We start from the raw sequence: 122,308 nt of genomic DNA on the forward strand, positions 1-122,308 counted from the left end.
ATTTTCCTGTATGTAAATGAAAACGTCCGGTAACCGTCGAAAGCACAGTGGCTCCATCTGTTTAAGTCATCTGGCAACATGTCCCCCTGGATCGCGGCCAGGGCACGTGGGCAACGCGGTGTGCAGCTAGGAGCGCGCTGTCTCAAGGATGCTGTTCTCTAGCCAAACGACTGCCGTCGGTCGGCGACCGGTGTCGTGTGCTCCCGTTCCCTCGACGGGTGTTGCTTGCGCTGACGAAAGCAAGCATATTTCTTGGATATGTTGTCGTGGATGATATTTCAGATCTAACGCGGTGTGCTCCCCATCTCATGCGAAAGGTATAAAATAGGCTGAAAATTCCAGGGTTGCACGAGATACACTAAGAAATCAACGCAGGTGGGCTTCACGGCAACTCCTCAGAACCAGCAATCAGCGAGAGCAACCGGCGAATTTTGCGGATGGTGATAGCTGTTGTCCCTGCACAAACTCTGCTTTAGCAGCAGAGCTGTTTAAGCTTGAGCTTGGTCCGGTGGCGTTCGCAAAAAGCTTTGGAAAAAAAAAACAAGAAAAAATACCGAGCGCACGTGAGCGCGCGCCTCGTGGGGAGCGCCCGGCGTCGTCCAGGCTTGGGCGGGCTTGCGCCACATGAGGAGCTCGCAAAAACAAACAAAGGAAGCCGTTCCCGTGCGTACGCGCCTGAAGTGGGGAGCACAGGACAGCTCGCGCTACAGACGCCGAGTTCGCGAAGCCGGTTGCCGCCGGTAGCGCGGGCTAACGCGGTCCACTTTGGGAGGGATGAAAGCCTGCGGACAAAACGATCAGGGCCTGCCAGTAATGAAGAACTTTCAGCAGCAAGTTCGGAAATCCATGTGATTTGCAACAGCCAGGTATCTATGAAGGGAGAGGAGCCGGCCGCCAACTCTGTTGTTTTTTCTGCCTTGCAAGTTGCGCCTTTTTTTTTTTTATTCAGTTCGCGTGTGGGACATTGACATTCGCCATATTCGCAAACGCTAGCCTTTGGCTATCGCTACAAATATTGGTTGCATTGTTACCCTCATGCGTTCAATAAAGTTGCCATAAGTTACCTCATTTGGTCAGGGTGATTTGTCGTTTTAAAGGGTTCGGGGCAAAGACACCTGCAGCAATTTTTAGAGTGTACATTACAATGACGAGGCTACTTGTAAGAGTAACGTCGCCTTTTTTAGATCAGTGCGTACGTAGTTGGATTCAGGGCAATGTGTGAGTACCAGCATAGAAAGAGAGAGTCAAAGTTTGCAGCGGAATAATTTCGTAGTTGTATTTCCAAGACTAACAGCGTGACCCTAACAAGTGTATAGTATCGGCGTAGGGGAAAGACATACAACTTTGTATACACGATTGGTATGCGAATGGGGCGCGGGGACGAAAGAGGCGGAAGAGGGTGAAAGGCGTTCGCAGTCTACGCTGGATGACGCTACCCTCTCGTAAGGGGGCAGAGGGCGGTGCCATGAAAGTGGCAGCGTTGACGCGTCGTTATTTTCGGGGGGAATCTAAGGTGGTTGTACCTTCCTGTGGGTTGTGCTCGGAGCTGAAATGTTTTTCTTTATTCCTTGATTCTTTCGTGGTATGCAACGTCATTACAAAGCATGTGTTACCCTGTATGTACGGCAACGTATTTGGAGTAACGGGTGTAAAAGTGACGTTGCAGGAGGCTACGATCATGTCTGGGCAGCTTATTGCTGCGAAATAGACGGCGGCCTTCTGGGATGTCTGTTCGAATGAAGATATCCTGAGTTCGATAGTTGAGGCGACTGACCCCTTTTAAGACAGCTAGGTTTTCTTCGTCAGGAGGGGTAGAAACATCGGTATGCATGCTAATATGCCCGTAGTTCGGCTCTCCTACATCCGTTACCCTGGTATTGTGTTCGTCCCTGGCATTTGCGCAGAAATATTGCCATGGCATTATTACCATTACCTCCACGTAGCCCAGGCTGTTGGGCGTCAGAACTAATAAATGGAAGTGAGCAGCTGACAAGGTGGCTAAAGGCGAAGTTGGCGGAAAGCTGGTTCTAGCGATAGTAGCTAATAGCGGGCACAACATTGCCCTCTAACTGTGCCTACCTTCAACTATTATTTTCGATGTTACGATATGTGGCGCTGTGTAGCAGCTCCCTCCTCTGTCTTCGGGCAACAAGTTATATACATAAAGAAACATGTTTTGCCTGTGTCTATACGTTGGGTTGTGGGCTTTAACTCCTACTTTAAGTAACGAAACCTAAGGAGGGGGCGGGGGGGAAAAGGCGCTGGTGTCGCACCGTCTATGCTCAAAATGTCGGCAGCCTTCTGATGACATTTTAAGCCTGGTTATTGGTGCTACTTGACAATATTGATACGTTTATTTTTTTATAAATGGCTGAAGCCTAGAGTTGACGCAACTAGTTTGCTGGCTAGAGAAATGGTACCCCTGCGTGCGACTTGGGAATTCACCACGAGCCCTTTTTAAAGGTACTACAACACAATTACGATCCTGCCTATTTTGATGAAAAACTTCGGTAGCTAGTCAAGGAAGGAAGCACTTGATAGAGTGACTACTCAGCAGGCAAAAAATCGCCGCATGTTGGCTTCACCCCGACGCTCCAGAACTACAAACCAGCGGGACAGGCGAATGACGAGATCCAGCAAGCGATTTGAGAAAAAAAAATCCCGGGCCGTCTCCACTAAGGTGAAACCTGGGGAGGGGCGAAGCGTGCACTCTATGCGTGTATTTAAAGATTGTGAGTCTCTGTCTTGCCACACGGCGCGCGCCTACTTGGTTCCGGATAAGCGCCGGTGGGAGGAGCAATTGCACATTTACTGAGGCGGTGGCGCCATCTGTTGTGTTGAAATGGATTTAAGCAATTGAGCGAGAGACAGACTGGTCGTAAGTTGTCTTCGTGTCCAACGCTGCAGCACGCAACAAGTATGCTAAGAAGTAACGCGAGGCGTCGGAATACGAGTGTCCCGGATAAAAGCTTTGCATTGGTGCCTCTGGTTCGGTATCATCCCGCCGCTTCAATCCTGCATGGCGTTGTGCTGCTGAGCCCAAGAACGTCAATTAGAACACGGTTTCGGCGGTCGTTATGGTGATGGAGGCGAAAAACAAAGACACCCGGTTTCGGCTCATGTTAAAGGGACCCTGAAACACTGCTGATAAACGCTTTCACTCTTTCCTTCATGCCATGGCAACACTGTGAAAACTAAAGACATCACCTGCACTGAACAGTACTGCGTGATTTCGGCCGAAAGCCGTGCTATAGCTCTGCTGCCGTATCTCGAATGCGAAAAGAATATCCAGGCTGAGAAAGAAAGAAAATGTTTGGAGCAAGTTTCTGACTTATCTGATGGGCGCTGAGCAGTAATATTTGGCTTGGGTAGAGCGAAAAGTTGGACAAGTTGGCACTGGAATAACTAATGAACATTTCCTAGCTTAAATTGCATAAAAATACATATTTACGCATATTTGTGCTCTCATTTTCTTTTTCTTTTTTTCGGAGGAAATAGGTCTGAGTTGGCATTGGCTGGGGTACTACTTTATGACTCCTATTTTATGTACCGGGCGCGCGTTTTAGTGCGTTCTGAAAGCATTCCTGATTTCAAGTAAAATTTTAATAAAGTATTGGAGGGTCGCTTTAAAGATTCTCACGTGGTCGAACTTAATCCGCAGCACTCCACGACGGAGCGACTTATACCCCACGCGTATAGTTATCACAAATAACCTCCATTTCTTAAGTAAAATTGTTACCAGGGAGTTAATAGATTAAGGCTCTGTTATTACCAGTCTAGTACGCACTGCGTATAGTCCACGGGTAGTCCAGGAGCTCTCCTCGCCAGAGGAACTAAGGTGAAAAAGAAATTTACACCATCTTCCCGCGAGGGGAACCATGGGTAGATGCGACGCATCGTGGGGTTTCCGTTGCGTTTCCGTTATTTTGTTTCCATATTGCGTGTCAATTTGTTTTCCATTATATTACGTATGGTTGCGCCGACCATCGCGATAGCAGGCCTGTTAGTCTCCATTCAAATCATCGGTGGTCATCGGATGTCATCGGAGCGGCGGAACGACAGAGCGGAGTGGCGCAGTTACCGCGTTTATATGTACCGCTTGTTAACGGTGAGGGGAATGAGAGAGAGCAGCGCATGCGCATGTGTTCGATGTTTAACCGAGCGCTAACGCGCGCTGACGCACAGCTGGCACGGCGACGGGAGCGAGCGCTAACACGCAGATGGCGCTGCGGTGAGTGCGGCGTTAGCGCACAGCTGGCACGGCGAGGAGAATGGGGGAGGGATGTGGACTACGGACGACGGAAGACGCCGGAGGGACAAGGCGAGTTAAAGAGATGCGTCGCATCTAAAACGAAGGGTATGCCGGCTTGCATCTCGGGCAGTCCGCAGTGAGTCCGATACTGGCAACCCCAGAACCGTACTTATTAGTCTGTTCTTTGTCTTGCAGGAAATTTGTGTTTGTTTTTATTAGTGATATTTATCTGGGATTTGAGATTTCTTTGTGATCAATGATCTTTCGCTAAAACAACGTACTTTGGTGCCACAATGAGGTTGAGCCAGTTATGAAAGACTTGTTCTTTCAAACAAAACAAAGATGTACATTGTCTCATGGTTCATCTACTTGTAGACTTCCCTGTCATTGGAGTTGTTATGGGAGCCGGTGTTGATATGGATTTTTGATTGTGCCGAATGGTTTTCGAAGCTGTCGAATGATGGTGGCAAGATCGAATGATTGAATTGTATATGAATGTGTGGTGTGATCCATATTTCTTTGTGAAATATGAATGTTTTGTTGTTTTTGAAAAAGTTCCAAAATATTGATGTGAGCTTATACGCTCAATGGGCAAGCGAACTACAGGCAACACAAATTGGCGAAAGGCTGTCTCTGCGGCTTTCTGATGATGTTCCCCTGCCTGCATGTGAGGAGGTTATGACGCGCACGGAACGTCGAAAAGTGGAAACGGTGCACGCGGTATGTCATGGCGCTAGCCGAAGAACCCGGTTCGAACGGGACCGACTGCATTTGGTAATACAACGATTGAGCTTACCTCTGTACGGTACGAAACATTAATCTCTTATATCACTGCATCAGCCTTTTGTTTGCTTTGCCACAAAAGTTTTGCTAAGAAAATTGTTATCAACTACTTGCCAGTACTGCTCGTAGTTTTTGAACTGCATGAACCACGTTAACGAGTAATAAACTAATTCCCTACACCTAACTCTGACTTCATTCTAACGAAGAAATGCGTAGTCGCACACACAGCTCATTCACATTATCAGGTTATCAGGTTAACCTGGTTGCTGCAGTACAACCGAGCTGCAGTGGGTCACTGGAGCAGATCCTGCGAATGACAAAACCTGATTACAATTTGATTCAAAAAAGTCATTTGCACTGTGACATCGCACAGCATGAAGTGTTCAATTGCGTAATGAGTAACGCAATGGACACGACACGGAGTCATTGACTTAGCATTGTCATTCCCTTACATATATTAGAACGAAGGCCATTCCCTATGACCTACACGCGCTCGCGTCCTGCGTCAATCATGAAAGGTGGGAGCAAACGCCTACATCAGGGTGGACAGATCCTTCTTTGGTACGGGAGGGCTAATCGAGTCCCAAATACCTTGCCCAGCATGGGTGCACCCATCCATTTTATCCTATCAGTTATCCGGGATGATGGTTGCTTCCGGACCAAACAGCACTCCATACCAGGGGACAATCGAAGACACAAAAGAAAAAAAAAAAAAAGAAGCGTCGCGTTTGTTTATGTACTAAATCTGTTCTCAATCGCCCGTTAAAATCTCAGACGTTGCTTGGTCGAATACTTGATTGGTCAAACAGGCGATTTGCCTCAAGGAGGGAACACTGTATTGTGCATAAATTACGGATATTTTAGATGAGATAATACAACGTTACCTAACTCATAAAGAAACAAAAACGTAAACGCGGGCAAACCAAACCTTTCAGAAAACTGGTGTGGCGGTGCCCTGCAGCCGGAGTATTACACAAACGGGTGTTTGCACATAATGTGCTGTTATGAAACAATAAAGCAAATACAAAATATAGGAAAAAACGAAAAACAAAAACGTAACAAAATGAAACATTGCGGAGCACTTCAGCTAAGCCGTTCATAAATGTGCGGCCTTTATGAGTTCACCTCGCGAAGTTATGTATGTAGGTATGTTGATTGATTGTAGGGTTTAACGCGCCGACGCAATGCAGGCGATGACGCGCGCCGTAGTGGAGGGCTCCGGATTAATTTTGACCACCTGGGGATCTTTAACGTGCGCCGAAATCTCGTACACACGGGCGTTTTTGCTTTCCGCCTCCATCAGAAAAGCGGCCGCCGCGGCTGGGAATCGAACCCGCGACCTCGTGCTCAGCAGCACAACGCCTTAGCCACTCAGCCACCGCGGCGGGTGTATGTAGGTATGTATGTATGTATGTATGTATGAATAAATATTGTCACTTATCCACAAGCATCTGAACGAAGTTTTAATTTGTGACATTGCAGCCAAGGCGACGACGACGACGAACGAGTGCTACCCGGAACGCATCATCATCAGTGTTTTGCTCTGGCAGTTCGAGTGCTTCTCAGTCAAGAGCGTTCTTCTCCGCCGCTTCTTCTATTAGCTTCTTCTAGTAAAGCTCACAAACACCCCCAAACGCGCATTTGCTGTATGCGACACTGGTGGAGTCTGCTGGGTACGACTACCCCATGCAAAGGACCCCCTCGACCAGCCCGGAACGGCCTCGCCCTGTTCACACACCTGTCCATTCGGCTAGTCGTCCCCAACGCGGACTGTCTCCAGAGTGCGGTTACCTTGACTTCACCGCACCTATAGACGTCAAGCCCCAGAACCCCAAGTAATGGCGCAAGTACTTACCCCCCCCCCCACCCCCCAGGTAATTCTCCAACAGCCACGTACTCTGGCCATTTTTCACGGGGAGGCGTTTGAGGACGTCGAGGACTGGCTGGAGCAGTTTGAGCTGGTCGCATCGTTCAACCAGTGGGACGCTGGTCAAAAGCTGCGTCAGATCTATTGCCCGCTCGAACATGGTGCAAGGACGTGGTTCGACAACCGCGAAGCGAGGTTATCTACATGGGACTAATTTCGCCAGGAACTGCTGGAGTCATTCGCCAGCACCGACAGCCGTGACCACGCTCAGCGCCTTTTGGAGTCTCGCATCGAAAAGGCGAACGAGACGGTGGCTATGTTTGCAGAGGACAAGGCACGCCTCTTTCGGAGAGCCGACCCTGAAATGTCAAAACCGAAGAAACTACGGCATCTAATGCATGGTGTGAAGGAAGAACTGTTCGCTGGCCTCGTATGAAATCCACCCCGCACAGTGAAGGATTTCATTAAGGAGGCCACAGCCATAGAGCGTGCCCTGCAGGACATATGCCGGCAGTATGACCGGGTTACCGATGGTTCTCCAAGCGGTACTGCTGCAGTGACTGCATTCAGAGACAGGTAACTGCGGGAGCACGTGCGATGAATAGTTAGGGAGGAACTACAGCTGCACGGGATAGGCTCTTCGCAGCCTTCGCATGCTTCTGTTGCCGACGTCGTGCGTCAGGAGATCTGGCAAGTCTTGGCCATTCCGGAGTACCAGCCGCAGCACCTCCAACCAAGCTATGTGTCGGTTTTCCGTCGTCACCCACCTGTACCGACTATTCCAGTGCATCAACGGGTGCCCCAGACCGATTTCTGGCCTCAGGAAGTGCACACCAGCCCGCATCCTCGGCCTCGAATGGAGACTTGAGCTGGACGACAGGTGCGGAAGTCCGACGTCTGGCGCACAAATGATGACAACCGGCCGCTATGTATTCACTGTGGCGAAGCACGCCATACCTACCGTCGCTGTCCGTACCGCGGAATTGGGCTTTGCGAATTCGCTCCCACGGCTCCGCGCCCTAGCTTTGGGCAAAGACCCCCTGCTATTGAGGAATACCTTGCTGCGAGACGAGACCTTTCGCCGAACCGTCGACCACGTTCACCGTCCCCAGCGAACGACGTTTCCCATCACCGTCGGAATTTCGGCAGGGTACTGCGAGGTAGATCCCCAAGCCCTAGGCGGGGAAACTAGAAGTAGCAACCTCTGGAGGCCGGGTTGCTCGTAGAATACCAACGCAAAACCTTCAAAAGCCTCCGACGTCTCCAACGGAAAAGGATAGCACAAGAATGTATTTCGCCGAAGCTGGAAGCGCCGACCTCGTCATTTGTATACATGGACGTGAAGTGGTTTCTCTTATTGACACCGGTGCAGACTACTCTATAATTAGTCAGTCCCTCGCCGATCGGTTAAAAAAAGTGAAGATGCCGTGGTCTGGACTTCAGATTCGATCTGCTGGAGGTCATTTAATGACGCCAGTGGGGAAGTGCACCGCCAGAATCACCATTGGTGACGCTGATTTGGTCGGCAGTGTTGTGGTCCTCGCGAAGTGCTGCAAGGACCTTATTTTAGGAAAGGACTTTTTAAGGGAGCGCAACGCTGTGATCGACGTTGGTGAACGCCTAATTACATTCTCGTCGAGCCACCGCCTACCAGAACTCACAGCATGCCGAGCGCTGTTGCGGGTTATCGACGAGGCCGTCAACATCCCACCGCGGTCCTGTAAGCTAGTTTCAGTTCACTGCAACATGTTTAGCACTGTTGACGGCATAGCAGAGCGAATCGATTAACTTTTATTCTGTCATGGCATCGCAATTGCTCGAGGCGTGTTGCACTTAACCGATGGCCGTAAAGCATTGCTGCTTACTAAATTCAGCAATGAACGCCAACATGTCGCGAAAGGCACGACAGTAGCCTATTTCGAAGGCATAGCTTATGGTAAAGACTGCTTTGCGTTACAAGGCGCCAAAACTACTGAAACCAGCTCCGATGCCATCATCGATGTCAACTCCGGCTTGCCTCTAAGTTAAAAACAAGCACTTCTTGCGCTGCTGACGACCTTCAAGGACTGTTTCTCTTCGACATCTGGCGTGCGTCAAACTCCGCTTACAAAACATCGCATCATTGTTGATTATAATGTGAGGCCACTTTGTTTTGACAAAGTGGCCTCACAGTGGCCTCACCCGTATTGTGTCTCCGCGAAGGAACGGGACGCAATTCGCAGCCAAGTGGAGCAGATGTTGCGCGACTGTCATCCAGCCTTCTCGAAGCTCGTGGGCATCACCCGTCATTTTGGTCAAAAAGAAGGATGGCGCATTGTGATTTTGCGTTGATTACAGAAAGCTCAATCAAGTGACAAAGAAGGACGTGTACCCGTTGCCCCGGAAAGATGACTCTCTCGACAGGCTTCGTCATGCCCCTCACTTTTTTTCGTCGATGGATCTAAAGAGCGGGTACTGGCAGATCGAGGTGGATGAGCGCGACCGCGAGAAAACAGCCTTCATAACGCCGGACGCACTTTATGAATTTAAAGTGCTGCCTTTCGGCTTGTGTTCGGCACCGGCGATATTTTAACTAATGATGGACACTGTTCTCTCCAGTCTCAAGTGGCAGACGTGTCTAGCATACCTTGACGACGTTATCATCTTCTCGTCAACCTTTGCAGAACACCTGAAAAGACTATCATGTGTACTTCGCGCCGTAAGAAAAGCTGGTGTTACACTTAAAGCAGAAAAGTGTCATTTCGGATACCAAGAACTCCGTTTCTTGAGCCACGTTGTCAGCCACGCCGGCTTCAAGCCCAACCCTGACAAAGGATCCGCTGTGTCCAACTTTCCGACGCCTACCGACAAAAAGGCCGTACGGCGATTTTTAGGTCTATGCTCCTATTACCGGCGCTTCATCCCAAACGTTTCCCATGTCGAAGCTCCGCTAACAAGCCTCACCCGCAATGACGTCGCCTTCGTTTGGGCCACTGAGCAGCAGGCAGCTTTCGAGAACCTGCGGCGTCCCTTACAAGTGCCGCCTGTGATCGCCTATTTTGGTGAAGATGCAGCCACCACAATCCATAGAGACGCCAGCAACGTTGGCCTTGGAGCAGTGCTGATTCAATGGCAAGATGGCGCGGAGGGAGGTTTCGCTTACGCAAGTCGAATACTGTCCCGCGCGGAGACTAACTATTCAGCTACAGAGAAGGAATGCCTGGCTGTTGTGTGGGCAGTCTTGAAATTCCGGCAGTACCTCTCTACGGTCGGCCATTTCGAGTTGTTAGCGACCACCATTTCCTTTGTTGGTTGGCCAGTTTGAAAAACCCTACTGGTCGCCTAGCCCGCTGGAGCCTTCGACTTCAAAGAGTTTGATATGATGGTCGTCTTTAAGTCAGGGAAACAACATTCTGACGCCTACTGCCTGTCTCGAGCTCCAGTCGAATGCCCTGCACCGGAAGATGATGACGACGCGGCGTTTCTAGGTGCCATCGACACCACAACTTTGTCCGATCGGCAAAGGGAAGACGTTGAGTTGCCGCCACTTCTAGATTTTCTGGAAGGGCGAACTACGCACAAGCCAAAGACGTTCATACGTGGACTCCAGTTTCTTCTTTGAGAAACAACATCCTCTACAAGCGAAACTTCGCCCCGAATGGAGGAGACTTTCTTCTCGTTATTCCCGCGAGCCTTAGATAAGAAATACTACAGGCCTGCCACGACAACCGAACCGCTGATCACCTAGGTTATGCACGTACGATGTCCCGAATTAAACAGGACTACTACTGGCCCAAACTTCCAAACTTCCTTCGACAGTGAAGCAATACATCCGTACCTGCCGTGACTATCAGCGACGTAAAACACCGGTGGGTAGCCCAGCCGGTTCACTTCAACTTGTCCAAATACCGGAAACACCGTTTCAACAAATTGGCATGGACTTCTTGGGCCCCTTTCCTACGTCTCATGCCGGCAACAAGTGCATACTTGTCGCCACCGACTATCTTACACGATACGCTGAAACGAAAGCCCTCCAGCGTTGCACAGCTCTCGACGTGGCCCACTTTTTCATCGAAAAGATTGTTTTGCGCCATGGCGCTCCGGCAATTGTGATTACAGACAGGGGTACCGCATTCAACGCAGATTTGTTGCACGCCGTCATGAACCTCACCAGTACTTCCCACCGAAAATCAACAGCTTACGATCCGCAGACAAACGGACTGACCGAAAGGTTAAACAAAACACTTGCAGACATGCTGAGCATGTACGTCGACGAGCAACACAAGAGTTGGGACCACGTTCTACCATACGTGACTTTTGCCTACTATACAGCCAGGCAAGAAACCACGCGCTTGACGCCATTCGCTCTTCTGTACGGTCGCGAGGCAACCACAATGTTAGATTCCATGCTCCCTCACGACGGTGGGGGTGACGACATGACTGCGCAGGAGTTCGCGCAGCACGCGGAAGAGGCGGGTAAGGTCGCAAGACCGAATCAGGCAACAGCAGCTGAATGAGTGAGTGAGGGGAAAACATTTTATTGAGCTGGTGAAATGGGAGTGGTTCCTCATTCCAGGAAGTCATGTGATGAGCGGGCAGCCTTCGCTCTGGAGGCCAAAAGTGTCTGTACGTCCAGATCGCTTCTGGTCACCAGGTTCTCCCACAGCTCAGGGGTGGGAAGGGGGATTCAAGAGGGAGGAGGTTTGGGTTGTGCTTGCACTCTAATAAGATGTGGGGAAGAGTACCGGGTTGTAAGCAGAACTTGCATTCGGCCGGAAATTGCGTTGGAAACATGCGATGGACGCGGACTGGGTGAGGGAAGGTGTTGCTCTGCAGTCGGCGAAGTAGAGATTCTTCTTTTTTGAGAGTTTAGGATGTTGAGGAGGGAAGTGCTGTCGTTCGAACCGTTAATATTGAGTAATATCTTCAAAAGTCAGTAGAGGGACGGACGGTGCGGTATCCTCAGTAGCGTCGAGGGACAGGGCGCAGGCTTGCTGGTGAGCAAAGTTATTGCCCGTCACCGAGGGATGGCCAGGAGTCCAAATGAGGGTGACTTTCCGGCAGGGTTGATGCTGATACAGTAGTTTAAAAGTTGAGCGGGCCACTCTTCCGGCTAAAAAGCTTCTGCAGGCTGCTTGAGAATCTGTGAATATTACGGGGTTCTTCGTACGAATGAGGGCTAATGCGATGGCGAACTCTTCGGCGATCGATGTTGACGATGTCTCGATTGTTGCAGAAGCTACGAGGGTGGTCTTGGTGGTGACTACGGCTACTTGATGCTGTCCGTTGGGGAAGGTGCTAGCGTCCGTGTAAGAGACATCTGCACGCTTCCTTTCCATAGATGGTCTCATGCGCTCGACTTCGCGCTTTTCGGCGGCCGGGTTGTAGGTCCGGGTGCATATTTTTTGGCAAGGGGCGAACTCGGATAACACTTTTCTAGTTATGAGGGAGGGGTTGCGAAGCAGTGGATTGGCATGGGACGTGAAGACTTTTCAGGAGGGCTAAGCCCGCGGGTGTTTGGTGAGACGGAGACGTTGACTGGGGAAATGGCCTTCAACAAGTTCTGACACCGTGTTGTGGAGGCCCAGTTGTAAAAGACGGGCCGTGGAGGTGTTCATAGGAAGAGTAAGCACTTGTTTAAATGCTTTCCGTATAAGCCGGTCAATGGTGTCCGTGTCACATTTGGTGAGGATAAGGTACGGTGCGACATACGTGACACGTGAGATAAGGAGAGACTGGACAAGTCGGACCATGTCTTTTTCCTTCATGCCACGGCGGCGGTTAGAAACGCGTCGAAGCATGTGGGAGACTGGGTTAAAAGTCTTGGAGAGCTTACATGAAGTTTCATTGTTGCGTGTACTGGCCTGGATGGTGAGGCCTAAAATCTTAAGGGGGGCCGGGCCGTATAGTATGGCCGTCGAGGTGGATGCAGACTGGTTCTTTCTGTAGAGCAGGTGGATGTTTACGGATGATGACAAGCTCAGATTTTTTTTTGGGGGGGGGAGCATTGAGGTCCCACGGAGGAGGCATAGTTGTGAACGACGTTGGTAGCCTGTTGAAGGTAGCCTTCGATGTTTCCCATGGAGTCTGTGTCTGTCCATAGGGTGATGTCTGCGTAAAGGGCGTGTATGTGAGGGATGGCGTCAAGTTTCTGGGGCAAATCCAGGGGGGCAAGATTGAAAAGGAGTGGAGAAAGAACTGAACCTTGAGGTGTGCCCTGGTCCCCCAAAGCAATAGGCTGGGATTTAACGTCAGCTACACGAATAATTGTTTGCCGATGAGCAAGAAAATCTGCAATCTGTAAGTAAGTACGGTGGCCGCAGCCTGTTTGATTGAGGCGGGATAAAATGGAGGAATGCCAAACATTATCAAATCCTCCTTTTAAGTCCAAAGCAAGAATGGCCCGAGGGGAGCAACGAGTCGCGGGAGCAAGGACTTCGTCTTTAATTCGAAGGAGAATATCTTGTGTGCTGAGATGCTTCCTGAAGCCATACATGGTGTCGGGTATAAGGCCTTTTTCATCAAGGAAGGGTTGGAGGCGCTTCAGTATCATTCTTTCCACTAATTTGCCCACACAGGAGGTCAGAGAGATTGGTCTTAGGTTATCAAGATGAGGGGACTTATTGGGCTTGGGGATGAATCGTATTTCAGCCGTCTTCCACTGGGGAGGGAGGGGACCTGAGCTCCAGTGCGAATTGATGTGGTATAGAAGGTGATCCAGTGAGCCGCCATCCAGGTTGGCAAGAAGCCGGTAAGTGGCTCGGTCTGGTCCATCTCCTAAGAACAAGCTAAACCTTTACATCCTCAGTATCTATTGCCGCTCAACCCAGAAAGTTGGGCGGCAAAGTACTACCCTACAAAGTACTACAGCAACTTAGCGACGTCCCGTATGCAGTTACTCCGGCGGTCAGCATTTCCACAATGCGCCGTCGTCGTCGGCCCGAGCTCGCCCACATAGTCCGCATGAAACCATTCTTCGCGAGGACGCGACGGGTCGCAAATGAAGTTCCGCTCCTTTCCGCCTTAGCATCGGGACGATGCTTCCTTTGGAGGGGAGGTGAACTGTCAGGTATCCACAAGCATCTGAAGGAACTTTTAATTTATGACATCACAGCCAAGGCGACGACGATGACCAACGAGTGTTACCCGGGACGCATCATCATCAGTGTTTTGCTCTGGGAGCTCGAGTGCTTCTCGGTCAAGAGCGTTCTTTTTCGCCGCTTCTTCTATTAGCTTCTTCTAGTAAGGCTCACAAACACCACCAAACGCGCATTTGCTGTACGCGTCAATATTAAGAAAATGGGTGGACCGTGGCCTAAGGAAGGAGGGGGTGTTTGGAAGGGGTGTAGGGCTCCTCTAGGCCCTAAATTCTTCGGGATACGCCTAATTCTTTTGCGAACTCCCACAGGGAGAGCAATCTCTCCTTGGCATGATTGGGATTCGAGGGCGTTGTCCACTGTTCGTATGATGTCACCAGTTGGGCGTGTCGGGCTTGGAGTTCACGGACGCCCCCACTGTCCCACAGGAGGTGTCGAATGTCCTGCTTTACTGCGAGTCCTTGCAGTACGGGCAGGAGTACGGCGTGTCGATGAAAGTGGCGGAACCGTCGCGTCTTGCTGGGTCACTACGTGCCTCCCTTTTAACGTAGGAGCTCCACTTCTGCAGCACATCCATGCTAAGGGTGGCGCCTGTTCGGACCTTGTAGGTCAGAACTTGAGCCCCTCTGGGTAAGCCCTGTGGAAGAGGGTGGTCATTTTGGGGAGTCATGTCTTCCAGGTTTGCATTTCTTCATTTTTTTCTCTTGTTCAACGAGGCTGGCCGGGTGGACGTCAATCAGTGGTGGCACCGGGTGTTCGGGAAGCGAGTGCAACGTAGAATTTTGCGCGCTCGTCATCGCGTGAGAAACCTCGTTTCCGAGTCTACCCGCGTGTCCCGGCACCCAGTCAATGCATACCTGGACGTTGTGGTTTTTCCGAAAGGTTTTCCGTGAGAATAGCCTTTGGTTGAAGTTTACAGTGGAACTTCCAAGCAACGATGAATTACAATTCGTGGACATTAGGTTAAGGTTCTTGGAGGAACATGCGTGTTGGCTGCACAAGACGCGGGCTGTCAAGCCGATTCTGAGCTTTTCATCTGGCCATTCAGAAATTGTAAAAAAACGGCGTTGCGTACTCCGTTATACCTTCTGATACACTGAAGCCATGCCATAACACAAGCAAATGAGAGCTTCCATGATCAGGTGACCAGGCTGCGGTCTGCGGTAATAACGTACCTCGAGCGTCTTTTGATAAGCTTCTGAGAGTAGTGAAAAGCCCGGGACTGATTCATAGGGAAAACGCCATTGCTGAAGAGAGAAAAACAAATGCGCGCCAGCCCACCCTGCGAAGGTGGTTGGAAAGCGAAGCTGTAAACGACACCCCCAGCGATTACGCATGCGACGCCACTTGAATTCACGCACGTGGTTCTACAGAGAGTGAAACCAGAGACAGGTGAAATGCACTTAACCATACCCTTTATTGCTTTAAGGATATTATTTTCTAAGGTCAAATAAATGCACTATTCATGAATGGTGGTTGGCTGAGTTATATTGGTGAAGCCCATGAGTGGAAACTTGTTTTTCATCTAATGAAAGTAAGCTCAAACCCGGTGTTAGACGATGGCACTTCTCTTTCGTTTCTGCCGCCGCAGACGGGGGTGACGAGGTCGGCGGTAGAGATAGAGAAGTGAGATGCCATGCGTTGGTGTATGCAAAAGACCCACACGCGGCCGCTACACGCGCCGTGGGTGGAGTGCACAGGGGAGCGAGAAATCGCGTGACGCTACGCGTGGCATTCAGCGAGAACGCAGGGTGTAAACCTGCCGATGTGCACGGTGAGTGCACCGTCTGTCTCTCCCGCATCGGTGTGGGCTTGTAGCTCAATAGGCGAGACAACATGCTCTCTCTGCGTTTCCCTATTCGTTCCAGGTTCGATTCCTGTCGCTGCCAGTAGCTTCTTTTCTTTGTTAGCGCGACTTTTCTGTTGACACCAACGGTGGCGACAGAACCTTCGGAGGGTAGAGGTAACAAGCTTCACTTTAAGAAGATTGCTGTGCTGCCTTATGTTCACCGCATATCACATCTTTGAAAAATGTTGCTACCAGGTATGGGGGGGAGGGGGGGGGTTTCGTTTCCCTTGAAAATCTCGAGAGTAGGTGCTGGGGTGGAGAGGAAGGCTGCAGCTATGGATGCTGCGGCGCACAAGGGCTGAGGCATGAAAGACGAGTCGCCGTTCGTCCGATGCGGTGAGGGCGTCGTGTATCAGATTCCCCTCAACTGTGGGGCATCATACGTGGGCCAGATGGGGAGGTGCCTCAACACCAGGCTCCGAGAGCATATGGCGTTGTTAAAAAAGTCTGGGCCTTCCCTTCTTGCTTCGTACTGCCAGGAGCATGGCTGCCGGCCAGTAGCGGCATGACAGGGAGGTACTATCACGCCAACGGTGGCAAAAATACCGAGATATTATAGAAGCCTTTCCCATCATCAAAATGAAGGGCGCGGGCGTTAGAAATCCATCGTTAGCTCTGGGAAAAGCAGAAATTGGCTTCCTGCAGAAGAGACTACGGCGATAAGAAGCAATGGTGCCCGTTAGTTCATGCATTTTATGGGTTACCATTTTATCTACATTCATTTCTTCTATTTATTTTTATTTTTGTTTTTATTTTTTATGTGGATTTTGGCCTTGCGCATGCGAAGGGTGATGAGTGCTTTTTGTATAAATAGAACACTTGATCAACCAACTCCAGTCGAGAGTCAGCGCTCGTCATGTGCTTCTTTCTTTCGTGTCTTGTCATTTGCGCTGTGCTAGGCCATTATTTAATTTCTGAGGGGCATGACCGTCCCGTGAAGGTGGCAATGACAGATTCAGTTGGAACCCTGTTTGTATTCACTACCCGATTACACCGGTAGACTGAAATGGCCTCCACCACAGAAAATAGCTCAAGCACCTCCGCAGGAGTTAGCGAAGTGCTGACACCACGCATCAAACCTTCAGTGCAATCAAGATGTGGGGGAATGAAGGCGCTTACCCGAACCGATGTAAACATCGTGCTGGCAAGCTGATTCACGATGCAATCTTTGCGAGAGGACCGGTACAATATTCCTCCCTTCGGAAGGGCGTTAGGATGGACTGCGGGTTGTTCCATTTTTCATGAATTCATCACGGCCACGAGAAGACTCCTATGTTCATGTGTACTTTCCTTTATGTCTTTCTTCGCCCCTAGGGACAGAATAGGACATTTCTCTGCTGATCATTCTATTCAAAATTCTAAAGCACGCATTTGTGCCTAAATAACCCATTCTCAAGCTGTGGCTAATCCTCCTCGATTGGTACGCACCACTATTTTAAAAGACGAGGACGATGAGTAGAAGAAGATGAGGTGGCCGAGATGGCAGTCGAACGGGTTCTTCAGACAGTTGATGAAGGCGACGAAACCAGCTTCCCACCGGGCATGGTAACGTAACTGTTCGGCATGGCTTGACTCCTGCCGTTGTTGAGTTCTTCATAAATTCGTAGTGACCCTGCCTTACTGTCACACACAAGGGACCTCTCAACGCTGAACCTCTACTGTACATCCTATCGATGCATTTACCTTGTGCTTGGATATCTGTGGTCCAAACTGAAGAAGAAGAACAAGAAAAATAATAAGAGCAAGAAGTAGAAGGAGGAGGATGAGGCCGAGATGGCAGTCGAGCGGGTTCTTTCGACAATGGATGTAGGCGACGCAACTTGCTACCCACCAGGCATTGCAACGAACCTGCTCGGAATGGCTTGCCTCCTGCCGTTCTTAAGTTCTTCAGAAATGGCCAGCAACCTTACCTTACGGAACGCATAAATGACTCCTCAATGCTGGGCCTCGACCTGACATCCCATCGAAGCCTTTTCCCGCTAGCGTATTTCCGAACGCTTCGCTGTACAGCCACCCCCCGTGACATGTATCTTCGCGCGATGCAGAACGTTCAATTAATGTGGTCATAGGCTGCGCCCAGAACATAAAGCGACCTAAAACATACCAAATCACCATTACTATTAAAACCACACGTAAAATTGAGTTTAAAAGAAAAACAATTTGCAAAAAATGGTATACCCATTGGGACTCGAAGCCAGGCCGTCAGCGCCAGCACCCAGAACTCTGCCTTGCGGCCACAGAGCCCGAACGGCAGGCACCTTTCAGCAGGAGTTAAATAGAATAGCGCGCGCAGTGACATCACACATGTCACGTGGGGCGCTGTGCTGCGGAGCGTTCGGAAACATGCTTCCCGGTATCTAGAGTTACCCGGGTCAAGCTGCCTGGTAGGCAAAAAGGCGTTGTCAACCATGACCTGTTGGACTACTCCGTAAACGATATATGAGAAAAAAGGCTAAGAGAAGGAACATGGCTCGGTACGAAAAAATACCTCTTGTTCTACATCTTCCACACATCTGGTTGCGATCTACAAATGCTCTCCACGACTGAGTTGTGCAAGCCTGGGTGGTCCTTCCCCAAATGTGAGCGCTCTTGGATCGAGCTGGCAGATATTTCGCTGACGGAGGAAGCATCATCATACGATCTCGGGGGGTACTTCTTCGGCCGGGTCACCGAGCAGACAACCAAACAGAAATTCCAACTTTTCTAAGAGCGCCTGGAAAACCAGATTTCTCTCACATCCGACCTGTCACCTGTAATCACGCCTGAATAACTGGAGGCTAACAAAAGGTTTTTATTCGAATTTGAATGATGGCACATATTTCATGAGTTGGATTTATTTTTAGTGTTACCTGCTTTTATTTTTCTCCCGTGTAAGGGTATATGGAGCTCAAAGCGGTAATTCAAGAGCTTAGACGTGTGCCTAAGAATTAAAACGCACTTGGCAGTACTATTCGGACCATGCACCTACTACCGTGGTCCATAGTAAGAATCCTAACTGCCCGATTTCAAAACTTTCGCCTGCGAGAGATTAAATTTGCGAGGTTTTCGTCAGAATTTTTAGGAACTGCTATTAAGCCCAGGGTATGCAAGGAGAATTCCTCTTGGTTCGTAGCACTTCCATGACCAGGAGGAGCAGGAGGAATAAACGTCTTTATGAGGCAGTGAACGATCGAGAACAGTCCTTATTCTATGATCTGTTCGGCTAAAGGGTGTCTTAGGCTACCTGCACCTGCAGAAACGGGTCGTCAGGGTCCGTGTTCAGGGCTGCTTCTAGCGACAGGGTAATGGTAGAGGTATATATAGGTAGGGTTCTTTGTGCGGCATTGCAAGGTGTGACATTGGTTGCCGGGAGGTTCGCAGAAGTGGCATTGCGAGGTGTAAAGTGTGGGAGCCAGAATGTGTGCTGTAATGGGATGGGTAAAGGTTGTTTTGTTATAAAACGCAGATGGTGACGCTATGTTCCTTAAATAGGTCATGCTAACAAAACACAATTTTGTTCTATTCGAAAGATTTTGTGTTTTATAGTGCCCCCAGCGCTTGTCAGGTAGCAAACGATGCTTTAGTCACTGAGAAATTAATCGATTTAAGTTAAAACTTTCATTCTCCCGCCAAATCGTGCATTTTCATGACGTCTGCAATGTCATCACAAGAACAGGTCCTCAGGATCAACTTGGTGCGCTGCGGAGCCCTATTCACCGTTAGTAAACCTAGATGGCGCCACTATACCGCGGCGAGCCACTTTCTGCCTTTGCTTTGTTTTTGACCGTATTTGTACCTGGCTTGTCTTTGTTCAGGTAGAAATTAATCGTTTCGTGAAACATTGGGTTCGCTCCACACATATGGTCACGTTAGACACCATCGCTTGCGCCAATCTGCGAGTGTCGTCCGAGACAACCCCAAAGCACCGTTGCGCTGTGCACCTAAAACAAGCATAGTGCGCGCAGTACCAACAGCATTACCCACCCGTACTTCTTTATGTGTACTTTTGTAACTACTGCTGTTTATCCTGACCGTCTTACTGCTATAAAAAGAATGTGCCCTAAAAGAATGCGCCCTAAGCTCACTCGGCAAGCCCATTAAGCTCTGCCTAATTTGCGTTTGCTTTTGCCGACCTCAGCCAATCGCATAGCTGGCACATATGACATCGTAGGTTCTGGTGCGGGAAATGAGCTAGTGGGTCGCATGGCCATTCCGTTTTTTCATAATTATATAACTTATTTCAGCGACGGCCACTTTAAAAGTGGTGTCACTATTACTATTATTCTAACGAGGCAATATCTCGATTCAACCAAACTTGTATTTTGTCTGCATGGTTTCCGTCCGCAGGATGTAAAAAAGAACAATAGAAAACAGACCTGCCACGGTCCCCTGGGCGCCTGTCTTGCCTGATTAGTTATTTCCCGGGCATTCTGGTATCAGCATCCTAGCAAGGCACGTCGGCATGGACTGCAGTCAAACTAATCCATACGAAACGTTGGGAAGGTGTTTCAGCTTTTCTTAGTGCCTCTCCCTACGTCTACGAAGTTAGTGTGATTTTTTCTAGCAATATTTTACCAATTCTGAAGTGCGACGTTTTTGCTAAATAGCCCGTTTTCAGGCTCTGCTCAATGTCCAGCAGTGGGTACTCGCCGTTACTGTAAGAATTGGAGCAGAAGAGAAAAAGAAGAACCAGCGGTCTATGCCCCCTTGCGGTGCGGGTCGAACGCCCGGGGGCATCATCACCATCTGGCAGGCCGAGATGCCAGTACGACGGGCTTTTCAAACAACTGACGAAGGCGGCGTCACCAGCTTTCCACCGGGAATGGTGAAGGAGGAATTCGTTACGGCTGGTCTATTGGCGTTGATTAGATATTCCCAAATGGATAGCATTGTTTTCTTACTGAAACGCGGAGGAGCGTCCTTCGCAGGGTGAGGTGGAGGGCGGCACGCACGGCTACGGCGTCATCTCTCTCACTGCCTCCCCCTCATTCTTGTTTCATGTGTCGCTTCCAAAAAGTGCCCTCACTCCTCCGCAGCCGCTGAATCAAAACCACCATCTGTCTCCACCTGTGAGCGTACCTTAGGTCGCTAAGACGACGGGCTCTCGCTCCGTTTCTCTTAGTCCACGGCTCTTGCCCGGCCGTGGCAGACGCTGCTGCGTTCAGGACGCCACCCCCGCGAACCCTAGGTAATGGCTGGCAGAATCTCTGGTTTCACTCTTTGTAGAGCCACATGTGCGAATTCAAGTGACGTCGCTCGGGCAATTCTTGTGGGTGTCGTTTACAGCTTTGCTTTCCAACCACCTTCGCAGCGTGGATTGGAGCCAATTTTTCTAGGTATGGGTTTTGGCGCTGGTAAAAGCTGTGGCACACTTATGGCAGATGGGTAATAGGCAACTCGCTTCGCAACACATTAAACAGATGGCGCCGTAAGCGCTACCATATCGCGACGGGAAAAATTTAGTGTTGCAGGCTGTTACAAGTTAAGCTAACAGATGGCACCGCCTTGTCAGGCTGAGTAAGGTCCCTAAAATTACTAAGGTAGCGCCAACTGCTCCCTCCTTCTCCGCTGCCCTCTTTTTTCTCTCCCCTCACCCGCGGTGCTGCGGTCCCTTTAACTCGCGGCGGGGCCGCCATTTTTGTTGGCTTCCTCAGAGCAGACGCCCTCGCAACGCTTCGGGCCTCTCGCTGCAGTTTTTCGTGCAGTTTGCTCTTGTTTTGGCACTGCAATCGCTCTTTGGTAGCATTAATAGTATTTCTAGAGCCCCGCTTTACGAACACGCATTAAGTGAGGCGGTTTTGTTGTATATTTTTGTCTAGAAGGGGATATTTGCGGGGCGGATGCCGCGGGTGCATACGGACAGCGCGGTGTTTGTTTACGTGTGCGGCATGCTCAGGATAGTTCGTGAACGCGAAAGGATCGAACGTGGACGTTTCAAACTGCTCTGTTACATAGTATTTCTAGAGCCCCGTATTACCAACACGCCCTAAGTGAGGCTGTTGTTTGGTATATTTTTGTGTAGAAGGGGATATTTCCGGGATGGATGCCGCTGGTGCATACGGACAGCGCGGTGTTTGTTTATGTGTGCGGCATGCTCAGGATAGTTCGTGAACGCGAAATGATCGAATGTGGACGTTTCAAATTGCTCTGCTACAGTAATTCCGTTCTTGCATTTGCGTGATTAAGTTGTGGTCATTCAAGCGCTGCACAGAGGGCTTGCGCATGGTTCGCGTTTTTTGCGTTAGTTGTAGATCATTAGGCAGCGCTCAGTATGCGTCCCGCATTAGCTACTGACATTCATGCCACCTTTATTCCGTGCACTTTCCGGTGCTTTGACGCTGTTGCAAAATATATGTCACCTTCACGTCGTTATAGGCTGCTGTCAACTTCAAGGTCGAAGTTCTCGCGTCTCCTCGTTGGCCTCGCCCAAGACGGCTGTACTTTTGGCAGTGCGTCCGTGGCATAGCAATGTTCGTGCGATTGGCGTTCACAATTACTTCGAGTAAGGCCCTGTCGGGCATACCTGGAACAGGCTGGCACAAAGAACGCGCCGGTAAAGAATGCGCTCAGCTTATAATTAGCTGTAGTGCCCAGTTCTATAACTACCGTATTCCAAGGCCAGAAGCACGCTAACAAGCGCAATTGTGAATCCTTTTTATACTGTACAGCTAACATTGATTCATGTGTGGGCTTTTATAAATTACAGCTTGCTACAGCCGAGCTGGTCGTGACTGCACTGACCTTATTCGAGCAGCCGAAGGCACAACTCGGCATCGCGAAGCTAAATAAAGTGACGCCGACGCAACACTTGTTTGAAACGAGCAGCTGACTCTTCGGTTGTTATACGCTGGCGGCTTCGATAAGGCCTGCTCCGAGGCAGCTGAGCCTAAAATGGCGAATTTAAATTGACAGTGGCGGCGAAGAGAAGAAAAAACAAACAACGCGGGTTCGAGGTACCACGTCACTGGCCGTTGGCCAATGGCGCGCGGCGTTCGCCGGCGAAAAAGAAAATGGCAAAAAATGAAGGAGGAAAGGAGCGCGGGCGAGGGCGAAAGGCGGCGAGATCTAAAGATGGCGCTACCTTAGTAATTTCAGGGACCTGAAAGCTGAGTGCATCGAAGCGACAAAAACCCGCGGCTATCCATAACGAGAGTGCAAATCGAAAGAGCGCCCCTGTCGTCGTTCTCGCTGTCGTTGCGCTGTCGGCTAGACGTTTTGTAGGTAAAGTGAAAGGCCGCGAGGCACATTCACATTGTTTAGCCACCATCTCAAATCCCGTCCGGCCCCAAGATTGACGCACGGACCGTGGCAGGTAAAGGAAGTGTGGGGCGGTCAAGTTGTTTTGCCGTATGCGCCGAGTGCGCTATCAGTGGTTCTTGCGGCCGCAATGGACCGCACGGTAGGTTTTAGTTTTTCGGCTAGACCCCACCACCGTCTTACTCGCTTCCGGGAACAGTTGACGTCTCGCGAAACGTCATGAAAGGCGTTTTTTAATTGCTAATTTAGCGGCAATTAAAGCATCGTTCACCGTCACATAAACGCTGAGAGGGCTTCGGGGCAGTTGAGGTTTCGTCTGAGCCCAACTCGCTATTCGCCTTTAGTGTCCCTTTAAGATGTTTTTGCATTAGGTGGCCCTCTACTGGACGTGCGCCAAAATCTGAAATTCAGAATTATGGCAGGCTTTCGGCGATCCGATATTATCCTGGATAGAGGAGAGTATGCTCACCTCAAATTTAAATGGAATTCATCCTTTGGCTGTCCCGTTAATCGGAAGTGTCTCTCACAGTCCCTATGAAATTAGTGATTTTTTTTTCTATTTATCCATACTTTTCCAGTTGTCCCGTGAGAATTTTTAGCTAACTAGTTTTTCTAGCTAACTAGTTCATTCTCAAACTGTGGGCGATCCCTTCCCGTGGGTACGTGCCATTACCTTAAGGGGCCCTGAAAGGCGTTTTGTGCACACTAAATGAACTAGCGCAATCGTGAGATTGGGTCATCAACGTCATCTGTGCCAAGTATTACTCTTTTACGCGCAGCGGAAAGCTCACACTTTTGTTGCAAAGTTTGTCGCTTTTTTATCACCCTTCCCTTCGTGTTTTCGGATGCCGCCATCTTCACATGTCTACATCATCGATTCCCAGATGTTCGTCATGAGCTAGACATCCTGCTATTGGGCGGCTTTTTCACGCACTTCCGGCAACAAGATGAGTCGTCTGCTCAGCGGCGACTCGCTGGTTGATCTGCCAGCGGAGTGCCGGAGTGCTTGGACATTTTACGACAGACGAAACAAGTGTAAAGAAACGCTTAACCGTTTGTATTGAATGAAACACGGCCATAACACGACATGGATATTCTCTTACCTGAGTACGTTCCATAAAGAAAGCGTTGAAGCCCCGTGGCACTTCTTTCGTGCAATCGCAGAGAACGGCCTGAACCGAATGCCCGGGTTTGACGCACACATTTTATTCAACTTCAAAACAATCCAGAGATGCGTTTCGAACAAACACAACGTCACAACATGCGTTGAAAGTCTGAACCGCGATTGACAGACGATGGTTGCCTCCTCCTGCCCGTCGTAAATTCGGTGCTCACCTCGCGCGCGGTTTGCGGGGACGAACAGCAAGTCACTTAACTCTCGCGCACAAGCCGAGATGGCTTTTAGCCACGCACACGGCACATACCCCATGCGAGGTGGAGTCGTACGTCGCTCGAGAAAGATAATCCAGACCATGGGAAGCACTATCCACCCGCCGAAGCACAACGTCGCATTTCATCGCGAAACAAAGGCGTCCACAACACACACACCATCGCCTCCTGTAATGCCAAACGCATCTCGCGCTTCCCAATGGGAGTGAGTGGTACGCCTGCAGTGCCCACATGTCGCGAGGTGGGGCCCCGAGCTGAACCGGGATCACGGAACCGTAACTGACTTCTAGAGTGATTTGTGCCTTGCTGCCAAGGCAACCGATGTTTGAGATTGTCAAAGAAATGGCGCTCGCTCCAGCGCTAGAAAGCTCAGAGCCGCGGCGGAGCATATTTTGCCAACGTTGCCGCTCTCCACCACGCGTCGCCCCAAGCTGAACTGGTCACATGATTGAAGCGTTTTGTGCACGGGTCATGTATGGGTTTAAAATGTCTTTTTTACATGCCGCCGGCAGGAATTACCACCGCCGCAAAATAACACCCGGCCCAGCGGGGCCACATCTGATACGGCGCTTTTTGGATAAACAGTGCGCGGTGCATCAAAGAGAACGAGCGCACGATCCTCGCCGTGCGGCTGTGAGTTCGCTGCCGATTGCAACTTCAGCAACGTACACCGCGAAATGGCAAGGCCAGGCCGCCGCACACATGCGGCCAGATTTTTCGTTCACTTTTCCAGCCTTGAGAGGAGCGCGGGATTCATGGTGTCAACAAAGCTTGCCTGTAGCAGACGGCAGTATGAGCAGCGCAATAGCGGAAGTACGTCACCGCTGAGGAGCGCAGCATCATGGGAGGGAAGGTTTGCGCACCGTCAACAGCGGAGAGTAAGTTGAAAGGAGGAGGAAACGCGGCGCAACGATAATGCGCGGTTTTTGATTTACGATTTCTCAACTAATACTCATCGCTTTAACAAAATTCTTGCGGGAGGAGGTTGCTAATACATTGCTTTATTTGGTTACATGTACATCCATGCATCGGCGGAAGGTATTTCAGGACCCCTTTAATTATTTCGGCCCTGTCGTCCAATATGTAGGACATGAACCAAAAGGTTTCTCCTAATTTGAGAACAAAACCAAAACGCCTAGTCTTCTGGGAGATAGTTCTTCAAGGATGCCTCTATCGATAGATATCACCATCGTTCGTTTTTTGCTAATGCTGAACGCTAGGAAGAGGAAGGCATTTCTGTGATGACCCAACTGACATCAGGGTGGGTGACCCCAAAGACTGAAGTCCGTGTTTTATGACATAGCTGTAAAGCTAAAAATACCAGCATTACCACCTTTATTTTTTGTATGAGGGCTCGCTGCTTACCAAAATTGAGGAAAACAAGAAAGAAGTCTTTTCTTCTGTAAATTGAAATTTTAACTGCCTGATGACCTAATTAGACTTCGCGTTTGGAAATCGCTAAGGACTTGCATGACAAGCTCAATTTTTCCTATGCAAGCTTACAGGGTCCAAATATAAAACAAACACACCGAAAAAAATTTTTAATAGAAAACCAACTTCATTCAGGGCTGAAAGGGTTAAAGGATGAGGGCGAGTAGGAGAAGGAGAAGGAGAAGGCGAGAAGGAGAAGGGGCACAAACAAAGGCCTAGCTGGCGAACCCCCTTGTGGTACGTTCGATTCACTTCAAGGGCATCATCATTATCATCGAGAAGGCCAAGATGCCAGTTATACGGGTCCTTCAAACAACGCATAAAGGCAACGTAACCAGCTTCCCGTGGGCATGGTAACGTTCCGAATAAGTGGCCGTCTGTAGTGGACTAGATCTTTAGGACAGCAACCTTGTCTCACTGGGACGCAAGGCTTCGGCCGCACATATACTTAAACTATTTTACGTATGCTTAGATGCCCTTGAGTTGAAATTCCTCGTAGACTACAAGGTGTCGCCAACCGTGTTCCGGTTAAGTACAGTCAACGAGTGCACCAGGAAACGCGAAAAGGCCTAAAGACGGCTCTCTACTATCGCCCCGCTCTCCCCGACGAGAAAGGGACGCCACGCTTCTATAGAGCCCCTCCACAGACCCACTTTGTGGGCGCCTACCTCGTTCCCTGCTCTCCTCTTCCCGCAGAAGCGACCTTCAGTCCTCCTCTTCCTAATAAAAGAATTCACCATCATCATCCCACCGGGCGCCGTCCATATAGCCACAGCTGAAGCCACCCAGGTGGTAAATACTGAAAAATCTTTGATCATGAAACCCCGATACGACATTTTTCCTGCCCTCAGAAAAGGAACATATCACCGCACATGTATAGAACCCTGAATTCACACAGAAATACATGAAATATATCACACAGAAATACATGAAATATATCAAAGTCCCGAACATACACATGAAGAGGTCGAAGGGTAAAAAGCACACGAAATCCGAGGGATTAACTAAAATGCCTGGGCTAGAGAAACAAATTTCTCAACAGACACACGACGTAATTCAGTCCTTTCAGGACATTTCAATCCAGAAAAATAACATATCCTACATACTTTCTGCCACCCGAAAAATACCGATCACCTGAAAACAAGACAAAACCTGAAACACACGCAGCAAAACTAAAGGCAAATATTTATGAAGTACAAATGAAGAAAGGACGCGCTTTCAGTTCTGAAAGAAAATGCAAATAGTTCATACTGTGTCTCTATTACACTGAACCTGTAACACGAACATGCCCTCCCAGGTGCCACGAAAGGTGTCACGTGTATGGGCGCACGTAACTGATCGCATATAAAACACTTCACATTCTTACAGTTACGGCACTCCTTGCTAAGCATTCAAAGCAGACACCCAACCTACTTCTCTATTTTTTCTGTCTTCACAATCATTTGTCTAGTACAAAATCCTTGAAACCAACGGACGAGCTGTTGGAGGAGAACAGTGTTGATGTACAGGTCTTTCGTGCGTTGAGGATAATGGCTGAATTAGATTAAATGGCGGTGACTCGGTAGCCAGACGGGCAGAAGTCATGGATGTCTAATGCTTCATAAGGGTCTCCTGTTAATCTGTCTGTATAAAAAGGCCGGACAGTCACCTATGTCAGGGCCCTGCTCTTTTATACAAATGACTTTACCTGACCAGACGGCATTCCGTCGAACTCTCGACTCTGTTAACTTGTCATGTCCATTTTGGCTTATCAAAAGGATGAGCATGGTCGTTTCTGGTACCTATGGGGAACGAGTAGTCTTTTACGTCCTGAGTGATGGTGTGGTTTTATCTATGTTTTTGTAAGTTTAGCCACATTACATAAAGTGCTATGGTTCATTTCATATGTGTTTGGAATAAGTTACCTACGAATGCATCTAGGAGATGAAAACTGGCGTTAGGCCTTTGATATCGGTGGCATGCATATCCGGACAGTTATTTCTGGCTGAAGAGCCCGATGAGATGCAGCATGTCGACGATCGTAATATCTCTTCATTCAGGCTTGCTGCAGCTAAACCCGCTGACGGAGATTTGCCCATTTCCGATAGGAATCTTAGTGAAACCGATGCTCATTGAAACCCAGATTAGACAAGCGAGTTGTTGGAAGGCACCCAGGCAAGAGGTATAATGGAAACATTTTGGCAGTTGTATGTAGAGTAATTCTATAGATGGCGACGTACTAATTTACCGTGGTTTGAAGAGGTTTGCGTTCTTCAGTAGCACACTGGATGAAAGCTTTAAGACCCGATTAAATATTTCGACCTGACCGTTGCTGTGTACATAATACAACGATGATATGTTGGATAAGCTGTAAGTATGTTTCAAAGTGAGTAGGTGGAAGTCATTTGAGGCCCGTTATCTGATAGTGTCTCGTCAGAAAGGCCTTCCAGGGAAATACTTCACCAAGGAATTGAATGACTCGCTGACGAAATAAACGCAATGAAGCAAATTTCTGGCCATTTATAAAAGTAGTCGACAGGAACTATTATGTTGTGGCAGTCAGTAAGCGCCGTTATGAAAGAACCGAGTATATCCATGCCCTCTTTGGTCCATGGCTTCTCAGGATATGCAACTTGTTGTAGCGGTCTTTGCTGACTGGTCAGCTGATTGAGAAACTGCATTTTTACAACTTGTTAAACACCCTAGCGGATGCCGGGCGGCCAGTACTCTGTCTTGAGACCTGCCTGCATTTGGTGGATGTCAGACTGCCCTTCGTAGGCCACTTGTAAAATGCGCTTGCGTAGAGCTTAGGGGGGCCCAACTTGTTCACCTCCACAAAGGATATCTCCCACTAAGGAGAGTTCATTCCTGACTTGAAAATACGGTAGAAGGTTACTCTGGAGTTATCTTTTTGTCGGCCACTGGTAATTAACTTAGGTATAATGCTGTCTGCGATACTAGATGATCTTGCGCACTGCTGCCTTAGTTTCTTTTTTTTAGATGATCGATTCGCTTGTTGCAATCGCTTCTTTGAATGGTGTTTGCTCCACATGACGTGTTTGTTGATCGCGTGACAGGGCATCGGGGACCTTCCGCTGTTTCCCTTACGTACAGCCGGTAAAAGGCTTGTCTATAACACAGCTTTCGTACTCTCAGCCCTATCCTGCCCCGCCGGAGCGGGATTTGAATAAAACGACTGCGGAATTCTGAAGTTTTAGCCCTTCGCTTTTGCCTCCGACATGTTTGGAACGAGTATGTTTCGGCAGTTTTTGGTAGTAGCTGGTTGAAGTTGAAATCGCTGTTATAGACAAGCGTTTTACCGACTGTACTGAATGTCAAATGTGCAATTCAAGTGACGAGCGGACCATCGACCGATGCGTAAAGGCTGTTGTACAGATCATTTGGATGACGAGAGTGGGACCAGAACCGGCTGGTTTGTAGTCAATGTAAGCGGGCGTCACCACAGGTATGAATGCCATTTTAACACGCCGAAAGGCCTGCAAGCGCTTCTTTTTTTTTCGTGGAATATTTGCCCTCGGCTTGGGTGAGTGCCCGAAAGGCGTATTGTATTGTAAGGATTATGTTTCCACCTTGCTATTGAAGGACTGCGCCAATTCCATAATCAGAGGCATCTGTGCCCAATATTACTGGAAGATTTGGGCCAAAGAGCCACAGTATTGGTGCTGTATGCAAAAATTCTTTCATTTTGTTGAAAACTAACTGCAACTTGTACGTCCCAGACGAGTGGACTTTTTCTGAGGAGCCTACGCCTAGTTTCCGCCACCTCAGCCAAATAGGAAATGGTACTCGATCAGCCCCAAAACAGAAGGTCGTTGACTGACATTGGTCGGTGGCGCAAATGATTCAATCTACGTAAGATTCTTGCTTATTCGATGTATTCCTTTAGCAGATACAATTGATCCTAAAATTGAGAGTTGTTTTACATCGAAGAGGATTTGTTGTTTAGTTTCGTGCCAGCCTTAGCAATCCGCTGCAACACTTGTTGGAGATTCTGGTAACACTCATCATGGGAGTTGTCGTACATTGTGATACCATAACTGTAACTGTGTGGTCGGTACACCGTAAATTTCGGTCCAAAAATATGCTGTAAACGACATTAAACATGCTAAATTCCTTGTGAGCCCCGGAAGACCTAGAACTATCGAAACAAGGAATACCGCATAGATGTCAGTGTCTAACAAGTACTGGTGCCGCCGACTTGGGAACTGGACCTGCCGGTTGTCTTAAGATCAGGAACTTCAACAGGAAGCCTTAGCTCCCCTAGTTGTTTCAACTTTGTTTGGTTAGCGTCTGCGGTTCCATCTGTGAAGAATGCAGAGAAACGTGCTGCGTGGACAATGCACCTGAAACAATGAATCGCAATGAAGGCAGGCGGGTAGCACACCATCTCTGCTCGCGTCTTTGTGGGGTCCGTGCAGAGGGCCGACTTGTGTACTAGGCAAAATTATACCATCTCACGATGAGGTACTGGGACCGCCTTCAAACTATCAATCTGGATGTCATGCGGGCCATTGCCACACTACCTCGAATAATCCCAGAACCGATTGTGCGAGCAGGTCATGATATCCAACTCAACAATATCGATGAACTGGTACCCCAAAGTAGTTATGCCTGTGCCTAGCAATGCTCAAAGATGGCTGCAGCCGCTGCTGTGCAGCCCGGTGCATGGCTTATGTCGTACCCGACACAACCATGAGAGGTTCAGAGATTCATCTATTGCAGTAATTAGAGCTCACAAGTAACAAACTAATTGGACGCCTCCATCACCCAGTCTCGCCAGGCTACGGCCCAGGTCTCTCCCCTCAATAGCGCAGAGGCCGTAACGGTCATTGCGTATCTAAATGCCAGCGTCAACCATGACAATGGGGCCTACTGCACTGTTCTTCCCTCAGCTGCCGGATGTTAACCAAACCTGCAGATATGCGGATAATTGGTTGTCGTCAGCGTATGTATTACTGACCTAGTCGCAATGTACTACGGGATGCCTTAATATTAACTTTTGGCCTGGCGGAGACATACTCTCGACTAATCACCCCAGCCAACTCCACGCAAGCCATCCACGACAGCCGTCGCAGGTACCAGCAGATCGTCCGTAGCTGCCATTCATCACCTCGCAAAGAAACATTGTACTGCAGACCTACCCTCAATGGGTTCAGATGTAACTGGCAGTACGGAAACAGACCTGGCTGCTCACCCGTATACTGTGACGCGACCGCGACACCTTTCCTCGAAGATCCTAGCAGGTACCTACCACGACATAATGACAATCTCACATGCAACCACGTGTGGTTCAAAATACCTTAGTGGCTTAACCCGCTGAAAGTAGGCACGTTGAGGAGACTACGCATTGGGATGGCCGCTGCGCCGTCTGTGATTGCCTCCCGAACCCAGAAATCACGCTCATGCGCCTCCGCGGAGAGTAGCGCCTCTGTCGGGCCGTGGCGGCGCGACGCTCCGTAACTGAAGGAAGCGAAGAATGAAAAATCAATAACTCCTCACTCAAACCAGTGAGCTCGCTGATCTCCTGGTTTTGTGCAGAACAGCTTTCACTCTCCAGTCGTGTGCATTTTCATTCATGTAACAACGATGCATGTTAACTGGGCATATAACTTTTTGCAATGACATCAGTCTGAAAAATGGACCATTTGGCTCTCTTAAAACATATCCAGTTCCTCTCCGGGATTCAAGTACTACGGTACGTTAAATTCAAGACCTCATAAAATTCATCATGACTGGTTTACAGAAAAATGTTACTGGGCACTTGTTGTCTGCAGTCTGATACCAGGGTAGAGAACGTGGACGTGTACTGCCCTCTCTCGTAGTGGCCGGCATACTCTACAGCCCCACTAAACTCAAAGGTGATTTGTAACAAGCAGTATGGCTTGTTATTGAGTATAGCGGTAAACTGAGTCTAGCGGTACTTCTTTAAAGAAGTGAGACTTCCCATACGGCCTGTTTTTCTGAAGCTGAGTGCACTTGCGGCGTGGTTTATTAGATAATTGTATTGCTTCGTATTGGAGGGTACGCTGCTACGCACACGTAATTTCAAGCTACATCCACATCTAACAATGGTATTTTGTTGTACAAAAAACTAGGGCATACTGTTTTAAGTTGGAAACCAACCCACCATCTGCCACCATGACTCACGCAAAAACATTTACATAAAATGGAGCTCCCCTCTCCGCTAACGTCAAAGATGCCTTGTTTTAGCGGTATATTATACATAAAGATAAGTTTGTACAGCCATTACAACACAATGCCGGGCTGTTTTTTATAGTGTTCTCTATTGTTTTTACACGCACTTGTTGAAGTGGAGCCGAAAATTTCATAACCACGTGGTGATTGGAAAACATGATAACACTTGCCAGTTTACCACGGGACTTCGCACTACACGACAAGAAGCTGCTATTTTTCGTGGTTGTTGAACTTTCGCCCACCCCACGAAAAGAAGCGAATCTAGAGGACAGGCCACCAAAAAATCAACCATAAAAATCTGCGATCAACAATGAAATAAGTTCGCTTCATAAAAAGCAGTATCGGCTGAAGCATGTACCAAACACAACGATGTGCTAAAATTCTAAAGGTAAACTTTCGTATATAAAAACGAGTATCACCTGAAAGAGATATGAAAAAAAGGAATAGAAATTATTATGAAGGTAAACTTTGGAAACATGCCATTCATAGAATAAATTCAATCACGGTAGTAATTAGTTAACTGTCCATAGCATGTGACCTGAGGTTGAAAATACCCTGCGCCATAATAGCAAAGCATAAAGCAGGCGACTCAGGTAGTTTCTTTAATGACTTTACTCTGGCGGCCAGTGATGTCCCAGAGTTCTCTGCCTTGTAGACAGACAGGGAGCCCATCGGCAAGAGTCTGACCACAGATGCGACGGCCACCGTTCGAGGCTTCTACCCTTCACCTCAAAACGCATGGCCACGGTTGGTTACAGCGTGAGTGTGGGCGTTGGAGGACCGCAGTGTCGCCAATACCGCCACCTTGAATACACAAGTTACTCCGTGCGCAGCACATTGGCTTCGAAAGCAAGCATTATTCGGCCTGATGTCCCAATTCGATGCTACACCTCGTGTGTCCGAGAATGGAATACAAAGAAAATGAAGAAATGCTAAGGGATTTCAGGACGCACCGCACTTAGCTTCCCCCTGCTGCCGTTGACTTATACAGCGGAAGGGGGGGGGGGGGGGGAAGGGGGGCACGAACGGCGGTGTCCACAGGACTGGTTTATTCGTTCTACAATGGACAACAATATTTTCGCATTCACTGCTCCAGGGATGCAAATAAATGCCAGATGTTTGATTTTGGGTAAACCTGCGAGTACCCAGGAATTACTGTCTCTCTTCGTACACATTAAGCCGCACATGAAAAGGAATAAGTTGGAAAATTCAAATTAATCAAAAATACGAACATGTAAAGGTCTGCCTAGCTGTTTGTTTTTCCGTGTGTGCACTGGCCGCCAGCAAACAAGGGTAGGTTGTAGGCATTTATTCACAATTGTTCATTTTGAACGCAAAAAGAAAGGAAATGCAAAGCGGGAAATTAGCTTACCAGAACCTACAGCCATCTGAAATGTCTCGATGTCTTGGGCGGACTCCTTCTTGCCTACCCTAGAACGTGATTTAGGTTGAAACAAGTTACAAATTTCATGAAAAAACAAAACAAAAAGAAATAAGTTACGTTTTCAGCTTTTTGTTACCCCAGCACTTCTAAACCTACTATTGCAGGCTGCGACGATGAGCCGGCTGCATCCCACCCTGTCGACTTCCGCTCTCTTGCTAGGAACCAGTTAACGCATTTATTTGTCAAGCTCTAAGCGCCGGTACGACACTACGTACCAACGTGTCCCGTGTGTGAACGGCCCTAAACCCCGCAATCCTTTCAGCGAGCCTATAGTGCAGTCAGTACAAGTACAACGAAAAGTCTTTGAGCAGCTTGAAACGTGCCTTCCGGGCTGCTTCGGACGTCCTCCGCTGGTAACCAGTGAAATATATTGGCTGCGTACTGATTCACGTCGTACCCACGAACAAAAGGCAGCAACTTGGGCACGGTAGTGATAGTTGCAGGTGTAAGGGCGATAGTCTTTTTTCGTCTACCTAAGAGCTAAAATGTCTTTTTTGTCTATATGTCTGTCTCTCACTCGTATGAACGCCCCGGCCAAAAGGTTAACTCACCATGCAAATGAATACTTACCCATGACCATTCTGAACAGCCTAACCACGCATGTTCACTTTATACAGCGCCAAGGAAACTTCCCGAAATGTTGGGGGCAACGTCAGTAGATAACTGCCAGAAGCAACGTTCCTTTAACTTTGGATACACGTTGGGTTGGTTGTTTCCAAAACAAATGAAAAATAAACAACCGTTCAAAAAATTATGGAAATTGGGTGCTCTTTCAACACATACCTAGCGACTAGTGCGAATGCTGGAAAATGTAATTGACAAAACGGCCATTACTGTAAACATGGGAGGCGGGTAAAGGGAAGGGAGACGAAGAGAGTGAGTAGTGGAAGAGAATCAGATGTGGTATGCTGAAGCGGTGAGAAGATCACCGTCTTCCAACGACATTTGCAGCAGAGCAAGCAGATAAGTGGCCATTTTAAAGCAAAGCTTGCTACCTCTACCAGCCAATGGCTCTTTCGCGGCATGCGGGATAATAAACTCCCAACGCGGCGAGGCGGCGGAGGCTGGGGGGGGGGGGGGGGGGTGCGGAGGGTTTCGCTCACGGAGCTCAATGTAGATGGTGCGGCGAATTTACCCGGTGTCCCCCGCGTGGAAGTACCTGCTCGCCGGAGGGCGCGTCGGCGGTACGGCTGCGTCGTCTGCTTTAGCGATGGTTGTTTTGGGCCTGTTTTGGCGCAACTTCGTGTCCATTGTGCGCTTCCTTCGCAAGGCTTCATTAACTTGTTCGACAGCACCTCCTGGGTAGCCCGGACCCCACGGAAGTAAGTGGTCGTAGGGCAAAGATACGTTAAGGATTGGTTTGAAGGGCGGGAAAACAAAATGTAGAGACCACATATCTGGCCACTAGGAAATGCTACCTTTTGCGCACTGCTGCCACGAACGGGACTATGTTTTCTAGATTGATGAATAGCAATTCGGTTGTGTTTTAAGAGTTATTACAAAAGGCGAAAGGAGCAACTGGTCCTGATAAGTAGCGATTATAAAAGGTCTTTCAGTTTTTCGTAATTCTCAAACTTACTAAACTAACTAGTGTAAATCGGTATAAATGGGAATCACTATAGGCGCGCATGTCGAATTGTTTCGTTGTCAGCGCTTGTGTTGCGCGGTGGTGTAGCCCCGAGCTAGCACATCAGGATGGCTAGGTTACGCTTTCTCACCCTTCGAAAGACGCTCCTCTCCGTTTTCTTTCTGCCGACGCACGGCCGGGCTACCGCGGCGGCGTCCACCGCTCTAACCCGGCCGTGGCCGACGCTGCTGCGTTCGAGGTACCGCCCCTGCGAATGCCAAGTAACGGCTGGAAGAATCTATCGTTTCACTCTTTTTAGAGCCACGTGTGTGAATTCAAGTGACGTCGCATACGCAATTGTTGTGGGTGTCGTTTAAAGCTTTGCTTTCCAACCGCCTTCACAGCATGGGTTGGAGCCAATTTTTTTCATAATAAAGATTGTCATTTGCGATGGTGCTCCGATCACCGTTATTGCCGAACCAAAAGAGCGTTTCGAATTGACCTTGTCCCGAAAATTGTGCTTTTTCATGGTACCCCTTTTGGGAAGCGGGACGGGTATCACCCGAAGAGAAACATACTAGATGGATGCCTAAACAAGATAGTAGCAGACATGTTCAGCAAGCACAGCGAGCTCGAGCAGAAGACGCAAGATCCTTCGTTGGAATGCCTCTCTTCGGATTACATTACTATTCAGCAAGACAGACACAAATTGAATGACGCAATTGTTTTTATGGCCACCAGGTGGTTACTATGTAGAGTGCAAAGCTGCCCACGACAACAGCAGCGACAACATGCCAGTGAAAATGTTTGTCGAGCAAGTATAGGACGAAGGCTGCAACAGAGCTGTGACATGCACCGCTAAAACCTCCGTCACCAAACTGCAGACTGCCGTTTTCTCGCCTGGTGACTATGTTTGGGTTTGGACTCCTCTACGACGTCGGGGACCCGTTGAAAAGCTCCTCGGGTGAAAATTTCGACCTTATTAAGCCTTGCGCTGCGTTACAAACGTACCCTACAAGGCCATTTACTCCGGTTGTAGCGTGTAAACCATCGCGGCCAGTTAGCGAAAATTCCACAAGGTAGAGGTTTTGCCTAGAAATGTAACCTCCGCCTAAATGGTGTTCTTGAAGTGCGAATATTACCCTACTTCCTTGAGTTGGTGCACACTCTGTTCGTCTCTAACGCAAGCGGTTTTATTTTTTAACAACTCTCTGTGCATTGGCAAATGCTGTTTAAACGAGGTAGAAAATGTCGCGTTGATACCGGTTTACGTCAGCTACACCATGTTTAAGCTGCGGACCCCGTGTCTTAATGTCGTCCATCCGTCCCAATGCTTTGTTGAATATCCCACTGAATGATACGTGCCTTGAATCGTTAATAGCCGATGGCCCAGAGGCGACGGCGCTAAAGCACGTCACTCCATGCTCGCCTGCCTGGTCAGTCGGCCCTTTTTGACAGCCGCAGTACAATTCAACACGCTGCATTGACTGCCCAATTACCCATCACACCTAATAAACACGCCCCATACGTGTGCACCTTGTGTTCTCCTCTATTGCGAAGCAACGAGGTTTGATACTCGATACGTGTCAACACACCAACCAACGATTATTTTGAGGGCATAGGCCAGCGGAAAGTCATCTGTCGTTCCTCGATCAGTGGTATACATGGTGGTCATGTGGTATTCTAGCATACACCCTGTTCCTAGTTTTCCTTGTGGCAAATACTTTTTGATATGTTACATTTTTTTAATAATTTTTTTTTGTTAGAGTGTGTACATTTTGTGATAGTGCTGATTGACTTCCCCCGTAGCCCCTTCCTACACCTTGGGTTCCCGAAAGCTTTGCTCGAGGTAACGCGGGATAACCACCAAACACGTTCTACCCCCTCCCGTACTCCAAAGCGTTTATGCTAAACCTGGCTACTCTCGCCGGTAGTCGCTTTTAAAAAAAAAAAAAACATCCTGGCCTCTGTCATATTCCTCTGTTAGGGCTAATATTCCTATGTTGGGCGAGGCGAAGTTCCCCGCATTTGACCTTAAACGGTTGGTCCTAGCTGTCAAACGGTTGGCATGAATAGATGTTGACACATGCTTATGTTTATTACTGGCACTTTGCGTTTCTAGATTTTGTTCATAACTAAGCTATAGAAACGTTGGGGTGATTGCATTTTCTCGCCCTATATGTCGCCGTCTTTCTATCTTAAATCCAGTCCAACCAGTGATTTTTTATTTGTTCTATTTGTGTTTTCCTGAAACATTCCACACGCGCACATGTTATGTCATTTAGGGATGGGTAATTGAACTTGCATTGATTCGAGGTAAGAAATAGTAAACTAATAATGGCAGGCAGTTCTTATCGCACGGACATGCAGAAACGTACCCCCGGCATTTTTTGAACTGCCAGACGAGTACAGAACACCTGCACGCATTCCTAAAACAAGTGACAGAGAGACGGCAAATCAATTTTTTATATACCTGTACATCAAGCCAAGCTATTGTGCATACATAGGGCTCCATTGGTGTTCTGAAAGTTAGTCGTTCTTTTCAGTCTGAGAGCGTGACTCGTACCTCTTCAACTTTTTAGGTGAGTATATTAGGACTTAACTAAATATTAACCCACGGGTGCACGAGGAAAAGTTACGGGGGAGCTCAAGCCATTTTGCGTGGTTTCAACGCTAGACCTTAATGGCAACGAGAATTTTTTATTCGGGTTTGAGCCTCGGCCGTAAGCTGCCTTTTTCACTGCCCAAACATTCTGAGCGGGTACGCGGAGATTCTGGATCGGCATGTTGCCGTCGCAGAAAGTGGTAATTTTTTATTCGGCCCAAGACCATCTGAACGCACCTGACAGCGTCATTGGCAACTGATCCTGAGCGAACATGTAACCAGTCTTGAGAGCTTTATAAAGTGCGTACTGAGAAGCTTACTGGGAGCTTGAGAGGTTTATAAAGTGTGCACTGAGGAGAAGATGTGGGTGTAAAGTTTCGCCAAGAGCAGCCACAATTCTTCCACATTCATATCACAGACGGAGACATACGTGTGCTTCAAAATCTGAAAATAAACACAAATTTGTGCTAGCTGCTGATAGAGTTTGGACATGGTACGAAGCGCGAAATAAAGGCGGGGTCACAAGAAAGAGCACTTACACGGAACAGGCGCTTACGTGCCCATATGGTGCCCATTTCGTTCTTAGACAGGATAAAACTAGCGCCCGTTCTGTGTAAGTGCGCTTTTTTGTATCTCGGCTTTTCCCTCGATTTTCACCATCTCAACATTCAAGTTAACGTCATTGACCAATCCCGTTGATTGGCATGTTATCACCCTGAATGTCGTTATGAACTCCGTACTGAAAGCTACAAGTCTTTTTTATAGTAGGTTTACAGAATCAGCGGAGAAATATGTGATGTAGTCGTAAAGTATCGCGCGGGAAGCCGTAGTGCGTTCTCATTGAAAGCCTGTAAGCATGCTGAAGTGTACCACGAAAGCCGGGTTCTTTTGTGGCGATATGAGAGCACTGGTTACCTAGCTTGCCTGGTACTTTGCTTCTGTTTCATTCCTCGTATGGCAAGGGTTTTGTTACATTTTTTTTGCAAAGGGACATGCAGTTTTCTGGCCATGGGCTGCTGACAACGAGGTGTTTCACCTCATGAGAAGAATTGCTCCTGAACTATTTCCGGTATTCCTACAGCAGTGGTTTATTATATAAAAAATCAACGACCCTTTCCTCAAAAAAATTTTAAAACCCCGAAGGCTGATAGTAAATAGGCAATGCGCAACATGTGACGCTGAGCTTCATCCAACTACTGTATAAGTGCATATATGTGTAATGTTGCTTCTATTTATATAACTCAAGTTTTTTTTAAATCTAAATTTATTTCGATTGTAATCTTAAAATTAAATCTTTAAATGTTAGTGTTTCTTATCATAAACCCTTCTTATTTTAAGTTTTTTTTAAACTTCGCGCTCACGAGCGCGTGCCGGCATCGACGCCCGCTCCTTGGCCGAAAGAGAAATCTGTGGCCTACTCATAGCCCTGCGAACGGGAAGTCTGATCATAATCATCATCAGATCTCATTAAGTGGGCTCTACTGTACGGTGTTAAACGGACGCACATCGCATGTTCAAGTCAGCCCTTCGAAGCTTCGCTTGAAAATTAGATTTAAGGCTGTTCTCAGAGAGACGCGCAGCATTATTGCAGGCGCTTGCGTCACGCCAACCGAAAATAATTTCGGCTGAACGAGGGCCAATGAACCGACTGCCTTTAAGAGAGTTGTCAGTGTTAAATATTAACCGAGCCTTTTGCAAAGGAACACCAATTATCTGTTCAGTGGTAATTTAAATATCGGCCATTCAGGCCGTAACGTCTACGTTTCTGTGATCCGCAAAGGTGCAGGTCGGGGGAATATATTTTGATATTTTCTTGGCGGTTTTCAACGGTACCAAGGATCTCAGGATGTTGCGTTCCGCCGAAAAATGCCGATATGTTTCTTCGTATTCCCCCCTTGTTTTTTAAATCTCGCGTCTAGGTATCAAGGGACGTAACCAGTCGTGTATACTATCACATTGCTCGTCACATTAAGGCGCTAACTTTTGGCTAAATTGGCTAAAGCAGGACATCACAGGTGGGGTTTGCACACTGGTTCTGTATGGAAAAAGTTTTTCAAGCCTATTTATTTTTCTAATTGAGTCATGATCAATAGTTTCTTCAGAAAACTTTATCAATGAAAAAAAAAATCATCGGAAACTTAACGCCGAATGTATGTAACTAATGCAGTCGTGAAATGTAACAATCGCGCTATGAGGGCATGATCCAACTAATTTCTGTGCACAGATGTAAGGTGGTCTGCATGAATTCGCAGTTGCGATTTTAAGGAAAATATCAAAATGCGCTTTTAAGTACTTAGGGCTGCAAGTAATAATTGGGTATACTGAAAAAAATGCTACCAGAAAAATAAAACAAAAAAATCAGTGGCTCTGTTTTAAGAAAATAGGTTAGTTTAAAATGTAATGCTAAGCTTTTGATCCATAATCTGTACCAATCCCAAAACTTACAATTGCGCTATTATTTTGAGGAAAATAGCAGGTTTTCTAAAATCGTACAATTCCCGCATTTCTTGTCGATGCTCTACTCGGCTCTCTACAAGGAATAAAATGCAGGAACATAAAAGGATGCCACGAAAACAGTCGTTATGCACTCGTTGATATGTAGGTAAGAAATCACGAGTACCTTTTTTTAGAAGCGGACTCAGAATTTAAATGCTAAGCGTAATTTGTGGGAGTCCGAACATGATTTTAAAGTTTGTTGTGTGGATTTTCAAGGCTGTTTTTAAAACTGTGGTGCCGTACTCACCTGAATCACATAAAAACTTTGCGCAAATTAGACAACAGCAGAAATTGGGGCAGGCTTCCTTTAAACCTGCCCTCGAATTGCTGTTTTGATTAATTCAAAGGTACGGCAATTAGTCGTGGTGGGAAAGGTTAGATAAAAACATGGCGTATCTTGCACCAGGCATGCAAGGCTGGATAAACATTAATCCTGGAGGCCCCTATCCTTTCGTTGGAGACCCGGCTGTTGCATCTCACATGGATTTCAAAACTTGCCGCTGAAAGTTCTCCATGACTGGCAGGCCCGCAACGTTTTAAACGTAGGCTTTCACACTTCTCCCAAAGTAGGACTGCGTTAGCATGCGCTAGAACCCACGGCAACCGGCTTTGCGAACTCGGCGTTTGTAGCGAGAATTCGGCGTCTGTGCAACCCACTTCAGGCGCGAATGCACATGAACTGGCCAGTAGAGCAGCACGCTAGAGATCACGCCACGACCACTGGCCAGTGTAATCGAAGCGCAAGTGCGCTCGTTATTTTTTCTCGGTATATTTTTCTGGTAACATTAGACCGTGGAACGTTACCGTGAAACTGCATAACGTGAAAAGCTAGAGCAGCTCTTCGGTTAAAACGCAACACATAAATATTTCCCAGATCATCCCACTATGTGAGGTTTGTTGACCAGCGAAGTAGCATTAGGAGCACCATATGATAGTACGACTACATTTGCATGACAATTTAGATGAATTTTTTTGTGGCCGGCATGGCACTTCTTGAGCTGTGCGCGGCAGGGCCGGCCCTACGGCGGCGATTACATTCCACAGAACGGGTGGGCTCAAGGTCTCTATCCGCAGCGCTCCCGGTGTCGTTCCTCATACCAGCGCCTTATCCGCTTCCAGAGTGTGCTCTTTCATGTGTGACTCGGCAGCTAAGGCTGCCGATCCGATCCGATAACTTCAGCGGCTTCAACGATCCGATAACTTCAACGGCCTGAGGTGAACCATCCTTCGTCATGGTCGAAGTGCGAGATATCAAGGAGCACCGTCCCGATGTCTCGGCTGCAGATGAAGATGTGGTCGTTTTAACGCAAGACACGAGCAGAACCACATTGATTGTGGAAGATGACTTCGTTCTAGAAGATTAACTGACCGGGGGAACTAGCAGGTCGAGACCGAATACCTTAGACAAACGGAGGCCTCAGGCTGCGGGGGGAGCGTCTGACGAACGCATGGCCGTTCTGCGAGACACGGATAGTAGCACAGTGATTGTGCAGGAAGACCTACTTCGAGAATAATCCATTGGGGTATTGTCTGTCGAAAGATTCCATCCAGTGTGAAACCACCATTAGCCTCGTTATCGTGCGGAAACACTTGGACTGAGAGGACAAGCTCACTGGGCGGACCAGCCTCGTGATAGCTCGATTCTGAAGTTGCCGGGGACGCAGGTGAAGGTCTGCACCGCCTGCGAAGCCGAGCTCCACTCCTCATGGAGAGCTAGCCCATATTCGCCATCCTCGCTGACGATTCAGTAACTTTGGCAGTGAAAGAGAAACCACCTATCGTTAATAACCAAGAGCCGGTTATCGAAGACGCATGACCGGAATTCTCAGCTGAGGACGCAGCTAGGGACGTGGCAGCACGAGTACAAACAAAAACGATGTCCTCACTCTTTCAGCGCTTAAGAACTACGGCACCTACAAGGAGTCGCCCCGAAATCAAGCGGTGCCCTTTCTGGCACTGTGGCACTAACTCCCGCGCACAGCGCACAGCGTCTAATATCATTGTACCCTCGATTGATTTCGTGCGTCTTTCCTTTCTATTTCCCGGGAGGCCTTCGGAAAATTCTGGCGCCGAAGGGTGAAGGGGGCATGTATGCCGCGTATTTCTGCCGCCGGCGGGACGAGAAGCAGCGCATTGATCAACGACGGACCCGGCTCGCCGGCAAATAACTAAACAAATAAACCGTCACTGCTCTGCAGCAACCAGAAAATTCAAGCAGTCTCTCGAAGGCCGCTGTAAATTTCACTGTGCTAGGTTCGGACGATTCGAAAAGGGGCAGCCTGAAAATGGCGGACGTTCGGTTTGTAGTTTTTAATATTCCGGTTTACCTTCGTATAAAAGGCCCGCTCGCACCGAGACCAAGCAGTATTGTTGGAAGGTCCTGATGGTACCGTGGCGTCTGTTCATGCGTGCATCTTGACTGGAGATCCGACTCTTTGAATACTCCAACGCGGTCCCGGATTCCTGAATATCCGTGTTCATCATCGGACGGCTGGCCTACACCGTGGCAACACTTCGCAGGTAGCCAATTTCGCCTCCGAGACAGCGATGCATTCGCGGCCTGGGGAGCTATTCCAGAAGGCCCGAGATTGAGCCAAACTCGGGAAACAGCGAGCTCTAGCGACGCCCACGTAACGTAATGATATTTCGAGGCGGAGTTGAAGCGCTTTAAAAATGCAATTCATGCTACTTGCTGATTGTTGGTGTGACATAATCGGTCCAGAGCAGCGCGTTCCAAGGAGGCGCGACTAGGGCGTGGCGCGTTTTTCACTGCTGTTTCTCGTTCCACTGCTGCACCGGTGGCTACTGGGGGCAAGCAAATCCAACTTCAGTACTTTATCGCACTTTTATTAAATGCAGAGCACTTCTTTAACTCACGATGTCACCCGGCGTTGGCGTGCCTCGGCGTCCGCAACAGCCGTTCCAGGTGAGCCCTCGCCCCCACTCCTCCTCTCCCGCATCACGCTACCCTCCTCGCATTCAACAACAGGTCCGCACCTCTCCCCCTACACTATATAAAAAAATAATACTTACCGGCGCCTGGTTTCGATCCCACGACCCCGCGGGCGGAACGCAAGGTACATGGTGCTCTACCCACTGCGCCACAAAGCCGACACAGAATGGAAGGCTACGAACGCGCCTTATATCCTTGACTCATTCAAACTACGTCAAGAAGCTGCTGATACAACGCATTCACTACCTGTGGGCGGAACGCGAGGTATATGGTGCTCTTCCCACTGCGCCACAAAACCGACACAGAATGAAAGGCTACGAACGCGCCTTATATCCTTGACTCATTCAAACTACGTCAAGAAGCTGCTGATACAACGCATTCACTACCACCAACTCCCTAAACACTAAACGTTAACGCAATACCCCCACCCCCTATGCGACGCATTTACTCGAGTCCCCTTCGCGGGGAAATGGGCCATTTTTTAATAATCTGTATTCCACTACAAAGTTCATTTATTTTTTATTTTAGGCGTTCTTATGAGCTTTTTGTTTGAAATTTGCCGTCGTAAAGCAGTTTTTGCCCATTCCTGCCATCGGCGGCAGACAATATGCAATCACATGACTAAGGCCGACTGGCAAAAAAAGAAAGCGAGTGATGGAAACGCGCCACATTCAAAGTAATTGCCGCTCGGTGCTATCAAAACCCTCTGTCCGCTTGCAGATACGAAATTTCCTATAACCACTTCAGCCTGCTTACGTGATTTGAAGGCGAAAGCTTGTCGATTCTTAATAACAACTGATACATTGTACTTGCAATACTTATTAGCAACTGATAATTATACTTGCGGTAATTCTTAATTGACATATTCAATTGCGTATTTTTCCTCGCTTTTATTTCTTTGTCTTTGGGCATGAATTTTGGCATTCGGCGGGATTCATTTCTGCGCGTTTGCGTCAGTTTCTTCTCTTTCATTTTGTAGTGAACTCGTCAGCAAGAAGACTGCCACACAGCACAGCCTCCCGATAATCGTGGTTCTGCGCAGCTGGTGTGCACCTGTCATTCCCATGTGCCATCACGTTCACGTGTCACGCATTATTCTACAACTTTTATTTTCCAATTCACAGTTTTGTGAATTTTCAAAACGGAGCCCATTCACTCCTCAAAGCTCTCAATTGCGGGCAAGTCACCCAATTAGCCATGTGCTACAAAGGAAGGAATAGCAAGAACTACAGCTTTTCAAATTTGTTTCCTTTATTTCAATTTGCTAGTCACAGCTCTTGTTCGACAAAGCTCTCCACAGTCGTTGGTTTTTTTAGGGACTCTATATCTTCATTTTTCTTCTGGCGTCACCCTATTTCTCTCGGTCTCAATCTTCCCTTCCCAAGGTTTTCATGATCCGCTTCCGGCCAGAGGACAAAGACGCTGGACAAAACCCGTTGGAATGCGTAAAGATCGCCTCCGATAATCGACACACGCCATTGATTATATACTATCCTGTCAGTAAAGTTTTCGCAAGAATGGTGTGACATGAAACGCCTCAAGAAAACCGTCTGCCGCGCTGACGATAAATGAAGCGCACGGTCATGCAACGCCACATTGGAAAGTTTTGCTAGCAGACGATAACTGAAGCACGGGCACTCGATGGAAGCATTTCCATCGAGTGGTCGCGACTGAAGCGTACGCTCTGGCTGTAGACGGATAAACGCATGGTAGAACCTTCGGAAGCCACTGTCCGGCTAACCACCTAAAAATAGGCGAAAAACTTGTCTTCAGTAATCCTGCAGCGCACACACCGGCTGACTGTCGACTGAAGGCGGTCGCTGGTGCGGTCGCTACCAACGCTTCCGTGGAAGGTGTCCGTCGCGTAAAACCGCAGCGCACGCAGCACTTGCTCCTCGGCAGTTATGAAGCTAAGGCAACCTCAAAGTCGTCGCAGAAGGGGCCGAGTGTCAGATGGCTGCACAGCCAATGCAGAGTACTTCCGAGAGACGAAATTCCGAGCTTGAAATTCCTCCTCCGCTAAAGGAAAAACTCTGTCGGCATAGATATATGCCTGCTATGGCGACCGTGAACCATGATCTATGCCGCAGCAGCCGCCAAAATAAGCGTCACGAGTTCAACTCCGCCGCGCAATATCTCTCCCGAGTTTCTTCCGAGTTCTCGTGTAAATCACACACACCCAGCCCATTCGTGGGCACGGCGCAGCGACCGAAGCCCCACCACCCAACTATGGCTGCTATGGCGTCCACATCGCCGATGGGGTAGCGTCGCAGCCACGAAGTCACTTGCATTTGATGCTCCGGTAGCAAAGCTTAGCAGAAAACAATGAACGAATGACGTCCCCAGGCCAGCGTCAGTCAAATGCTGCCACAGTCACAAGGGGGGGAGGGGGGGTTTGGTCCGAACGAAGTGCTCGCTCTAGTCCGGACGATAGGAGTGGCCAAGACGACAAGATTTCCCCATGGCAGCCGTATTCATACACAGAAAAAAACACAATCGATGACAAATGACACACCTTCAACGTCTAAAACGCACTCGTAAAATGTTGAAACACGCTCATTACACGATAAATAGGGGCGATGTCTGATGCTACGCCCGCCGTCCGCACGTAAACAAAGCCGGTCAGTCTGACAGTCTGGAGAAGGGTGCGTTTCCTTCGCTGCAGTGAACTTCCTAGCTTACTTGTTTTGGGCTTGCGCTGAGCTGCACTGGAGCCGCCCTCAAACCATGTAGCAAACAGATTTCAGTTGAAGAACAGAACACCGGGAAGATCGGAGCCGCTCCGCGCCGCTTTAAAGGGCGGAGCTTTAAAAGAAGGCTGGGGCCAGGCCGGAGTTTTAAAAGGAATAGCTGGGTTATCTACTTTGCATAACGGAGTGCATATTGCAACTCGATTCTAGACGGCGCTGCACGCGGATGTTCGTGCAAGCTGTGTTTTTTCAACGTGAGCGGCCTCAACTGGGCGCGCTGATAATGCTATGCTTGCTCCGCGCGATTGAGCCGGTATCACTTGAGGTTTATCGGATGCTGTACTATCACTACTTTGTTAACTCGAACAGCTGGAAACTGGGGACCGAGCTGTCTCGGGCCTTCTGGAATAGCACCCTGGTGTGTGAATACCGTAGGATTTTCCTGTCTTCCATAGGCATCGAAGTGTTTCTATTTTACTTAACTTCTCTACGTTGTAGCATTCGTCTTGTTAACTCTCCTAAACTGTACCATTGTGGTTACGCTTGAATTCCTTGTGGTTGTACTATTTTGAGGTACCATTCTTATTTTAATGTTATTGTGACTGTTCCGTGCTTCATGTGTTGAAACTTATATCTCTGTTTTTTGGGTCCAAGGCTTTGTCTCGTTCTTGTCGCTCCTATCGGCGAAAGCCGCGCATCAGACGGGCATCCCCTTATCACTGGTAATGCGTGAAATCGAAGGGTTGGTTTTTCTCGACAGAGCTGACGACCCGGTCTTCTCGTCAACGCCCCTACAAACGGTGACAGCGCCTCTGAGAGCCAATAGGTATTCTTGGCATCCCCGCTTCACAAAGTCATTCACTTTATGCTGCCTGTACCCCTAATGCTTTAAAGTATCAGAGCAATTTCAATATACTTCATAAGTATCAGAGCACGGCAGTGCAGTGGACACGTTCAGAAATGCAAAGCCGTAGGTGCCACTGTCGCTGAATCGTAAGATGAAAGAAAGAGTATTGGCCTAGAATTTACTGCATTTTCTACTTCGAAAAGGATGGTAGAGAGCTGCTCGAAACTAACGCCACTTTTAAATGCAGAGCATTTCTTAGCCTCGCCTCTTCCTGCGTCGGACGGCGTCCACAGCTCCGCGTCCGCAGCAGGTGCGCCTCTCCTCCTTCCCTCCTCTCTCTCAACAGCAGCTGGCGCACGCATGCGTCGTAGTCAGCGCGTTCGCTCCGTCGCGGTCTCGGCGTAACAGGTGCGCAGCGCGGTGGGGCGTGGAAGGGCGCGCGCTGCTTGCGCATGCGCGCTTTCCCCCCCGTACTGCTCTCCCTCTACTTGATTGATTGTGGGGTTTAACGCGCCGACGCAACGCAGGTGATGAGGCGCGCCGTAGTGGAGGGCTCCGGATTAATTTAGACCACATGGGGATCTTTAACGTGCGCCGAAATCTCGTACACACGGGCGTTTTAGCTTTTCGCCTCCATCAGAAAAGCGGCCGCCGCGGCCGCTCTCCCTCTACTGAGCGCGCTGCAAATATAAAGCGGCTAGCGGTCGTTCGTGCTTCAGTCACTCCGTTGCTCCTTCCTTCCTTGGTTGACGCTCGCTCCACCCTAACGCGACTTTACTCTCCTCTCTCTACCCCAAACCAACACCAACGCAACTACGACCCAACTACCCACCCTAACGCGACTTTACGCGGCGTTAACGACCCCCAATGCTCTGCATTTACTCGTGTTCCCCTCGCGGGAAGGCGCGGGAATTTTTTTTCCTAGCGTTTTAAGGGGTTGCCTTTGAGTAATCGTATATTTCTTTATAAAAATTCTCCCCACCACAGACCACATTCGGCAATGAGGTTTTAGGGGATGTGGCTAGTATAGAAGTAGCTTTGTTTCTAGAAACGCAAGAAAAGTCGGCATGTCTTCTTTTACCTCGTGACTGGCTGTACAAAATGCTTGATAGAGCATTGCCCGATCCCTTGTCCCTGAAAAACCATAAATTTGAAGATACCGTGTACATTGCCATCCTCGAAGCATTCAGCGTTGACGAATCTGGCTGTCAGTCACGGTGATACCGAAAATGCAAATTAAGGTGTCCCATGTCAATAAAGCTCGACATGTTCTGATAACGTCCATCTTAAGTTATAATTTGGTCTGGGCGTAGATAGGTCAGATCGAATAAAATGTCCTATTCAATAATATCATAACAACCAATTTAAAGAAAAGTCTAGTGGCATAAAATATGAACAAAAGTACAGACAGGAATGTAATTTAGAAAACAAAGCACCAATGGAGCACGGCAGTCTGGGTTTCTGATTGGCAGATGCCCCGAGCTAGCCAACGGACAATAACTGGTCAGAACAAACAGCAATGATCCTGAGTTTAGCGCCACGAGCGCGACCACGGTACAATATTCATGACTATATCCTTGGTGTCTCAACGTCGACAGTTACAAACACTACATTCACTTGTCCTGGTTAAACGACACTCAAAACTCCTGACAACAAGAACGGGCATGAAGTAGAAAGAAGTGGGTCAATTAAAGAGCAAGAGGTAAATACCCCATTACTAGATAGTCGGCACTTGTTTACGTTTCGTGAAGCTTTCGACCACGTCAAATTTCTGAATTGTCGCGAGAACCTTAGAAAATACGCAGCCATGCCCAAGAAAAATAAATTTGGTTTGCCATTATCCAATTAAATCAAATTTTGTGTGGTTGATTTGCCTTGGAACATAACACATTGAAGATGCAATTTCCATCAGAGAATGCGGATAATCGGAATGAAGGAAGATACAGAAGGCCTAGTCTAGCAAGAGGGGCTAAAGTCATAGAGTTTCATACTAATATATACTAGAGGGAAATCTGGTGCCACTGTTTAGGGGAGCCGCGCTTCAGCGAGCGTGCCGTCATGTACCGGGCAGGCACGTTCCACTTGTCCTTGGCATGGCTCATGAACACGCTGAAACGTTGACTATGGCTGCAAAAAGGCAACAATATTACCGTAGATGGTTTATGAAATTTGTTTTGTAGTTATAAAATTGAACCTCCAAAATGTCAGTAGTTTTTTAGAAGCCTAATGTACGACGAACAAAAAAATATTACTTTTATTTGTTGATTTCGGCTTCGAGACAAAAAAGAAGCCGTATGGCTAGCTAAGCCAAGCAGGCGAGGAACGTCGCTAGCAGCAATTGCGTGGTATGAAACTTTATAGGCTAAAGTGAACGAGACGGAGGAATAGCGCCTTCGATTGCTAGAAAGTATACAACGCGGAAGGTGAAACCAAGAAAAGATACTTATTTCACGAACAAAGGGCTGGCTGGTCATCGAAGTGTTTTAGAGCGAAATAGTGACGCGAATATAGTTTCAGGGTTAATTTCTACGTAAATCGTTTTGAACGTTAATACACCAAGGCAGTAGATCTAGGCTGCGGCAAGATGAAAATAAACTTTACCGTCGGTGCGATCAGAAGTGGGCAAGCCTGGAACGCACCTTAACTTACGAACATTAAATTGTGTGGTATGTCAACTGCACCACTTTCCCTGAACAGATTTTGTAACTTCATGCAATTTTCAGTCATTTTTGAAGCGGGGAATATATTGAAAACGGAAATTGTATGCCCGTTTCCGCTCAAAATTATACGGAGTGTGTTATTAAAGGATCCATTAGAATGGGTCTCGATGGCTCGTCTTTTTTTATTTGTCCTTTCAAGGTCAAGAAGCACACATCTTCGGCAGCGAAGTCATTTTGGCTGCCCTGTGCGATACTGTGCCGCTGCATGACGAACAGCCTTCGTCAAAATTTTCTAGGCTATGGCGAAAGTACTTAGGCCGTAGAAATTTCAAAGTACAAACTTTCCTCTCTAGCGAGGATGAAGTGCTTTATAGCGGAAAGCTAGAGCAAACACCTTTATTTTTTACTGTCAAAACATTTTGGTCACAGGTAAAACTTAAGCTTACGGTTTGAATTATTTGGGACCCAGAAATTTTTCGCGTTGCCTTGGAACGTTTTAAAAAGACTGTACGTACTAGCGGGATTAATTGAAATACGAACAACGGAGCGCGTGGCTTTCAGTATACATGCCGCACATCGTGGCGACAAGCCGCGTATGCGCAGCGCGAACAATTTACGAGAGTTCGTGACCAACCCCAACCTTGATATGGAAAGACCATCGCATTTCCATCGTCCGTTGGGCGCTTCGCACGAAATAAAAAAATTAAGGAATATAGCATAGCAGCGTGCGCCGTTTTCACTCCGCGCAGCTGCGAAGTTAGATAACGCTCGCGTGAGCGGGCGCCGAACGCGGCGGGAAGCCAAACCAAATCGCTCACACGCCGAACGACGGTGTTTTCATATCAACGTTGGCCACAAACTCTCGTAACCTGTTCGCACCGCGCATACGCAGGCCCGTCACCAGGATTCGTGGCATGTACGGAAAGCCACGTGCTCCGTTGTTCGTATTTCGATTGATCACGATAGTACTGCAAGTTTCTTAAGCTACCAAAATATTATATGTAGCTGGTAGGTACGAAGCTCCGAATGGTATTAAGGCTGGCTACCCATGATTAAGAAGAAAATCGGCGACGCACACACCAATTGGCAGTAAGCTGTACCCTAATTCCCAATTGCTTTGAGACAGCTCAAATTCCAGCCCTTAAGGAACAAAAAGAAGGGTGTCTTTCCCACGTAAAGTGCATTTCTAATAGATATCCGGTGCATCTCTTAACAAACCCCACGCTGCATCCAATGATGATGCGTTTTTAACCTTTTTGGGAGAGACAAAGGGTCGCCAACTGCTTGCCGACCTGGAGTCCAGTCGCAACCTGCTGACCTCCTGCCTCAAAAGTGCCACACTTGTCAAAGAGAACGTAGACCTCTCAGCGGGACACAATTACAGTCTTGGCACGCCAGCCTTAACAGATGACAAACTATTGGAAGCATTTCATGAGAACCAGTATGCGCAACTCTGCCCAGCACATTCTCAGAAAATATCAAGCCGATGCTGAATCATTCTAGCAGTCCGTGGCACACACTACGTTCTAGCCAGTTGCCGCCACCGCCAGTAAAAAAATGCAGCTCGAGCACGTTGGATTTCACCAGCCTGTCACTGCCGCATCGAGTGCTTCCCTACAATTGACGCAATAAAACTACGAATCCCATTTAATTCCTCGCAAGATATGAAAATCAAAGGGGTGTTAGCTGCTTGCAACCTTACCGGCTTCGTAAAAGCCACCTACTTAAAATTGGACCGCGAAAGTGACTAGATTTTTTTCCAATAATTCTTGGTATCTCATGAAGCTCCCAAAGATATCACCAAGACGAGAGGAGTGTACACGTTGTAGCAAATCTAGCTACCCATGGCCAATAGTGAATGCCCACGAAATCGATCAAACTGCAGGATGCCTAATGCATTACGAAGCCGTTTTTAGCAACTTGTCGAAAAGGCGGTCACCGACGGTCTCTCCGTGACAGTAAAGACTGTGCCTATGGCCGAAGATCAATGTAATTCACATGGAGCAAACCCATGCTTCAAACACAACTTTAACAGCGGGGCTGTTGTACTTCGAGCCTTTTCGTCCGTCTGCTGAAGGTCGTTCGTCATGCAAGTGTAGGAGCAGGTTCCCAGACCCACTGATAGTGGACGCCCTGGTCTCGCAGGGGTGGTTCCGCTCCCTCCAGCAAAGGGATAGAGAGGGGGAAAGAAAACCCCGCCACTGACGTTTAGGGCCATATTCTCGACTTCGTGAATTCTTCGTGAATTTGTGGGAAGCTTTCTATGATTGGCATTCATTTTTGTCACGTTCTTCCAACTGACTAGTGGCTGTATGTGCTTTCGTCACTTTCATGTTGCATGGCGTGTCGTTGCAACAATTCCAAAGTTTGGATTTTTTTCTCAATAATGAAGGTAAGTTTTTCTTGGCCGGTAATGAAAAATCAGACAAAATGAAACAGACACACCAACGGAGTCGTGACAAAGTGGTTGTGTGTTCTTTTGTCACTTGAACATGTAAGAATGTTTCCTTGCAACATTTCTAAAGTCTGCCTTTTTTTCTCGCAATGAACGGGCGTTATCCTTGTCCGGCGGAAAAAATAAGACGAAATAAAAAAGGCATGACAACGTACGCCAGCTTTTTCTGTTCAACAACAGTATGACTTGTAGTCCACGCCCTCTCTGTGACTGGCTGAGAAGACGTGACGTAATATAAACAGTTGGCGCAGGGAACGTATTCATCACACATTGGCAACTTCAGTACGAGCAAAAGTCACGTGATTTCATGTTACAGCTTGGAAATGGCTATTGGAATCGCCGGGAAATCGGAGAAAATTCTATTTACCTTCGTAGCCGCGAATTCGCAAATGGCGCAGTTTCGCACGTGGCGCGGTTCAAAACTGTTTTCTAGCGAAAGAAACAATATTCGAACAGCTTTTAAGTCAGCGTTAAATGACGATAAAAGTAACCTCCTGTTTTTTTTATTTTACGTGCGGCAATAAAATAGCAATTACTGGTTTGGCGTAACAGCAACACAAGAGGACAGTATATCCCTCTTTATTACATACAACCCAAGGCAATGCATTCGTCAACGGTCTTCTTGGCAACATGGCTGGCCACAAGAACTAATTCAAGAGAAAAATAACAAATGTAAAACAGCTGCGGCTCAGCTCAGCTAACCCTGGATATGCAAAGCGAAAGCTTGATTTAGCCTAGCCACCATAGCCTGGTTAAGTCTTGGTTTCACTGGGTCAGCCTTTGATTTAGCTGCAATTAATGCTTACGTGTACACTCATTCTTAAGCCAGGTATGACGGCGGTGCGTTTTGGTTTGGTCCCGCTTCCGTCATTTTGCGAGCCGACGTCTCACTGTTCCTCAGTCTAAGACGCTATCTTCGGGGGCATGGCATTGTGGACCCTCTCCAGTGAAGGAGATTGCCGGGCGATGTCCGGGGTTTAGTTAGACGCCTTTCGCCGCCGACGGTTCAAAGCCCTCAGCTTCCGCGCAAAGCTCAGAGAAGACGGCCCGAGCTAGCTCTCATCCATGGCCAAGCGCTCACCGACTGGGCGAGCGCGGCGCTCCTCTTAGCCAGGCGTGCGGGCAGTCAAGTGATCAGGTGTCGACCCAGGTGTAAAGAGCGCATGTGCTAAGCCCGTGACGGCGGCATTGGCTAGGGCATATGACTGTGGCGGAGCTCGGCGCGGCGAGTCATGTGATGGATTCCCGCTAGGAGGCGTCGCTTGAAAGAAGGCGCAACGTCGAGCTCTGCAATCTGTGCGCATCGCTCCAAGCCAGCGACCCTGTTACCCGAACCACCCGGTCTACTCCATTCAGCAAGTCTCCAGGATCATTCTGATCCATCATTTGTCGCATTTGACCACATACACGTTGTGAACCACGCCTCCGAAGGCGTAGTCATGCCTGGGATACGCCAAGCCTAACCAAAGAGTTCGAATTCGGTGCCTTGCAACGGCGCGGTCACCGCTGTCGTCACGTGCCGCCGATGCATTTCCAGCCGAGGAAGAGGAGCAAACTTTATTAACACTGAAGTCGAGCGGGATCGTGGTCGGGGTCCTCATTCCAGGACTCCGTTGGTGCGGCCTGCCGTCTTCGCCCTTTCAGCGAGCCAAAGCTGCTTACTCAGGTCTGACCTGGCAAGCTCACTCTCCCACTGCTCGTGAGTTGCATTAGGGATTGGATCAAGGTCTGGGTTTGACTGGCAGGCCCAAAGCATATGGTATAGCGTAGCTTGGCTGCCGCAGTATTTGCACAGGGGGTAGTATAACGTGGGGTGGATGGTGTGTAGCCGCGTGGGGTGTGGAAATGTGTTGGTTTGAAGCCGTCGAAGGGTGACTTGTTGTTCTTTTGTTAATTTTTCTGCCGGTGGCGGGAAGGTGCGTCGTGTGAGCATGTAGTGTTGGGTGATGTCGTTGTATGTGATAAGTGAGTGACGGGTCCTCTCATCATCCTCTTGCGGCGCCCGGCGAGCAAGTTCTCGGGCGTAAGCGTGCGCCGCTTGATTACCGCAAAGAGACAAGTGAGCAGGTGTCCAGATAATCTTGACTGTTCTCTTGGGGGGATTCTGGGTTATAATTCGTGCGGCTACCTTAGAAATTCTTCCAGCCGTGTACGTTCGACACGCCGCTTGTGAGTCCTTAATGATGGTCGTGGCTTGGGTCTGCGTTATGGCTAGTGCAAGTGCCACTTCTTCTGCTTCGAGGATGCTGGACTTACGAAGGGTGACACTTGTAATGAGAGAAGTGGGGGTGGCGACGACCGCTGTTTTGGTGTTTGCACGCGCGTAGTCCGCTGCGTCGGTGAAGACTGTCGTAATCGAGTCGCCGTATTGTCTTTCGAGGGCCAGCGCCCTGGCCGTTCGTCTGCCTTCGTGATGCTGGGGGCTCATGTTTATTGGCAGAGGGGGAACGTTTAGCTTGGATCTTATGTCCCAGGGTATGTCTACCGCAGTATCTGTTTCCGTTGGCGACATGAACCCTACGTTCTAGAGTACTTGGCATCCTGTGGGAGTAATACTTAGTCGCGATTTTTGGGCATTCAGGTGCGCTTCCGTAAGTTAGTCTAGGGTGTTATGTACTCCCAGAGCCATCAGGCGAGCGGTAGAAGTGCTGGTAGGAAGTGCGAGGGCTTGTTTGTAGGCCTTGCGTATGATGGTGTCAATCTTCCGGCGTTCTGTTGCCAAAAGGGTGGCGTAGGGAGCGACGTACGTTATTATCGAAATTATGAAGGCTTGGACCAAACGCAGCATGTCCTGTTCCTTCATGCCATGATTTTGGTTGGCAATGCGGTGAAGCATCCTGACAAGTTGGGCGGTGGACGAGTCCAGTTTTTTTATTAGTTGGGTGTTTTTGCAATCTGCCTGATATATCATGCCGAGTATTTTGATTGTTGGGGTGGGATGGATTTTGGTCCCATCCATTGTGATATAGATGTCCGTGGTTGCATCTCGGAGGCGTTTTTGCACCATGACGAGCTCCGATTTCTCAGGCGCGCAAGTGAGACCACACCCTTTGGCGTAGGCATTCACCGCGTCTGCAGCCTGTTGGAGGCGGTCCTGCATGGTTCCTGCCGACCCTTTGCTTACCCAGATAGTGATATCCGAAGCACGCGCTCTCGCCGCCGAAGAAACCCCTCGTGCCACCGAAGAAGCTCATCTTGGCTGCACCGGCATGCCCACGGAAGGAGCAAGCTCGCCCAGCCACGACCTGCCAAGCCTGCCTGCCGATAACAACGATTCATGCCAGCTGAGGTACGCCGTCAAGTGGCGCGACACTGCCGCACCAGCAGCATCGACAGTGCACGCAGCCTAGAACTCCTCTTAGCCGGGTGCAGCGATATCGTGGCCAGCTATGCTCGCGCCACTGAGCTGCTTCAAGCTCGGGGGAGGAGACCTCTCCCTCTTGTCGCTGTATCGTCGACCGCCATGCCTTTCCTCGTTACGTCTGGCGACCATTGTGAAGGCGTCGAAACGCAGCACAGCCCTCCCGAAGCCAACGCAGACGGCCAGGTGGTCAGCATGAACTCAGCGCCACCAAAAAAACGTGGCCGAGACCCCGCCGATGGTTCGGGAGACGAGCGAGAGTACGCCGAGGATAGACCTGGTGACATTTCTACAGTGGACCCAGAGACGGCGGGCACTGCGCGCGCCCCGACCCCCAAGAGCCGCAACCAGAGCAGCGATGCTGCGAAATGGGTGACACTGTGCCAGGCTGCGAAGATCGGTAGGACACGAAAGGCCAAGCCGCGCTCTCACGTGAGCTCCCCTGCGCATTACCGGCCCCTTGCTACCTCCCCTGAACAGGTCGCGATGGCAGCTGCTACGGTGAAGTTTCCTCAGCCCCCTGCTGCCTCGTCGGATGGTGCCCCAGCTACCTCGCCGAGTGGCGCCGCGCTCGCCAACGAGCGCTCTCCAAAAATGTAAGCCTGGCGTATCTTTAAGGCTCTGCTGGGGCCTACCACCACCATCCAGAGTCCCCTGCTCGCGGTCGCCATATCGCTGGGCATCACCGAAGAGGCCCTGGCGGAGCTGTTCGTCGACCAGTTTTCCAGGGCCGCTCAAACCCCGCCTTCAATTCTTGCGGCCTCACTGGAGGTTGCGCCAGCCGCCCCGCACGATCAGAGAGTGGTGTCCCTCTGTTCCACAGACATCACACTTCGTGAGCTGCAAGCCGCCCTGAATCGCTGCCCCAAACGGCGGAGTGTTCCTGGTATCGACGGGGTGACGTACCAGATCCTGCGGAACCTAGACGTGACTCTGCTGGAGCCGCTTCTGCGACTATTTAATCGGGCCTGGCAGACTGGTGTCCTCCCGCCACCCTGGCTCGTGGGGCTCATCTCGGCAATTCTCAAGGTCGGCAAGCCCCCGGCACAGCCTGAGTCCTACCATGTCCCTGACGTCGGCTGCTGCGAAGGTCATGGAGAGTGCAGCCATGGCCCGTCTTGAGTGGATCTCGGGCCACAACGCCGTCTTCTGGGAGCAGCAAAGTGGCTTCAGGCGGCACCACTGCACGGCTGACTCCCTCGGGGACGTTATCTTCATGCTGGAACAGGCCCGCCACGACAAGGACGTGGCCTTCCTGCTCCTGCTGGATTTGCGTTCGGCATTCGACACGGTCGGCCACGGGGCCATCCTGGAGGCCTTGGACGGCATTGGCGTTGTGGGGCGCCTCGGAGGCTACATCCGTGCATTCTTGCGTGACCGGACACTGCGGGTGAGGGTCGGCCGGGAGACCAGCAGTCCTCGAGACGTCCGCTCCGGGGTGCCCCAGGGGAGCGTGCTGAACCCGTTCCTATTCAATATGGTGCTGGCTCCTCTCCCCGACTGCATCCCTCAAGGCTTGCGATACCCGGTGGAGGTGGCGCTGTACGCTGACGACGAGACACTCTGGACCCATGGCCCCACCAAAGACTGCCACACAGTCAAGGCGTGCCTCGAGGAGGCTCTGGGAGCAGTTGCAACCTTCTTCTAGAGCCGTGGCTTGCAGCTGTCGGAGGCCAAAACGCAGGCCCTTATGCTACACCCGGGAGGATGCAGGGCTCGACGGGCAACACAGCCCATCACACTCAACGGACGGCCTCTTCACTGGCGGCTGACCGTGAAGTACCTGGGGCTGCTCATCGACTGCCGGCTCACATGGGTGCCGGCCGCCGAAGCCTTCCAGGCACGCAGCGCACGGGTGTTCCAAGGGGTGTGGCCGCTTCTGGCTGCTAACACCAAGTGGCGCAGCACGTGTTCCACGGCATGGCCTCCGCAGCTGGGCTGTACGCGCTTCCACTCGCCTACCTGGGACCTCGACACTGGCAGGATTGGAGATCGACCAGCGCCGCTCCATCCGCCTCTGCCTGAGCCTCCCCTCCACGTCCCTGGTGGCGGGGACTTACACCGAGGCGGGCACCTGGCCCATGGAGATGCGGGCCTTGCAGACGGGGCAGCGGCACATCCAGCGCCTGATGACCGCACGCGACGGGGCTGCGCTCCTGCAGAGGTTCCGTAGCCGGCCCAACTCGCACATGGGAGCGCTGCTCACTATCTTAGAGGAAGGGATCGAAATGCCGAACCGACCCCGCCTGGAGCCGCCACCACCAGACGCCGGGGAGGCTCTGCAGATCACCACGACCCTCCGCGGGGTCTGCAACAAGCGGACCACACCACCCCAGGCCATCCGCCCCGAGGCGGCCGCCCTGCTGCAGGACGAGCTGAGCAGCTACCTCCATCTCTTCACGGACGGCTACGTCAAGCACAGCACTGCGAGGGGGTGGCTGCGTGCGTGGTGCCTGAGCTGGGAGCCAGCCGGAGCTGCCGCCTGCCTTTCCCCACTTCCACACGGGTGGAGCTCACAGTGCTGCACCTGGCCGCCGACCTCCTCCTCGAGAGGGCGCCCCAGAACCACCCCGGGGCGGTCATCCTCACTGACTCCAGGACTGCCCTGCTGCGGCTGCACGCGGCCTACCAGCCCACTAACAGCAGCGGCTACCCGGAGCGATCCCTTGCAGCCAAGCTGCACACTGTGGCCTACCGAGGCTGCGACCTGCGGCCCCACTGGCTTCCGGGCCACAGTGGCATCCGGGGCAACGAGAACGCCGACGCCCGAGCCAGGGAGGCCCACCAGGAAGGCACCACAGTTTCCCAAGACGTCACCGCCTTCGAAGAGGCCCACACCACCCTGGGCCGCATGGTGCAGGCGATGAAACCCGACCCTCGCATTGTGAGTGGCCTGGCGCCACAGCCGCTGCCTGCACGCACCAGCAGGGATGCCCGCTGCCTGCTTCTCCGCATGCGGCTCGACTGGTGCAATGTGGCGGAGCGCCTGCACCGACACGGGCGGAAGGACTCCCTCAGATGTATGGACTGCCCGGAACCAGAGACGCTGGATCACCTACTCTGCTCCTGCCCCGCCATGCGGGCCCGTGAGCAGAGCTCCACCGAGCGCTCCAGCGTCAAGGCCTTCCCAGCGCCGGCATGGAGGACCTTCTGTTCCCGAAGGGGCCTGCGGCAACCCAACGGGAAGTCTTCGCCGATCTGCTCCATTACCTGGAGACAACCGGCCTCACGCAGCGGCTGTAGCCCGGAGTGCAGTGCCCGAACTGATGTGCCCGGACTGACAGCTTTCTATGACTGACTCTTTCTAGGACGGACTGACTGACTCTAGGACTCTTTGTACCTTTTTCCCTCTCTCTTCCTCTGTCTCTCTCCACTTTATCCTGTCACTCCCCCTCTACTGCCCTTCCCCTGCACTGGGTTGTATGCAGGTGAGCTCCCTGCCGAGCTCAAAATATCCCCAGTGCCTTTCCTTTTCCTCTCCCGCCAATAACAAACAGTCATGCAATGCGTTGCCAAGGTTACGGAACAGCTGCGGTCAAATAAACGTCAAATTTCTGCGACGGTGGAACTCTACTCGACTAGGTTAATAAAGCTTTGTTGTAAAATTGGCTGTTTTCTTCATTTCTGCACTGACTGAGTTCGAGCTTGACGATTAAGGGAATCGGCCAGCATCAGTATGCTCTGCCTTTATCCGGCGTAGAATTTCGCAGTCCTTACCGTGTCATGCAATCGATCGTCACGGTGTGTTGTGTGCCGCTGATGCATAAAATGTTATCATAGCAGCCAACGGTATCATGGCGGAGGGGTCGATCGGGAAGGTGAAAACGCTACAAACAATGTGCAAGTTATTATTGTAGCAGCAGCTGTACTATGTCACTAAAAGAAATTGACATTAATAAATTAATACGAAACAAGGAATAGGCGGTGATCATGAACTTCTCACACGGCTTTCCCTCGCATTCGTATCAACGTTTTGATCACCTTGTGATGCTCATGTCAATTTTAGCCTTAAGGGACCCTGCAACAATTCTTCAAAATTTTTTTTTAAATCTTAAATGATTGCAGAACGTTGTCACCCAACACACCCAGTACTCACATTAAAGGGTCGAAAAGTAGTTTAGCTCAAAATTACTGCTCTACGCCCATCAGATAACTTGTAAACTCGCTCAAAAGATTCTTCTGTTTTTCCTGTCTCTTGACGTTCTTCGACGGCTGGAATTACGTCGCAAAGGCCATGTAGCGGCTGTTGGCCGGTTTTGCTTCGGTTGCAGCAATGAATGCTTTTCTATAGCAACTTCATAAAAAAGCCACAAAACCAAAGCAGGAATGGAAGGTTTATCTGGTGCGACGAGCAAATCGTGCAGTGCCGCTCCGTGCTGGCGATAACTATAGCTTTCGCAGTGGTTCCAGACGCGAAGGAAAGAGTGAAAGCGCTTATCGAAAGTGTTGCAGGATCACTTTAAGAAATTTGTTTCTTGGGACAGCCTCAGCTGCCGTCATAATTGTTTACTCTGTAGCAAGTGTGGGGATCTTTGTATAGGGACCGGGCAACTGGACGGGTGGCGCCACCACTCGGCGCTCCCTTCGTTAGTGGAATGAGCCGGGGCATTGGACTACGCAGCCTGCCGTTGATTTTTCCGCGTTTGCTTTGGTGCTTTGAATGTTTTGGTGGTGTTGTGTGCGGATATGTGTGGCGAAACAAAGTCTTGACAGATGTGTTGGGTTCTTAGATGCAATAACGGCTACGCAAACTTGTCGGACGCTTCTAAAGTTGGGTATCGGCTACAATGGCATGAGCACTTTTTGCAGCTGTCTACGCTTGGCTCCACCCGTTCTGAGTACAAATAAAACTACTATTATTAGTATTTTTTTAAATGCACTAACGGCTACATAAACTTATTTGACGCTTCTAAGTTTGGGAACGGGCTACACTGACATAACCTCTTTTTGCAGCGTTCTGCGCATGGCTCCGCGCGATCTGAGTAGGAAGAAAACTATTAGGAATATTAGCATTCATTTCTGCCACTTTAAATTATCTGCACTGGTTTCAATGTCCATGGTTTCCACGGCAGCCTTAGCGCTGGGATACCTCGATACGTGTTCTTTGAAGAGAAAGGCAATTGCGTACGAGATGGATTACCGTGTAGCCGTAGAAATGCTGCGGTAGTTTGCACTTTCTCTCTGTAACCGTGAGCTTTGTGCCTTCGGTTTTTGTGAGCGACACTGTGACAGCATGGGAGCCTGAAAGCCGAAGTGGAAATCCCACGTTTGTGGTGGTCATTTTATCAAGAGCCAAATTTATTCACCCACCCAACAGCCCAAGGTACAAACCATCCCTCCTCCCCTCCCCATTTTACCACCTGCGTGGAATAAAGGCTGGCACCGATAGTTAAAACATGTGACAGTGTTAACGTCAAGCGGTGTTTTTTAATGCTTAAGTATAATTTACAGAGTACATAAAAAATCGTGTAATGCCTTGTGAAGACACCAAAAACGCGGGATTAGTTGCCTCAAATATGCGTGCAGCAGCCCGAGTCCTCCAGCACAGACGCATTTCCGACCCGCTGAAGAAGTTTAGATTAAATTTGGAGAGGGGTGCATGGAAGTTCAAAATTAAACAGGAAAATCATCTAGCCCTACGTCTAATAATTAGGATGGTTGAACGCAAAGCTTTCTCCGTGCGAAATCGAATGGGAAGGTCAAGTCAAGGACGCTGCGATCAAAAGACCAAACTGCGTGATGGTCAAATTCGGAGCTCAACTAGTAAAAGTTTAAATCCAGAAGGCAACCAAGGAAAATCACACGAGAAAGCTTTGCAACAGATGATCGTCGTTAGACGGAGGAGTGCATGATTTTTCGAGCTTACTAGGTGGCAGCTTGTAAACCGACCGCAACATTCAGTTGCGAAACTGAGTACAGGTTTCGGGCACTCTCCTGTCTCGCGTCCTTCAACCACGCAGGAATTGGTTTTTGAAAAACCATTAACCACCTAGCCAGCAACCATTGGAATTCTTGTAAAGCAATGCTTCTCCACGACGAGCAATGACGTTCTACTATCATGCGATATTTATTAAGTAAACGATCCCCGATGACTGTAGTAAGATCATTTCTGTGAAATTAAACACGTTTCAGCCGTAGTTAATGAAGTTACGGAAGCGTAGCCCATCACAATTTCTGTTTTGAGGTAAATCTTAGATGGCATCCCCCAAATTTGTCTTTCGCTTGTTTACGACGCCATTTAGTCATCAACTGCCAAAGGCCGGCGCCGCAGCATTCCTGGATCGGTTGCACACACCGGCTTTGTGGGAGCATTTACTGAAATATACTCCTTGATACGCGAAAGTGCATGCAGGCATGAAAAAATTGCATGAAGGAACGGACTTCCACTTCCATCTTGGCGCATTGAGCGTCGTCTGCTATTTGTAAATACTAAGTATGGGCGTAAATATCACACACATGGCAAGCCTCGTAAAGGTCACATCCATGCTCAAGATTTACCGATTTGAAAAAGGCCTCCTTGTGTTTATGCACGATTTACAAGGCGCACCGCAGAAAAACGACCGAAAGCCATGCACAATAACGCTGCGCTGACAGCCACCGGCATTCCACTGACGAGCGGTTCGCCACTGGCGGCGCTTTTCGCTGAAGCGACGGTGGTGCCATACAACGGCCGCCCGGTCCCTATAGGCGGAGCGTAAAATTACACTGGGTGTTGTCAGAGCTATACGTGCGCATGTCGCGGGATCTTGTTTTGCCTGCGCGCGAAACATGGCCGATTCAGGGAGAAATCACGTAGTCGAAAATAGGGACTTTAACTGCCGATTGCTATGCGTGGTATTTACGCAGTGACGGTACTGCCGTTCTCGGGCAAGTGTCTGTTGATGTTCGAGCAGACGCAGGAGAACCGCTGTTCCAGTGGATTTTACACTGAGTAGAACTGCGTTTAATTTTTGTTATTCTTTACACTCTTGTAGTAAAACTACAGTAGTACAACTACACTCCTGTAGTAAAAACTAAAGGCAACCCGGGATTTTAAAGGGTGTGGTCACCAACTCGGCTATAAGAAGTCTTTTCTGTCTTTTTTCCCTGCGTCTACCCACGGAGAGTTTTCTTATGCCGTCCTGAAAGCGGCCCTCTTGTTTCTTCTGGTGTCAGGCCAAGTGCACCTACGTCACTTTACAGCAAAGCAGTGTAATCGGTTCACCTCTCCCCCAGAATGTTGTTTTTGATCGACAATGTTTTCAAGGTGGTTGGAATTTTATGACACGTAGACCGCTTTACGATGAATTAATGAAAATGAAACGCCTTCCGTTTTCTGTTCATTTTCTGTTCTGTTCTGTTCACACACGCTTGATGTGCACTGCCCTTGGTCAGGTTCTTACAGCCTCGCTATTTGGCATATTTTTTGAGGAAGACATTTTCGCAAATTTAAGTGATAAAAACGGTGCATCTTCTTTGACTACGTAAAAATGATTTTCAATAATTTATTTAGGACAAAAGCTGCTTATTGTGTTTAAGAATTTTGTGAACTGTAAATGCCGTAGAAACCTTTTCATTTTTAATGATTTCCTTATGTCAGAATATTCAAACGTCGTTATGCTCATCTCCTGCGCATTTGTATTTATTCAGTACATTCTAGCCATTTTTTATTTGTAGAATTGATGAGCTGCAAAAATTTTTCCATGAAGAAATTTGTCCCTTCTACAGTTGTTACGTCTAAAGCATCATTATGCCGTATTTTTATACCCGAAATGTTCCCTCTAACGCAGCTTTGGAGGAGCATTTGTAGCGCGCTTCGTGCAAAAAAACGTAGAAGTGTTCCCATAGGAAATAGCACCTGGTAATTGGCACAAAAATAATGAAAAATTATGCCTGTTACAATTATTATTTTGAAAGCAACCACAGGTCTGCGGGCGTCATCTTTTACATTTTTGCCTGAATTGCTTGTTTTCAGATTTTTTCGGCCGCATCGTTCAAGTGCACTGTGGGAGGAGGGACAGCAAGGATTTCGGAGTCATGGGCTTTACAGCAGCCGTCGTACTTAGCTTGTCGTTTGCACCTCTCGTTTGGTTTGCTCTTCAGTATCTTTTAGGTCTCTTTTTCAAGCGCAAACTTCCGCCTGGAGCACGACTCCCGCCTATGCCACCAGCCAGTAGTTTTCGGGGACACGTCGAGGTCCAGGCCTTCAACTTCTTTAAGGCGAAAGCACTTGAGTGGGCCCAAATGTTGGGTCCTGTGTATAGGTAGGTTACAAGCCTTGTATTTTGAGACAATAAGCACCCTATAAAGGACGCTGTAGTTCTAGTAACTGTTGTTTAGTTAGTTTGCAATATTTTTGCGTTGGGAAGAAATCTCTGAAGAAAAACCCGCCGTTTACAAACTGTGAATGAGGTCGCTGGTAGGAAAGCAATATTGACCGATGGAGTGGAGTCGGCTTGTGCCCGTGTGCAGCAATTAGGCATAGAGGTCGTCAAGGGAGACCGGAGGACCTGAAGAGATAGTGATGAAGAAGCTAAAGTTGTCCCAAGCCTTTTTTCTAATGATTTTAAGCTTCTATGATGTTCCAGGTTATATGAAGGTAAATGTTCGCGGAAGTTACATTGGCGTTAGGAATTCAGGAACAAAAAAAAAGATACCAACTGTCTCCGTTTTCACCAATGTGTTATAAATTAACCCCAGTGGCAAATTGTTTTCCTGAAAAACAGTAGTACGCGAAAGCTCATGCCTTCGAATGCAATTATGGCGCGAAAACCACTATTTTTCTAGTATGTCATTGGACGTATTATAGAGAGAAGAAGTGCTGTTTTCTTGACGAGGTCTTACATATTTGGGTACTTGCCTATAAATCACCCCATCTTCACGAAGACAACCTAACTGGTGCCGTGAGTCAGCTTTGCTAAGGCTTGAAACTCGACAAAAATAAGACGGAGGCCCCCTGAGTTTCCTGCGCCCATACGGAGCACTTTTGCAACGCTCGTTTTTTTGTGCACGTTTGGCTACGGCTAGCGAGTCTAGGGCGCCACGCGCTAACTCGCGTGCGGGGTGTAGGCGGGAATTGACTCTTATTGCATAATTCGAAAGGATTACCTTGTGATGGAGAGTCTAAAGCCCACACATCAGGGTCCTCAAATCGTGGACGGACCCTGTGCAGGACACTGGGCCTAAAATTGAGGCAGATGTTTGATCCCCGCCTTGACAAGTAGCGCGGATGATGATCCAGGGCGCAATTTTCCCCACACAATTCTTTTCTTCATGAGTTGGGTTTTGCCAAGCGGAAACAAATTGAAACTGCACCTGCCTGCGTCGATCAGTGCGCTCAAGCAGCGCCAGCATGCCACAGCTGGCTGCGTTCCGCGCCGTCCGTGCAGGTGTGCGGCCGCGTGCACGGCACCGTTCGGTAGGCCCGCTTGTCCGCAGATGCTTGCCAATTCACGTCGTACTTTTCGATTGATTGTAGGGTTTAATGCGCCGACGCAATGCAGGCGATGAGGCGCGCCGTAGTGGAGGGCTCCCGATTAATTTTGACAACGTGGGGATCTTTAACGTGCGCCGAAGTCTCGTACGCACGGGCGTTTTTGCTTTTCGCCTCCGTAAGAAAAGCGGCCGCCGCGACCGGGAATCTAACCCGCGACCTCGTGCTCAGCAGCGCAACGCCTTAGCCACTGAGCCACCGCGGCGGGTACATCGTACTTTTCACTTTTTTCCGTACGACGCGCACAATCTACAGAATCAGATAAGCTATTATAGCTATCCACAGCGTTGCTCGGACGAAGATACTGTTATGATAGGCGGGGAGTTATTATAATTGCAAGTTACTTTCCCGGCTGATAAGGACGCGAAAGGCACACTTTAGGCGTACGTTTCGCTACTGAAAAGCTTGAGTAAACCGAAAAACGCCCCATGGCAAAAGTAAGACTGTTTGTCGTTTTATTAGCGCTATTATCTTTTTACAAACTTCAGAAAACGGTTATTATTTATACCGCCGGCGATCAAAAAGCTTCAATTATATCCACCAAGAGTTACTGTTTATTGTAAACGGATATTACTCCTTATTTTTACTTAACGCAGTGTCGGTAGGTAAAAGGCATACATGTTGGTGTGTTTACAAAAGTAGTTATTGTTGTGAGTTAAGGACATAATGTTAGTGTTTATAGTCATACGGCAATAAAAAAATACCATATTTCTTATGAAGCGCCACAATGCTTTTCTAACATAGATTACCACAGGTTTCACACAATTTATGATTAACTGCGTGCATTACACGATTCACTGTTCTTGTATATGAATAATTGAACAAATTTGTGTGAGCGATATTCACAAAACCGCTAATCATTACACAGTAGCTTCTTACCGCGATGCTTGTGTTTCCTGCAGGCTGAAAATGCAAAATTCAGAAAATGCAAAATTCAGAACACTGTGCAACTTCAATTGAAATTTGCAGCTTATCGCTGTAGATGAGATAAAATATAATTGCAGAAAAATTTTTTGACTTAAAAAAATACCCGCCATAAAGCCAACGTCAATATTTGTGAATCTGGTAGTTGAATTTTCTTCGTCTCTTTAATGCGTCTCCAGGTTGAAGTTGAACGGCTCGCAAATGGTTATTCTAAACGACTTCAACGGCGTTAAAAAGTTTCTGAACACGAAGGAAATTCTGAATCGCGCCCGATGTTTCGAGATTCGCCCAGAATATTTTCAAGGTAAGTTCAGCGCTTGCTAATACCTGGCATTTTTAATTAACACTATTAAATCTACCGGTTCAACTCTGCTTTCGTTGGTACAATCAGCCGTTTGCGGTATTACTGGAGTATTCTGAACACACTAATTTGTTTTATTCACTGTACCCAAGAAAAAGGTACAAATTTAACGGTCAAGTAGAATTACTATCCTAGAGCTGTTGAAAGTTCTTCATACGTAGTACTTCGGAGGAGGGTACAAATGTCGGAGGAGGGTCAAAATGTCACATCGTCCCCCTTAATGTTACGGTACCCGCTACAGATTCGTAAATCATTGTAAGAAATAACCAAACAGCAAGGGTTTGAATAGGCTCCGCTTTTGAGTTGATTGTAAGCGTTGTATTGACGTTTAAATAGGTCACCACCAGCGAACATCTTGAGTAAAAATTTTATTTGCATTGGAGAGAAACGAAAAGCTACGTACAAATAGTAAAGAAAATACTTTATGTTTTTATTAACAAGGGGGCGATGTGCACATTGTATTACTTGCATTTTTACCCTCCTCCGAAGTGCTACGTTTGCACAACTTTCACCAACTTTAGGATAGTAATTTCTACCTGAGCATTTGTAGCTTTTTCTTGGGTACAGTGAGCAAAAAAAATTATTGAACAACTTTCGCCAACTCTAGGATAGTAATTTATACTCGACCATTTGTACCTTTTGCTTGGCTACAGTGAGCAAAAAAAATTTGGTGCTGAGACTCCTCCGGTAATGACGCGTAAATGGCTGAAAGTACAAACGAAAGCGGACTTGAACCGGTAAATCTATTTCCAATGGCCAGAATTGATCAGCAATATAGTTTACCTGAGTACAGCATAGTCGTTGTTTGGCCGAGTTGGTGCATTGCACCACAAGACGAGGGACAAAAACAGAGAAGAAGACACATGAGCGCACTGTGCATCTTCTTCTTTGTTTTGTTCCTCGTCTTGTGCTGCGCTTCGACACGCCGTTACATGAGTAGTTTTGATGTATAATATCACAGTAAAGCACGACAAATAATGGCTTGAATTGGTACAAATATAAAACACTGATTAGTAGCTTCCCTCTTGGTACAACTCCATCGCCTAAAATGAATTTACCTTGGTTACATAGGAGAACCTGGGCAGTATTTTGCTTTGTATATTAGAAACAAGGTTTCATTTCCAAAATATGTAACCAAACTGTTTATCAGCGTTCTTTCTGTTCTTTATTTCCCTTGTGTTCACAGTGATTCATTTGTTAACAAAAGTTGCACTCATGGCGCTAATCAAACCCCGCTTGCAGCGACTAGTTATAGTTTTCCTCAACACTACGTTGTTGGAAAGTTAAATGTAGTCAAATACGGCTTTTAGCAATGGTTGTGGCAACTTCTTTAGGGGAATCTCATATGCACTGCACTAAAGAATAAACAAACTACGCCCCCAAAGAAATCGCAAAACTAGGCATAGAGGTGATAATGGCCTGTAGAATTGCAAATAAAGCATTATGTGCAAGAAATGCAGTTTTCGGAATGCTAGACATTTATTTTAGCAGCCGAGTGTTCGTTTCTCTCGATATATTTAGTTTAACGGGTTGAGAGATACCTACTTTCCCACTAAGGGCTTGCTATAACATAAACGTAGAACTCAATCGCGTTATACTTTTCTTCGAGCATTGTCTTTCGGTGAGGCAAAATGTTTTTAACTGTACCTTCTGCAAACTAGAGGGATAGTATGGTAAAATATTTCGTTATTTATTTATTTGTTAGAATATGTTAGAAACAAGAACTCTGCGGCATGCACTTTTTATGGACAATTGTCAATATTTCGTAGCATAGAACGCTCAATCGGCCTACTGCTACTTTTTTATAGGTGAGAGGGCGGAGAGCACGGGGTATGTATTGTTTAAACCAGCCCAAGACGTTGTTAGCGCAAATTCTGCGATGCTTTTTTTCTTCAAATTTTGTTTGTGTTCTAGTTTTACATCATTTCTCTTTAGCCACGTTTTAAACTCAGTTATTTTTTTAGTTTTTACATAACCACGGTTAGGACTTCAAAATGATATTTAAGGTGTGATGTCTATTTTTGCTGTGTATAGGTGTTCTTGGCTTTTGTAGAGTCATTTTTTGTCGCAGGCGCTACCACCGTCATTTCTGTTACCGCGGCTTGCTATAAGCCTATGCAAACTGAAGTCGTGAAGCGGATACGAAAAAATAAATCGCACGTATTTGTTCCAAATCGGTTTGTTTGGCAACGTTGCTTGTATTTCATTACAAATGCTCTAACAAGATTTGAATTTCAACCACAACGTTTGTGTCTCTCTATGGTAATGACCAAAGCATTCGTTTAGTCATATAATCTTAAATTATCTTATTCATTGAAGTTACTTGCTGAGTAGAATATAGTCCCGATTTTTAATATCCGAATTTACTTGCATCAGTAAAACGAGAAGTGATATTTGAGGGTTGCGCGCCCTGTCGGAGTATATTGATCTAAGCTTTTTTTTTACTGCACAAAAAAGTAATTTCGGCCAATGATAGCCCCCCGCACTGTGTTTCGGGGAAAAGAAACTGATCCAATGTTGCATTTTGTATGGGCAGAAAACAATTACATGTCGTACACCCTCGTTTGTTTTAGACTATCTTTTAAGAAAACTCATACATTGCTACCTAATGGAAACGAAAGAAGAATCAGCAATCAACTCAATGTCCTGAGGGTAAAAACGTTGTATTTAAAGGAGTGGTTCATTTGTGGGGCTGGAAAAAAAATGCGACAAAAGAATCACATTTCCTTACACATATTTATAAATACTGCTTGAATGTCTGCAAGTGTAGATGTGGTACATCTCTGCATTTTAATGTACAAAACACGTAACCAAATTCTTTCAGGAGTTGGATACTTCAATGGCGAACCCTGGAGCGCAAACAAAAGGTTTTGCTTGAGTATGTTGCGGGACTTGGGATTTGCCAAAACGATAATGGAGGACAAGATGATGGTGAATATATCCTGCTTGGGTAGCAGTGGGACACAAAATGTAACAATACTGCTGCGGTGGCTCACGTCACCTAACTGTAGTTCTCACCGTAAACAACAAGTGTAAATATGCCGTAAAAACAGGGCTGCTGACTCCAATAAAACGATCAATTCAGTAAGCCTCTAGGTTACGAGCACCATTTACAAAATAGGTCCGAGTTAAATTACATCTAGGGCTGCTTGGTTATAATAGTACCAGCTCACATTTGCCGCTTTCTTTCTGACACCATGGCTTCAAGTACATTGGACGCACATGTCTGTGTGTGCGTCTTGGTTACAAGCGGGTGAGTATCATCAAAAGTAAAAATCACACACGAGTGTTTTGTGCGTTTTACGGAGGCAGTATCTTTAGCTCTTCCGATATCTTTGAATGGCGCGACCGAGTCTCAAAATATCGTAACATTATTACACTGGAACGTAAAAGATACGACCGAAATGCTATTATTGCGATTTTTCAGTGTTGATTTCAAGTAACACGCTGAGGAATTTAGGAGTGCTAGCGCGCCTTCTACCCTAACATTTCTGCTAAATCCCAGGATTGCTAACGACGGTTCTGGCATCGCCACGGTGTATCAAGATTTGTTACACAAGAAAGCAAACTTTGCGATTCTGAGTGAAGCTTTTTGCTGCGAGTGAAACCAAGAAAACGGCTCATTTTTCGTACGTGGCTTCAATCCCGCCTTCGAGCTGAGTGTTCAGTGGCTGGTTGGCTCCAAGAGCAGGGGTGCGGAGAGCGCAGGGGGGAGAGGGTAAGGGCGCTTGCTTTCAGTAAAGATACCACGTGGCGCCAGTGCGTCGAGCTGTTACGAAGTGAAAGCGTCTAATCCTTCGTTCGTTCCCGCAGAAGAGGCAGAAAATGGCATGGCACGCGCTTACAAGAAAGGATACAAGGAGGTTCTCGCTCCAGCCATGTTAACCATGCGTTAGCGCTAGAGTGAACACAACACTGAGCCGCGTCTGATGTTTTGCGTTGGGATGCAATTGTGTGCGCACTCAGTGGTCGCTCTCGGGGCGAGAACTGAGCTATGGCTCGACAATTTTGTGTTGAGCGCGTTTAATCAAAACAAATTGATGCTGCAATTCTGGATCTGCTTTATGTCTTTTGCTAAATAGGTGTACGGTTCATAGCGTTTTTTAGGCCAAAACTTGCTTTATTTTTTGTAGATTCGCCTCAGTACGGTCATTACTGTAAGTGACTGATTGTCTCCTATTGCAGGGAGGGTGCCGGATGATCGACTGAGCTATTTAGATCTAAACCTGCAAACATGGTTGATCTACCGGTGATTTAAAACACATAAGCGATAATACTGACGCTGAACCAATACCAATATTTGCTCTGAATAAAGCAGCATTGTTGAGGAGATACCCGCCGCGATGGCTAAGTGGCTAAGGAGTTGCGCGGCTGAGCACGAGTTCGCGGGTTCAATTCCCGGCCGCGGCGGCCGCTTTTCTGATGGAGGCGGAAAGCAAAAACGCCCGTGTGCACGAGATTTCGGCGCACGTTAAAGATCCCCAGGTGGTCAAAATTAATCCGGAGTCCTCCACTACGGCGCGCCTCATCATCTGCGTTGCGTCGGCGCGTTAAACCCTACAATCAATTGTTGAGGATATGCGTGAAAGGCCCTCGAACATCGCACCGCGATTGTTACTCGTCTCTATCTTATGAGCAGAGATTGATCGGATTTGTGCCTATGGCATGGGAAAACCCACTGCCATAGTTTCCGGCTACAGTGGGGATTCAGAATATCGTAAAACCTCTACTGACAAACAAACCATACTTACACACTAAAACCCGTTGACCTCACTTTCCTGTATTTCGCAAGGTATTGGTCCCACGTGCCATAAAAAGCACACGCATTGAGAGTATGTTTTTATTGTCCAAATTGCAGAAGGAATTCGCCTACCTTGACGAAAAGATCAGAAAAACGGATGGAGCACCAATCCACATCAGAGAATACATTCAGTACTGCGCCTCTAGCAACATCGCCTCCTTCTTCTACGCCCAGCGATTGCCAACTGATCACCCCAGTCGCCAGGAACTCCAAAAACTCATTATGGACATCCTCGCAAATATTCAGACTGTACCAATGCTACTTTTCTGCCCGGGTCCCCTATTCTGGATTTTGAGCCGACTGCCATTCACTAAGATCGGTCAACTGAAGGCCGCCCTGACCGCACTTGACACATTCACAGAGTAAGGAAAATTTTATCATAAGGTCGCGAAGCGACAGGCTGTTATCAAATTGTGTGAACGCGTTTCGTGGTCAGAAATAATTCCCCTATAAAAGTTTCATTTCCTTTCGTAGAAAACTCTTCCCTTTGTACATGCAAAAATGCTGCAATAAAAAACTGTGGGCTTTAGAAATGAGGACACGCTAGTACTATTATACGCACTCACTGTATGTGAAAGGAGATATTCCAACAATTGTCCGATTTCAGATATTTTCGAACAACATACCCACATAATAACTTCCATTTTCAGTAAAGAGCTTCCGCAATGTCTTCTGAAAATTTCCCGACGGAGTGAAAATGAATGCGCGTTGTTTTATATTCTGTGGACTTTATTTATGTACCATAAGATTCTTGTTTGAAAAGACTGTTTGACGTCTTTGATGCTCACTCATTTAAACGAGCACTAAAGGAGAAAGCGTCTTTTTTGTTGCGAACTTTTGTTGCAGGAAAAAACGCCTTGTCAAAAAATGTTGGAATCAGATCGAAATCAGGCATTACACAAATAAATTGTACGGTCTTCCGACTCCTACATGAGGCTTCTCGGCTCTAATACAGGCATCCTGTCATCGATCATATCGGTTTCTTGTCGCAAGCGGCGAAAACGTTTGTGAATACCACCTAGGCTGGCAAATGTTGCCAACGGGTTCACGCACTCGTCCGGAGTCACCTGAAACGACTCTGAGTCAAGCGGAACCACACCTGACTACTCATCTACAACGATGACTGGTATTTTTCAAGCTGTACATTGCCTTGAAACGTTCCCGTGGATTCCGGCAACACAGTTTCCAAAGAATTTCAAAAATAGCCAACCCCAACAAAACAGTGCTGGCAGGGTGATCGTAGTACCCATGTCGTGCAGACGTAAGCGCCCCACACGGAAAGTAGTATTAACTTGATGATCAATAAACACCTCGAGTACTTTGAACGTTTTTCCTTAGGGGTTTCAAACCTGCTAGAAACTATTTTAATGTCCAGTTCTTGATTTGGCTTTAAAAATAACCTAGTGTGTAGTGCTGAAGTACGACTTTTCAATTGAATCGACATCCTAAATTATCTCAAGGTGTTTCAAATCCCCTAATCTCCAACACCGTTCGATTTACTTCGCAGGAAGCACATTTTGGACTACAAAGCTGACGTAGGGGTCGACGTCAACCAGGATTTTATTCACGGGTACATCAAAAAGATCGAAGAAACGAAACAAGACGCTCGTTCAATGTTTACGCGTAAGTATTTTCGACTGAAGCTGTAACAATGGGTCTAGTTCTTAATTTGTTTTAAAGGGACCCATAAAAGCCTTTTGTAAAAGTTACAAAAGGCCTGTATTGTCGCGTAGCACCAATTAAGCGATGCAATGCCGTTGGAATTATTGATCTACATTCAGTATTAGCTGCACCAGAAGCAATTAAATGCACCTCTCCCCCCTTGCGGATCGATTCCTCCTCCCTCTCTGCTGCTGTCAAAGCAGCTGGAAACACTGGAAATAACCATGTGACATCGCGACGCTCGACTTCCGTTCTGCGCTAGCTACATTCCTGCGCCTAGGCACGCGTCAATCGCTGCGGACCCGCCGTTGCCCCGGGATCGCGCAGGAAGGAGGAAGAGCAGCCGGAAGCCAATGGCAGTGACGTTGCCGGCAGCCGATCTCGCCGGCGATTGGGCGAATCAGGGGGCGGCTCGCCATTGCGTCAGCCGCGATCGATGTTGCGTCAGCAGCGATCGGCTCGCTGCGGCGTCGCGCTCATCGGCTGAGAAAGGCTATCTTCAAAAATTGTTTACAAATTATCCGTACTACGTATGAGCCTCACACTTGGCTCAAAAATCTCCCGTTATGTGTTCTACCACCTGAATACGTTTGATTGCCACCTTCACAAAGCTTTAGGGGAAAGCCTAAAATGCCCTTCTTTGAGACAAGCCGTCTTTGTCCGGTCAAGAAAACTGCGGCGGCCGTTAGGAGGAGGAGGAGGAATAGGCAAAACGTTTATTGAAAAACGTTTATTGAAACGAACACCTTCCATTTTGAAACAGGTGTGCACGCAAAGCTTGACTTGAAGTGAAAACGAAAACGACCAAAATCGAAACGCGATGACCGCAAAACGAAAGGAAAACATTACAGCCAAAATGAAAGCACAGTGACCATAATGAAAGCAGTGACCAAAATGAAAACGCAAAACCAACGATCGACCAAAACAAACCCTTTCGTGTCGCATAGCTTTAGGCTATCCAAATGTTTGGTATACGTTATTGTAGATAATTCTTCTGCAATTATAGGGAAAACTTTATGTTCAATGGTCACCCGCTGTCCCGCGGAGCGAAGCTAGTCGTGCCGTGCTCGAAGGTGAACCGTCCGACGAGAGCGAGCGACGGCACCTGCGATGCGCCGTGCTGAGAGCGAAGACGCTGATTGTCTCCCATTGGGTTGTGATAATGCCCAGCACTTGTGCGCGCGCGCCCGCGCCATTTCCGAAAGGCGAGCGAGAGCTGCGCCCGAAGAGCACGTAAATATATGTGCTCTATCACGGACAAAGTGAGCAGTTACTGCCAGACCCATTCCCCCCGAGTGGGCACATATGCCATCATTATCAGCAACATCATCGCCCGTAGACCACGTGTATAAAGTTAGCTTTGGCGCAAGGAGTTTCGGCGTACTCCTCTACCGACGGCGCAACTCGGCCACTACCTGTTTCGCTTGAAAACAGGCGTTATCTTATGGATGGTACTTGAACTCTCGTATCCAGTGCAGAAGCACAATACTCTACCTCTGAACTTTCAAGTAATAAAAGTAAACACACCGGTGATTGAGTTGAACAGGTGCATCCAAGTTGCTCAAAACCCTGACTTTAGGGAGGCTTAGCTCCCGTCAAGGGTGTACATGTTGAATTATTCGCGCCAAACACTGTGAAGCAGCAGAACAAAAAAATCCAATGTTGCATAGCAGTAAACAAGTCATTCATAAGTATAACCACAGTTGCGCCTTCAAGCAGGTAAGCAAATTTATCGTAGCCGTGGAAACAATATAAGTTTTGTTTTATTCGAAATATTTGTGTTTTATAGTGTTCCCAGCGATTCTCCGGCAGCAAACGGTGCTTTATTCAATGATAAATTAAACAATTTAAGCAAAAATTTCGATTCACCCGCCGCGTCGTGTGTTTCGTGACGTCTGCGGTGACGTATCCAAGGCAGGTACTTCAGCGAACGTTGGTATGATGACTAGGGCAACGCCGCCTGTATTACATTGCCTGACGCGTCGCGCGCTTTTCAATGGGAAGGGTAGGGCACGGCCGGGCTGGAGGAGCGGCGGTCGCGCGTGCGCGTTCGCCGCTCCTCCAGTCCGGCCGTGGGTAGGGACGCTTAGTTCAGGCACTGATCCGCTATGTGGCGCGTGCCGGCGGACATCTCGCCTTACGTCACTTGCTCGCGAGTCGCAAACGCTGCACCCACTTCTACGACGTGTGCCTGTCAGCTTGCCTGTTGGGCTTCAAGGGCCGTTTCACTTACATCTTAGCCGCGACGGGGCGCTAGTTCTGTGGCGCACTGGGGATCTCGTGCAACGTGTCGCTCGCTTCATACTTGCTGCATTTTTCCAAATATAAAGACGGAGGCGGACTGAAATAGTGTAAGAAGATACTGATTGTCGGGTAGACATATAGCTAACAGAAAAAACGATATTTTCGGATGGGGCAGCCATTATTTTACTGATATTTTTCTTTCTGGAGTATTTAGAGAAGAAAAAATTGCGTGCACGTTTTTTGTTGAGGCGCTCACTTCTACGATCACTTTCCAATAATATCACGTGCTTGTAAACTTCAGAAAATTATAGGAAACAAAAGGATAAGCAGCTGGGATCCCGCCACGCTGTCCGGGCGCTTCTACAGTACAGTCCTCAATTTTAGAAGTGCGTACCGATGCGGAGTGCGAACAGCGGGGTCAAAACAATACCTAAATGCGGAGAGGATAGAGGTGGGATGCCCCACTCAGAAAATTTCAGGGCCTGTGATCCGAGTAGAAAAGCGCGCAAAGCCGGCATCAGCCTGCGGCAGCGCAAGGGATTTCGCTTCGTGACAAAGGAAGTTTTATCAGTGACAGACCAAGACAGACAGGCATGGCGAAAAACAAGAAGGCGTAGGAGCGCCGCCTCGGAACGCTAAACAAACTCTCCATTATTTTGCATAGTTTCCGAGAAGCGGCGCTGGCTGGCGGACACGAAAGCACGCTGGAAGGCTACGGAGTGGGGAAGGGTAGGAGAGAGCAACAGGAGAGTGGCTGTTTGGCCATTTTTCGCTCACGCGTTAGGCAATGTTTATACAGGCGGCGTTGACTAGGGCTACGTGGAATTGCAAAACGCTTTGTTTACAGTCAGTTTTCCTAAATGGCGCTACGATACTGCTCACGACCGCTTTCCGCACTCGCTTTGTTTTTGACGGGATTTGTTCCCGGATGATTTTTTTTAATGTTTTTAGTGATTGTTTCGTGAAACATTGCGTATGATAGGCAATCAGGGACCCATCAGAAAATGTCGCGCATGCCAGTTTCCCGGTGTAATCTCTACGGGCCGGGTCTCTGTGCTTCTATAACCGGCATACGGCACGCAGTGCGCGCTGATGCTTCTATGCTTACGTTTGCGTTCGTAACTTCCATTGTTAACACCACCACTAAACAGAAGTGCTATAAAAATTACATTTATTACATTTCATGCATTACGAAGCTTATAGGCTTGCAGCTCCAACTGCAAGCCTATAAGCTTTTGCCTAACTTGCGTCTGTCTCTGCCGACCTCAGCCAATCGCGCAGCCAATCACGCATACACCGTATGTTCTAGTGCGGGAAATGAGCTAGTGGGTAGCATGGCCCTTTTCGTTTTTCCTAATTATATAGCTTGTTTGAGTGTAGTTTTCATTACAAGTCGTGTCATTGTTATTCTAACAAGGCAATCTTCCGAATGAACGAAACTTGCATTTTGTCTTCACGGCCCCTTTGATTTCCTAATAGCGGAGCAGCTGTAGGTCGAGCCTTTTTGCCCGTCTGCTGAAGGTCGTACTTCACGCATAGGTAGGAGCATGTCTGCAGGTCCACCGTTAGAGGGCGCACTGTTCTCGCCGGTCCTAGGGTGCCTGGATGTTCCTCCTCGCTCGCCCCTCCGTGAAGGGTGGAGACATTCTTTGCAGGGTCCCTCGCCGCCTCGACCGGTTTTCGGAGCCACCGACCGCCATTACCATCCCCGCTACTGCGGCGGAACCGCCGAATTGTGCAGCGGCCGACGTGCTGTCACTGTGTGGCCGCGACTAGCGGCTCAAAATGCCTGGTTGCTGCGTGCCTCTGTGCACAAACCACTGCAGGAATGGTTGGCGAATGTTTCTGTGGTGGTATCTTGTGCAATATTTTTAATTGATCAAGTGAAGGTGCTGAACCAGACACGTACTTTTGGGATTTCATTGCATCATTTTGAGTATTATAACGAGATGTGGCTGTGTGTAGCAAACTGGGATACTTGCTGTTGTAATCAATTCCCCTTTCATGACTTCTCGCTTTGTTTGGTTGTGTTTGTTTGTTTTTAACTTTTTACCAATTGATTCCCAATTCTTTTACTTTTAATTATTAATCGATTGTGAATCGATTTTTCTTTTTTCTGATAGTTTTCTTACAAGTTCCCCTCCTCCATTTTTGGAGGTAGGTCCACTAGAGCTGTGCACGGGCCCGGGCCGGCCCAAAAGCCCGAGCTCGGCCCGACCCGCGGGCCGGGCTCGGGCCGGGTAGCACGCAATATTTCGGGCCCGGGCCGGACTCGGGCTTGAACCGAAAATTTGGTCGGGCCGGGCCGGTCCGATCCGGCCCGGGCCGGATCGGACCGGCCCGGTTGCACTTAGAACGATTGCACTTAGAAAGCCTTCACATCAATAAAAGAAGCGTCTGGGTCCCACCAGCTTAGTTCGTGCTGCTGAGCACGAGGTCGCGGGTTCGATTCCCGGCCGCGGCGGCCGCTTTTCTGATAGAAGCGAAAAGCAGAAACGCCCGCGTGTACGAGATTTCGGCGCGCGTTAGATCCCCAGGTGGTCAAAATTAATCCGGAGGCCTCCACTACGGCGCGCCTCATCGCCTGCGTTGCGTCGGCGCGTTAAACCCTACAATCAATCAAATCATCGGCTTATTGGGAGAGAAGGGGCCAGGAAACGAGGACACTCCAGCCACCGACTACAACATGATTGTAGTTGCTCTCTCCTTTTCGAAAACAAACAGAACAAACGTGGCCTGGAGATTTCGCAGTGTGTGCAGAGTTTGAAGAACCAATTTTCTAAGCAGAGCCCATGATTATTTCGCGTAAGAATTTCTTTCGAGCCATGACTAAAGGCAAGAAAGAACTGAAGCGCAGATAAAATCATGCTGCCAACGTAACTAGAGGGAAAGACACAAAAATTAAACGGTGAAACCGGACGCATCGTCTGATCAAATTTCAGCAAGGAATGGAAGAACGCAAGGTGCAATATCTGTTGAAGAACTACAATAATAAAAAAAATTCCCTTACTCGGAATCATTTAAGGTATCCTCGGGTGTGCCTTGATTTCGAAGGCTGGCAATTACACGGCTACCGAAAAAAAAAAAGCTTCTAAGTGAGGATAAGTTGTACAAAGTTCGATCCAAGTTTAAAGGAAATTTAAATCTTAGACAGTCGTATTCGCTTTGTGCTTACGGTTTTTAGGTTAACAACAAACATCTTCAAGTTCATGTTAATATCCTGTCGGACTAGGGATGATATTTAACAACACTCTGGCGGGCTCGGGCCGGGCCCGGGCCGTGTCTCTATCGGGGCGGGTCGGGCCGGGCCTAGAAATTTCGGCCCATGCACAGCTCTAAGGTCCACCCCCTCACCCAAAATTAACTTCTACATTCTGCGCCACTATTTACTGTACCTATTAAATGGCTTCGCCGATTAGGCATTTTTGTTCATTTACAAAGCGTTTACATTTGGTGCTTCTTGGCAGATTTTTCTTTTTTTTTCTTTATGTGTTAACCGCGGTGCTTTAGATAAGCCTCTGCTATTTCGTCCATTCACTTTTAGCTTTCGTTTTCCCCTTGGAAAAATAACTACATACACTACTACAACAACTGAGTCCTCGCTTCGCCATTTGCGCATTATCTTGCATATACAAGGTATGCTTTTTGCGGCTATGATTTTCGGCAAAGAAGGCTCATGATTAATATCAGTTAACTGCGAAATCAGACAGACTTAGTGGAAGAACAGGGTGATTCATGTAACATACCTCTCCCGCGAATTCTTTTCACAATACATTGCCGGTCGAATGCACTTATATAAGACGCAACTTTTTTCGCAGATGAGATTTAACACCAAAACGAACGATCAAGAAGCGAGCCTCATTGATGCTTTATTATGCGTGTTACATTTAAAAGTCTAGAGACATTGCGCTGACTTAAGTTTACAAACAAAAAAGTAGGAGACGCGCGTATAGGCGGTGGGCACGGATGCGCCTCTGTGTGCCGTGTTTCTCCCGCTATTTCGTCTTGTCGACTTAGCTGTTTTCACTGTTAAGACGTACAAACAAGCCCACAAATAAGTTCTCCTTCCCTCTGGAAGCGGTTTGTGGCCACGGAATGCGTGTGCATATAAGAATCCGATAGGACATCCCCGTGCTTGCAGCGCGCTGCCCCAGCGGCGGGGATCAACATGGCGGCTTCCGTAGCAGACGACGCAGTTGTCTCCACCCGTCACGGAGGGGCGGCGAGGAGGAACATTCAGGCACCCTAGCCGGTCCGGTTTCTTCTCCCTCCTGCTGCCAATTCCTTTGAGCGAAACGTACAGTCACTAACAATTTGCAGCTGATCGCGGGAGCATCCAACAGCGGTCTCTTGAAGCTGCATAGTGGCCGATTTCAGAATTTTGGAGATTAAGATAGCGCTGAGTTCTTCCCGTCGTAGTCTCTTCCTTAATACAACCATGATACAACCCGTAAGATGGCGCTGTTGCTTGTTTATTTGTCACTGACGCTATCACTTTCAAATTGATTGCGCGGTGACTACGCTGCAGTTCTCTGGTGAGCTCCCTTTGAGCCCCAAGCCGACGTGACCGCTACCTTTCCCTCCTTCTGCGGGCGAGGCCCACGAGGATTCGTCAAAACTTATAGCTAGGCGACACGGCACCCCAGGCACTGGCATAGTCGCTGGCTTCATTGTCTGAAGATAGTGCGAATCATGTCGCATAGAAAGACTGCGCTAGTGCGCTTGCCCTAACTTAAGCTCAGTTGCGTTATTAAAGGGACCCTACAACACTTTCGATAAGCGCTTTCCCTCTTTCCTTCGCGTCTGGAAGCACTGCGAAAGCTACAGTTATCCCCAGCACGGAGCGGCACTTCGTGATTTGCTTGTCACACCAGATACGCCTTCCGTTTCTGCTTTGTTTTTGTGGCTTTATTTTTTAAGTTGCTATCGAGAAGCGTTCATGGCTGCAACTGAAGGAAAACCGGCCAACAGCCGCTACATGGCCTCAGTGACGTAAATGGGGCCGTCGAAGAACGTCAAGACCGGCAAAGAGAGAAAAATCTTTTGAGCGAGTTTCCAAGTTATCTGATGGGCATAGAACAGTAATTTTTGCCTGGGGTCCTTTGCGACCCCCCCCCCCCCCCCCCCCCTGATCTAAGTACTGGGTGTGTTGGGCGACTGCGTTCTGCAAGCGTTTCAGATTTCAAAAAAGGTTGAAAGAAGCTTTGCAGGGTCCCTTTAAGCGAAGCATGAGGAATATAAGCGTGGCAGCCAGTGGTCTGGTATAGAACAGCGATTCTTTTTTTTGTTGTTGTTCTAACATAGCTGAGGGCGCTCCATTACAAGCTTCGCAGTCACGATGCTTTGGAGTTTTTCGGCTGACACTCATGCACTTTTTCGGGCCCCACGCCAATTATTCCTTTGCCAATAAAATGATCCCCATACGCACAATGGCTATTCAGTATTCTCAGCCGCGTGTAGATCCATCCTCAAAAACGCATGCCCCACACCAGCCTTTGATTGCGTTTATGCTTGACTGAAGACTGCCCCCGATGACTGTGTCGTTCCACCGGCACCTCCCCTACTTAACAAATAAATGCTGCCCGGGACATGCATCGTGTTCGGCTACTCATAGAAATAAATCGGTAATATTATGTTGTCCGCTTTCTAATGCAGCCACGAAGACAAAACACAAGTTTGCTTCCTTAGAAAGACTTGTTTGTGCCGATAACAGTTATGGCAATTTTATAGCAGACTTGAAACATGTAATCTAAACTGTAAGGACAACATAAGAAGAGTTGGACAATCCACTATCGTGCGAATACTCCATGCCGCCACATCTTGTTTGCGGGGTTGGCGGCCGCCCATCTAAGTCACGTTTCTCTAAGAAACACGAATGGTCGTTTGCACCGAGGCTTCTAGTTACCTTTTATCGCCTCACTTGAAAGCTAGCGTCCAGTTAACACACTGATGAATGTGTTGTAAACACAATAATCTCTCTTGGGATACCTAAACGAGAACAATGTGGTCTTTCTGTCTCCGTTCGGGTCTATCTACCTGTCTTTCAGTGCGTCGATTCAGCCAACCGTCCAAAATTAGAACTACTCTTCGCTGAGGCGTTTACGAGATCAACACATTTCCGAACAACCGAACTTGTAAGCATAGTTGATACGTTTCTGCGTCGTCCAGCAAAAAGAAAATATTACGTATATTGGATGAAAAACATAAATACATAACTGCAACATGCAGGGTTCTGAAGAATAAAAATAGAGGTGGACGCAATATTTGTAGTAGCAAACAAGAATAACGCAGCGAAAACAATATGTTAGCCCCAAAATACAAAAAAGATCTTGCGCACGAGCCTTTGGCTCGTGGATAGAGGGTTAGGCACAACATTAAAAAAGATCGCAACAGAAGAAACGCCGGTAGTTGAACCCGCGAAAACAAAATGACTTGAGCGAACCTCCACCATGTTTATCATGGAGGGATGAGGAGAACAGGGTTGGAGTTGGGCGGGAGGGAGGGAAGAGGCATTTACTTGGGAAGGGGGGGGGGGGGCAGAAAACGCCGTCTTTCGACGATATTTGCAATGAAGCGGGCAGATACGATGGCAATGTCTTATAGCTGGCCCATATTATGCCACCCCTCGACATATTTGGTTAATATAGCAAACATTTGAACGTTTTCCAATATTTTATGGGCTTCATAGATAAAAACCTCTTTCGCAGCTGTGATAGAGCTGTGTGGCTTACAAGAGGCTATATCTGTCAGATTGAACAAAGTTATAATTTTTCTTCCTAGCTTTTTAGACTTCCATGGATATTACTGCAAAGCGGCTCCCATTTAGCCCCTTTAAGCGTGCCCTGCGTGTGCTGGAAAAGGGGGATACTCGATTCAGCAAGTCTTATTAGATACAGGAATCGTTCTAGAGAGAGAATACACGGCGATGTGGTTTCTTCTCAATACGTTTTTCTTAGGCAGCAGACGACGTTCCCAAGTGCGAGCCTTAAAGACATCCTGCAACACTTTTTTCAACTTTCTCTAAATCCTAAATGCCTTGAGAAGCTACCCAGCAAACACATCTAGTACTTTGAATAGGGGGTCACAAACAACGTTCGCCAAAAAATACGGCTTTTTGCCCATCCAAAAACTCTGAAACTTGCTCAAATTTTTTTTTTCTTTCCCGGTCTTGGCGTTCTTTCTTCGTCCGCTATAATTACGTAAATAGAGTGGTGTTGCGTCTAGTTGCCGCCTTCTTAAAGCCATTGGGCAATAAAGCAATAAAGGCATTGGGTAGGCATTTTAAGAAATCGCAAAAAAAAAAATGTAAGAACGGAAAACGGATCTGCTGTAACGACCAAATCCCGTGCTGCCGCTCCGTGCTGGCAAAAACTATAGCTTCAATAATGCTCCCAGACGTGAAAGAAAAGGTGAAAGTGTTTTGAAGTATTCAAAGTTCCGTAAACTAGGCAGTAGCGATGGCGAGGGGTGGCTCTCAATCGCAGAACTTTACATATGAAGGGTGCGCAATAACACTGGCAAACGAGAGCACAGCCAAGCACAGAAATCCACCACCTGGTTCCGTTCTCCTTTTACACGTCGGCAGAAATGAGCTGAAGCGGAGTAGGCAATAGAAAGGTCGTCGTCATTGCCGAAGTTGAGGCGCAGTGCAAACCCGAGCGTCCGAAGCCGCCAGATCCCAAAGCCCTTGGGGAACGCGAGGCTGAAGAAAGGCACCACAGAGACCACCGGCACATTCATTCTTCCCACACTCGCAATACATAAGATGCGCGCATTGTGTCCTCGGGGTTCTGGTTCGGTTACACAACGCCCCGTGTCTGCAGAAGATTCCTTGGGCAATCAGCCAACATTAAATTCTCTCGGCCCTTGCGTCTTTTAGTGGTGCAAAGGTGGTTGGTCAGCTACTAGCTACACCGTTGTTTATAAACTTATGACTGTTCATGTGCGATTGTTGTTCAATGCGTTGTGGAATTATTCATCACGGTGGCCGCTTATTTACAAAAGGTTACGGGGCCGCTGAACACGCTGTTTATACGTTGTGAATGGGCAGGCATTAGTGTTCAATTCCTGAACATGTACACACATCAGAATCACCATTAGTTCTTAGCGCATATATATATTCTGCGGTCGTCTATACTGTCACTTGTTAAGCCTACATTTGAGAGAAATGATATGCCCCTTTCGACGTGCCAAGTCACGTCAAATTTTTTGTACGACAATCTGCCGGTACAGCGTTAAAACGTCAAAGTTCAATTCATTACATTATGCTTTCATTCAGTTCACCCCATGTCCGCATTCGTGCTGCGGTATTGATAATTATTCCACAGGTTTTATTATTAACGGGTTTCACTAGGTAATGCATGAATATGCTACGCACATCAGTGCGGCCACTCGACCCGTTCACCATGCCAAGCACAGATTCATTTTGCGAGTTGTTTCTCGCCTAAAACTTGTTTGCTATTATTACAATAAAGTCAAGCATGCGCGCTCTATGCAATGTCTGTAAAACCATCTCATTAGTTGCAAACCACCACTTTCTGCTAGGTCTACATTTAGCTATCTAGAGCCATTATGTGAAGGGAGATTACAGATGTCTGCTTGCCTTGCTTTCCGCAGGTTATGGCTTGAATTTCCCACACAGGCCCACATTTACCATGTGTTTAACTCTGTTACAGAACTTTTATTTATGTTTGCTGTTAAGCCGTTTATATATATCATTAATAAAAGTAAATCCTGTATCCACAAAAACAAGTAGTAGAGAGTGCGGAAGCATTAGAAAAAGGTTCCATTAGAGCACCTTCTATGGTTCGATTAGAACGATGGTCAAAAGGCAGCTGTTAGCTAGAAAAACAAAAAGACAAGAAATAAATCAACAAACAAAAACAAGAAAAAGAGATGGAGGAAGTTACTTAAACAAACTGCCTTCGTGGATGTGAATAGCTTAAAAAAGATAAGAATGCTCGATACTTAGATAAACAGAACTGAAGGCACAGAAATAGGTGCCTGGTCAAGCTGAATGCCTAGGCTAATAGAAACTTCTGTTCCAGGCCATATCAACTGGGTCTGCCCATGTATGTAGATGATGCACTGTTTAGCAAAGTGAGAAGGACGCAATACATAATCATTTTACCCTAAACTGAGCAAACATGTGCCACATGCAACTATTCCAAATACCTGCTGTAACACGAGATGTTGCATTCGAATATCAGCAAAGATCAAAACACGGCCTTATGTTTAGCACGGATTCTTACATTTGTAACATATATGTGATATGACGCCGCACAAGTTTTTTTTATTTTCTTACAAAGTAAAGAAACGCTTGTGCATTAAAATTGTGGGCATTCTTCTCGAAACCTTTCTTCTCGAAACTGTGGGCATTCTTCTCGAAACCTTCTCGAAATTGTGGGCATTCTTCTCGAGGGTCAGCTTGACTTGTTTTCATAGTCGACGAATTGAATTAACAAATTGTATGAATTGTTATCCTACCTCAACCTTCTATCCTGCTCCTCAGCTGAGAGGAGGAGCCCCAATCCTTCTCGCTAAACGGACGCGGCTGTGTGAACCACTTTGTGTTCTCGTAAGAAGTGTTGAGGGATGCCCTCGCAAGTCGTAAAAGGCAGTGGCGGTAAACTGGCTACTTACCATCTTAATTCTCCCCTACCTAATCAGCTGCGAGAAAGAAATTGTTTACGAAGGACAATACTGTGTTGGCTGTTTTGGATAGCGTGACGAGCAGTGCAGTGTGTCGTTATTAACGCCAAGCGGCGTTTCAAGAACACTAAAGCGGTCTTCCGAGGGCACGAGATGTGTTTGCAGCCTTGGTCTTGCAGCCTTGGGTTTGCAGCCTTGGTTGCCGTCTTGCTCGCCGAACTTCCACCGCGAGGATATCACCTCCGGGAACCAGAAATTACGACGCAGCAGACAGAAACGACCGCCCAGCTGAATCTGCAATCAAGCGAAGCCACCACGGAAATTTGGAAACAGCAGGCGGGCCGGCAGTCTCTTCTTCGACAATATTATGCCGGTGAAATAAAAAAAAAAAAAACAATACGTGACTGTGCCTCCGATACGCTGTGGGTACGCCGGGAGAAAATTCAAACTGGCCTGCATGCGATAGCCTGTCGCAAATGACTTAGTCATCGATCAGCCTATCTCCGACATTGCAAAGCATAGTAAAAGAGCTCCCTTTGTCTTTGCGAGTAAAAATCCTATATACAGCTTATAAAGGGCTTCGAGATGTAAGAAAATACTTACCAAACATTTTCATATTTCTCCCTTTTGAATATATTTTCAAATAAAAAGAAATAGCCACCGAAACTTCAGGGTGGGTCGTCGTCGACATTCGGAATTTCCCCTGGCCATAAATGTGAATCGAAGAGCAACGTATCATTTCATTTCAGACGAAATAGCGCTGAACCAATACGCCTGTGCTGTTCCGCACTGTCGAGAAAACAGTCTCAGGTGTCTTATTTTAGACAATGCGTGCAATGTAATCTTATCCCAAATTACTGGTCCAAACTATTTGCTGACGATTAAAGTATGAAAAATACACATTCTTTGCATTATTTTAGGACGATTTTCTTTAATACTTCAACAGCTGGAGAACTCTCCTCGAAGACGTGCACCGTAAGAATGTTTAATTAAGGAGGGCTGAATAGTCGGTTGGGGAAAGCAGTATTTTGTGTCCGTTTGTATGTCGTGAAATGTATTTTAATTTAGCTGCGTCAGCCTGTGTTGATAATGAGACCTATTACGCTGTGTGATTTTTCCTTTTTATGCCGCAAAATGCAGACCGCTACCTGGTGGGCAACGTGAACGAATTCATCTTAGCTGGCACAACGAGCACAACCTTGACGATGTGGTGGCTCTTATTAGTTTTTGCCAAACACCCAGACACAATCCAAGCAAGGCATCAGCGAGAGATCGATGAAGTGGTCGGATCAGAGCGACGGCCGACGTGGGAAGACCGAAAAAGAATGCCATATACCGTGGCCTGCATCTGGGAGGTGGAACGCTGGAAAACTGCAGCTCCCCTTGGGTTATCCAGAGAGTAAGTCAAACATTGTTGTTTATTCAAGGCCATCTATTGCTAAACATCGCTCAGAAACGCAGTTAACCGACTGAAAAATGTCACTCGGAAATAAATATGGCCGCTCGATTCTTTTTTTACGCCGAAAACAAACTATTCTTTTGACGCCTTCTTGCTGAAGCCGAGAGTGATTTATTAAAACCTCATGAAGGTGGCTTCTCTAATTCAAGTTTTAATTACCGCACACGCCGAAGAAGTTCAGAGTGCTGGTTTGTTCAGAATGCGCACCGTGTCAAGTCCGCCACGCCTTCGAGGTGGATGGAGTACACTAAGCAAAAAAATGGGCCCGTCTCCCCGCGAGGGGGACTCGAGTAAATGCGTCGCATAGGGGGTGGGTGTATTGCGTTAACGTTTAGTGTTTGGGGGGTTGGTGCTAGCACGTGTACACCACGCAGCTATCACGCCGCTAGCACGCCGCTGAGTCGCCAACGCACGCCGCTGACGACGTAGTTTGAATGAGTCAAGGATATAAGGCGCGTTCGTAGCCTTTGATTCTGTGTCGGTTTTGTGGCGCAGTGGGAAGAGCACCATGTACCTCGCGTTCCGCCCACAGGTAGTGAATGAGTTCTATCAGCCAGCAGCTTCTTGACGTAGTTTGAATGAGTCAAGGATATAAGGCACGTTCGTAGCCTTTGATTCTGTGTCGCTTTTGTGGCGCAGTGGGTACCATCTACCTTGCGTTCCGCCCGCAGGGTCGTGGGATAGAAACCAGGCGCCGGTAACTGTTATTTCTTTTTATAGTGTAGGGGGAGGCTGGCTGCTGCGGACACCGACGCACGGGTGACATCGTGAGTTATACAAATGCTGTGCATTTAAAAGACCTTGCCTTATACACCTTTAAAGTGAATACAGCACAGTCAACACGTCCACTAGTAGTTAATTCTTCCATACCTTGTCAGGAATTCCAGTGGAGGCTATTTTATTCTTTTCGCGACTCTTTCCGGTGGCAGACGATCTTGTCAGCTGTTCCTTCTTTGTCAGAATTTTGTCAGCTCTTCCTTCTTTGTAAAGTCCTACTGAAAAAGAGCTGTATGGGTCGCATTAGGCTAGGTGATCTAATACCTTTGGGTCATTCCATGCCAAATGTCCCAGGCGTAAAATCGACCATCACGGATTTGCTCAGTAAAAATTGTGGGTCATCCTCGCGTGGCCCACAATGCTCCCTGGAAGTGTTTTCGTCAAAAAAAAAAAATTGTTCATTTTCTAGCGGTCCTTTTACCTCCAAGGTTTAAATCAAACTTACGTCTGTGAAAAAATTCGTGAAAAAGTAAATTCTCTTACAATGGCCACCATTTTTTGTGAACATCATGTCGAGACCCTGGGCTGCTGTATGCCGATTTTTTAAAATATTTTTCCTTTTCTTTGCTGTGATTACGCCATTCAGAAAATACACGATGTCGAGCATTTTCAAACATTTTTAGCAAATACCAGCACATTCTCTCAGCCAATGAAGCATTTGTACCTGTATCTCAGCATTGTGAAAAATTGATAAAAACTATATTTACACTGAAAAAAGATTAAATGTGCGAGAAAACGTTTGTTAAACTTGGGAAAATCTCCCTTATGGCCCATATTCACCTTGAAATTGCGCATTGTTGTGCTCGTAGTAAAAATATCAAATGCGAGCCATTCACTAGTACCAATGATCGCAGTTTATTTCAGAAAGTTTAATCAGAACAGTTTTTGTTTTAGCAGAGAAAAAAATTCTCCCGCATTTCCCCGAGGGGGTGAATGTGAAAGTGCGAATGCACGGTTGTTGGCCCGCTTGCGGCGCTTGCGCTCGGCCCCCGCAGCCCACCGCCTCGCCGCCTTCTCTTCCATCTCTTCCATCGGGTTTGTAGTATCACGTGTACACCACGCAGTTATCAAGCCGCTATAACGCCGCTGAGTCGCCAACGCACGCCGCTGACGACGTAGTTTGAATGCGTTAAAGATATAAGGCGCGTCACTAACACTGATATCAGCGTCGTGTCCGTGGCTTGATCGGTAGAGCGTCGCGCTGCGGCCGCAAAGTCCTCGGATCGAAACCTGGCGCCGGATGCTGTTTCTTTTTTAAATATAGAGGAGCACTGCGGACGCCGCCGCCGCCGCCGGTGGGTGGTTTGGGGTCGCTTATAAAGTGCATTCGCACTTAAAATGTTTTTCAATTTGTAAAGCGACACTACCTCACCCCGTTGTTCCACAGAGCGTCTTCTCTGCACGGCATGCACCTGCTGCATGAAAGTGCCGCGAGCCAGAGGGTTTGCGCTACAAGAATACCTTTCGCCGCAATGGTAGTTCGTAGCGTCAGTACAGGAAAAAGGAATAATTCGCGTGTTAGTGGGAAAAGTACAACGTGGAGCTAGCGGTGGTGCGCCCATTCCATGAGTACGGGTAACTCAGCGGCTGCACATCAGATGTGCATTTAAAGCATGGGGTTATGCAATTGCCGCTAACGCATACAAATAAATCCGCTTAACTCGATGACTCAACCCCTGTTTATTTTGTAATTTTCGGCATACTTAAAAGATGGCGCGTATAACATACCCTGCTTCTTTAAATTCACGTCCATGCCCAGCTAGCCGTTGATTTACCCGCGCTCATAGAATGGGCGCACCACCGTTAGCTACATGTTGTACTTTTCCCACTAACACGCGAATTATTTCTTTTTCCATAGAAGAACCATAGAAGAAAGCCCGCGTGTGAGCCGGCGGCCGGAGATGTCATGCCCACGGCTCTACTGGCAGCCTGAAGCAGCTAAAAAAGGCCTCACTGGAGTGGCGTAATGCCGCAGGAAGAAACGAGCTTTCACGTGGCCATCCCGCTTGAAAAATGGATACGTAGGGACAAGGAGGAATAAATAATGATCCGCAGCTTCAGAACTATCAGGTATAACGCCTGAATATAAAGTAGCCATTGCGAGGTCACTGCGCTGGTACGAGCATCTATAATTAAACACTGAAGGCAAACCCCCCGGGGCACAGTTGAAAGTTGTGCAGTTAAGTAGGTTAACTAAAAGGGTGAATGAGTTTTTGTGTGTGCGCGCGCGCGCGTGTGTGTGTGTGTGTGTGTGTGTGTGTGTGTGTGTGTGTGTGTGTGTGTGTGTGTGTGTGTGTGTGTGTGTGTGTGTGTCCATGCATGCGTGCGTGCGTGCGCGCGTGCGCGCACGCCTGTGTGTGCTTGTGTGCGTGAGTGGGGGCGGCACGCCGTGCCATGCGGTTTCAGCACATTATTTTCAGTCTGATTTGGTTTAGAACAACCAGCTTTATTAACGGCAAATTAGGCGTTTATGCCAGAACACTCCTGCCTACGAAGGCGAAGCTTGTAACCGGTATTTTGGCCGTGCTTTAACGTCTGGCTCTCTGAACGAAGTATTTGAAGAAAGGTTTGTTTTATTTGCAATGCACAAACTTCTGGGCATGTCACTTAGACGTTTTTGCCCTCATAACGAGCCCCGTAGACGCTCGTCGCTTTCAGTCACGCGTTCTACTCAGTTTTGCTTACCAGCTTCCTACTCCGATTACAATATGCGCCATTGATCAATACCAATTCTTTAGGAAAACTGTGACTTCATACGACCCGGCAGGGTTCATAGACATTATCTAATTACTCGATCATCGTAAAATGTGGAATGTGTTTGGACACTTTAGATGCTTTATGGCCTTTTGGCACCCTTTTCTTCGTTAGCTGCATGTACTTTTCCCACTAACGCGCGAATTATTCCTTTTTCCTGTACTGACGCTACGAACTACCATTGCGGCGAAAGGTATTCTTGTAGCGCAAACCCGCTGGCTCGCGGATCTTTCATGCAGGTAGGTGCATGCCGTGCAGAGAAGACGCTCTGTGGAGCAACGGGGTGAGGTAGTGTCGCTGAACAAATTGAAATTTTTTTTATCTGCTAAAACAAAAATTGTTCTGATTAAATTTTCCGAACTAAACTGTGATCATTTGTACTAGTGGATGGCTTGTATTTGATATTTTTACTACGAGCACAACAATGCGCAATTTCAAGTTGAATATGGGCCATAAGGGAGATTTTCCTAAGTTTGACAAACGGTTTCTCGCACACTTCACATTTTTTAAGTGTAAATATAGTTTTTACCAATTTTCCACAATGCTGAGATACTGGTACGAATGCTTCATTGGCTGAGAGAATGTTCTTTTGTTTGCTAAAAATGTTTGAAAATGCTCGACATCGTGTATTTTCTGAATGGCGTAATCACAGCAAAGAAAAGGAAAAATATTTTAAAAATTCGGCATACAGCAGCCCAGGGCCTCAAAATGATGTTCACAAAAAAATGGTGGCCATTGTAAGAGAATTTACTTTTTCATTAATTTTTTCACAGACGTAAGTTTGCTTGAAACCCTGGAGATAAAAGGGCCGCTAGAAACAGAACGAAATTTTTTTTGGACAAAAACGCTTTCAGGGAGCATTGCGGGCCATGCGAGGATGACCCACAATTTTTACTGAGCAAATCCGTGATGGTCGATTTTATGGCTGGGACGTTTGGCATGGAATGACCCCTTTGCGTGAGCCCACCCGCCGTCCGAGGGGGGGGTGTGCTTCCTGAAGCCAGGTCTTAATGTTCCTTGTGACCGCGCTAGTCACGGTATTGGTAGGATTTGCTATTTTCTTGTTAAGGGCTTCAGTTTGGTGGGGAAGAGTTGCCAGCCCCATCACGCCGCCTTCGAGGGCTATGACCCAAGTATTCAGACTGTCGAGGTTTAGATCTTCCTCCTGCAGAGGGGTTTCGCCCACGGTCTCCGCCTCGACTGCAGGAATCTCCGCCGGGAACGGTAATGACGGCAGGGGCGAAGGAGCGGACTTATTCGCCTCCTCCAGTGCAGATGTCTTTGTTATTAGTTTCGAGTTTTCTGCCCGTAGCGCCGCTAGCTCTTGGCGAAGTTCGTTGAGTTCGGGGGAGGGAGGAGGCCAAAGAGAGCGAGAGGCGAACCTGACCCAGCTGCCTACCTTTTTTATCTTTGCGTGGGGTGCCGCGTCGGGAGATGTCGTGGCTCCGGCGCCGTTTCCGAGAGCAGGGAAATCACTGCTGCTGAGTGCAGGAGCGCCCTGGTCCCGTGCTGTCTTGAGCTGCTGCTGTGTTTCTTTCTTGCTGGCTGGTGCTCGGCCGCCTGTTGCCGCCGTTCCACGGCTCGCTTCGCGTCGCTCATTTTCACCGTCGGCCTGGGGGACGGTTTTGGTTGATTTCGGGGATACGTGCTGGATTCGCCAGAATTTTCCTGTGCAGGCTTGAGATCCCGTGAGGTAACTCTCACCGCAGATGAGGCAGGTGGGCTTGCATTGATGTGGGGCCATAGCGCCGTCCGCGGTGGTGCCCACTTCTTGGCCGCAATGGCCGCAGGGTTTGTCGTTCGGGGTGGGGCAGAGTTCAGCCCAATGACCAATAGTTCCGCAATGGAAGCACGCCGGAATGGTCTTTTTGTATTCGCGCCCCACGGTGACGACACTGTTATAATGTACGTACCGTGGCACCTTGCGGCCCACGTACGAAGGTGATGAGGGCCACTGCCGATTTTCCCAATTTGCGGATGAAGGCCATTTCCCTTCCCGCCACTGGACCGCTGATTTGAGGGTCTCGAAGGTCTCCTTCTCGTGCACCGTAATCACGCCGCGGCAGACCTCTCTGTTGATTTTCGCGTGCCCCGCAATGGGTAGAGCAACCTTTGCAGTCTTCAGCGTGAATTCCCGCGCCAAGGCGTTGGCCACGTTCAGGTCTTGAGTTGTCACGATGGCGATGTTTTGTTCTCAAATGGGTCACACACTGAGAATGTCCCCTCTCGGGACGCTAACGTGAGAGGCAAGTGCGACGCCCAGTTCCCCGGGTTTAAAATGGTCCTTCAAGTTCGCGGTGACTCGTGGCTTCAGGACGAGGCTGAAATCTTCGGGATTCGTGCGCGGCATGACTGGGGGTTTCCACGCAGGCAACTGTCATTTTTTCTCAGTAGCTAGTGACTTGACCGAAGGCGTGGTCGCCGCGGCGGCTTCGGAGCCGGCGGCGGTCGCCTGGGAGTGTTGACCGCCACGCTTCTTGCGGAGCGCGACGACCGTGAAGAGTCCGCCGTCCGAGATATCGGGTGGGGCAGGCACAGAGGAGTTTTCAGGCATAGAGGAGTTTTCGGGGTGGTACGGGCTGTGGTCTCGGTCTACGCCATTGCGTCGGGATCGTAGCCACGAAGGGCCGTGGCCGCCATCGCCGGCGGCGGCATCGGGGATCGGCCCCCGCCCCGCAAGGCAAGCCGACGTTATCGCTATCCCACGAGAGAGGCAGCCGAGCTCCGCAGAGGTGAAGTCGAAGATCCGGGCTAGATCGCCCGAAAAGTGGCCTACCTCGACGAAAGTGGTGTCTTCGGGTGCCGCTCGACTTTATGAACACATTGGGGTCAAAATTTCGGGTGTACTGAGAAAAATTCCGCTGGCCCCGCCGAAAACAGCCGGATCAGATGTGAGACGCGTTGTGAGAAACCACATACAGACATCTGGCAGCTAGAGAAACGATACCTTTCGCGCACTGCGTGCCACGAATGGGTCTCAGTTTTCTAAATTGGTGAATACCAATTCGTTTTTTTTATTTTAGTGTTTAACGCGCCGACGCAACGCAGGCGATGAGGCGCGCCGTAGTGGAGGGCTCCGGATTAATTTTGATCACCTGGGGATCTTTAAGGTGCGCCGAAATCTCGTACATACGGTCGTTTTTGCTTTTCGCCTCCATCAGAAAAGCGGCCGCCGGGGCCGGGAATCGAACCCGCGACCTCGTGCTCAGCCAATTCGGTTGTGTTTTAGAGGTGTTACAAAAGGCGAAAGTAGCAACTGGTTCTGATAAATAGCGATTATAAAAGTTCCCTCAGCTTTCTCGTAATTCTCAAGGTTATTAAACTAGTTTAAATCGGTATTATTGGGAATCACTAAGCTTATATGCCTAATTGTTTAGGTACCTGCGCTTGTGTTGCGCGGTGGTGTAGCCCCGAGCTAGCACAACAGGATGGCTAGGTTCCGCTGTCTCACCCTTGGAAAAACGCTCCTGTCCGCGTTCTTCCTCCTGACTCATGGCCGGGCTACAGCGGCGGCGTCGATCCGCAGCTCTAGTCCGGCCGTTGCCGACGCTGCTGCTGCTTTCGGGACGCCGCCCCCGCGAATTCCAGGTGACGGCTCTGGTTTCACTCTTTGTAGAGCCACGTGTGGGAATTCAAGTGACGTCGCGTGGGCGGTTGTTATGAATGTCGTTTAAAGCTTTGCTTTCCAACCACCTTCACAGCGTGAATTGGAGCCATTTTTTTAGTTTCTTGGTTCGCCACGAGGCAAACCATCGTCGCGATCTAATACCTGAGCCCCTCTAAGGAAGAGACTTTACGCTTCCAGCTCGGGCTAAGGTAACCATGCGGGGACACGTGCGGGCAAAACACATAAACATAAGAAGTGTCGCGACGCAGCTCTTTGCAATATATAGTGCCAGACTAGATGAGGAACCCCTGCGCTCCGAATCTCTTTCCTCTGTTTTCAAATGTAGTGCACTCCAATTCAGTGTTGTCATAACGGGCTAAATATGTTCATAAAATGAAAAGGTCAGAAGCCTAATACAAGGCAGTTTCGCGGGTATTGAAGGTAACGTACCCTAAGAAAGAGAAAAATTCAGGACGAAGATTTCGGCAGTGTTTACCGTGTTCCAAAATGCGCCTAGTGACTGCGTGCGATGACTCAATGCGACATTTTCGATTATATCAAAATAAAAGTTCAGGTTTTGGTGGCATTTAGGTCACAATATTGTTCGATTTCAGTATGTGCATTCTTTGGCATAGTTTTTATACAATTTCAAAGATACTTCCTATGTACTTGTAGCCTCTCCTGGGGCATATGAGGTAACGTAATATTTGATTTTGGAAACAACTTTCTGATTCGCTCACTTTTATAGTTTGGCCAAAATGAGGTTGCTCATATATACATTTCTTTTCAGGAGCTCTGATGACGTCGTGATTGACGGATACTTCATTCCGAAAGGCACTACGGTGATCCCAAATTTTTGGGCTTGCCACAATGACCCTGATCTATGGAAAGACCCACACAAATTTAATCCACAACGTTTTTTGAGCGATGATGGGAGTATCATATCACAGAAGCCAGAACAACTGATACCATTCAGCTTTGGTGAGGAGCTGCTAAATATTTGTAATTTGTCATTTTCTTGCTTCTGGAAAATGACGCCAAGTATATTCTGTATGTGATATGTAAAATGGTGACAAAAGTTGCACGAGCATCATACGGTGATCGCAACATGCTTTCTCTAGAGCATTTTGCCTGTGTTATCTACTGTAGTTGTCCAATTCAATACAACCTAGATGAACACCTTGAAATTTTGTTGCAACAGTGATGGATTCCGAAATATAATACACCCACCGGCACAGCTGTAGCATATTTCATGCAGTCACGCTAATTCCTGGTGGCAGCTGAGGTAAAATATATGGTACTTCTTTGATGGCCCGTAAGTTCTTAAAGGGCCGGTGAAGAGCTTTTCAAAAAATTATACCATCTTCCCGCAGGGGAACCCTGAGTAGTATGCGAAGCAGCCATGGGGCCGACTGAAGTTCCCATTAGTTTTCAGTTCACCGTTTCCGTTGACGTTCAGCTTGGCGTTCCTTCGTTGTATCAGTAGCTTCTTGACGTAGTTTGAATGAGTGAAGGACATAAGGCGCGTTCGAAGCAGATGCTCGCGTCTCGGTTTGTAGCGCAGTGGGAAGAGCGCCACGTACCTCCCGTTGCGGCCAGAGAGTCGTGGGATTGAAACCGAGCGCCGCCTAAGTATTTCTTTTTAAAGTGGACTGCGCTGACGTGGCTGAAGAAACGCGCTTGCGCAGTAGAGTGCGGACGACGGACAACAACTAGGGAGGGAGGGGTACAGCCACGAGCATGAGATGCTTCGCATCTAAAATCACAGAACGTCTCAGATCCTGCGTATGCTTTCTGCAGCGGCCCAAACGCTTCAAAACCCCACTGAGCGGTCATCCCCCATTGCAAAGCTTTTTGATAACACACCTTCACTTCGAAGTGCACTATCTCTGGTTTACACTAAAAGATGTCTATGTGCGCGTCATGTTATTGCGTGACGGTATTCCGAAATGTATGGCTATACAGTTAAACCTGGATATAACGAACCTATAAGTAACAAATTCCTGGATGAAACGAAGTTTTTCAATTCCCCATTTCCACCTACATTGAAGCCGATGTGTTTGCGACATCTATGCAACGAAGGAGTTGCGACGGTTAACCTGTATGTAACGAATTCGCTATGCTGATGAATCAAGCTTTCTTGCCCTTTTTCTGGAAAATCGGCTGGCGAAATGCACAAATTAGCGAATTTCGTCCGCACCACAACCTCTCGTGCGTTTCCACGTGTGAGTGCGGTGTCGGTTAGGTGCTAGGCCTGCCTGTCGGCGTGTAGTCGCGTCAGGGTGTCCTCTGATACCTGTGGTATGGGTTCGTGGATGATTTCTGCTGGCTGAATACGAAAAGATTTGTCGTTTCAAGACAAGCTCGAAATTTTAAACTCCGTCTCCGTCGGCGGCAAAGAAGAACGTTGCCGCCCGGTACAGTGTCCCAGCTAGCATCCCTTCAACAATTTCAACTGCGGAAAAGTGCATGAAGTTCGTGAAAAGGCGCCCTTTCAGCATTAGTTTGGTTCTTTAAACGCATTAAGGCACCGAAAAGTATCAAAAAGCAAAAGTGATACTTGATTGATTGTAGGGTTTAACGCGCCGACGCAACGCAGGCGATGAGGCGCGCCGTAGTGGAGGGCTCCGGATTAATTTTGACCACCTGGGGATCTTTATCGTGCGCCGAAATCTCGCACACATGGGCGTTTTTGCTTTTCGCCTCCATCAGAAAAGCGGCCGCCACGGCCGGGAATCGAACCCGCGACCTCGTGCTCAGCAGCGCAACGCCTTAGCCACTGAGCCATCGCGGCGGGTAAAAAGTGATACTTAGTTACTTTTTGTGAATTCGGGGGTCGTGTAGTAGCAGCAAGCACAAATCACGCAGTTTTTCAGTGTAAAGTATATCCTTGAACAAGTGCGCGTTCAGTATTACTGATGCCTAGCATATTGGTTTCGTTTATGCTTCATTCCAGCGAGCTTGTAACTCGAAACCGGCTTGTAACAAAAACCTGGATGTAACGAAAAAAAAATGCGAATTTTTTGTCAACTTCGTTATATCCAGGTTTAACTGCATCTGAAAAAATATCACCTACGTATGTCTAAAATTCCCACAGAAGTCAACCTATCTTGCTCCGTTGTTTTTATATTTTTCCCCAGGCCGCCGATCGTGCCCCGGTGAAGTGTTCGCATCGATGGAGATATTTCTGATGGTGACATTTCTGCTGCAGAAGTACAAGGTTGTACCAGAACACCCGATTCAGTCTGACCTGGACAATCCCGACATTCTTGTACCCCCACAGGTTGATGTGAAGCTCCAATTCCTGCCTCGTCATCGTTCAAATGCTGAAAGGATGCATACTCCCGCTGTTTAACATGGCAGTGGCTATAGCAGTCGTGTGGATAACCTTAAAATAAAAAACTTTCAAGACAGTCGAAATAAAGTGTGGTGACCAATGGGATTATGGTGACAGCAGTTGAAGGGAGGAAATAAATCGTTTATTTTTGTCACAAGCCGCATAAATGGTCTCCACTGTTCGATTATAAAATCTCCCAAACTTTCCTGGTGTTACTAAAGGAATGAAAGGAGCTGAGGCGCCGCTACTGTTCCTCATCCGGATAAGTGCAGCACGAACACTGGCTTGGTTTTAGGAACTGAATCTGACCTCATCGTTCGTGTGTCCAACGTGGGCTTGCAATTGAGCGCTGAGCTTTATGTAACTCCGCCAAAAATAAGCTAGAAAATCTTTGTCCCGCAATTGTCAAGAAGGCGGAAAGAAAAAGTAAGGCTGTGCAAAAGGGGTGTGGCGTAAATCACCGATCACAGTTTGTTGAGTGCAGAAGTAACGTCGTGTACTGCATTCCCTTGTCGTGCGATAAGATATACATTGGACAGACGGGGAGATGCATAAATGAACGTCTGCGGGAACATCGCAACTCTGTAAAGGGCAAACCTTCCGATGTAAAGGGCAAGCCTTCCGATGTAAAGGGCCAGCCTTCGTCCCATCTCTCGTCACATTGTTCTAAGCATGGATGTTATCCAAAACTTAACGGGACAAGTATTTTGTTTTCACACAAAGACGCGCGCACAAGGGAGATATCCGAAGCCTTCTTTATCAAAAAGAATGGTGATGACTGCATAAGTTCCCCCTCGGTGTGCTTGCTGGATTGTGAAGTTGATTACCTTGACCGCGCATGAGCTACAACTTTCAGTGTGTGCAAGAGTGTTGTGCGCATGGCCTATGTCACGGTGTGTTAGTACGCAGGCTTCTTTATATGTTCTTCCAATTTCTAATAAAAACTTCAGTTGTTAGTAAGCGCTCGTGTTGTGTCCAACCCTTTGTCCTGTCTAGTTTGCGCTGCTCCCTCAGAATGAATGTATACCAACTGGCCCAGTTCTCGACCTTGTTGTAGGTATCAATACTTTAGTTTAGTCACATTTATTTGTAGGTGTGGCGTGGCGCACCGTGTTTATGTAACGTAAGTGCTATTTGGCGCGTTTACGCGCGACTGCGGCTCTCCCCTTAGCGTTCCCACGACGACGCTCCGACACCGACGCCGTGGCTGCGGCCGCGGGGTGCTCGCCCCTCGTATGCCTGGAACGAGCAATGAACAGTTCTTGTCTGACTGTAGAAGCGTTGAGACGTGTCTGCGGCCCTGCCCGATCTCTTTTTCCCCGGCGGCTGCAATGCGCCATCACATTTTGCGCCAGAACATGGGACCAGGGATTTTAAACAGTTATTCAACGTATGTGGGGTCTACGCTCTCTTCGACTACCCCTTCTGTCCCCGCTTGCTACAGGTCGACGTCAACCACGTTTTGTGAACATAATGCAGCCATCCATCGAAAGTTTCGCGACCATGGACGACGCGGCCAAGACGGAAGCGTACAAAGCCCCCGTCGCAGAGGTGAGAAGTTTGAGGGAATAAGTTGAAGAGATGCGGCGACAACTGACGGAGCTGAAAACAGCAGCCTCGCCATCCTCAGACTTCTACAGTGCGTCAGCCGCCAGCAACTGACATTGAAGTGCAGCTGCAAGCTACGCAAGAACTAATCGCGGATATGATTTCACCTGTGTTGTGCCGCTTCGCAAATATGTGTGGAGCTTCTTCACGTGCGACAGGCAACGAGGACTCCGACACGAGTGCTTCAGGTAGTCCGGTGAAAACCAGAAAGAAGAAAAGCTCACCACAGCCAGGAACCTCGGTCAAATCCGAAACTCCAGGAACTCCAGGTAAGGAGCAGGCGCCTCCCACTTCCGTTGCGGCTGCCTCACTTCCACTGCTTGGAAAGGACGTGGTTCTACCAAACAGAGTTTTGGTTCAAAACCTTCAAAATTGCCAACGACGTAGCCATCCCCCTGATCGTTCCGAAATTGCCACCGAAGGACTTTATTTGGATGAGACACCACCTGAAGACAACGGACGTCACAACCTGGGATCAACTGAAGTCAGTTTTCCGCAAGCGCTACAACCTGGATGATGAAGTTGAAGCGAAGCAGAAGATGTACAGCGCGAGCCAGCGTTCTGGAGAGTCGTGCACGGACTTCGCTCTCCGAAAATTGGAGCTCATCGAGCAGTGCGGCTACCCCGAGGCCGAAGCCGAGAAATGCAAGTTGATCCTGGCCACTCTTTCACCGAAAGCCAAGAAGCATTTCTTCGAAAAGACTTTCAAGTCTCTGGACCTGCTGTTCGATTTGCTACTGCGCTTCGATTAAGTGTCATCAACTACAGGTAAAGCGCCAGCACTCACCGTGACAGCCATGATTAGCACGAACGTTGCAAATACGAAGATGAACAACGTTTTTCCGAAACATCTAAGAAAGTTAAGCTAGCGACTGGTCGACAACCAAACCGATCCCCGAGAATATGAGAACCGATATATCGATGTGCTCGCAGTATCCAGCCAAATTGACTGCAAAGAGAAGGCACGTCATGCTAAGCCAACAAGTTTAATGTTTAGTGGCAATAAAGGCATCACTACGATGTCCGGCGTAAAGAGCTGTCAGCCAACAGAGGGCTAAAGCAGTGCATGACTATACCTCAGCGGCGCATCAAAAGGGTACTCCGCACATTATCTACCGAATCTAAACAGCAACATCGCTTCCATGTCGTAATGTGTTGCGTCGCCGTACAGTGTACCACAGAAAGTTAGAAAGCAAAGGGAATAGAGACTCAATTCAGAAGCGCCAACTACGGGGGAGCAGTAGGGCTCGTGCACCCCCCCCCCCCCCCCGGACGGCTTTACGGGGGGGCAGAGCCCCCTCCAGCCCCGGCTGAGGATTTTTTTAAGGGCTTGGCTCGGCTCTGCGCCCGTCGACATCGGACTGTTGGCCGTCCTGTCCGCCAACTATTGTTTACAATAGGGGTTGGAATCTTGAAAGACAGTTCCGTCCTCCCGATGGGCAGGGGGAAACGCAGGGCCGTGTCGCTTTTCTTCACGGTGAGTTAGACGTTCTCAGTGTGCAGATTGTTGACAATGTAGGGCTGCGCTTGGCTATGGTGGCTAGGAGGGTGGCCCTTCTAGCCACCATAGCTTGGCTTCAGCAGCACGCCAGCAAAGCGACATTTTGTTGGTAGCATAGGTCGGCGCACTCACTCGTGAGTACACTCATTTGTACTCATTTGTACTCAAACTCACAAGTGAGTACGATGATGAGTGAGTGCACACCCAGATTAAAAAAGTGAGTATGATGACGATTGAGTACAGGGGTAAGTCCACTACTCGTGAGTACAGAACTCATGAGTACACTACTCATGAGTATGAGTACTCATGAGCACAATACTCATGAGAATGAGTGCTCATGAGTATGAGTACTGGTGAGTATGGTACTCATGACTGCACAGTACTCATGATTACAATACTCAAGAATACTGTATTTTCGAGCGCTTGCACTCGGGAGTACATGCACTCGTGAGTACATGCACACGTGAGTACAGCAGTACAAACAAGTTCTATCACAAACTCAAGTCTGGACGCATGTGTACGAGTTTCAGACATTTAGCGGTGCCGCTGTGCTTCTTAACTCTCAAGGATGGTAAAATCAGGCAACGAAAACTGCACCTCCATCCTTTGCCTGTCCTTGTTTGGCGCTGTTAGCGTTTTTCGGCGGTCGCTCGCTAAGGGGTCGCAGTGAAAAGGGAAAAACGAGGGGGTTAGGTCCCGGTGGGAAGCGCGACCGCAGTTGCTCTGTTTCTATGGCACCTGTTAATTGGAGCAGTTATTTTAAAGACGATAGTCTTTCTTGGGCTACTTAAACCCAGAAATTTTAGTCTGTCTGTCTGTCCGTCTGTCTGTCTGTGACTCTATTCAGCCACCCTGCCAAAGTAAAACAATTCTTGCGCATTAGTCTTATATAGTCACAGCTAAATCTACCCGTCTAAGCCCGCTGTAATGTTATACTTGTCAACATTGTTGAAGAAGAACAAGACATTACGCAAATATAAGACAACAGATTAATACAGAAGTGATATTTGCAGTGTTCCTTTATAAAAAATCATGCATGTTTGGCTTTTGCGAAATTAAATACTTCATCAACTGCAGAAAAAATATTCCCTCCGCCATCGCCTGCTGTCGTCCGCGCCACTATAGCGTCTCACGCCATTTTAAGAAATCAACCGGCAACAGTTACGAAAGGTCGCACTAGGTAGGTTCCACGTTCTGCTTGTAACGCACGTGGAGTAGGGAAACGCGGTTCTATAAACGTTCAAGTAGGGCGCCTCGATTCACGCGCGTCTTCGCCGTACGGCAGCGTTGGCATCGAGACACCCGGTTTGGAGCCGTGGAACACGGGAAATTTAAAATGATTTAAGCAAACCAGTGGCGTCTTTACCTTGCGAGGAGCGCGACGCAGGAGGAACAACATGAGAGGTGAGCGGGAAAGCGAAGGGAGGTATTTACTTGGCAAAAGTCGATAAAGACTATCGTCTGTTGTCGACATTTGCAACGAAAGCAGCAGATACGCGGCCATTTTTTTTTTTGTTTACAAATGAGCGGCCTGGGAACGCGTAGCTGCTTCGTTCCCCTTGCTTCATTCAAATTGTTTTAGGGGAAGCGGTGGGGGCTGCTCACAATGCATGCACTTAGCGCACCGAAGTCGCTCTTTTCCGGTCTTAAGCAGTTTCCATAGATGCATGTCATGCTCTGGAGTCGTTTCGTGAGCGGAACCGCTCACTTAAATAGTCGCAGTTAGTTTACGTGATTCGCGTCAATATGACTGCATGGTTTGGGTCAACCACATGGTTTTATTAGGCTTCCGTTTGGAAACTTTTTGCTCAGGTTTGGTAGGACTATGTCCTCGTGCTGTCCATTTACAAGTGAGCATATAGCCCCACCGTGCAGGTTTCGGGTTGTTAATCGGACATCATAATGCCCAGTCGAACGCGTGTGACGCCTTGTTTCGCCTCGCATATTTTCTCGAACAGCGCTGGCATCTTGCTGCTGGAGGAGCGTTTTGCTTTCGAATGGCAACCCGATGCGCTGCTTCTCGTTTATGCCACCGTGTAATGATGAAGCTGACGACGACTGCGAATTTCGGTGGTTGTTCTTCCCCTACCTTCATCTGATGTTTACTGGTGGGGCGACCACTCCTCGCTAGCAACTTGTGCCTAGTTTAATCTCGCACTGGGGAAGGCCTCGTGAAAGGGCCGTTTTATATGATGGACGCCAACGCCAGACGTTGGGTTTTTACCTTTAGCTCGCGCCTTGGAACGTCTCGTAAAACATGTTGCTTGTCCATAACGATGCCACCGCACTTTTTTATCGATAGCTCTCAGCTTCATCAGCGATTCTCGAACCAAGAGCTGCAGATTTCCACTGTGCAACCAACGCACCAACACGGGAATACAGTGACGTCAGTGCAAGCTATCACGCGTTCGAAAAGCCTGTCTGAAACTTTGTTTTCGAGGTCACAAAGCACGCCAGAGCAGTTGGACAGTGCTGTAATGGCTGCCAAGCACCGGCAGCAACTGGGTGCACTGCGGCCGTCGACTGCGAGCGATACCCGCTCCAAGCCTACAAAACACATACACATACACTGTTGGGACTGGGCGATCCCAGCTCAGTCACTACTGTTGCGAGGTTTCCCTGCCCAGTCCGATTTTACAAGCATATAACAGATCAACATTAGTTCGCTGGTGCTCTAGGCACAATTTCTTCTATTCGACTTACTGGCTTTGAACTGGGCTTGTAGGGAATTGGCGCCACACTAAGAAGCAAGCCCCTAGTGCAGCACTGGGTCGAGCATTTTCAGGGCTGTCGTTATTGCTGCCCTATACACCACACTCCCATAGCCCGATGGAGACCCCACCAAGCCGGTAAAAACACGTACGAGAAGTTGTTTGTAGGCACCATAGAACTGGTGTTGGAGGATTTTGAGAATGTCGCTTGTTTTAAGGCATTGAATGTTGATTTTTCTTAGCCTGTCCGTGGCTCTGTAATACCACATTGAGCATTGGCGTAAACTTTTTATTTTTCCGGGGGGGGGGGGGGCAGACCTGGAGTGCGCCTCGAAGCGGCAAAGGGAGTGGGGAGGAAGCGGTAGGGGAGGGGGGGGGGGTCCCGATGAGATGACGCGTCATCACCCCGCTACAAAGAGGCTACCACTAATCATCATCATCATCATCATAAAGGGCACCTGCAGCAGTGATGGCCTTTTACATTGTGTCGGCTAACTACGAGGTATCCCCAAATAAGACGTCCGGCCCCCGCAAATCTATGAACCGTGAACTTCGGGGGTGTGACGCATCCAGTAGAAATTTCTTTAAATACGTGTTTTACTGGTCACAGTTATCCAAAAATATTGCATGACTGAACCATCAGCACAAAAAAACGAGTCGATTTGTTTTTCTTTTAATGGGCAGTTCGGGGGTAAAAAGAAAGGGACACGAGAACGGGACACGACAGGGGCGCTACGCGCTGCTATGTTCATTTCCGTTAAGAGCCCCCGAAACGGGTCTGACTTTGACCACTCATTTTTGTATCCGTGTATGTGTTGTGCCAGAGCGCCCGACACAAATTCGCTGCACCTGGCGACGTGCCGATGGCGGGGTTGATTCGCGCTTAGGTCAAACCGCCCGCGTCAGACGTGCCGCGACTTGGCCCGAAAGGCGCCGCCGAGTCTGCTCTCCCTTTCCCATCGCGACGGCTGGACCAAATTGTGCCTGGGACGAACTAATCCCCGCAGACACGCAACAAGTAGCGCCTGGAGACGCCGCCGCAGAGTCGTCTTTCCTTCCCCGAACGTGGCGGCTCGGCTGACGCAATCGCTCCGCCTCCATTCCCCAGATTCATAATGCGGCCAGTGATAGTTCCGACTGGAGGTATTGGAACTGCACGCGGCAGCAACGGAACCCTGGGGGTATAAAACCAGCCCGGAAGCAGCGGCGGTGCGGCGGCATCTCACCGAAGGCCCTGAGTTGAGAAGTGCTATCGCGCTTGTCTTAGCCATGTAACAGACTTGCTACCTTTGTATATATTGTATATAAATGCTGCTTCAAATAACCGTCAGCTCGGCTACTTCGTCGCTATGGTCTGCGCCGCGTCGATAGCGGACTGGGCAGGGCAACGTCGCAACAGTAGTGACTGAGCTGGGATGGCCCAGTCCCAACAGTGTATGTGTATGTGTTTTGTAGGCTTGGAGCGGGTATCGCTCGCAGTCGACGGCCGCAGTGCACCCAGTTGCTGCCGGTGCTTGGCAGCCATTACAGCACTGTCCAACTGCTCTGGCGTGCTTTGTGACCTCGAAAACAAAGTTTCAGACAGGCTTTTCGAACGCGTGATAGCTTGCACTGACGTCACTGTATTCCCGTGTTGGTGCGTTGGTTGCACAGTGGAAATCTGCAGCTCTTGGTTCGAGAATCGCTGATGAAGCTGAGAGCTATCGATAAAAAAGTGCGGTGGCATCGTTATGGACAAGCAACATGTTTTACGAGACGTTCCAAGGCGCGAGCTAAAGGTAAAAACCCAACGTCTGGCGTTGGCGTCCATCATATAAAACGGCCCTTTCACGAGGCCTTCCCCAGTGAGAGATTAAACTAGGCACAAGTTGCTAGCGAGGAGTGGTCGCCCCACCAGTAAACATCAGATGAAGGTAGGGGAAGAACAACCACGGAAATTCGCAGTCGTCGTCAGCTTCATCATTACACGGTGGCATAAACGAGAAGCAGCGCATCGGGTTGCCATTCGAAAGCAAAACGCTCCTCCAGCAGCAAGATGCCAGCGCTGTTCGACAAAATATGCGAGGCGAAACAAGGCGTCACACGCGTTCGACTGGGCATTATGATGTCCGATTAACAACCCGAAACCTGCACGGTGGGGCTATATGCTCACTTGTAAATGGACAGCACGAGGACATAGTCCTACCAAACCTGAGCAAAAAGTTTCCAAACGGAAGCCTAATAAAACCATGTGGTTGACACAAACCATGCAGTCATATTGACGCGAATCACGTAAACTAACTGCGACTCCGACTCCAGAGCATGACATGCATCTATGGAAACTGCTTAAGACCGGAAAAGAGCGACTTCGGTGCGCTAAGTGCATGCATTGTGAGCAGCCCCCACCGCTTCCCCTAAAACAATTTGAATGAAGCAAGGGGAACGAAGCAGCTACCAGGCCGCGCACTTGTAAACAAAAAAAAATGGCCGCGTATCTGCTGCTTTCGTTGCAAATGTCGACAACAGACGATAGTCTTTATCGACTTTTGCCAAGTAAATGCCTCCCTTCACTTTCCCGCTCACCTCTCATGTTGTTCCTCCTGCGTCGCGCTCCTCGCAAGGTAAAGACGCCACTGGTTTGCTTAAATCATTTTAAATTTCCCGTGTTCCCCTGCTCCAAACCGGGTGTCTCGATGCCAACGCTGCCGTACGGCGAAGACGCGCGTGAATCGAGGCGCCCTACTTGAACGTTTATAGAACCGCGTTTCCCTACTCCACGTGCGTTGCAAGCAGAACGTGGAACCTACCTAGTGCGACCTTTCGTAACTGTTGCCGGTTGATTTCTTAAAATGGCGTCAGACGCTATAGTGGCGCGGACGACAGCAGGCGATGGCGGAGGGAATATTTTTTCTGCAGTTGATGAAGTATTTAATTTCGCAAAAGCCAAACATGCATGATTTTTTATAAAGGAACACTGCAAATATCACTTCTGTATTAATCTGTTGTCTTATATTTGCGTAATGTCTTGTTCTTCTTCAACAATGTTGACAAGTATAACATTACAGCGGGCTTAGACGGGTAGATTTAGCTGTGACTATATAAGACTAATGCGCAAGAATTGTTTTACTTTGGCAGGGTGGCTGAATCGAGTCACAGACAGACAGACGGACAGACAGACAGACTAAAATTTCTGGGTTTAAGTAGCCCAAGAAAGACTATCGTCTTTAAAATAACTGCTCCAATTAACAGGTGCCATAGAAACAGAGCAACTGCGGTCGCGCTTCCCACCGGGACCTAACCCCCTCGTTTTTCCCTTTTCACTGCGACCCCTTAGCGAGCGACCGCCGAAAAACGCTAACAGCGCCAAACAAGGATAGGCAAAGGATGGAGGTGCAGTTTTCGTTGCCTGATTTTACCATCCTTGAGAGTTAAGAAGCACAGCGGCACCGCTAAATGTCTGAAACTCGTACACATGCGTCCAGACTTGAGTTTGTGATAGAACTTGTTTGTACTGCTGTACTCACGTGTGCATGTACTCACGAGTGCATGTACTCCCGAGTGCAAGCGCTCGAAAATACAGTATTCTTGAGTATTGTAATCATGAGTACTGTGCAGTCATGAGTACCATACTCACCAGCACTCATACTCATGAGCACTCATTCTCATGAGTATTGTGCTCATGAGTACTCATACTCATGAGTAGTGTACTCATGAGTTCTGTACTCACGAGTAGTGGACTTACCCCTGTACTCAATCGTCATCATACTCACTTTTTTAATCTGGGTGTGCACTCACTCATCATCGTACTCACTCGTGAGTTTGAGTACAAATGAGTACAAATGAGTGTACTCACGAGTGAGTGCGCCGACCTACGCTACCAACAAAATGTCGCTTTGCTGGCGTGCTGCTGAAGCCAAGCTATGGTGGCTAGAAGGGCCACCCTCCTAGCCACCATAGCCAAGCGCAGCCCTACATTGTCAACAATCCGCACACTGAGAACGTCTAACTCACCGTGAAGAAAAGCGACACGGCCCTGCGTTTCCCCCTGCCCATCGGGAGGACGGAACTGTCTTTCAAGATCCCAACCCCTATTGTAAACAATAGTTGGCAGACAGGACGGCCAACAGTCCGATGTCGACGGGCGCAGAGCCGAGCCAAGCCCTTAAAAAAATCCTCAGCCGGGGCCGGAGGGGGCTCTGCCCCCCCGTAAAGCCGTCGGGGGGGGGGGGGGGGGGGGGGCACGAGCCCTACTGCCCCCCCGTAGTTGGCGCTTCTGAATTGAGTCTCTATTCCCTTTGCTTTCTAACTTTCTGTGGTACACTGTACGGCGGACGCAACACATTACGACATGGAAGCGATGTTGCTGTTTAGATTCGGTAGATAATGTGCGGAGTACCCTTTTGATGCGCCGCTGAGGTATAGTCATGCACTGCTTTAGCCCTCTGTTGGCTGACAGCTCTTTACGCCGGACATCGTAGTGATGCCTTTATTGCCACTAAACATTAAACTTGTTGGCTTAGCATGACGTGCCTTCTCTTTGCAGTCAATTTGGCTGGATACTGCGAGCACATCGATATATCGGTTCTCATATTCTCGGGGATCGGTTTGGTTGTCGACCAGTCGCTAGCTTAACTTTCTTAGATGTTTCGGAAAAACGTTGTTCATCTCCGTATTTGCAACGTTCGTGCTAATCATGGCTGTGGTTTTGATTGATTGATTGATTGATTGATTGATTGATTGATTGATTGATTGATTGATTGATTGATTGATTGATTGATTGATTGATTCAATAATTGAATAATTGGATGATTGAGCAGTTGAATGATTGAATAATTGAATGGTTTAATAATTAATTGATTGATTGATCGATCGATGGTTTGATTGATTGATTGATTGATTGATTGATTGATTGATTGATTGATTGATTGATTGATTGATTGATTGATTGATTGATTGATTGATTGATTGATTGATTGATTGTAGGGTATAACGCGCCGCGCAACGCACGTGATGAGGCGCGCTGTGTGGGGAAGGGCTCCGGATTAATTTTCACCAGCTGGGGATCTTCAACGGGCGCCGAAATCTCGTACACACCGGTGTTTTCGTTTTTCGCCTCCATCAGAAAAGCGGCCGCCGAGGCCGGGAATCGAAACCGCGTCCTCGTGCTCAGCAGGACAACGCCTTAGCAACTGAGCCACCGCGGTGGGCGCCGCTGTGGTTTTCCTCGACCACATGCTCCGCATCGTCAAAGAGGAGACGAAGCCGACGCTTAACGAGTCTGTTCCGTCCCACCTGATGTTTTAACGTTTTAAGTCGATATTTGTTTTTCCCACGACTTCGCCTGAACTTCCCCACGAAGACTTCCTTGAGGAAAGTTTGCTGACTGCCACCAATCAAACTGCATTGCATATAGATTGCGCAATTTGGACCAGTGACACATTCCCAGAAGGTGTAGAGGCCGTGAGGGTTGTAGGTTCTGTGTTGTTGGTTTGAGCTTGCACTGGGAAGATGATGGTTGTTTCAGCCGTCATCTCGCTTTGCATCGTCTTGTTGCGTGGTTCACACATGGTAGTCGCATGCCTCCCCTCGCATGTAGACAAGTTCTCTTACGTCGACAGTGACTTGACCACGATCCATCTGTAAGGGTTCCAGGCGCCAGCGGCGCCGGACGTGTCGCCGCAGGGGGAGTGGCTGTTCTGGGAATGAGGAAGGAATGGCTTTATGGCAGCCAGCATGTTAAGAGGGAGCGGCCTCTGGGTGAAGCCGCCGGGACACAATGTCTGGGGCCTCAACCGCGTTGTCGCGCTGTTATGGTCAACGGGCGTGGTGCGACTGTTGGAAAACATTGGTAGCCCGGCGGCTCGAAAGGCATTCCGAGAACTTTGCGGCAGCTGGTTCTGTGGCCCACTGCGTGTACGTTTAGCGGAATGGCCGGTTGAAAACCAGTCGGTCCGTTGCGCCGCCGGAGACGGGGGAGCTTGGAGCTGTCAACTGTGGTTAGACAGTGGCACATTTATGGCTATAGTTCTCCCTTTGTTGGTTCGTCAACGCGCGCGGTGAGGGCGTGCGGGGGTGTTCGGGTAGTGGCCCGGGGTGGATGCGCAGATGCGACGCCTGCGGCGTGCGCCGTATCCTGTGTTCCCTACGCGTTAACTCTGGCGCGCGGTCCAATGAACAGGGCATAACCTGTCAACGGCGGGCAATCTTGGAGTCGCACCGCCTTTCGTTAAGATGGATGGTTATGGGTCCAACTGGCTTGGGTGGCTGTCTGGTCTTGGACAAGAAGCGTGGGAACAGGCGACGCAGGGGGCGTCCGTGGAAGCTCGTCCCTGCGCTTGCACGTGTCTCCGCGGGTTCTTGAGTGTTTGTTGTGTTTGGTTTGCTTTTGATATTTTCCTTTTGTTCTGGTGAGAGAGAGTGACCAGCGTTTCAGGGTTACGGGGGGTGTTGCACACCATGGTTTAGGCCCAGATTTGGTAATCCGTCCAATCAGGGCGCCAGGTGATACCGATTGGCCTGTGTATCGAGGGTGGAGCCTAAGTAACCCATCAAAACCAGAAAACGCGAGGTCTCGGGGTCGAATCCTCAAAGTTTAATGTGCTATGCACGGCCGGCGTATCGCCGGGATAGCCAGGTTCGGCTAGGGAGGATCTCACCACTTTGGTAATCTTAGGTCAGGGTCCGTCGTTGACGGAGGTGCCGAGTGCACAAAGTCTTAGCTGACCAAGAACCTCACTTTATTTCTTACTTCGTTAATTCTATCTTCAATCTGTAAATATTCTGTATATGTCTTTCGTTTAAATATACAGCTTGAAAAACCCTCATCAACTATCGTCGTCGTGTCATCAGTGCTGCAACCATCAGGCACCAACGCAGATCATCATCAACAACAACGAACCATCATTTATCCATCCTTGTACAACTAGAGCAGTGCACAGCTTTAGCCAGCCGATTTTTTCTGTGATGCTGAAGCAAGCATGACATGCCTTTGTAGTGTACCTTGCTGGTTTGCAAAAAAACAGTGAAGTTAAGGCATCCATACCTGTGAGGAGTGTAGAATCAAGGTTAATTACCTGTTACTTTCGAAGGGGCTGTTGGATTCCACAAAAGTTCCTACTGGAACGCATCGCTTTCTGCTCGAGCTCAGTCTGCGTGAACCCTCAGGGTTGCTCCAGCTGCTGGCAAGTCACTACGTTTTATACCAAGAACAGGAAGGTGCCGTTTCAGGGCACTTTCCCCTAAAGGCGGACGTGTAGCCGGGAAAACGCAACGACGATCTCCTCCGGAAACGCCCCCTCCAACATGTAATATAGCTTAGCCAAAAAGATGCATTTGGGACCTCCTCCATGTTCAGGCAGCGGATGTAGAGCTGGACGGAGTTATACAGTCTACGCAGTTCTACTGTGTTCGATGCAAATTTTAAGTTCTGAACTAAATGGAGCGTGCGGAAACGCCGATATTTATTCCGGCTCTTTTCTCCGAGCTTCTCTTCGAGCAGTTTAATGGCACTCTTGCAGCATGCCTCTGTTGTACACACTTCCTCAATGGCAGATGCTATTTCACCTACAAGGTAGTTGCAGAGGTAGAGAAAGGGGACAGCTATGGTGAGAGTACGGTTCTTGTTGAGTACTGCGCTGTTTAATTGCTCCCAGCAAAACGTTCATTGACATGCGTTCCCATACACATGCTTGATTGTCAATGCTGGGAGGCGAGATTCGAAAATCTGGGGCTGAGCAGACGCTGGGAAAATTGGAGTGCTGATCCCCGCCGGCGCGGCAGGAGGCACAGTGCTGCCGAAGCTGAGGTTTTTGGGCCGGTATTTAACGTGAGTTGTAGTCTAAGCGTTTCATCACCTTGTGTGCGGCACTCATTCTCCCTTTGCGAATCTTCAGAAGGAAGCGCGTCATCAACTTGGGCTTAGATTTTGCAATGCTTCTTGGGCTTGCGACTGAACCCCCCTCGGTCTTATACCCGCTCTCAAAGAGCGTCGTCACCTCGTTCAGGAGCTCGTTGTTTAGGCATGCCTAGCAAAGCGTTTGGCTTTCAGCCCGTTCATAGATGGTTAGGATCACAGCTTACTTAATCAGGCAGGAAGTAGCTGGTTCGGAGTGTTTCTTTTTTTTGTTGTGCTGCCGATGAGGACTGAGAGACTCCGGCGGCCGTTTATACAAAAAACTCGTCATTGTGGCTACTCGTTTTCTATAGCATTCGAAAACGAAATTATGCGGAATGACCACCCTGTCATGGTTACGCCGCCAGAGAGCGGAAGAGCAAGACTACCTACTGAATCCTTTTCATGAAGGCGCATCAAAACAGCAATTCAATTATTGTGATGGTGGTGCGGCGTTTGCCAGGAGCCACATCGTCGTCTTCACAGTTTACAAGAGGTGGTTTTTATTGGCAAAACTGTCCGTCATTTCGTGCGATTTTCCATTTGCATGTACGTCAATTGGTGCGCTTCATGATTCTTCCCAAGGTTGGCTTGATATGTTGCTAGGTTTTATTTTTGTACCGTTATTGCAAAAACCATAAAATAACAATAGCCCAAATTCTTACTGTCGTGACAGCCAACAGGTTGTTTGGAGGGTGCCTTTCCTAAACTGCCATAGATAGAGGGCAGACGCTTAATGATGGTGTCTTGCGCGCAGTGCTTATTCATTGAACGCTTCTACTATTGTTATTGCGGGTTTTCGCGCAATTTTTACAAGTAAACAAATAAGTTAAAACCAACAGCTTTTCGTTCAAACTTCCCCAGTCAACGTCGAAGTAGAGAAAACGCAACTGTCGCGTGGTTTGTTCGTTCCGACCGTTGCCACCTGCTTTCAGTTTGGAATCTATAACGAAGCAGATAATGCCAGTGCCATCAGTACATAATCTCATTCGCCGACAACTACATATTTTTTATGCTTCCGAATTCCGCTGTTGCTGTGACGATAGCGGACAGAGTAATGTCGTTCTTCTACCGTGCCATACGAACTTTATGCACATGGTGCTCTCAGAATAGGTCATCAGGCGCCAATTTTTTTTTTTTCTCTTGTCTCTTCTGACCTTTCCTACGGCAGTGCTACATCACGGGAGATATTCGGCCTTGATAGTCCGCACTGCATTATGACAGCGATCTCATGCTAGCAGATGTCGCGGTGTTTTTTTATGATTACGAGATTTCTTTGTTTGGTGACCTTGAAGCTAGCAATTAATTTATATATTTTCAGACAAGACTGACGCCATACCTGTCAAGCAAAGATTTCTGCAAATGTGATGCAGATAACATCAGAACATTCCATGGCATTCCGAGACTCGGTGCAGAGTTCAATTGTAGAAAGAAAAAAAGATAAAATAATGGTCGTGTTCTCTTTGAGTGGGTCAGCCTGCTTCATTTTTAATGCGTAGCATTCTTTGCTGAGTATCCCCACAGCCAGGACCGTGTAACGGCCTGAATTTTCACAAAAATGCAGTTATCGCGTAAGTTACACCTTGTAATCGCTATAATAGTGTAAATGGAGATAATTGGTCGGACGTAATTTTGAAAAACTAAAAAAAATAATAAAAATATAAAATAATTACGGCATCCGGCAAACTATGTAACACCCTGCAATTCCACAATAATGGATATTTGCGGACAGTTCCAAATGTAATCGTTATAATAACGTAAATGGAGGTAATTGGTCGGACAAAATTTTGAAAAACTAAAAAAATAAGAAAAATATGAAAACATTACGAAAAACGGCAAAACGTATAATGCATGGCATTTCCACAATAATGCAGATTTCGTGAAAGTTCCAAATGTAATCGGTATAATAACGTAAATGGAGATAATTGTTCCAAAGAAATTTTGAAAAAATCAGAAAAAACAAGAATATGAATAAATATGGAAAATGGCAAATCGTATAACGTCCTGCATTTTCACAATAATGGAGATTTTGCAAACGTTCAACATTAATCGTTATAGCAGTGTAAATTGAGATAAATGGTCGGAAACTTGTGTTTTGTCTGCATGGCCCCTCTAACAACTGTTCTCAAAACAAGACAAAGTGGACGGGGAAACTGACAGTGTTGAAGAGCTGTCCCCCAGCAACGGTGTCTAGCTCGCACGTCATAACCCTGTGGCACGGTTACCAGTTCAAGGTAGTTTGCAATCTCTGGACCTCATTAAAGAGAAAACACTTACTCGCGATAACGAACCTATAATTGTGTCTCCAGGTCTACAGCATGGAATCCTGCAAAGGACGCTTGCGTGAGCATGCCGGGTACCTGGTGGCCCGGCACCCCCACCCATGCCCCGTGGAAAGAGGTACGCTACCTCCGGATAGAGATGTGAGCAGTTGAAAAAAACAAAAAAGCATTAGGAAAAAAACATGTTTTTTTCGTTTTTTTCAACTAAGGTAAAATTGAAAAAAACACAGTACCCCCCCCCCCTCCTCCGCGGAATTGCGTTGTTATGCAGCTCCTTTTGACGTGCTTGAAAGTTTCTTGTTTAACTTTTAGTAATTGTACTATTTTTGTGCTTCTTTCTTACCACTCCATTTATTGACCAGGCCTTGTTATCAGACGTCGTCGAAGTTTTTCACTCCATCAAAAGTGACATCACAGCGAGGCTAGAAAATAGCTCCTTCACTGAAGACGAAAAGTCTCACATATTGCGTGTGCTCAGGGGGCGTGAAGAGTTTTGTTTGCGACCCATTCACATTGCTGCTAATTTCCTGGATCCAAGGTATCGCGGCAAGAACCTAGCTGACGCGCAAATTGTGGTCACGTTTGACTGGATTTCCCAACATGCAAAGAAGCTCTCGCTAGACGTCGGGAAAGTTTTATCTAACGTCGCACAATACCGGACTTGCAAAGGAATTTGGTCCAGTGAAGGAGTTTGGGAGTCTGCGAAACATCTAGACCCATCCACGTGGTGGGAAGGACTTTGCTTTAATGAACACTTAAATCCCATCGCCGGTCAAATACTGCAAATTCCCCCTTCTTCTGCGGCTTGCGAAAGGAACTGGTCGGAATTCGGAAACGTGCACACCAAGCTACGCAACCGGCTTTCAGGCGATCGCGTGCAGAAGCTCGTGTACGTGCACTCGAACCTGAATGTCCGGAAGGCTTCGTCGGCTTCACAGCAAAGAATCGACGTGGCAAGCGGAACCGAATCAGACACGGATTGACGACTGTTCGCACTTTTTGATCGGAACTTTAGGAATTGACGTGAAATCACCCCATTGATTTTGAAACTGAAAGCTCTGCTGGAATTTTTGTGTGCAGTAATGAAACAATTATATTCTGGAAAGTGCTACTAAATAAATGTGTCGGGTTTTTAAAACAGTGTGCGCACAAGTCTTTTTTTCCAAGTTTTCGTAATTTTCTGAACAAAACTAGAAAAAAACCTGTTTTTTTTCAAGCACCTCAAATTTTCATGAAAACTTGCATCTCTACCTCCGGAGCGTCATCCGCCAGTAGAAGATCGACCAAACGCCCCATGTCCACATGGTTCCCTCCCGCGGGTCTGACGGTGTGGAACGAGTTCCTCTGGGTGGTTGGGCTGGAACTACGAGAGGTCAACGCGTGCCGACCAACACTCCGGGGGCGTCCAAGCAGCAGTCTTCGCGCCTCGTTCTGCAGTCAGCGGAAGCGCTCTTGCTTGCGCTTGCCCGTGTTCCACAAGGGGCACCGCTGCGTCGAGTTCGTGGAGATCCAGACCCTGCCCTCCATCGACACCGCCCGACCTCCGGCCTGAGCTGCGTCGGGTCTTCGTCGTTCACTCTAAGCCTCCACCTCATTCTGCTCGTCAGGAGCCACGGTGACCACCACCGCCACAGGAAGTGGACTACATTAGCACGGGAATCCTTTGTACATGCGGCATATAGCGGATTTATAGTGATGTATAATAGTAGCGGTTTTCGGGCATTTATACATTGCACTACAAAATAAAAGCACTTACTTGTTTGGGAACGCTCGTGGTGATGGGCTCGTCACTCTTCGTCGTAGCTCTTTTTCGACGTCACAGCGTCGAACAGTCACTGTTCTTCCAGTTTGCCGTTTTGTTATGTCTATCGCCAGTTAGTCCAACGTACAAACGGGATACATTGAAATACGAACAATGGAGCGCGTGGCTTGCAGTACATGCCGCGCATCCTGGCGACGGACCGCGCATGCACAGTAGAAACAAGTTACGGGGGTTCGTGACCAACCGTGCTATGCAAAGATCATCTTATTGTTCTTTAAGCGCTCGGCACGAAATAAAAAAATGAAAATGGGGAATATATCTACGTGCGCCGTTTTCGCTCAGCGCAGTGACGATGTTAGACAACGCTGGCATGAGCGAGCGCCGAACGCGGCGGGAAGACAAAGTTGGACACGAACTCTCCTAACTTTTTCGTGCGGGGCATACTGGGTTCGCCGCCAGGATGTGTGGCATGTACTGAAAGCCAAGCGCTTCCTTCTTCGTATTTCAGTGCATCACGATAGTACATACGTTGTTGGCTGCTCTGGTAACATCGACTTAGAACAACGCTACTGTTGTGGCGTTTATGCCATCTCGTAGCCACTGCTGACACTCAGACACAACTCTCCTTTCAGAGAGAGAGAGAGAGAGAGAGAGATGTTTTATTCCTTGCAAGGCTTAGTAGGGCCGGTTGAGCTGCGGCAATGTGAGAATAGCCGGGACAAGGGTTCTTTCTCAAATAGACCAGGCGTATTACTAGAGCGGGTATGCCGCATTATGGGGCAAGAAAGAGAGTTAAAACAAGTACGACGAAGGGAACGCCTTTTTGGAGAAAAAAAAATGACGTGGATCACAATGAAGAGTTATAATATGAGGATGACTAGGATGTGAACAGTGGAAATGTTTTGTCAATGATTGTCCCTAGAGAGACGAATATAGAGAGGTTGAACTATTTCAATGCGGATAAGCATCAGCGCGATAACTCAATAGCTTCAATAAGAGCGGAGTCTACATGCATAGTCTCTTCGTGAACAGCTTCACCAGGGCTGGTGTTCTACCTCATAACCACGTCTCTTCTTTTGGAAACAGGGAATAGCGTGCGGGATCACTCCCCGCACGTAGGCTGACAATTTGCGGAAAGGGCCCCAGCATATAGTAAAATGTTTTAACAACAAAAAAAAAGACGCTTCACTCTCAAGCCTGGAACTTGCTGTCCGAGCGCCCAGCAAAAACAGTAAAAAAAGGTCACGACGTGTGGTGCGCCAGCCGCGCGGGCGCGGGAAAATTGATTTGCATTCAGTAAATCCTATGCGTAAATCTCGATTGCACTGATCGTGGGAGGACCGAGTCAGGAGAGGTGGGATGGGAAACGAAAAGAGTTAGGCAGTCAAGTGGTAAGTAAAAGTATCGTCTTTCGATGACGCTCAGCGAAGTGAGCATATACGCGGTCAATTTTTGCTTGGGGAACATCCCCATTTTACTTAATCACTCCCTCAAATATGGGTCATTCCATGCCAAATGTCCCTGCCGTAAAATAAACCATCACGGATTTGCTCAGTAAAAATTGTGGGTCATCCTCGCATGGCCCGCAATGCTCCGTGAAAGTGTTTTCGTCAAAAAAAAATTGTTCTTTTTCTAGCGGTCCTTTTACCTCCAAGGTTTAAATCAAACTTACGTCTGTGAAAAAAATTTATGAAGAAGTAACTTCTCTTACAATGGCCACCATTTTTGTGAACATCATGTTGAGGCCCTGGGCTGCTCTATGCCGCATTTTAAAAATATTTTTCCTTTTCTTTGCTGTGATTACGCCATTCAGAAAATACACGATGTCGAGCATTTTTCAAACATTTTTAGCAAATACCAGCACATTCTCTCAGCCAATGAAGCGTTTATACCTGTATCTCAGCATTGTGGAAAATTGGTAAAAACTATATTTACACTTAAAAAAGGTGAAATGTGCGATAAAACGTTTGTCAAACTTGGAAAAATCTGCTTTCTGGCCCATATTCACCTTGAAATTGCGCATTGTTGTGCTCGTAGTAAAAATATCAAATGCAAGCCATTCACTAGCACAAATGATCGCAGTTTATTTCAGGAACTTCAATCAGAACAGTTTTTGTTTTAGCAGAAAAAAAATTCAATTTGTACAGCGACACTACTTCACCCCGTTGTTCCACAGAGCGTCTTCTCTGCATGGCATGCACCTGCCTGCATGAAAGAGGCGCGAGCCAGCGGATTTGCGCTACAAGAATACCTTTCGCCGCAATGGTATTTGTAGCGTCAGTACAGGAAAAAAAGCCCGCCCGCCCGCATCTTCCCACGGGGGGAACACGAGTAAATGCGTCGCATAGGGGTGATTGCATTGCGCGAACGTTGCGTAATTGGGTAGTTTGTGGTTACCGTTTGGATGTGGGGAGGGTTTCGTCTTTGTTATTCTTATTGTTGATTTTGGGACACAGGAAGGACAGGTGAGGGTATTGTGATCATTATTATATTTGAGCGCAGGTGACTGAATTCCGAGCGGCCGCTCTGCTGCTTATATACACTGCGCGCGCTGTCGCGGGAGAGGAGTATGGGGGAGATACGCGCATGCGCACACTTCCGTATAGAAGCGCGCGCCCTTTCCACACCCCCCACCGCGCTGTTATCACGCAGCTGGCACGCCGCTAGCACGCCGCTATCACGTGTGCCGCAGTTGCTGCTGAGCGCGACGGAGCGCACGGGCTAACTATTGCGCATGCGCGCGCAGACGCGTTCCTCCCGCACTGCCCCAGCTGCTGTTGAAAGCGACGAGGCGCAAGGGGCAGCTACGACACATGCGCGCGCAGACGCGCTCCTGCCGCACCGCCGCAGCTGTTATTGAGAGCGAGCTGTTGTTGAGAGCGAGGAGGGTACGGGGGAGAGACGCGCACCTGCGGAGGGAGCGTGGGGACGGCGCCGACAACATCGACGAGTGACATCGCGAGCCTAAGAAATGCTCCGCATTTAAAAGGAATAATTGGCGTGTTAGTGGGAAAAGTACAACGTGGAGCTAGCGGTGGTGCGCCCGTTCCATGGGTAACTCAACGGCTGGCTGGACATGGACGAGCATTTAAAGAAGCAGGGTATTTTATACGTGGTATCTTTTAAGTATGCCGAAAATTACGAAATAAACAGCGGCGGAGTGATCTAGTTAAAAGGATTTATTTGTATGCGTTAGCGGGAATTGCATAACCCGATGCTTTAAATGCACATCTGATGTCCAGCCCTTGAGTTGCCCGTACTGATGGAATGGGCGCACCACCGCCAGCCCCACGTTGTACTTTTCCCTCTAACACGCGAATTATTCCTTTTCCCTGTACTGTCGCTACAAATACCATTGCGGCGAAGGGTATTCTTGTAGCGAAAACACGCTGGCTCGCGCCTTTGTCATGCAGGCAGGTGCATGCCGTGCAGAGAAGACGCTCTGTGGAACAACGGGGTGAAGTAGTGTCGCTGTACAAATTGAATTTTTTTTTCTCAGCTAAAACAAAAACTGTTTTGATTGAACTTCCTGAAATAAACTGCGATCATTTGTGCTAGTGAATGGCTTGTATTTGATATTTTTACTACGAGCACAACAATGCGCAATTTCAAGGTGAATATGGGCCAGAAAGCAGATTTTTCCAAGTTTGACAAACGTTTTATCGCACATTTCACCTTTTTTAAGTGTAAATATAGTTTTTACCAATTTTCCACAATGCTGAGATACAGGTATAAACGCTTCATTGGCTGAGAGAATGTGCTGGTATTTGCAAAAATGTTTGAAAATGCTCGACATCGTGTATTTTCTGAATGGCGTAATCACAGCAAAGAAAAGGAAAAATATTTTTAAAATGCGGCATAGAGCAGCCCAGGGCCTCAACATGATGTTCACAAAAATGGTGGCCATTGTAAGAGAAGTTACTTTTTCATAAATGTTTTCACAGACGTAAGTTTGATTTAAACCTTGGAGGTAAAAGGACCGCTAGAAAAAGAACAAATTTTTTTTTGACGAAAACACTTTCAGGGAGCATTGTGGGCCATGCGAGGATGACCCACAATAAGTTACTGAGCAAATCCGTGATGGTTGATTTTACGGCTGGGACGTTTGACATGGAATGACCTATATGCCAAGGTCAGCACATCAGTCGTTGTGATTTGCAATGCAAACATCAGGCTTGCGCTGAGCAACGCTACAAACAATGCGTGTGCAGTGGTCGGAGTGCCTCGTGAATTGTCGCCTGTGCACCAACGCTTCTATTATTTTGGTCTCGTGACTTTAGTCATGTGCAACTTTGTCGTCTACAGCGTTCACTGGGCAGGAAGTCTTTGAGGATTTCTAATTTTGTGGCATGAATCCCAAGAGGAACTTTGTTTCAATGCCATCTCCCCACAATTACACATGAGAGTGGCTGGCTGTTGCGACGAGTCTCCACGAGCAACGGGAACTGGCGGCCCACATCATCAGGGCCCTCAGCGGCTGCCTGGACCGAGGCGGCTGATTCATTTCCACCATCCCACGAACTGTAAAGTTTCTAGCTATCTATCCCGCAGCGCTATTCCGTAGGCTAACGGGCATTATGACTGAGGCTGTTCGCGGAAATCCTCGTTTTTGTTCTTGCTAATGCGAGAGCATTAAATTGCTCCTTGAGCGGAAAATCCGTCGCCTGGCGCCGGCTTCCGTAGCAGCGACACAGCTCCTAAACAGGGCGACGGCGCAAAGAGAAAGAGGAGACATTGTGTTGAGAAGGAAAACTTGGGTATGGATGGCATTCGAATCGAGGCTTTCATAATGCGAGTGAAGCAGGCAGCCCACAGCAACAGTTGGACCTTACGACCGGAGCATACTAAAGGTGCATTCGTTGTGGATCTCGACTGAGGAAACGTCGGCAACCGCTACACGCAGCTTAACGTACAACGGCCAGCATGCCGGCAACCGTGGCAGTGTGCCGCGCGGCAACATACTCTTAACTGCGCTGTGATGAAAAGAGGCATTTGAGATTTTGTCCCCAGATTAAGAAATAGTAAAATGCACTCATTTGGCGGTTTTTAAATCCCGCATTGGAAGTGACGGGACTCTTTGTATATGGATCCACCTTTCAGATTACAGAAAGTTTACTAAGGAATTGAAATTATTTCCGCCAGTTTATTTTGGAATTTCTTGTAGTTACCCCCTATGTCAAACACTGGCTTTCATATGAGCGAGAGGACATGCGCTCTATAAAAAGCGGTGGAGCTGCATTGGCAGAACTCCTAGCAATAATATTATAACTGGCCCTTTCCTGTTACACTCGGTGGTACACGAGAGGGCATAATGGTTGTTCGGTCCAATTAATAAATGAGGATGCTAACTCATTTTGTTCAGAAAATGAGGACGCGAGGTCATTGTGGGGGGGGGGGGGGGGAAGAGTGCAATATTAAATAAAGTACCTAAGCTGCCCAACAACTCGCAAAAAAATATATTGTTGTTTTAAACGAGTCGCAAAAAAATATTGCTGTTTTAGTGAAAAGGGTGTTGTACGGTTGTTAGCGGAAAAAAACTGCATTCTTGGCTAAAGAAGCCTTGCGAATTCAAATCTAACGTCATGTAGTACACAATGATTTTGCTGCAGTTACTACACCTTGGCGACGCCATGAAAACTAACATCAAGGTCGCGCAGTAAATTACTGCAAATACTTTGCTTTCTTTTCAAGTTCGTACCCGACGCTCTGCTGGTCAGGCACGCTTAAACGAACCCCAAAACGGTTCTTTCTAGCGGTAAAATTTCGCAAAAGCGAAAAACAGTGCTTGAGGTGTGTGTTCACAGGCGCTAGGCACGAACGGTCTGTAGCCATTTACCCGTGTTTTCTCAGCCACAATTTTTTTTTGGTTTCGCTCTTGAATCAATAATAAATATCGTTACGTTTACGTTTTCGTTCCATCCAAAAATATCGTTTTTTTTTTTCGTTTTCCATTTCCGGTTTCTGTTTCGTTCCGACACCCCGATAGAGAGTGAGTATAATTCGCAGACTTATCAAGAAATTACTCAGTATTATAAGTTCACAAGAACCACCCATTCAAAAGAGTCAAAAACACCCTCTCTGGCTCCTCCAAACCAATACCTCTCCTCACCCAAGTTCCGCTCGATGTACCCTACGCAGTACGCAGTTGGTCCTGCTGCATAAGTCCTGCGATGTATCGGACACCCTGTACCACATGGTAGGGAAGTGCCCGGCAAACTACGAGATTCATAGAATCTTCCGCCCTTCCGATAGCAGTGGGTGAAGGTGCTCTGGTACCGAGTCGCAGCTGCGACTGGAAAGACGCGTTGCAACAGGAGTCTCCAATGGAGTCCCGAACTGAGAACGCGACCTCACATTCTAATGCTGCCATTGAAGGTTATTGCCGCCGTTCCTTGCCAGCTTTGGGGTTGCTTACTGGCTTATTGTCTCTGCGTCTTCTCTGTGGTCGACGCGCCGACAACCAGCATTGCTTGCTCTCTATAGCTTTAAGAAGTGAGAGGGGTGCCTTTCCATGAGTTTTGGTGTTACCACTTTAGCGAAGAGAAATCAGCCTCAGCAACAAATAGTATAAGCTTGCAGCTTGAAATTATCAGCCATTTCGCCTAAGTCGACATGCCGCCTTTGTTTGCATTTTTTTTTACAACGGCGTAGCCACGCGTGATACCTTTGGACTGATTTAATTCTGGTGTAACTTACGTTCCACAATTTTTGACAAGTTTTTGAAAAATATATTTTGCGCGTATCGAGTAATTATACTATTACATAAACACTCAGAAGCTCAGCTGAACTTTCCCTATGAAATAAAAAAAGGAAAAAAAGTGAAGAAGAAGCAGGTCGTTTCAGTGAGTTCGAGCCTCGAATCTATCACCGCGTGAGGTGCAAAGCGCTCGGGACCCCATCTCTAGCATAGGGGTGGCGGCTCTTCGAATGATCGTAACGGCGGCAGTGCGTCCTCGGGTAGGTGGAACTGTCTTATAGAAAGGGGTCGAAAATCGATATGTCGGCGGAGACCTAAATACGTGACAAAGAGAACGCCATATCGCGTGTGGCCATGTTGTCCTGACCCTCCTGGTCAGGTTGCCGTCGTTGCTGTCATTCGGCCCAGTGACTTGGGATTCGTAAAAGAAAAAAGAATCTTTGCGTGACAAGCAATTCTTTGTTACTCTATAAAAGAGGCAAGCGGTATTTTTCAAATATATGAATAAACAAGTAGCTTATTAACGTGCCCAGGAACAAGCAATAGGCCTTTGCAATGGCCCAAAAACAGAAAGCCTTCTAACATATAACTTAATTGACTGCATCATACAATTAAATATGAACCAAGCTGTCATGACAGAACAGAACAATTTATGTTAGGGTCTGGATTATCCCCGGAGCACAACGCATTCCCTTAGGGACGCCCCGAACCGGGCCGGCGCCTTGACATATGCATCTAAGTTCGATTCGTCATCATCATCAGACAACACAACTTCGTCTTACAGATCAAAGAGAATGTCTTTATATCCTCCTCCAATTCCTCGTTGCTTATTTCTGTTGTCTCCATCGGTATTTGGAATTCCGCCAGAGCGAGAAGTATCCTGGGTTAGGCTTGTGTGATCTCGGCTGACCTTTGTTCTTCGGTCATGACTAGAAACCGAAGTTTAGGCAAATGCCTGTTCTGTTCCTTGCATTCCTATAGCCCCACTTCGATATATGAGCATGAATTAGAGGTTAAGAGAGGTCTTAATGGGGTTTTTATAGCGCCTACAAATGCCTGTTTTGGCGTTTTGTTCCTAAATGTTTATAAATGCCAATAAGTGCCTATTTTCGAAATCGGCGCCTATATGAACACTATTTAGCCTCAAGTTTCGCTTGCAAGCGCTGTTTGAGATTTTTGTTCATGTTACCGGGCCACATTGACGGTTCTAAGCTGTATAAGGAGCAACCTAGTCGACTAGTTCGACCAACTCCTCGGAAACAACCGCGGACAGCCGTCAGGGGAAACGATAGTGAAGAGCAAAAGAAGAAAAATTTGACCTACACGCTGCTTTTGTTCCGCTTGTAATTTATTGCAATGGCTCATTCAAAGAGGAGTTGCCATACCCTTTTCGCCAGAGCCCATCGCAACACGTAGGGGGGCATGGCTAGTAGCTCAAGAGCAGATCAACAGAAACTTTAATAGGAAGCTCAAGAGCAGGTCAACAGAAGTTCAACTAGGCTTTCGCCTTTACATTCTGAAACAGTTCTAAGCATCCCCCATTGTTTTATTTTTATTTTTTCTTCTTTTGTATTTTTGTCTTTTTTGTTGCTTTTTTTTTATCCCTGCGCACGGGTATTTTTGTTTTTCGGTTTCGCAAGAAAACGGTGGCCGTGGCCACGATTGAACCCGT

General features: G+C 48.1%; 1 protein-coding gene across 1 annotated transcript; it reads left to right on the top strand.

Annotated features, from left to right (window-relative positions):
- Positions 1 to 37,579: 37,579 nt before the first annotated feature.
- Positions 37,580 to 97,210, top strand: LOC144148828 (vitamin D 25-hydroxylase-like). Its single transcript, XM_077680348.1, has 9 exons — positions 37,580 to 37,671; positions 63,111 to 63,399; positions 65,732 to 65,856; positions 68,738 to 68,844; positions 70,772 to 71,076; positions 72,222 to 72,337; positions 85,412 to 85,670; positions 93,659 to 93,849; positions 96,009 to 97,210. The coding sequence occupies exons 2-9, from the start codon at positions 63,173 to 63,175 to the stop codon at positions 96,221 to 96,223; spliced, it is 1,545 nt and encodes a 514-aa protein (XP_077536474.1). The 5' UTR covers positions 37,580 to 37,671; positions 63,111 to 63,172; the 3' UTR covers positions 96,224 to 97,210.
- The last annotated feature ends 25,098 nt before the right edge of the window (positions 97,211 to 122,308 follow it).

The sequence above is a fragment of the Haemaphysalis longicornis genome, unplaced genomic scaffold (assembly GCF_048455015.1).
Source record: "Haemaphysalis longicornis isolate Haplotype H1 unplaced genomic scaffold, Haemaphysalis longicornis Haplotype H1 scaffold_1, whole genome shotgun sequence".
Classification (NCBI taxonomy): Eukaryota; Metazoa; Arthropoda; class Arachnida; order Ixodida; family Ixodidae; genus Haemaphysalis; species Haemaphysalis longicornis.

Excerpts from the sequence above, each read along its gene's own strand:
- LOC144148828 (XM_077680348.1), top strand. The coding sequence starts at position 63,173 with ATGGGCTTTACAGCAGCCGTCGTACTTAGCTTGTCGTTTGCACCTCTC. Across the intron at positions 65,857-68,737 it reads TCGCCCAGAATATTTTCAAG|GAGTTGGATACTTCAATGGC; the intron begins GTAAGTTCAGCG and ends AAATTCTTTCAG. Across the intron at positions 72,338-85,411 it reads CGCTCGTTCAATGTTTACGC|ACCGCTACCTGGTGGGCAAC; the intron begins GTAAGTATTTTC and ends CGCAAAATGCAG.